Here is a 144,179-nt window from a genome sequence, read left to right on the forward strand (position 1 = left end):
AAAGAACACTCCAATACATCACTAGTATTTTGTTGCACCACCTCTGGCTTTAATAACTGCTTGCAGTCTCTGAGGCATGGACTTAATGAGTGACAAACAGTACTCTTCATCAATCTGGCTCCAACTATCTCTGATTGCTGTTGCCAGATCAACTTTACAGGTTGGAGCCTGGTCATGGACCATTTTCTTCAACTTCCACCAAAGATTTCCAATTGGATTGAGATCCGGACTATTTGCAGACCATGACATTGACCTTATGAGTAGTGTTGAGCGATACCTTCCGATATCGGGAAATATCGGATCGGATTGGATCGGACCGATACCCAAAAAGTATTGGATATCGCCGATTCCGATACCAGAAACCAATGCAAGTCAATGGGACAGAAATATCGGAATAAAAATAAACCCTTTCTTTCCTTGTAGGTTAATTCTACATGAAGGAAAACAACTAAGAATAATGTAGAATGTATTGGGGGAGGTGGGGGAGACAATAAAGGCATAGAGGTTCAGCCCAATCAAATGGAATAGCAGGAATTAATATTTTTTTTAAGACGTTCTGAGTTACGGAAATATTGACTATGTTAAGTTTTTTTATATTTTGTCATATATTTATGTTTCACTACTTCCATGCTCTTCACCTTCTTTTTTACTTCTCCCACACTTTCTCCTTCATCATCCTCAGCATCAACTTCTTCTTCACCTTCTTCATCTTCTTCTTCTTCACCTTCTTCGTATTATTCTTTTTTTTTACATTCTTCATGTTCTTCTTATTCAACTATTATTCTTCTTCATATTCTACTTCTTCATCTTCTTCATATTCTTCTTCTTCATCATATTCTTATTTGTGACAGGCATTCCTGTAGTTGTTATCTATAAAAGTTTGAACATTATACCTTTCGTTCTGCCCGTCACAAAAGATTTACAACAGGATTTGTCCGCGTTCAGTTTGGCCTGCAGCAGCAGGTCTTTTCCAGGGGCACCACGAGGAGGAACGGACTCAACCCCATACACTGCTTAGTCATCTTCTGCTTATAATTTAGATATTATCTTTTGCTCTGATTTTTTGTCTTATGCTTAATGTTTTTCCGCTTTTTGTTCTGCAGCTTCTTGTACTTCTGCTTCTTGGTTTTCTGTTTCTTGTTCTTCTGTATCCTGGTGGTTGTCTTCTTCTTCTTTGTCCTCTTGGTCAACTTCTTCAGGGTCATCTTCTTGGTCTTCTTCAAGGTGGTCTTCAGGGTTGTCGTCTTCAGGGTCGTCGTCTTCGGGGTCGTCGTCTTCGGGGTCCTCGTCTTCGGAGTCCTCGTCTTCGGGGTCCTCATCTTCAAGGTCCTCGTCTTCGGGGTACTCGTCTTCTTCGGGGTGGTCTTCGGGGTCCTCGTGTTCAGGGTCGTCATCTTCGGGGTCCTCGTCTTCTTCGGGGTGGTCTTCAGGGTCCTCGTCTTCAGGGTCGTCGTCTTCGGGGTCCTCGTCTTCTTCGGGTTGGTCTTCAGGGTCCTCGTCTTCAGGGTCCTCGTCTTCGGGGTCCTCGTCTTCTTCGGGTTGGTCTTCAGGGTCCTCATCTTCAGGGTCCTCGTCTTCGGGGTCCTCGTCTTCTTCGGGTTGGTCTTCAGGGTCCTCTTCTTCAGGGTCCTCGTCAGGGAGATCCAGAGTGATTACCAAGAACCATTTCAAAAAGCTTGAACTTGGAAATGTAGCAGAAGGTACTAGAAGGCTGAGAAACTGCCGAGAACCAGCTGATGGTACAGGAACCCGGATGGGTAGCAGAAGGTACAAGAGCCAATGGAACTACCGAGGACCAGCTGACGGTACTAGAACTCGATTACTAAGCAGGAGGTACCTGTGCCAGAAAGCACTACCAAGGACCAGCAGACGTTGGTGGAACTTGGATACCGAGAGGGAGGCACCTAAGCCAAAGGCACTGCCGAGAACCAGCTGACGGTACTGGTACCCATGTAAAAAAAAAGTTCAAGGCCGCGAGCCGGCCGCAGTTACCGAAACCCACAGTCCTACAGGGGGTGCTTGTCCTATTGGCACTATGGAACCAGCCTTCATTGCCAGATCCCGCAGCCCACATAGGAGTCACCTAAACTGCAGGCACCATAGAGTCGGCTAACCCGACCGCAACACGACAGGACAACGCATTGGAGGCAAAGTGACGTTGACACTACCCGGAAACAGCTGGCATGCTGGAACCAGGCTGGGCAGGAGGGAGTACCCGTGCCAAAGACACTGCCGAGAACCAGCTGACGGTACTGGAACCCGGATGGGTAGCAGAAGGTACAAGAGCCAATGGAACTACCGAGGACCAGCTGACGGTACTGGAACTCGGTTACTAAGTAGGAGGTACCTGTGCCAGAAAGCACTACTAAGGACCAGCAGACGTTGGTGGAACTTGGATACCGAGAAGGAGGCACCTAAGCCAAAGGCACTGCCAAGAACCAGCTGACGGTACTGGAACCCGGATGGGTAGCAGAAGGTACAAGAGCAAATGGAATTACCGAGGACCAGCTGACGGTACTGGAACCCGGATGGGTAGCAGAAGGTACAAGAGCCAATGGAACTACCGAGGACCAGCTGACGGTACTGGAACTCGGTTACTAAGCAGGAGGTACCTGTGCCAGAAAGCACTACCAAGGACCAGCAGACGTTGGTGGAACTTGGATACCGAGAAGGAGGCACCTAAGCCAAAGGCACTGCCGAGAACCAGCTGACGGTACTGGAACCCGGATGGGTAGCAGAAGGTATCCATGTAAAAAAAAGTTGCAAGGCCGCGAGCCGGACGCAGTTACCGAAACCCACAGTCCTACAGGGGGTGCTTGTCTTATTGGCACTATGGAACCAGCCTTCATTGCCAGATCCCGCAGCCCACATATGAGTCACCTAAACTGCAGGCACCATAGAGTGGGCTAACCCGACCGCAACACGACAGGACAACGCATTGGAGGCAAAGTGAAGTTGACACTAGGGTAAATACCAGGGTAAATACTAAAAACAGAGTGGAGCCAGAGGCCTAATTGGAGCAAGTTTAAAATCAACAGTAGTGTGAATGTGGACAGAGCAGGAGAATTTGCCGGACACACAGCAGGGGAACAGCTGACGTTACTGAACCCCAATAACACTGGAGCAAGCGTTGACTGTGCAGACGGCACTTCTGAGCAGCAACTAGCGGTATTGGAGCCCAGGGTAAATACTAAAAACAGAGGAGCCAGAGGTGTAATTGGAGCAAGTTTTAAATCAGTAGTACAGTGGATGTGGACAAAGCAGGAGAATCTGCCAGACACACAGCTGGGGATCAGCTGACGTTACTGAACCCCAATAGCACGGCAGCAAGCGTTGACTGTGCAGACGGCACTTCTGAGCAGCAACTAGTGGTATTGGAGCCCAGGGTAAATACTAAAAACAGAGGAGCCAGAGGTGTAATTGGAGCAAGTTTTAAATCAGTAGTACAGTGGATGTGGACAAAGCAGGAGAATTTGCCAGACACACAGCTGGGGATCAGCTGACGTTACTGAACCCCAATAACACGGCAGCAAGCGTTGACTGTGCAGATGGCACTTCTGAGCAGCAACTAGCGGTATTGGAGCCCAGGGGAAATACTAAAAACAGAGGAGCCAGAGGTGTAATTGGAGCAACTTTAAAATCTGTAGTAGTGAGAATGTGGACAGAGCAGGAGAAATTGCCGTCCGCACAGCAGGGGAACAGCTGACGTTACTGAACCCCAATAACACGGCAGCAAGTGTTGACTGTGCAGACAGCACTTCTGAGCGCCAACTGGCAATATTGGAGCTCAGGGATAATACTAAAAACAGAGGAGCCAGAGGTGTAATTGGAGCAACTTTAAAATCTGTAGTAGTGAGAATGTGGACAGAGCAGGAGAAATTGCCGTCCGCACAGCAGGGGAATAGCTGACGTTACTGAACCCCAATAACACGGCAGCAAGTGTTGAATGTGCAGACAGCACTTCTGAGCGCCAACTGGCGGTGTTGGGGCTCAGGGATAATACTAAAAACAGAGGAGCCAGAGGTGTAATTGGAGCAACTTTAAAATCTGTAGTAGTGAGAATGTGGACAGAGCAGGAGAAATTGCCGTCCGCACAGCAGGGGAACAGCTGACATTACTGAACCCCAATAACACGGCAGCAAGCGTTGACTGTGCAGACGGCACTTCTGAGTGCCAACTGGCGGTGTTGGAGCTCAGGGATAATACTGAAAACTGAGGAGCCAGAGGTGTAATTGGAGCAACTTTAAAATCTGTAGTAGTGAGAATGTGGACAGAGCAGGAGAAATTGCCGTCCGCACAGCAGGGGAACAGCTGACGTTACTGAACCCCAATAACATGGCAGCAAGTGTTGACTGTGCAGACGTCACTTCTGAGCGCCAACTTGCGGTGTTGGAGCTCAGGGATAATACTAAAAACAGAGAAGCCAGAGGTGTAATTGGAGCAACTTTAAAATCTGTAGTAGTGAGAATGTGGACAGAGCAGGAGAAATTGCCGTCCGCATAGCAGGGGAACAGCTGACGGTTACTGAACCCCAATAACACAGCAGCAAGTGTTGACTGTGCAGACGTCACTTCTGAGCGCCAACTGGCGGTGTTGGAGCTCAGGGATAATGCTAAAAACAAAGGAGCCAGAGGTGTAATTGGAGCAACTTTAAAATCTGTAGTAGTGTGAATGTGGACAGAGCAGGAGAAATTGCCGTCCGCACAGCAGGGGAACAGCTGACGTTACTGAACCCCAATAACACGGCAGCAAGTGTCGACTGTGCAGACAGCACTTCTGAGCGCCAACTGGCGGTGTTGGAGCTCAGGGATTACAGTTTAGGTGGTAGAAACATGAACACAACAGGAGACCTGGATACTGTTGCCAATCAATTATTTATTCTGGAAGAGGACTGGCAAATTCATGAGAGATCCAGGCCTTGTTCATTTTGAGAAAAGTAAGCCGGTCAACGTTATCGAAGGATAGTCGCATGCGACGGTCTGTTAGTACACCACCTGCGGCACTAAAGACGCGTTCCGATAATACACTAGCAGCAGGGCAAGCTAGCACCTCCAATGCATACTGGCTAAGCTCTGGCCATGTATCCAGCTTACAGACCCAAAACTTGAAGGGAGAAGAGCCGTCTGGGAGCACACTGAGAGGGCAAGACATGTAGTCTGTCACCATCTGACGGAAACGTTGCCTCCTGCTGACTGGAGCCGTCTGTGATGGTGTAGACATTTGTGGCGGCGGGGACACAAAACTTTGCCACATTTGGGCCATACTGGTCTTGCCTTGTGCTGAGGCGCTGCTTCTGCTCCCTCTTTGTGCCGAGCTTCCTCCACTGCCTCGACGCACTGAGCTGCTTTGTAAAGCACTAGCAGCACTGCTCTCGGTTGGAATGGAGAACATGATGGAATTCACCAGTGCGTCTTGGTACTCCCGCATTTTACGCTCCCGGTTCAACGGTGTTATGAAGCTTTGTAAGTTGTCCCAGTAGCGAGGATCTAGGAGGGTGGACACCCAATAATCAGCCGTGTTGAGAATGTGGGCGATGCGGCGGTCGTTTCTCAGGCACTGCAGCATGAAATCAACCATGTGCTGCAGACTGCCAACTGGCCAAGAAACGCTGTCCCCTGCTTGAGGCGTGATCTCTGCCTGCTCTGCATCACCCCACCCTCGCTCTAGATACTGACTACTAGAGCATTGTGTACCTCCCTCCTCTGGACAGATGTCTTCCTCCTCCATTGACTCCTCCTCATCCGCCTCACAAAGTGTACCCTGCCTAGGCCTTTGGGAGGAACCACGTTGCGCTGACTGCAGAGAAGCAGATGGCATTTGTGACTCCTCATTCTCCACCTCTTCCAAAACCTCCTCCCTTAGTGCTTGCAGTGTTTTTTCAAGCAGGCAGATAAGGGGGATAGTCTTGCCGACTAGTGCATCATCTGCACTCGCCATCCACGTGGAATAATCGAAGGCACGCAAAACGTGGCAAATGTCCTTCATAGAGGCCCACTCAGTGGTGGTGAAGTGTGAACGGCGCGCACTGCGACTTGTTTGCGCCTGCTGCAGCTGGTACTCCATTACTGCTGCCTGCTGCTCACACAACGTCTCCAACATATGTAACGTTGAATTCCACCTGGTGGGTAGGTCACATATGATGCGATGTTCCGGAAGACGTAATCGGCGCTGCAGAGACGCAATGCGCGATCTTGCATTGCTGGAACGCCGCAAGTGAGCGCACTCTATGCGGACCTTGTGAAGCAGTGCATCAAGATCCGGATAGTCCCTCAAAAAACTCTGCACGACCAAGTTGAGCACATGTGCCAGACATGGGATGTGAATGAGGTTGCCTAGGCCCAGAGCAGCCACCAGATTTCGGCAATTGTCACACACTACCATGCCTGGCTGGAGATTCGCTGGCACAAACCACACGTCACTCTGCTGCTTGATGGCATTCCAGAGCTCCTGCGCTGTGTGGCTTCGATTCCCCAAAGAAATTAATTTTAATACGGCCTGTTGACGTTTGGCCACGGCTGTGCTCATATCGGTCATCATAACAGGTAACCGTTCACGGGTCGATGTGGAGGTAGACCGTGACAGCTCCTGCAGCGCTGATTCAGAGGAACTGGAGTAAGAGGAGGAGTCAATGTGTACAGACTGGATTCCTGCAATCCTTGGAGTTGGCAGAACACGTACAGCGCCACTCTCAAGATCTGTACCTGGCTCCACAACATTTACCCAATGGGCAGTGAGGGAAAGGTATCGTCTCTGTCCCTGCTTACTGGTCCACGCATCGGTGGTCAGGTGGACCTTGCTACTGATGGCGTTTTGTAGCGCATGTTTAATTTTTCTCTCCACATGCTGTTGCAGGGCAGGGACGGCTTGCCTGCTGAAATAAAAGCGGCTGGGCACGTTGTATTGTGGGACTGCCAATGCCATAAAGTTACGGAAGGTGTCAGTCTCCACCAGCCTGAATGATAGCAATTCAAGGGCCAGTAGTTTAGCAATGCCAGCATTCAGAGCCTGTGCTCAGGGGTGGTTTGCCGAGTATGGGCGCCTTTTCTCCCATGCCTGTGCTAACGATGGCTGTAGACTGGCCTGGGAGTGTGAGGATGACACGGAAAGTGGTGCTGTGGGTGGAATTACACTGTGTTTCTGTACAACAGTGCCAGAGATTCTTCCTGGCGATCCTGTGAGGAAGCCGAACCAGCTGTGTGTGAGCTGGAGGAAGAGGCTACAACACGAGCTGAAGAGGTGGTAGGTGGCGCTGTAGGTTGGCCTAGGTCTTCAGTGTGTTTTTGTAACTCCACCACGTGCTTGGTCCGCACATGTTTCCACATATTTGTGGTATTGAGGTTGCTGACACTTTTCCCTCTTTTCACCTTCTGATTACACAGCTTGCATTTGACAAAGCAAATGTCATCTGCAACTGTCAAAAAAGGACCAGGCACTGCAAGTCTTGGGAGCACCCGCTTTGGATTTTGGAAGAGCCATGCTCCTAATGGGTGCTGAAGTGGAGGCTACAGGCAATCAAGTCTGCCCCCTCCCTCTCCCTCCTTTTTGGGCCATTCGGGGAATCTCTTCCTCAGAGCTGCTCCCACCACCTTCCTGTCCCTCACTCCATGATAGGTCAAGGACCTCATCATCTACACCACCCTCTTCAAACAACTGCCTCTCCGCGGTAGTCTCGACAGCACAGTACGCACCAGAAAGTGGCACCTGAGTCTCATCATCAGATGCGTACTGAGGTGTGCTGCTGACCATAGGCACTGGCCCACCCGCCTCTTCAGATTCAGAGAGACAAAACGGTTGCGCATCACTGCATACTACCTCTTCTTCAAATTCTCGAATTCTGCTTGGCTGGCCCCCTCTTTCCAAGCCAAGAGATTCAGAGAACAGTAGTAGAGATGGCTCCTGTCCAGGGCTCTCTGACTGCCTGGGCAATTTGGCAGGTGGTGAGGAGACAGATGGGTGCTCTTCAGTGCTCAGGACCTGAGAGGATCTGGAACTAATTGAAGTCGATGCGTTAGCTGCCATCCATCCGACAACGGCTTCAATTTGGTCCTCCCGCAGCAGTGGGGTATGGCTAGCTCCTACAAAGCTGCGCATAAAGGACTGTTCCCTGGTAAAACTGTGGGATGCTGAGTCACTGGTGCCCGCAGCAGGCACAGAATCCCCACGTCCTCTCCTTGCAGGCACAGAATCCTCACGTCCTCTCCCTGTAGAAACTCGACACCCACGCCCACGACCACATGCTTTACTCCCTGCCTTCTTCATCTTGGTAGACTGATAAAGATAGGCAGAAAAGTACTAAGGGCTTAGTGTGCTTATTCCTGAACAGCTGCTAACAGGTATAAGAAACACTAATTTTATAAAGTGCGGACTAGACTTTAATATGAGCTAATGAGCTAATGTGGCCTACACAACTGTAAAGTGGAGTGTTTGGTGAACTTTATTTAGTTTTTTTTGTCACAAAAAGACACTGGATGTGCCCAAAGATGTAATACCGATAGTATCACAAACTTTTTGTAGATATTACAATGTAGGAAGGTAACCTACAATGCAATAGATGAGGCTAAAAAAAATAGGCTAATACTAATCTGGCTGGGGCTGCAGGGCACAATGCTGCAGAAAGGCTCCTCTATCTACTCCTATATAGTGTGTTTGGAACCAATGTAGCTGAATACGGATGGAACCACCACACTAATAGGAGAAATCAGGAAAAATTTTCAATTAGCAAAAAAGGACAATGTATGAGGCAGTGACGCACGCTGAGCGCACTACAACCAGACGTGGCTGAAGCACACACTACAGCGTGAGCTGCACTCACACACACAGAGCTTGCAGACAGCGGTGAACAGTACAGATGCAGAGCACTGTGCACTAGCGCTGCAAGACAAAAAAAAATTCTCTATCTACTCCTATATAGTGTGTTTGGAACCAATTTAGCTGAATACGGATGGAACCACCACACTAATAGGAGATATCAGGAAAAATGATGAATTAGCAAAAAAGGACAATGTATGAGGCAGTGACACACACTGAGTGCACTACAACCAGACGTGGCTGAAGCACACACTACAGGGTGAGCTGCACTCACACACAGAGACCTTGCAGACAGCGGTGAACAGCACAGAGAACTGTGCACTAGCGCTGCAAGGCACAGCGATTTATAAAGTAGCTTGGGTAAAGCAGAATAGACCAAATCGGTAGCTAAAACTGTCCCTCAGAACAACAGCGTCCTATCCCTAACTGAATTCACAGCAGAGTGAGCTCTAAATGGCAGCGGCGGATTTTATAGTGCATCATGACATCATTTCAGCAGCCAATCACAGCCATGCCATTAGTTAAGATGCCTACATGACTAACAAGATGTGCCCACACTTCTTAGGATCCTCATTGGATGAATAAAATGAAACTGGCTCATTGCATTATGGGAACTTCCGATTCCGGTATACGATATTGCAAAAGTATCGGAATTAAGTATCAGAATTCCGATACTGCGAATATCGGCCGATACTCAATATTTCAGTATCGGAATGCTCAACACTACTTATTAGTCTTCTTTCAAGGAATGTTTTCACAGTTTTTGCTCTATGGCAGGATGCATTATAATCTTGAAAAATGATGTCATCATCCCCAAACATCCTTTCAATTGATGGGATAAGAAAACTGTCCAAAAATATCAATGTAAACTTGGGCATTTATTGAAGATGTAATGACAGCCATCTCCCCAGTGCCTTTACCTGACATGCAGCCCCATATCATCAATGAATGTGGAAATTTGCATGTTCTCTTAATGCAGATATCTTTATAAATCTCATTGGAACGGCACAAAACAAAAGTTCCAGCATCATCATCTTGCCCAATGCAGATTCGCGATTCATCACTGAATATGACTTTCATCCAGTCATCCACAGTCCACAATTGCTTTTCCTTAGCCCATTGTAACCTTGTTTTTTGATGTTTAGGTGTTAATGATGGCTTTTGTTTAGCTTTTCTGAATGTAAATCCCATTTCCTTTAGGCGGTTTCTTACAGTTCGGTCACAGATATTGACTCCAGTTTCCTCCCATTTGTTCCTCATTTGTTTTGTTGTGCATTTCCTGTTTTGGAGACATATCGCTTTAAGTTTCCGTTAAGTTTCAGATCTGGTACCTAAGGTAACATTGGGGGCTAGGGGACACCATTTCTCTTTTGTTAGATCATAGAGGAGAAAATTTAATTTTAAACCATACTTTTTTTTTTTTCTTAGGCAATCAAGTGACAGGAGAAAGTAAAAACAGGCCCTGATCATGTTCTCAAGGCTGTCAACTACCCCCAGTAGCTGAGACCCCAGAGATTTTCTGGCACTGAGGAATAAGTACCCTTAACTGCCGATAAAAGGCGTATCGGCGGTCGTTAAGGGGTTAAACTTAACCACCAGCATGTCGTCCCTACGTTGGGCTCTGCTCTCACCCTTTGAGCAGCAGCCCAATTAGCGTCCAAGGGAGGCCTCTCTGGTTTTTGTGCACAGTACCGCAGGCTGCAGTAGCTCTGGCAGAGAGTGATTTGAAGAGTGGGGATGCTGGTGTAAAAGTTATCTACGTAGAGGTGGTAACCTTTATCAAGCAGTGGGTGCAACAAATCCCATAAAATGTTTCCATTCCCTCCCACGACAGGGGGGCATTCAGGGGTTTCAATCCAGGTGTCCCTCCCTTCATAAACCCCAAATATGTGGGTGTGCCCCTGAGGTACTCTCACACAGCTTGTACATTTTAATTCTGTATCCGGCAGATATTGCTGGAATTTAAGTCTCACCTTAAAATGTATTAGGGACTCATCTGCACATAAGTCCCTTTGGGGAATGTATACGCAGCAATTTTGTTGCTGAAGTAACCAAAGACCAGCCGAATTTTGAAGTTGGTCAAAATTGGAGTTGTCTCAGGGTGGACACTATACATTATTGTTGTAATGCAAACATTTGTGGATGGTTTCAAAGCGTGTTCGGTGCATAGTCATGCGGAACACAGGAGTGTTGTATAACACATCAACACTCCAATAATGCCAAACTCCTGGTTTCTTCACTAATCCCATGTGAAGGGCAAGGCCCTAAAACTTCATTTCTACGGTGTCTACAGGGGTCCAATTAGCATATGACAAAGTGGGGTTTTGAGTAAGAAATTGTTGAGCACATAATTTATAAAACTTTGTCTGGGCCACTATGACATTTATAAAATCCTCAAAGAAAAATACTTTGAAAAAGTAGATTTCTGTGAGGCCGGCAGTGTCCAATAGAATTCCTGATTGGGCCACAAAATCAGGAAACTGATGATTTCCAGAAGGTGAAATCCATAGGTGGTCCCGAACAGTGGGTACTGGCTCATTTGCAGTCCTGGGGGCCTGGTGTGTGTAGGTTTGTCATCACTGGAGGAGGAGGAAAATTCTCTCCCTCACTGTCAGAGGCAAGGAAGGGTGTATTTGGATCCAGAGGGACATTTGATTTTTCACGAGTGTGTGGGTAAAGTAACCAAATTTTATTCAGAGGAGGTGTGCTGTAAACTATTGTAGTAGAAGAAAAAAAATAGAAGAAAAGAACCTAGAAGGAAAAAGATGAAAATAAAAAAAAAAATATAAAGATTTGGTAAAATTAAAGAAACTTACTAAATGGATGACAGTAAAAATTACTGAGCGACCGCAAATAAATTACGGTAATTGTAGTTCTATGCAGTAGAAAAAAAATTTTTCACTAAAATTCTGAAACTACAATTACTAAACGCACATCAGTTAAAAAAAAAAAAAAAAAAAAAAAAAAAAAATTTACAGAACACCCACAACTATGACGCCAATTCTGATTATATTTTAGTAAAAATACTGTAATACAAGCAAATTGCTACAGTATATTTTTACTTTGGGTTACACTGTCCCCAATCTACAGTAGCTCAACTAATCTAAACTATTTTTATTAGATTTTTTTCACTTTACTGTCTGACACTAATCCAGACTACACTTTAGTAATAAATACTATAGTATAAGCATATTACTACAGTACATTTTTACTGTCCATAATCAAGGTCTATCAACTTTTTGTTTTTTTTAACACTCAAAGAAAAAAAAAAAAAAAAGATCAATCAGTGATTTGTATCACTGATCAGTGCGCAGCGGCTGCAGGACGCACGCATGGAGGTGGTTTTCAAAGAGGAAAATAAATGGACAGGGGAAAAAAAAAAAAAAAGTCCAAAGCCAAAAGTGAGCAGGATGCCGATCAGTGATGTGCGTCACTGATCAGCAGCTGCAGGACGCATGCACCGAAGTGGTGCAAAGGGGGTTGTGCGATTGGAAAAATAGAGGAAAAAAAAAGTCGTGGCCAAAAGCGAGCACAGATGCCAATCAGTGATGTGCGTCATTGAACAGTAAAGGGGTGGTGGTAAAGAGGAGAGGGGAGAGAAAAGGATTGGGGTGGATTGTAAAAAAGCAGGTAACAGGTCAGGACTGTCTTTCTTTTCTTCAGGTCTTTAGTCAGCAGCACAGGCTAAAACAGTCAGTGGCACAAGGCCCCGCAGTACATAGCAGTGTATCGCAGTACACAACAAATCATAGTTCTCCCATGATGCCAGCCTGTACCGGAGCTTCCTATGAAGACAAACAGGGCAGTTACAAGGTCCTTCAACAGACCACCGGCAGCCACTTTAACACAACTGGTTCCCCTTGACCATCATTTAAAGGAACTGTCAGCACAGAATGACTGTTCAAACCAAGTAGAGTCGGTGGTTCACAGCCAGGTCAATCATTTATTTACACCTTCCCACCTGCTGTTTTCCATTCATCCCCACCATTCTCTGGCTCTATGAAGCCAGAACAAAGAGGGAAGGGTAGAGATTGAGGGAAAACAAGCAGGTGAGGTGGTGTATTTAAATGATTGGCCATACCTTTGTGCACTGAGCGCCTGTACTGCCTGCGTTTTAACAGTCATTCTGTGCTGACAGAGTCCCTTTAAATGTCGCTGTCCGAGATAGATGCAGCTACAGGCAGAGGCTGGCTATTCAGCAGTCAGTATCTACTGGTATGAAGCAGGCTCGGTGCTTGACCTATAACGGAAATTTACGTGACAGGTTGTTGAACAGTTAAAAATGGATTGTCCAATTCTGGACAACCCTTGCATAATCAATTCAGGGCCCCATAAAAAAATAATGTATATAGTCAACCTATTGCAGGGGTGCAGTTCCAGCGATGTTGGCACTGCTGTTCCCTGTAAGTGATGTGACATTGTTTTATCAAGTGACCGCTGATCGGCTGTAGTAAAGGCTGCAGCCAGACCGCAGCTGCCGATTCTTGTCAAGTGAATGCAGCAGGAATTGCCAGGTCAATCGCCGGGAACAGCAGCACCAACATTGCTGGAACTGCGCCCCGGCAGCAAGTTGAGTATACATGGTTTTTATTATCTATGGGGCCCCGATTTGATTATGAAGAGGTTGTCCAGATGGACACCTTCTGGGAAAAAAAACAAAAAAAAAAGAAACAACCAGGTTTAATTTGAATGTCATTGGTGTCATTGCAGTCTACGGCCTCATTGGGGGTGGGTGAGGTTGTCTAAACGCCATTAATATGGGATTCAGGCAGAACCCCCAAATGCACATAGAGCCCTAGAGGAGTAAAACAAAAACATTGTTGGTAAAGAAAAAGATTTGAAAAATAAGGCTGTGACAGTACAGACTTAAAATAATGACAACGAATTAAGTACTGAAAGTAGCAATTTTATTTGAGTTAAAATTATTTACAAAAAAACCCAAAGACATACTTCATGAAACTGGTACAAACTTGATTTTATTTTCCTGCCGTTGGCTTTTGCTCCAAAGATCACAGCTGAGAAATACTGTATAAAATAAAAATAGGATTGGATTCAGAAAAGTACTCTACCATTCTAGTCTCCAATGGCTTGTATTTACAGAAATATATACACCGGCAAAAAGAAAAAAAAATTGTTTAAAACTTTAATCAACTTGAAAGAAGGTTTCAACTACCCTTAAAGCAAAATCTTTCATGGGGATATTCAGGAAACCAAAGATTGGCGATTAACAAAATGGTTCACAGCTCAAACCTTCAAGTAAGAGACTGCAACTAGCATCAGCCAATGTGCCAGAGCACATCCTCAGAGTTGGGGCTCGGTCAGACGAGCGTATTATATGTGCGCCATGTGAAAATCGGATAGCACACCTACTGCATACCGATCAATAACTTTGAATAGGGCTGGTCAAATGACCGTACTTCTGAGGGAAATAAAGAATAAAAAAAAAAAGAAGAGGATCCCATATCGATCGTCTGTATGGAATCCAATTCTTAAGGATACATTGCAATTGTTAATATAGGAAACTTTATTTGGTCTTGTAATTTTTTTTTTTTAAATGTTGTTGTATAAAAACGGATGCCATAAATGAAACATACAGGAGGAATACGGACATGAAAAATGAAAATAGTCTTATGGATGAAAATCGGAGTGATTTTTCATACGTTCATCTGACCCCAGCCTTAAAGAAAAATGTAAAGTATAAACAACTGAGCAAGCGCAAAGTGAACAGACGTACTGCTGGATTGCTTAAAAGGAATCTGTCCGCAGGATCTCCCCTGATTATTTATATGCATACGCAGATCTTTCAAAGACAAGTCCAGCAATACTTACACACGGCCAGTCAGTTCCTTCATTACTGAGAAATCAGAGTTTGAATGATATGTAAATGAGGCTGAAGTGCTTTCATTGTCTGAAAGCTCTTCCCAAGCATCAATCACTTTGGCTCTATTCCCTGCCCAGCATGGTCTCCTCTGTTGTGTGACTTTCAGCAAAGGAGCGGTCAAGTCAAGCAGGAGGGGCAACTCTTTGGCCGGGAATAGAGCTGGAGTGACAGAGGTATGTGAAGAGCTTCCACAAACTGAAAGTGCTTCAGCCTCATTTACATCTCCTTTCAAACGCTGATTTCTCTGTAACAGAGGGATGCCCATATAAACAGTTTGGAGTGTGAAATCCTGCGGACAGATTCCCTTAATATAAGTGGGCCCTCTACCTGTTCAAAACAGTCATGTCAGGTGAACGTCTACACTAATAGCTTAGAATAGAATTTGTTTGGTCTGAATCAGAAGAAAAAAAGTCCTAATATATAAGAAAAACGTTTAAAACTCCTCTAACAATGATGCCGAGCGTTAAGTGGTTAATCGCAAAAAAAAGTCAACGTAGATGAAAATTGGTTCAATAAAACAAAAAAAAATGGTGAAAAGTTACAGGATTTTTAACCTACAGTTGAATAAATATTTCTCTTCGGTGTCAGACGTTATAGAATTAGATGAAGGAATGGCCATAAATAAAATTCAATGCCGAACGACATTCACATATTACATGCATTAAAATGGTATTTTGTTTCTGTATAGCTTGTGATAAAGGGGTTGTTTAGAAATGCATGGTTGCTCTCTGTAGGAAATCGCGCCACCTGTGACCATGGGGTGGATGAAGTGAATGGAGCGGAGCTACAAGACCTTGACAGAATGAAGCACTTTCTGAAAGTAACCAAGTTTTTCTAATCCAGGCATGACACCATTCTCACACAGGAGGAAAATGCCCAAAGAAACATCCACAAAATAAAGTCCCCATCAAATATAAAGTGAATTATTAGTTGTACTGATTTTTTTTAATGGGATTCTGCTTTGAGTGCTTCTGTTGAAGGATAACGATTGAAGAGATTGTCTGAGAGAAAAGAAAGTCAGCTTATTTTATCCAGAAATAGCACCACACATGTCCAAGGGCTAAGACTGGTACTGCAACCCAGCGTCTATCAAGTGGTCCAGGTGGAAGTGTACCTGCACAGAAACTATAGTAATGCAGAAGTTAGAGGGGCTTAGAGTAGGTTCAGAAAGGGCAAAGACAAATAATCAAGAACAAAAGAAATAAAAATTGAAAATCACCAAATCCCTGCTGCTCCAGTATAGGGAATAGGTGACGCGAGTATTGCCTTTCATTTTTAGATTACAAAAACTTGAACCTTTAGCAAAATAAAAAAATTACTTGCATATTTTTATTCGGAGTTCTTCCCTAAATGCCCTGTAAAAGAAGAACAAAGTATTGGATGGGATTTTGTAGATGGACAATTATTAATGTAAACCATCCATCTTTTACTTACAATGAAACAAATTACAGAATTTTACCCAGTAAGGCAACGTTCACATGTTCAGTATTTTACCTCAGTATTTGTAAGCCAAAACCAGGAGTGGGTAAAAATTGCAGAAGTGGTGACGTGTTTCTATTATACTTTTCTTCTGATTGTTCCTCTCCTGGTTTTGGCTTACAAATACTGATGTAAAATACTGATCAAATACTGAAAGTGTGAACGTGGTCGAATTGTCAAAAAAAACCAAAAGCGCAGATTATGTGTTTGCATCTTTTATAAAGTAGCTCCATTTGGGACATCTTGACACATTCAGGATTCTGTCAGGATTTCGGCTCAGATTCAGCACCCGAATCCAGACAGTCTTTTGATATTCCAGTTGATGCAAGCTAATGAGGTATTTTACCAAATTACAATAGGGCTAGTCTAAGCGCAGAACCGCTGGAATATCAGTAAGAAAAAAAATCTGAGTTTTAGACTGAGTTCTGTGCATATTTGAAAACTTTACTTGCCTATAGCAAAACTGACAAGTATGAATGAAGCCTAAAGGAACACACCAGAAAAAACCTCATACACCAAGTCATGCAGTGCCCTCTAGGAAGATACACCAAAGAAGCCATGCTACGCAGAGTAAGTGAAGCACGACTTTACGGTCACCATATTCAGGCTTTTCTTCACACCTCTGTCAAGGGGATCTGCAGTCACAAATACTAAAACCCTAATGGCCCCATTAAAGAGTCCAACAGAATGTTCTGGAATACAACAGAAAATGAACTTGACATAGCTGAACTGGTGCAATTTTATGCAGAAGCCATGATGCAAGAGTGAACATAGCTTGTAGATAAATATGTGCCAGAAAGAAGGCTTTTTTTTTGCAAACTGGTCCTCAGCGTTAATTTTGTAAGCAGCTTTGGAAAAATTAAAGCTGCGATTTGATGCTATAAGCAAGAAGCTCCTCAAATCTTGTTAAACTTGATAACTGAGACTCATACAACTGCTCCTTACTCTTCTATACAAGGAAATGGGATTTCTGGGCTGAACGGCAGATTACCAAATCTTGAGCACGTGTAAAATGCACACTGTCAGGATTCCACTGTTACCAGCTCAAGTGATCCTCATGTGACAGCAAGAATGCAATCTGCATACTAGTGGTCACGTGCTGACGTGCTTCTCATCCACTTCATTCAGTAGAACACCAAGAGTAGAACAAAGAAGCTAGTCTAGATGTCACATGAGAACCACTCAACTGGAGACTGAAATACTGACAGTGTGCACATCGCTAGCTGTCAGGATTCCGCAGTCTGTTGTCACAATTCCTGGAACTCCCCCATGCTAGTTGGCAGTCACATGAAAGCATGTATGCGATTTGTATACCTGCCATGTAGACTCGTTTAGCTTCTTTCAACAGAAGTGAATTGAGAGAAGCCAGATCTAGTCAGCATGTGACCGCAAATATACAAATTACATACATGCGCTCATGTGACCACCGACTAACATGGGGAACTGTGACTGCATGTGTACTACATGCAGTCTTAATTTGGTAGTCTGCAGTCAGAGTGACTGGAGAGTTAAAAATAAAGAGACTAGATGAAACCACTTAGAGACTTTCCAGGATTATTTTTTTATCGCCTATATCTTAGAAGAACAGAACTGAGCCGTGGTAATCTGCCCAGTCACTTGATGAACATTGACAGTGCTGCTTTGCTTTGCTGATCAATGTATATTTCCTAGTCCTTCCCAGTATATTAATTAAAGGCATATGCTAAGGATAAGCTAAGCTAAGCCATCATTTAAACCTGCCTTTAATGTCCATTTCAGCTGCCCAAAATGCCTGTAAGCAGTATGGTTCTTCAGGTCTGTGTGTTGCTTTATGATGGCGACCTGGAACAGGTCTTATTGTTTTTATGTTGTGATAAGAAGCTTACAAAAACAGGCTTTACAACATCTTTTATCAAGGTTGGCCAAAATAATGTTGGAACCTACAAACAAGATTCTAATACTTTAGGAGGAACACCGTATTTTTTGGACTACAAGATGCTATTTAACAAAAGTGTGCGTGACTCAGTCTGTAGGCAGCTTCTTATGATAGAGGAGAACGTGAACACAACGTCCTTCCCGATCATTAAAAGAACTATGCAGCAGTACAGTTACCTTTCCTTCAGCCCAATGCTGATCAGTCTGATTGGTGCAGGGCAGGAGAGAAAGCTACCTGAACCTGCACATCACTAAAGCTGCAAGATCTAGACTAGCCAAGGACATTGCTGGAAGGAGCGTAAAGATCTGATAGTGTATACACACGAGTGTACGCTGCAGAAGAGGTGTGCAATCGTGCGTGTGTATGGTGATGTATCAAAGCTGTGCGCGCGCAGGGTGTACATGTGCTAGTTAGCTGTAAAGCGATGCGTCTTCTCTGCAGCATGTGTACGAAACACAAATCTATGGCCGCTCTATTGTAGCCTAGTACATTAAAACTAGTTTCACTGACTCATTCACTCATCTTTAGAGAGCCTGTGAAATTTTAAATTGGAAGGAAAAAGGTTCCCCCCTCCCCCCCAATTTTCTGCAGTCTAAACCCTTCTTCTAGTAAGACACGTCCTATAGTCCGAATAATACGGTATGCAGCAATGTCCTCAATATATCAGGAGATCTGACCATGTATTTTAATATTCTGATCAACAGTTACCTGAGTGTCTGGCAGCAGCTTCTTTTTAAAATTAACGAAGAGAGGAGTCAAATATTTATGTTCATGATGAAAAGGGACTTGAAAAAAAGGCTATGGCAAACTCACTAGTGAAGAAATGCTAATAAGACTGGTCAATAGCAATATGTGCAAAGTTTAATTACCATACTAATACCATCAGAATTTAAGACTGTAGTGGGGAAAATAACCCCAATGAAGTTTCGTTTATGGAGAATAAAAAAAAAAAAGTAACCACAAAAAAAAATAGGTTTTGCCATCTTTTGCATGGTTGAATTATATTAAAGGCAAGATTCCTCAGAGTTCTGTGAATTAGGGACCATGGCTTTGGATGGAGCCAGAACTCAGTCTAGACCTGTTTATGTACAAATGGACAGAGCGAATACTTTTAAATAAAATGTGGGGGAAATTCCAACATGTATATAAAGCCACTCTTTGGAAATTTAGACTTGCCTTCTTGCATCTCCTTAAGTACGAGAAACATACAACCTTCATTTACTCTTTTTCTGTAAAGAGTACAATAATGGGCAAGAGTGCAATATCAGTGGATTCTAGAAATAGTCTCAAAATCAATATATCTTATTAACATTTTTCACATAAATATTGCTAAGAAACGCAACTAAAAATGAATTTTATACACTTGAATTACATTGCTTCTCTACCTTTTTTATGTTTTTTTTTAGACAAAAGGCAGAGATGCAGTTTGGCTGTTAACTATATGGCTTAAGTAAGTTCTCCTCATTACAGAGTCATCCCGCAGAGGACAGCTGTACCCCGGCAGAGTTTGGGAGTCATTCGTTATGTATACAGATCTACAACAGCAGAACATTCATCCAAGATGTTTAACCTCGCATACATGATCCTCACACCAAGTTATCAAAAAAACTCTCTTGCTTTGAGCTTGCAGGGACCTTTGCAAGTGGTGGCATGAATATGTCCGACACTTGGTTGCGTTTCATGTTGTAGAGTGCCTGTTTTCGCCTGTGGGCAAAACGTTTACGACATATAACAAAGGTGCGACAAACTTGTGCATTTCAGCACAACGTCTAAGAGTCTGAAAATGAATCAAAGACCCTTTTGCGCGGCTGAAGGCATTTTTTTCCTTGACACGCAAAGCTTTGCAGGTTATTGTGGCTGGTACAGAGGAACAAGGAAAAAAAATGCTCCCTGAAAGTAAAGTAAGGGCACATGCCTTTTCATTTATTAGTACAAGATGACACCTGAGATGGACCATCGGAAAATAGAAAAATAGATCCCGACTGAGTACATTTTGTACATCTGAGCCTGTGACAACAGCATATCCTGACTAGCGCTCTGGCACACTCCACTCAGCCTACCTTTGCCTTCTGGCCACCTACTATAAAATTTGGTGCTGCACGGCTTTAAAAATTGGACAACAGAACGGCTTTAAAGGTATCCAATAAATCTTAAATTAAGAATAAATTGGGTGCATGAGGGGGTTAAAGTGGATATATACAGAAAATACATTTCTGGAACAAAGTGTTATGATCGGAAGCATCTAGTACAAAAGAGTAAGCAAAATAGCCAAGAAACAAAATCTGTTAACAGTATCCTAAAAAGTTTTACATAACTCTTAATTTTGGAAGCATTGAAAGCCTATTACAAAGGAAAAACAGGAAAAACAAACAAAAAAGGAAAAAAAGAAAAAAAGGAAAAAAAAAGGAAAAGCAGCCTTCTGTCCAGAAATAAACTCAAGCGTTGCTTGGACTCACACCAGTTGAGATGGCATTGTACCTGGCTGGCATGTAATGCAGTACTTCCACAGTAAAACAGCAGTTGCACGATCAGCAGCAAATTATTCTTTGCATGTTTACATTTCTTCCTTTTAACTGGCCATAACCGAACTTATCCAGAGGAAATAAATAGAAAACCCCAGCATCATTCTGCACAGAACTCAAATACTGCGATGAGTAAAACAGTCAGGGTTTTATTCATCTGCAGAACCTCTGGCCCTTAGATTTCAAATCCGGCGTGTGTTCGGCTGCAACCTGGTTGAAGTGGCAAACTCAAGCTCAATAAGACGGCTAAAAGGGAGTCCCGTTTGCCTTTTCAATGTAAGTCGCACAGAAAATTGCGCTCAGTGCATCTTCATGGACTCTTATACATGACTTGTTCCTTTTGTAGAAGGAGTTTATCCAGCATTAATAAGTTTGTCAATGTAGATACCTAGCAGTGTTCCAAATACTCAATCACTCTGGAGATTGACTTCTGCCCTGTTGTTCCCACTGCACACTAGAAAACAAGAGAAAGGAAAAACTAAATTCGTACATTCAAAGTCAGAAATTGAAAGCATAAAGATTACTTGCATGAGAATGCATAGTGAGAGTATGACTCTAAGCATGCATTTCTGAATGGTACTCCAGGGACACGAGCTGATCTGGTGAGCTGACAACCCCACACACCTGCCGGCATGTGAGCAGGTATCGTGCACATCATACTGTAATGGATACGAACAATACCTGCTGACCATGCACACATCTCACAAGTGTGAGGGACAGTAATGACACGGCTCTTCCTGGACAATGCATGGTGGTGAACAAATCCTTTAAAAGGGGTTATTCAGGACATTTTTTTTTTTTTTTTCAACTACAGGCCTAAAAACTAACAGGTAGGTAGTTGCTAGTTAGGCAGTGGAGTGCCAGCTGTCAATCAGCATGATGTAGGCAGTGACACCCCATCAACAAAGTGGAAGAGATGCCACTGAATGCGGGCAGGAGCAGTCTGACGCCAGAGAACGGCGTAGGGTACAACTGGCAGGTAGAAACTACCTACCTGTTTTTGTTTTTACTATGGGCCTAAAAACGTAGTCCTGGATAAACCCTATGTTTTATTCGCTGTACTAAGCACACAAGCTCCATATGCGAAGTACTGCATACATACTGTATTTGGCATCTAAATTAGAGATTTCATTTTTTTTTCTAAGCTATTGATTGAACAACACTTAGACAAAGAAATTAATTCTAACTTTAAATTCTGAAAAAAAAGATGCGTTCTTGCAGCATTCCAAAAAGTGAAATTTTGCTCTTCATTTTAAGATCCCAGACACCCACCTCACAGTCTTGAAAGGGTTAATGTATGCTCAACTCTTGTGAAAGCGAAATTTTCAGGATCATTATTTTAAAACCAAAAGGATATAATGCTTGGGCTGTAGTCTATTGAATACGGTAATTACAATGATAAAGTCTAGGTTTAACGGGAGATTAAACTAAAGAAGCACTCTCGACAAAAATGTTATCCCATTAAACCTTTTCAAATTGGTCAGTAATGTAGTGCAGCAGTTCGTCAATAGTTACTGATCGCAGTCTTCCAGTTTTCAGCGATGCTCCGATCCTCTGCTGGGTCACGTGAGAGTTCCTCTCACTTGTTGGCTCATAGAGAGAGCTGTGTGGGGCAATGCTATTTCCAGCAATGCAAGTCTGTGAACACTCAAAACAAGGCTCCACAGACTTACATTGAGAAAACAACGTCAGGCACACGCATGTCTGATTTGAAGTCATGTAATTCAGAAAAGGACTGGAGCGGCGCTGTAAACGGATGAAGACTGATCGCCAAAACTCCCCAATCGTGTTCTTCACCTGTTTCCAGCTCTTATTATATCTGGCAGCGGCCTGATGTAAACATTTAAAAAAGCGGAACAGAATAGCTCCATACAATGTGTAGTGACCGCTACCAGGTACTGCAGATTAGCCCCTATTTTTTTTTACAGGAGTTCAGATTCTTATTTATTAAATAGGCGCTGATCTGCAGTACCCGGCAGCAGCCATTACACATTTAAGCAGATGTGCTGTTCAGCTCCATCTACTGTTTACATTCAGCTTCTGCAGGTTATAACATTTGATAGGTGGGGGAGCCGGTCTGATAGGTCAGCAATATGATATGTCATGTCAACCCCTTTGAAAGTATGTTGATGGGTGGAGAGGGTTTGATACTAATTTGGACTACAAAGGTGACTGGAATAATAGAAAAACTCAGATACAAGGATTATTAACCTACTTATAAACTAGCTGTACGTAGGCAATTGCCAATTTATTTATCAGGATGATCTGCTAAATTGGAAAATGTGTTACTTACTGTAAGATTCATGAAACTGAGAAACTTCTTCAGCATTTCAGTCATTATTGAGAAGTCTCCATCGGGTAAATGACTCCGCACAGTAGTCACGTTGATCTAGAAGATACCAATTGTTACAGAACTGCATCAGTATTGTGCTGAATACTAAACACCGTTTGTGAAGCAATGGATTATTTTCTAATTTATGGAGTCGGAGATGAAAGTTAGTGTAGTGAAGTGATCAAGTAAGACCTTGACAAGACCTGCGGTTCCCCTGATGGACTTTGATGTTCAAATTATTTTGCGGCCAAAAAAGAAGCAAATAGATAACATTCCTAGAGAACACAAGGTTATACCGTTACATGCAGAAAAAAGCTAGAAGTAGAATTATGCACTGACCGGACTTTCCTGACAGAGGCAGCCCAAAAGCAAAGCTGTGTAGGAGGCAACGATGCAATCTTCCATGTGCTTGCCTGCATGCTGGAGAGCTGCAAGTAAAACATACAAGTATTAGATTAAACTCAGAACCAATGATAGAAAACGTATATGGTTACATTTTCATCTAAAATTTTCAGTTACTATGAAGGTGATTTAAAAACTATTTCTGGTTAATGGGGTAAGATTATATTAAATGGGTATTCTCAAGTTAGGAAGTTTTCCGGGGACTAGGGTATAACTTGCTGGTCTCTGGTTCCATAAGAATATGCAACCTCCTGTCCCAATCAAATCTTCCTAGCGATGGTGTTGAGGCCAGTTGAGAATGGGGGACAACAGTGGCGGGATCCATAATAAAAGGTTGCACCTATCCAGTGGTTAGATCATAACTACACTAGATAGCCACTTAAATGATTCCTGCCTGCAACACAGATCCCATACAATCTACTTTTACAGTCTAGTAAGGATGTAAAACCTGGTTAGATGCAGGAGAGCGCAGATGTAACCCAAGAGTCAGCTGTGTATTACACCACTATATGCTCCATGACTATCTCCATATCAGTAGTCATTACCTTTATTAAGGTCAAGTTCTTCTTCCTCTTCTTCCTTCTTTGGAGGTTCTTCTGCATTTGGGCTCTTTTCTGCTGACACCCACTGGATCTCTCCTCCGGTTTCCTGCCACTCACCACTCTTGTCTTGCTGCGCTGTAGGAACTTCTTTGATCAGCTCATCGGTCTGACTTTCTGCCAACAGAGCCGCTTTCTCTCTCTCCAAGAAAAGCTTAATAAAGAGAATCATTACATTACATTGATTAGTTTGATTATTTTTTTTTTTTAAGTTTCAAACTACTAAATACTGCACAAAAAAAAAAGGAATGAAAAAATTCAAAACTATTTTGTGTTGACTCCTCTAGCTTTACTGTGCAAGAACATTGTGTACAGACTTCATTTTATTAGGTTATTTCTTTGAATATGCTGAAGTACTGGGACAAAATTGTTCTTTGTCAAAGTGGGTGTCTAATTAGTGATATTCTTGTAAAGTTGTAGTTATTTATTTATTTTTTTATTGCATGTTGGCCTAGGTTACTGGCCACCTCTACAGTCTGTGAGCGGTGGCATGTCCCCAAGGCAAGGAGCACAGCGCTTGGAAGCCTTTTAGTGTTGCTTGTAACCAGTCAGATAGCTGGATCCAGCCAATTCCAGAGTATGGGAGCTCCTGACATGCAATAAAGGCAAAGCAGCCTATGCCTACAGCACCGGAGGAGAGCACAGTTCAGGGCAGCAACAGGACTATGCCCCTGGTCCGCACTGTCAACTGGAGCTTTTTAAATGGATAGTACACAGACCCATAGAATCCGATTAGGACTGGCATTTCAATCTACCATTCTTACAGACTGGCATGCAGGACTAATATGCGGCCAACTCGTTAACCCCTTCGCCCTGTCACCTTCCAGACCAGGCCAAATTCTACAATTCTGACCAGTGGTAATAACTTTGGAACGCTCCCAGCGATTCGGAGACCGTTTTATCGTGACACATTGTACTTTATGCCAGTGGTAAATTTAGGTCGAATTTTTTTGCTTTTATTTGAAAAAAATAAAAAAATTGTGGAGCGCCAATTGACTTTTGAAGTGTAAAATTGTCTGAAACAGATTGCGAATGCCATGTCACATTTGAAGAGCTCTTGACATGCCAAAACAGCAGAAACCACCACAAAAAAACAGCAGAAACACATTTTGGAAACTACACCCCTAGATGCATTCCTCAAAAAGTATAGTGAGCATTTTTAACCCTCAGGAGATTCACAGAATTGTATAACATTGGGTTGAGTCACTGGAAAATTATTTTTCTACTAAAACGTTACTTTGGCCCCAAGTTTTCAATAGGGATAATAGAAGAAAATGGACCACAAAACATGTTACGCAATTTCTTCTGAGTACGCAGATACCCCACATGTGGTCGAAAACTACTTTTGAGGCACATTGCAACACTCAGAAGGAAAGAAGCGACGTATTATAATGCAGATTTCACGGTTATGGTTTGCGGGATTTGTATTTGGGAGTGCAGAATTTGCTGGATTTCTTTTGGGGGGCAAGGCGCCATAGCGTGTTTTTCAGAGCCTTTGAGCTACCAGTAACGTGGAAGCCCCCTATATTTCCATTGACGCATGATGGACATCAGTGGGGTCTTTTTTTGTGAATTGAGTTGACGCTTTTATTGGGACCATTTTACATAAGATTTTGGATCACATTCATCCTGTGCTCTACACTGAGCACTTACATCAGGTTTCCATCTACATCTCCGAATGACGTGATTCAGATGAAACCCCTGATGGATCCCCATTCACTATAATGAGGCAGCAGGGTTACTCTGGACTGTCAGGCCTCTGTTCAGCGTTGTCCTTTTCAGAGGTGCACAAAACTGTGGCTGAAGGCACTTTTATGCTTGCCTAGTAAGACGGGCACCACCGGATTACAGGACAGACGGCATCCACAGTGCTTCCATCTGCCTCATTATAGAGAATCTTCTGCCAGGGGTTCTGTCTGAATCACGTATTTCAGAGATTTACACGGAAACCCCGGTGTAAGCTCTCAGCGTAGTGGACAGGATAAACGTGAGCCGAGCCTTAATGAGCTTTCTGGGAGGCAGAATGAACAAATCAAAGCAGACGAAGATTTGACTTTATTTTTTTACGCCCTTCCTGGTACGGTATAAGTGATAAGACTTTATTCTTCGGGTCAGTGAGATTACAGCAATTGTTTGGCTGCTGTAACGCATTAAAAAAGTCGCTTTTTATTTTTGCAAAACACAGTTTCAACGTTACCATATATTGAGAGATATAATTTTTTTCTTTCTGCTGACAGTCATGTGAGGGCTTGTTTTTTGCGGGACAAGTTGACGTTTTTACTGGTACCATTTTCAGGCACATGACCACTTTCTATTCAGATTATTGGTAGGCAGAATGAACAAAAGACAGAAATTCAGGAATTGTTCTTTGTTTTTGATGTCGTTCATTGTATGGTAAAAGTGACAAGACAAATTTATTCTTCGGATCAGTACGACTATAGCGATACCACATTCATATAATTTTTTTAATGTTTTGCTTTTACACAATAAAAACTTGTAGAAAAAAGAATTAATTTTGCATTGCTTTATTCTGAGCACTATAGCTTTCTTATTTTTGCGCTGATGGAGCTGTATAGCGGCTTGTTTTTGTGGGAAAAGTGATAGCATTTTTGCTTACATTAGCCTTTTAGATTGCGTTTTATTTTTTTTTATTCAGCGGTATGATAAAAAAGAAAAGTTTTATGCCACTTTTTTTTTTTTTTTACGGTGTTCACCAAAGGGACAATTTTATTGGATGCAGCAATACCAAATGTGTACTTTGTTTATTTTTACATAAAAATATGTATTTATTGGATTAATATTTTTTTGGTCTTTTAAAATATTTTTTTTACAATTTTTAACATTTTTTTTTACTTACCTTGTCCTATGATGGAACATGAACTTTCCTTGCCCTGATCATCGATCTAATACTTTGCAATGCTTTTGCATTGCAGTATTTTAGATCAGTGCATTGCATAAAGGTAGAAAGCGTGTCAGCTCCCGCTCTGAGCACTAGCTTACAGGCCACCGTACCTGGGTGACCCCTCGGCCACCTTTCGGTCCGGGGTAACCATGGAGACCAATGGCACAACGCAATCATTATGCAGTCACTACTGACAGCGGCATCAATGGGGTCAAATGCCAGCGAACTGTGCTAGCACCAATTGTGGATGTTGCAGCAAAGTGTCAGCTCTCATATAGCGCTGAAACATTCTTTTGATTTGATTGTACCGGCGCTTGGAGAGAGCCCGCGCGACTGTACATGTACTGCAAAGGGGTTAAATGGTGCATGCCACTTATTTAATTTGCCGCATTATATTACTGGTGGGTGCCTCGCCAGAAAGGTTATTTTTTACATAATTTTTGAAGAATTTGGCGGATGGTCTCTGCTACTCCTCATTCGTGCTCCATATTGGTGGCTCTATTAAGGATTGGCATGAAAACACCAAAAGTCTCAATATTTTTGCAACTTTGCATAGTGTTTTTCAACAGAAATCTGGAGTAAAGACAGATGAATTGGGGCAGCGGAGTTTCACTGCTGCATACATACACACCTCAGTTTTAAAAACTGATTCATGTGTCCAGCCCGTGAGACTCAGAACATGTCATATTCTCATCCTTTCTGCAGGTCAGCCATTAATGTCTAAGGGGATCCTCAACACAGATGAAAACGGAAGACATGCATTGTACTTCATGGTTTCATCCATTATTCACTGATCCATTGCTAAGAGTCAATGAATAATTAGCTAAGACAGGTTTCCTGCTTCACTTTTTAAATACTGATGAGAAAAAACACAAATGCAAGAGAAAAAACAGATATGGATGTGTGAATGTAGCCAAGTGCCGATTTGGCCAAAAGCGGAGATGTAAAGTGAGCTGCTCTTACCTGAACCAATGCATGCACAGCATCAATGTGCCTGGTTTCGATGGTTAACTCTTCACCCTCTCCAGAATCATACGATTGTATGGTCTCCATATTAACAAGGCAGTGCCGGTTTCTAGCACTGTACTCCACTAAGTTGATTAATAAGCCCAAGCCCTGAAAATTAACAGGAAACAAAAAAAAGCAAAATTATAGGAATCTAAAACTTCTCATGAGTAAATAAATGCGGTTTTTGGATGATTTTACTACAAAGTATGCATTTTACGTGATAAACATAGTACAAGGAATGTTTACCCTCTCCTAATCTTGGATATACTGGTACATCCTAATTGGAAAGATGTTCACACAAATGGACGTACCAGCATGTACAGGTGCGGGAACAGGAGCTGTGCCCAGCACAAGTATGGCAGAAGCTTGGCTTAACATCCAAGCTCGTGCAGTATCAGCCAGGGCTGGTGCCAGCTAATATGAAAAGATGATTGTGCCAATACCTTACTTGTAAATCAAGATCTAGTTTTGAAGCAAAGTGCAAAGCTCAGAAGGGAAGAAGTGCCATATGATAGTGCAGATTTTACTGGTTTGCAGGTGCCATGTCAGATTGTGAGAACTCCTGAGGTGCCAGATAAGCAGAACACCCCCCATAAGTGACCTTATTTTACAAACTACACCTCTCAATGAATTCATCTAGGGGTGCAGTGATCATATTGACACCACAGATGTGTCACAAAATTTTATACCATTGGGCAGTGAAGAAAAAATAATTACATTTTTAACATAAAAATTTTGTTTACTTTTTCACACGGGGAAATGGGAAAATGCCACCAAAGTTTGTCCCACAATTTCTGCAGAACGTGGAAATACCCCATATGTGGCTGTACAGTACTGACAGGACTCGGTAGGGACAAGACGCCACTCGGAACGCAGATTTTCCTAGAACAGTTTGCGGACTCAATATACAGATGGGACCCGTAGAAGCACCACATAGGTGTGAAACGGCCGTCGCCCTCTTCCCCTCTCCCTGCACTGCTCACTCTCGCCTTGTAATGAACCTCTTTCTGGATTAGCAGTTTCTCTGGATTAAAGGACTTTTAATTGCAACAGGATCGGTGAGTTGCTGCCTCTCTCTCCTTCTCATTTGCTTGAATATTTGTCGGCTTTTGCACCACCGGGAAATTCCTGTTACAGCTGAGCCTACCAGCCAGCCACAATATTCTGGAGACTGGTGCCTATTAACCCCTTATTTCATATTCAATTGCAATGCTTTATAACTGTCAGTCCTGCACTGACACGAGCTTCTTAGACCATGATCTGAACGTGGTCTAACAAGCTTGCCGTAGCCTGGTGACCAGGATGCCATCATGATGACCTCGGGTCACCATAGCATCGATCAGGCCCTGTCAATGACATAATGGAGCCCCCTCATGATGCGATTGCAAATTTTAGGGGGTTAAACAGATGGGAGCAGTGCGGGCACCATTCCTGGCAGTGAGAGACGGGTGTCAGCTGTCATCTTTGCTGGATGGATATGGCTAAGGTCGTGAAGGAGTTAATGACCACCCGTACGTATTTTTACTGACCTGAGATATAAGAGAATAGCATCCCCAGACACATGACAATCCAGCCACCGGTCAGCTGTACACTACAGCTGACAACTTGCTGCAGCAGCCATGATCATTGCTGGCACCGACCATGGCCGTTTAACCCCTTAGATGCTGCTGTCCATAGTGACTCCCTCTTTAAACTCCATTGGCACATTGAGATTATGATCGTATGGTAATTAACAGCCAAATAACGGCCTTAGAGTCTCCTGCAGCCTTGTTCAGAAGTTAGCAACATTTAGGTGGTAAAAATACATTTTTTCATTCCTGTCACGTCACTTTGCAATAATTCCTGAAAAGCACGTGTTAATAATAATAATAATAATAATCTTTATTTTTATATAGCGCTAACATATTCCGCAGCGCTTTACAGACATTATCGTCGCTGTTCCCATCGGGGCTCACAATCTACATTCCCTATCAGTATGTCTTTGGAGTGTGGGAGGAAACCAGAGAACCTGGAGGAAACCCACGCAAACACGGGGAGAACATACAAACTCCTTGCAGATGTTGTCCTTGGTGGGATTTGAACCCAGGACCCCAGCGCTGCAAGGCTACAGTGCTAACCACTGAGCCACCGTGCTGCCCTGTTAATAAACTACCTGACAGCAGTTTTGAATATGTTGAGGGGTGTAGTTTTTAGAATGTTATCACTTTTGGAGGTTTTCCAATATATAGGTCCCCAAAGTCACTTCAAAACTGAATAGGTCGATAAAAAAAATACATTTTGTATATTTCCTTGAAAAAAATGAAAAATTACTGCTACATTTTTAAACCTTCTAAAATGCTAACAAAATAAAAGGAACATTTTAGAAATGGTGCGGATGTAAAGCAGACATGAGGGAAACATGATTTATTAAAGGGCACCTGTCACCAGAAATAAAGGGTGCGTGTCCCCAGAAGCACACACTATGCACACTGTATTGAGTACTAAAATAGCATTTTTGCAATTTTCACTCATTTTTCACCATCCACTACGAGCTTATTTCTAGAAAACACCTGTGGAGTTAGAATGATCACCGCATCCCTTGATTAATTCCCAGAGGATTGTAATTTCTACAACGGAGTCACTTGTAGGGGGGTTCTGCTGTTCTGGCTCTGCAAACAATATCTGCAATCTATTAGAACAAAATGTTTGCCCCCAAAGTCAAATAACTCCTTCCCTTCCAGGCCCAGCTGTGTGTGTATTATACAGGAAAAAAACAACTTCAGCCACCTTCCTGAAAGCGGTTTTGAATTCATTGAAGGGGGCAGTTTTTGAAGGGTCTATTTGTCAAAACTCCCAAACAATGCCCGAATTAATGAAGGCATTTCAAAAGTGAAGTGGTCGCAGAGAGGAAAAATAAAAAAGTTTGTAAATTTTATTGAAAAACTTGCAGCTAAATGTTTAAGTCTTTCTAATATCGTAAAAAATAAAAGGACATTTCAAATTAGGATTCTGATGTTAGACACATTGGAAAATGTATTTATTAAAGAAGCACTCCCATTAAAGTTTTTATTCTCTTAATATATTGCAGTCACCATATGAAATAGCACTGTGTAGAAACAGGAAGTCTCTTTTCCCTGCAGAAATCATTCCCCTCTTCAGCTTCTGACGCAGCTACGCTTTCCGCCCCCTGCCAGGGACTTTTGCATTGACTTATGACCCATGCAGGGAACATTTCCCTCCTGTTTCTACATAGAGCTTAGAAGGATTCAGCTAGTTAGTTTTTAATCACGTCATGTCATAGACCTAATGGAAAAGAGAAGAATTTACTGGGTAGAAGGGAAAAATGAGCAATTGTAAGTACACAGTGCTATATAATATGATGATTGAAATATATTAAGAGGATAAACATTTTGATGGGAGTGCTTCGTTAACTTTTTGGTGTGATATGCCTATCAGGTATAATGTCATAAAAATTAACAGTTTAAAAACTGCTTAATTTTTCAAAAATTCCATAAAAAATATATTTTCAAAAATAAAAGCAAGGATATCAACCTAAATTTACCTCTAACAAGGTATAATCTGTCACAAAAACAAACCAACACCGAATCAATGGGATTATAAGAAGACTTATAATGCCATCACTAAGTGACATGTCTGACTTGAAAAATCTGGCCTGGTCAGGAAGGTGAAAACTGCATATGGCAGAAAGGGGTTAAAGTCTGTCATCTCAGGTTAAGAATTCAGCTGTTGAGTGTGTACATACATTAATAATAACCATTACTGGCTATTAACCCCTTAAGCCCCGCGGGTGGTTTGCACGTTAATGACCGGGCCAATTTTTACAATTCTGACCACTGTCACTTTATGAGGTAATTACTCTGGAACGCTTCAACGGATTCCCCTGATTCTGAGATTGTTTTTTCGTGACATATTGTACTTCATGATTGTGGAAAAATTTCTTCGATATCACTTGCGTTTATTTGTGAAAAAAACGGAAATTTGGCGAAAATTTTGAAAATTTTGCAATTTTCAAAATTTGAATTTTTAAGCCCTGAAATCAGAGCGATATGTCACACAAAAGAGTTAATAAATAACATTTCCCACATGTCTACTTTACATCAGCACAATTTTGGAACCAAAATTTTTTTTTGTTAGGGATCTATAAGGGTTAAAAGTTGACCAGCGATTTCTCATTTTTCCAACAAAATTTACAAAACCATTTTTTTAGGGACCACATCACATTTGAAGTCACTTTGAGAGGTCTTTATGACAGAAAATACCCAAAAGTGACACCTTTCTAAAAACTGCACCCCTCAAGGTGCTCAAAACCACATTCAAGAACTTTATTAACCCTTCAGGTGCTTCATAGGAATTTTTTGAATGTGGAAGAAAAAAAATGAACATTTAACTTTTTTCACAAAAATGTTACTTTAGACCCAATTTTTTTTTTATTTTCACAGGGGTAACAAGAAAAAAATGGACCACAAAATTTGTTGTGCAATTTCCCCTGGGCACGCAGATACCCAATATTTGGGGAAAAAACACTGTTTGGGCGCACTGTAGGGCTCGGAAGGGAAGGAGCGCCATTTGACTTTTTGATTGTAAAATTTGCTTGAATAATTAGCGGACACCATGTTGCGTTTAGAGAGCCCCTGTGTGCCCAAACATTGGAGCTCCCCCACAAGTGACCCCATTTTGGAAACTAGAGCCCCCAAGGCACCTAACTAGATGCATAGTGAGCACTTGGAACCCCCAGGTGCTTCACAAATTGATTCGTAATAATGAAAAAGTGAAAAAAAAAACTTTTTCATTGTTTCGAATCAATTTGTGAAGCACCTGAGGGTTCCAACTGCTCACTATGCATCTAGATAGGTGCCTTGGGGGGTCTAGTTTCCAAAATGGGGTCACTTGTGGGGGAGCTCCAATGTTTGGGCACACAGGGACTCTCTAAATGCAACATGGTATCCGCTAACAAATTGAATGGAAAATCGGCTCAAATTGTTAGCGGACACCACATTGCGTTTGGAGAGCGCCTCTGTGCCCAAACTTTGGAGCTCCCCCACAAGTGACCCCATTTTGGAAACTAGACCCCCCAAGGCACCTTTCTAGATGCATAGTGAGCACTTGGAACCCCCAGGTGCTTCACAAATTGATTCGTAATAATGAAAAAGTGAAAAAAAAAACACTTTCATTTTTATGAATCAATTTGTGAAGCACCTGGGGTTCCAAGTGCTCACTATGCATCTAGATAGGTGCCTTGGGGGGTCTAGTTTCCAAAATAGGGTCACTTGTGGGGGAGCTCCAATGTTTGGGTACACAGGGACTCTCCAAATGCAACATGATATCCGCTAACAATTTGAGCCGACAATTTGTTAGCGGATATCATGTTGCATTTGGAGAGTCCCTGTGTGCCCAAACATTGGAGCTCCCCCACAAGTGACCCCATTTTGGAAACTAGACCCCCCAAGGCACCTATCTAGATTCATAGTGAGCACTTGGAACCCCAGGTGCTTCACAAATTGATTCATAAAAATGAAAAAGTGTTTTTTTTTTCACTTTTTCATTATTACGAATCAATTTGTGAAGCACCTGGGGGTTCCAAGTGCTCACTATGCATCTAGAAAGGTGCCTTGGGGGGTCTAGTTTCCAAAATGGGGTCACTTGTGGGGGAGCTCCAATGTTTGGGCACACAGGGGCTCTCCAAACGCAACATGGCGTCCGCTAACAATTTGAGCCGATTTTCCATTCAATTTGTTAGTGGACACCATGTCGCGTTTGGAGAGCCCGTGATGTGCCTAAACAGTGGAGCTCCCCCACAAGTGTCCCCATTTTGGAAACTATACCCCTCAAGGATTTTATTAAGGTGTTTAGTGAACATTTTGAACCCAGAGGTACGGCACAGAATATGTTTACATTAGGTCATCATATTGAATAAGTTGTCATTATTCTTGAGCGCAAGTGCTCGCTACTTGAGTTTGCATCGGGTACTCAGGTATGCACCATGTACAGCGTGTGCTCGAGTGACATGCTCGAGTCCCTGCTCCGCATGTTTCACGGTTATTAGACACCCAAAAAAAAACATGCGGGGATCGCTCGTGCATGGCAGGCAATCCCCGTAAAGTTTTTTGGCCGCGAAGCATATGGGGCAGAGACTCGAGCATGTCACTCAAATACCCACGATACTCAATGCATACCAGAGCACCCGATGCAAACTCAAGTAGCGAGCACTTGCTCTCAACACTAGTCGCCATATCGTCATCTTTTTTTCTTACTTTTGAAAAAAATCCCAACCCCAGCCCTAGCCCCAGCACAACCCTAGCCCCAGCACAACCCTAGCCCCAGCACAACCCTAGCCCCAGCACAACCCTAGCCCCAGCACAACCCTAGCCCCAGCACAACCCTAGCCCCAGCCCCAGCCCTAACCCTAGCCCAATCCTAACCCAAGAGTTTATTTTTGACGCCGTTCCTTGTGCGGTATAAGTGATTAGACGACTTTATTCTTCGGGTCGGTGTGATTACAGCAATGCCAGAATCATATGGGGTTTTTATGACTGACAGCTGTCACACACTAAAAGACGCATTTTTTGTAAAATCTAGTTTTTGCATCGCCATATTTTGAGAGCTATAATTTTTCCAGGTTTTGGCAGACAGTCATGCGACGGCTCGTTTTTTGCGGGATGACTTGACGTTGTTATTGGTGCCATTTTCAGGCACGTGACATTTTTTGATCGCTTTCTATTCCGATTTTTGGGAGGCAGAATAAACAAAAACCAACAATTCAGGAATTGTTTTTTTTTTTTTTTTATTCTGTTCCGCGTGTGGTAAAATTGATGAGGTAGCTTTATTCTTCGGGTCAGTACGTTTACTGCGGTACCACATTTGTATAATTTTTCTATGTTTTGGCGCTTATACACAATAAAAGCTATTTTATAGAAAAAAATATTTTTTAGTATCGCTTTATTCTGAGAGCTATAACTTTTATTTTTCGGCTGATGGAGCTGTATGGCGGCTTGTTTTTTGCGGGACGAGATGACGTTTTCAGCGGTATCATTTTTATTTATATGCGTCTTTTTGATCGCGTGTTATTCCACTTTTTGTTTGGCGGTATGGTGATAAAGCATTGTTTTTTGTTTCTTTTTTTTTTTTTTTTTTTACCGTGTTCACTGAAGGGGTTAACTAGTGGGACAGTTTTATAGGTCAGATTGTTCCGGACGCGGCGATACCAAATGTGTGTACTTTTATTGTTTTTTTTTTATAATAATATTTATTGATGGGTACATTATATTTTTATTTTTGGTGTATTATTTTTTTATAATATTTTTGCACTTTTTTTTTTTTTTTTTTTCCATTTTCACACAGTTTATACACTTTATTACTTTGTCCCACTCTGGGACTTTCACTTTTTTTTTTCTGATCGCCTGCATGGCACAGGAATGGAGCACCATCCCTATGCCATGAAGGCTGTCAGAAGTGCACAGTGTGAAGATTGCTTGGAGATGCACTGCGCATGTCCAAGCAATCTTCCTGCTCTCTGGTGACCCGGATGTTGTCATGACGACATCGGGTCGTCATGGCAACACCCGGGAAGCCTTTGCAGACTGCGCTGGAAGCCGGAAGAGGAGGTGAGTATCGCCGATCACCTCCCCTTGCCCCCGCAATGCCGCGATCGACTTCGATCGCAGCATCGCGGGGGTTAATGTGCTGGGAGTGGTGCAGGACCGCTCCCTGCACATAGTACCGGGTGTCAGCTGTGACAATCAGCTGACACCCGGCGGCGATCGCGCCTGCACAGCCTGTGTGCGCGCGCGATCGCGATGACGTACTAATACGGGTCTGGCTCTTAAGTCCCAGGGCACAGACGCGTATTAGTACGTCAGATGTTATTAAGGGGTTAAAAGCCTTCTATCCTGCATTATTCCATAGTTTCCCCTCTGAAGACTCCACCTCCAATTTTTAGTGGTCTCTTAACTTGTGGGAGGAGACCACCTTCTGCAATAGCGCCCACAAACCATACACACAGGGAAGCAGCAAGAAAGACATTGTAAAACAGCACTGAGCTGTGTGGCTGTGAAGCCTGCACTGTAGCAAGTTAAAGGCAACCTGTCAGCTCCAACAGAACACCCCCCCACCCCCCCCCCCGCAACCCAAGTCTTTATTCAACCTTTAATATGCTTTCACACAAGCCCCGTTTAGTGTCTTATGACTTTATCACCATGAAATTGTAGCTTGGCCTAGGGGATGACTAGTCAAGAGGGAATGGTTTTTCCCGGACTAACCATCCACTTTTCATCCCCTATGGACGTGAGCGACATGGTTTGTGAAAGCCGTTTCACCGACGTTAAAACCATCGACGTCACTTGCGGGTGCGGCGCTGGTCTCTGCTCACTTGTTCTGTCCTTACAATGTGCAGTGACAGTGCACTCCCTTGCCGGCTCATCACTTCTCATCAGAGCAGCTAAGGGAGCAAACTGTTACTGCACTCAGATCAATAGTGTACCGTGACAAGAGCCTACTGAGCATCTGTCAGAATGGACAACCATCACATGCTCAATTCTGCAGGGACTAGGCCATTCCCTGTTGAGATTTAACTAAATAGCGATATAGAATTAAAATGAACATTAGTTTCGGACCACCCCCTTTAAAAAAAATAAAACTCTATATACATATGTTTGGCATTGCCATAATTGTTGTGACCTGGAGAATCAGGTTGTCTGGTTCTTTTAACAGAACAATGAACGTTGTAAAAACAAAACCCTAAAAACCTATGGCGGAATTGCATTTTTTTTTTTTTTTTGCACAATTTCCCTGTACTTTTTACTTGTTTTCCAGTACACTGAATGGTAAAATTAAAGGTGTCATCAAAACTACAACTCATCCCTGAAAAATCAACCCTTCATATGGCAATGTGGATGAGAAAAAAAAAAATAAAAATTATAGCTCTTGGAAGAAGGGGAGGAAAAGCAGAAAGTCACCTGGAAGTAGATAATAAATTCCTTTATACAGGCTTTTTCCTGTCTTGGGGGGCGATTAATAAGTTTACTATGGTTTGTTAAAATGGCTGCAGACACATCCTAAGCACAGGCAATGTTGTTTTGTGTCAGTACAGTGAGCTGCAAACTTATGTGAGCCCTCCGGTCTCTGCCTGCTAGCTATGGAGAGACACAGGGGAGAGGTGTGCACATCACAGCCCAGATATCATGTCCGCAGCATCCATAGAGGAGCGATGAGATATAGCCTGCGGTGGGAGACGTGGTTTGCTACTGAGGGTATACTAACAGCAGCACTTAGAGCCCCTGTTAGAAACGACATCCCTCAGGAGCCTGGCTCTCAGTCCTCCTCCTCACAACTTCCCATGTGCCCTCCAGAGCTTTCTTGATACACACAGCTACCTAGCCAGTAATATGCTCACATTCTCTCCTGTTAACACTCCCCACCACCACCACCCTGCTTCAATTATGTCCCTCATAGCTAACACAGAAAGAAGGGCTCACACAAGTCTGCAGCTCGCTGTACTGACACAATTTGTCCTGCTATGCCTAGGATGGCCATTATAAAGCGAATACGAAAAAAAACCTGCTTGGGAGAGAAGAACAGACAAATCACAGAGCCCTAAGTGCGTAAACACAATATTATAGTCTTTGATGGGTGCACAATTTCATGCACAAGACTAATATGGCTTTAGATTGTGTATCCTCATAAATCCCTCTGGGATACTTTTCAATGGACAGGGCTTGCAGCTTGCCTCGGGTGGATCCAAGTGAAAGAGCCAGACATAGGCTCACACAGGATGAGTAAATCAAGAAGAGTATATCCAGCCTATGAACGGCAGCGCTTCCCAGGACTCACATCCAAAGATGATAACTTATCAAATAAAAAAATATAAAATATCTTCGGATGTGAGTCCTGGGCAACGCTGGCGTTCATAGGCTGGATATACTCTTCTTGATAAAGCTAATAATGGCGCTCTAAACAGAAAGAGCTTATATACGGTAATTAGAAGTAATGCTTCCATACAGTTTTATTTCTGTGGCTTTAAAGAAATATGATGCCTCAGAATAAAGCCCCTGAACTGTAGCAGGGAAAACACGGGCACATGATTATTACACTTAAAGGGCTGCTGAAACTGAACAACAACTGAGCAGGACTGGAGCCTGGTGATGAGCTAATTAAGTATTGGTAACACTGTATAGAAGGATTTATTCCTGGGTCTTTTTAAACCCTTCACGACATATGACATATTTACGTCATATGTTGTTTCCCCACAAATGACAGCTGATTTATTTAGTCATCATGAGCTTTTAACAGCATGGGTGGATCGAAGCTCCACCCACAGCTGTTAACCAATTAAACCCCTCTGTCAGTCTCTTATAGTGGGATTTAACACACGCAGACAGGAACGCATCACAAATCCCACCCATAAGTGCCCCGGTCACGTGATCGGGGGCACCGATTGGTTGTCATGACAGCCAGGGGTCTGCAGAAGACCACCATACCTGTCATCATGATACTCCTATAAACACCTGCTTGTGGCTGGTGTTCATAGGGGATAGGGATGTCTGCTATGTAATGCACAGGCGATCGGAAACCGCAGCTTCAAGTCTCCTAAGGGAACATTTTTATTTTTTTTCCAGATATTTAAAAACACAAAAGTTCAAATCACCCCCCTTTTAAAACAATTAAAGAAAATAAAAAAATACACATACATGGTATTGCTGCATTCAGAATATAAAAGAAAATTAATCGGTAAACAGCATCAATTGAAAAAATATTGAACCACCAGAATTATGTTTTTCGGCCCACCACAACATTGCAATAAAATGCAATAAGAGGCGATCAAAACATTGTATGTACTTCAAAATGGTATCAATAAAAACGTCAGCTCAGGGCGCAAAAGATCTTGAAAAACGAAAACTGTCTTGGAAAATGGTAAATGCAAAAATTCTCTTTCATACAAAAATTTCTGAATTTTTTTTCATTACTTAAATAAAAAAAAAAAAATATCCATGTTTGGTATCTGCGCACTCTTACTGACCAGGAGAATCATATTGCTAGGTCCATTGTACCATATAGAGAACATAGTTAATAATAAAAAAAAAAAAAAACAATTGTGAAATTGCACTTTGTTTTGAAATGGTTTCCAGTACACTATAAGGTAAAAATAAATGGTGCCATTCAAAAGTACAACTCGTCCAACAAAAAACAAACCCTCATACGGCTATAATGACAGAAAAATAAAGTTATGGCTCTGGGAAGAAAAAAAAATGAAAATGAAAAAAAAAAAACCAGAAATGGCCATGGCGTGAAGGGGTTAAAAGAAAAAAAATGCATAAGGAAAAAAAAACGACCCATTACATAACGCTGTCAGAAAAAAGCTTTTGTGCAACATGTCAAAGAAGTTTCAATATAATAAATTCTAAGCAATCCATGACAGCACTTGTTTGCCGTTTCAATGACAGATCGTAACTTACCAAAACTCGAATGTCAAATCTCTGTTCTTGAGGTAGGTACTTTGGAACTTGAAGAACACAGTTCATTGCAGTGCTTATGAGATTGTCCTGCTCACCAGTCTTTGTGCTGCCCCATTCTGTAGACCACAAACATACCATTAGCTTTATCCATCACTTCGGACCAAGCGCCTACTAAGCACAAGCACTTCAATGTAAGCACGGTCACAGTGCCGCAGATGGTGCTACCCCTGTGTAATCATAGGTGGGTAACAACGCACTAGTCTCACTGAACATCAACCAATAAACATGCGCCATCATACCATTGTCATTTGTTAGATTAAGCAGCACGCCAATGATGGCCCTCATACAGTCCTCCACGGCTTTGCCAACGTGACCTCCCGCACTGTGGTGTACAAGTGACTGGTTATAAGGAATGCAGATACTCTCTTCAGCTCGGTTATATCTCTGGATGAACTCCTCACAGTGTCGAAGCGCTCTGTACAAAGAAAAAAGAATCCTAATGCAAAAAACCCCTTCCACATAACGTCCGACTCCACATGATCTAAGTGCACATGGCAAATAGGAGATTAAATGTAATAGGTGTACTTACTTTGCTGACGACACAATGAGCTGGGAGTCTTTGTATGCAATCAGGTAGCTCTGGTTTTCCGGATTGTGCACAGTTACCTGAGAATAGCATAAAAAAATACCGGTCAAGTGACGTCAGAATACCTAACAAGTAGCATTTTACTTGTTAACTTTATTGCCATTAAATAAAATTGAGACATAAATGTGCAAAATGAGAAACACTAATACACATTGTAAATCTACTTTGTTTCCTGCTTGTTGGGAAAAGTAGAACTTCTCTACAGTGCATATTTTGTGAAAGTGTTCAATTACTGAAAATATCCAGCTATGAAACTTCATACATATGTTTAAAGGGGTTCTCTGGATATAGAAAAAAAAATAAGAACTAAAGGAAATGTCACTCTAAATAAATTCCTAAATACTTTTAATAAGAAAAACAATACAAATTTTGTCTAGAGAGATAATTAGTATTGCATTAAAATGGCTGTCATCTTGTTATTCTAGAACAGGTTTCTATTAGTGTATTAAGACAAAAGCCTGCAAGCATGTGCAGTAGGAAGCTAAGCCCCTTCATGTGTAGGAAGATGGGATCCAGTGAATATTCTCATGGAATTCTGCAGACATGAGTAGTGCCGAGGTAAGAAGTAGCTGCTCACACTGCTGTCCTCCCTGTATGATCTAATACTGGAGACATGACTGGTGCTGAGGTAAGAAGAGGCTGCTCACACTGCTGTCCTGTCTAATCTAATACTAGAGACATGACTGGTGCTGAGGTAAGAAGAGGCTGCTCACACTGCTGTCCTGTCTAATCTAATACTAGAGACATGACTGGTGCTGAGGTAAGAAGAGGCTGCTCACACTGCTGTCCTGTCTAATCTAATACTGGAGACATGACTGGTGCTGAGGTAAGAAGAGGCTGCTCACACTGCTGTCCTGTCTAATCTAATACTAGAGACATGACTGGTGCTGAGGTAAGAAGAGGCTGCTCACACTGCTGTCCTGTCTAATCTAATACTAGAGACATGACTGGTGCTGAGGTAAGAAGAGGCTGCTCACACTGCTGTCCTGTCTAATCTAATACTGGAGACATGACTGGTGCTGAGGTAAGAAGAGGCTGCTCACACTGCTGTCCTGTCTAATCTAATACTAGAGACATGACTGGTGCTGAGGTAAGAAGAGGCTGCTCACACTGCTGTCCTGTCTAATCTAATACTAGAGACATGACTGGTGCTGAGGTAAGAAGAGGCTGCTCACACTGCTGTCCTGTCTAATCTAATACTAGAGACATGACTGGTGCTGAGGTAAGAAGAGGCTGCTCACACTGCTGCCCTCCCTGTCTGATCTAATACTGGAGACATGAGGGGTGAAGGCGTACAAAGAAGCTGCTCATACTGCTGTGCACCCTGTCTGTATGATCCAATACTGGAGATGCCAGGGGTTGAAAGAAGAGGCTGCTCACACTGTTGTCCATCCTGTATATCTCATCTAATACTGGAGACACCACGGGTGACGATTACAGATGAGCAGTTCGAATCACAGGACTCCGGTCCAGCATCCAGGTCAGTGGCACCTGGCAGCTACATGGGTGTTCCACAAATCTTTAACCTTCCAGCGACCCTGATTCTAGCAAAGTGTCACTAACTGGACTGCTTGTTGTAGTTGTGATAATCTCCTGCTGATAAATTATTTTTTCTCTGGAAGATTAGTTAACATGCTGCTAGGTAGGCTAGCAAATTCAGGAGCTCTGTATAAACCAGCCCCCACCACCATTTGGTAGCTTTCAGTATACAATGTACATAGGTAGAAAGCTGCCAATCAGTGGTATGGATTGGATTATACAGAGCTCAGCATTCAGAGAACTGGCAGATCTACGCGTCATCCTTGTACATCATGCCCTGCGAGAACTTCAGGAACTTTTGCATTCATTTTACTGTACACCTGTTACACATCAAGTAATAATGAAACTGTAGTAATAGAGCAGTAAGGGTGCAAAGCTTCTGGAGAACAATCCCACATCTCCAAAAAGAGGAAGCAGCACTATGAAATTCTCAAGTGGTCCAGAACAAACCTGAGTAAACCCAAATCCCTTTTCAATTTCCTGGATTGAGGTTACCATTTTTTTTTCACGTAATCATCGAAGATTTATACATATACAATATTAACCTGAAAGAGTTCACTGGGTCAATTCTAAAATTTTAGGGACGTTCAGGTAGCTACTTGGGAACATGCACAATTGTGCACATATTGTGAGAATGAGGTTTTAGGGGCCCATGTTGATTTGCTGGAGCCAAAATGGACCAGCTGTAAAAGAGGAGGAACGAAAACTTACAGTGGCTCCATGTAGAGTAATGGATTTTTTCTAATCACCCATAAATTGTGGATATATGCAAGACCTGCATCCCTTCTCCTGTCCACAGGCACAGTCAGATGTCTCATAAATGTCTTGGGCTACATTCACATGTGCCTTTGTACATTCCGTGTGACTATTCTGTTTCACGAAAAGCAAAATGGAATTCATGTCTAAAGTGGATCATCTCATAACTGGTGCAAAGGGAAGCAGAGAGCCCCATTAATTATTATGGGATCCGTCTGGGTTCTGATGTGTGTCTGCATTTTGAATAGAAAGCAGAAGAAAAAGAGCATCATGGAGAACTTTTCATTTTCCGCATTGTTCAATCAATAACAAAAGATCATCCAACTTGTGACTAGAAATCAAATGTTGAATCAGGAGTTCAAAACTGCTGCGTCTTCTGGAGAAAATCAGACATGCGTAAACCCAAACGCTCTATCCTAGGTCAAGAATGATAGGTATTAGGAGGAAACTTAAAAAAAAAGTCCTCCATCCAGACGAATGTTGGCCGAACTTGTCGATAATGTGAAAGGGAGCCCCCAACAATTTATCGGGGCCGGAAATATCGAAACAGTCTGTCTTATTGTCAATCAAAGAAAATCCACCGACAGACAACAAAGGTGTGCTCGGTTGAACAAGAGCTTCTGTGTATGGGAAAGAAGGTCGAACGATTGGCCAAACCATCATTCGGCAGACAGCCATCTAACGTGTACAGTAGTCCTTATACCCGTGTTCTCTGCATTACTGTTTACCTTCTGATAAAATATGTCAAATCATAAAAAAAAAAAAAAAAAAAAAAGGTCACATGCATTTTTTTAAAGAGTTAGTTAATGCAATCAGTTTGTGCTACAAATAGTTTCCTCATTTGACCACCAAGTTTGGCATTTGTGCATCTTAGCAATAGTATGAACATTTTTATAGAATTCACCAGATACACAGAACACATTGTAATTCTAATGCATTTATATAAAGTTACTTACACTCTCCAAAACTCTTAAGCATCTTTCAGCTCCCCACAAAACTGCAACTAATATTTCCTGATCTTCATCATTGTCCAGATGATTCACACATTCTTTAACTGTCAGGGAAAAAAATGTTATTGCTGTATTCTAGTCAAGGACATGCAATACACTTCATCTGTTACATATCTTATCAATGTCTATGTCATAGTGCTATATTAGAAGACATCAGTGGGTTTCTGAAAACTAGAACATGGGATTCTTTAGGAGCCATGCCCCTTGGCTAATAAGAATATATTCACACAGGACAGATTTGTTGGAGAAATTTCCAGCCAATGAAAACCAGTCCCATCCATCTGTTTCATGCTGTTCTGCAAGCCTCGCTCAGATAAACAGAGCTACAGACATTTCTGCCACAAATCAGCTGAGTGCGGAGAAATCCTAGATTAGGGATTACTGTCTGTAGACTGGGATGTGGGGATACTGAGCAGAAGTGCTGGATAGCAGCTGACATAATGCTGAAGGGTATGAGCACACAACATCAGGAGGATTCCACCTGAAAAAGCGATAAAAAGCAGCTACAGAGAATGGAGATAATGCACATGTTCTGTTTTTTCTTACTTCTTTTAACTGCTTCAGGCTTAGGATGCTTTCACATTACACTTTTCGCCACGTTCGTGGGTCTAGTCGGGGATTGCGCCCGAACCTCCCCATAATACGGGATTCAGACGTATGTGCCGACAGTGCCATAGATTAATGGTGCCGGCAGAGTGAGCGTGGACTCTGACATGCATCATTTTCAAATATACGCCTACTGGAGGAGGATACTTAGATGTAGTAGACTGCGTCTGGGTGTCCACCTCCAGTAGGCGTATACTAGTGTTGAGCAAGTATGTCTCATTAACCCTTTCGGCAATCAGGCTCGGGTGCTCGCCGAGTATTTTGGCGTGCTCAGCATTTCTTTTACAGTCGCCCTGGCTGCAAGTGTCACGGCTGTTAAGACAGCTGTGACACATGAAGATTGCCTGTGCATGTCACAGCTGTCTAAAAGCCGTGACAATTGCAGCCACGGCGACAGTAAAATAAATACCAAGCACGCCAAAATACTGGGCGAGCACCCGAGCGTGCTCGCCGAAAGGGTTAATCAGACATACTCACTCAACACTAACGCATACGCCTAAAAATGATGCACGTCAGAGAGCACGTTCGCTCTGTCAGCACCATTAGAGTCTATGGTCCTGCCGGAATACTGTATTGCAGGGAGGTTCAGACGCAATCTCCGACAGGGCCCACGAACGTGGAGAAAAGCGCAATGTGAAAGTATACTTACACAGTCCAACCCCACTTCAGATGTGCATAGAACAATCAGTAACAGACTGCTCTGTGTGCATAGGCAGCCATTGTTCTCAGCAGCGCAGGGCCTGCTTACACATCTCACCAATGAACAAGTGCTTCACTCGTTCATCAAGTCGTAAGCAACCTGTTTAGACTGCATGATAATCCTAGAAAGAACGTTCCTAAGAATCCTCATTCATGATCATTCTGCAGTATGTATAGCCCTTTAATATCATATTGTTGGGGCCCCATTTATCGGCAGCCCCTCTGATCAGCTGCAAATGTTGAAGAGGGTAATGCCCACATATCAATCAATATGCCATATACTGATGGCATACTCTAAGGATAAGCCAATCATTTTTAAAGGCTTGATAATGGGAGGCTTGATAATGGGTTCCTCTCCTCACCTATAGTGAAGCCATCACAAATATTGTAAACATCTTATATTGCTCAAAAAGTTTTATGAATTTGTTAAGCAGGCCTCACCATGCACCGGCCAAGTTTCGTCCAGTTTGCCGGAGTTGGCCAGGACTGGCAGAAGACTGTCAAATAACATTTTTGCACTATTTTGAATGGTGCAAAAATTTAACAACATTTCAAGGCGTTTCATGCCAGAAAACTGTTGCAAATTACTAGACGAATTGGGCTTTAAGAGTTAATTACATAGAAAAAATTAAAATTGTTTAAATAACTGAGGAATAAAGAGACATGTCGAAGACCTAAATTACTGCTGAGGAAATTCCTGATGTGTTAAAAGAAGACAATCTTTATTGTGCACATAGATTTAAACCATTGAAATAAGTGTTTTTCTCAAATACATGTTTTATTTCATATTTGCCTGTGAGTGGCGCTATCTCTGCTCGCTCAGTGCCGATCACGTGACCTCTGGCTGCAGCCACCACTGATATCCAGTGATGTCATGTCAAATTCCAGACTCTGGAAGTTGAGGTTACATCACCGAGGCGTGACCTAGTCTCACAGACTGCTGCCTCTCCCCCTGATTGACTGGGCCCTGGGCTGCGTTTCACCGCACATCACAGCCCAGTATTGAACGCGCTGTGGAAGATTTTCCTCTTCTTCTCGGCTTTCATTGGCAGAGCCCTGCTATCATGTGCCAATGAATGCAGAAGAGAGAGGAAAATACTGGACTGTGACGTCCAGTGACACATCGCCCACAGCCCAGTTAATCAGGCGGAGTGGCCGCAGTTTGTGTGAGACTGGGTCACGTCTCGGTGACGTAACCTCAACTTCCAGAGTCCAGAAGTTGATGTGACATCACCGGATATCAGTGGCGACTGCAGCCAGAGTCATGTGATCAGCACTGAGTAAGCAGAGATAGTGCTGCTCACAGGCAAATATGAAAAAAGAATGTATTTGAAAAATACTTATTTTAGTGGTTTAAAAATATGTGCACAAGATTGTAGTGGACCACCTCGTTAAAAAGGATGGAACAGGTATTACTCTAAGTCAAAATTACCAACATCTATGGAAAAAGCAGCAATTGTAGGAGGGAAAACGAAGGTGGGGCACAGGCGAACCCCCTAGCAGGACAACTTTTCCCTTCCATAGTGTATGTGCACACGTTAAATACTTGGTGCAAATTTTTCCCCACTCATTATCGGTTAAATATGCAGCAAAGACGCTGAAAGAACTGACATGCTGCAGATTTAAATCTGCAAGTCAAAAGTAAGCAATGTGTGTATAAGACCACAGGAATCACATTCACTTTGCGGCCACTAGGAAATCCTTCAAGTTTTGGGACAAATCTTCAACATGTACACAGGCCCTAAAGGAGGTCAGTGGACAATGAGGGTACTCCACATTGCTCGCTCTCCTCAATGAGGGTAACAGTGAGCTCTTTATCAGAATTGAGTATAAAAGTCATTCAACCTTCCAAAACAGAAGGTGTGAACCCTATGGAAAATAAGCTAAACAACAGATTTAGCTCACTGCATGCAGGCAGGAGGATAGCTGGTGGTAAGAGCAAACACTAACTACCGGTACTTAATGCCCCCCTCCTACAGGCTGCAGCTACAGCCCATGGTCTCTGAGTCCCCCAATTATACAGATGAAAAAACACCTTTAACCATAGCATTAGGTAATAAAAGCCCATTACCCGGCTTTGTTTCACGTTTTTCTAACAGCCATACAGCTATGTCCTACTCTTGTCATGGGTCTCTGTAAATTCGCAAGGTGATTTAGGCTATGTGCCCACGATGCAGAAATGAAGCAGAAAATTTCTGCATCTCCCTGGCAGAAAAAAACGCATGCAGATTGTGCATGCGTTTTTCCTGCAGAATACAAGCGGATCCACATGCGTTTCCGCATGCAGATTGACAAGCGCTTTCCAGGCGATAGCATCACTTGGAAAGTGCTTGACAACTAGGTCACACTGTATAAATCCATGCAAACAGCATGGATTTATACAGTGTGAACCGTAAAAATTAAAACAAATAAAGCTATACTCACCCCCGAGGCCCCGGCGTGGCTGCAGCGCTCGTTCCTGTCTGGTTCCCGGCTGCCGGCATATCGCGAGACAGAGCGGTGAAGGGCCTGCGGTCACATGACTGTGACGTCACCGAAGGTCCTTCAGCGCTGCTGGCATTCAGAGAAAAGACGCCGGACAGGTGAGTATAAACTTTATTTGTTATTTTATTCTTTTTTTACAGGTACAATGGTACCCAGGTCTGGATGAGAGTCTCCTCTCCTCCAGAACTGGGTACCATCCGCACATAGAGACGCATAGAAGCCGCTTGTACAAATGTACAGTCGCGGTTTCTGTGCGTCTCAATGCAAGTCAATGGCGGGAGTTCCGCTGCGCTTCCGCAAAATTAAATGACATGCTGCGGATTTTTGTACGCAGCATAAACGCTGTGGAAAAATCCGCAGCATGTGCATAGAACATGCGGAATCCCCTTGGGGACCATGGGGTGCGGATTACCTAGCGTTTCACACGCGTTTCCGCTGCGGAAATTCCGCAGCATAAACGCTTTAAAAACGCTACGTGGGCACACAGCCTTAGAGCGTTCTATTCCAGTCACCCTCTACAGAAGTGCTTATCATTTGTCAAGTTCCTGAGAACTTTCCTATTTGTACTGACCTTGGTTCACATTAGGCAGTTTAATCTTAACTGTAGGGTGGAAAGGTCTCTTAACCCATTCCCAACATATGATGTACTGGTAAGTCATATGCCGACTCCATGAGGGCTCACACGCTGATCCCACATCTTTACCAGCAGATGTTGGCTGTGATAATCAGCAATCATCTGCCTCTAGCAGCAGAGGGTGGAACGGAGCTCTGCCCCTGGCAGTTAACCTGTTAAATGCTGCTGTAAATATCTGACAGACTGTACTGACAGCATGCCAGCAAGGGGGCACATCATTGTATGCACCCATCGGCACACCCATAACGCGATCGCGGGGCACCGATGGATTGCCATGTGGTCTTCTGAAGACCTCTGTGACCAGAATTACTATTCTCCTGTGAATGGCAGCCCATGGCTTGTGTTCAAAAGGAGACAGTGATCTCTGCTATATACAGAAATACTGTGGCATTGCTGAATAAAGCACAAGTGAAGGGATGGTCACAGGTTCAAGTCTTTGAAGGGGACTAACAAAGTGAAAAAAAAAAAACTTCCAAATTTTTTTTTCCATTCTTTTCCCACTGTATTTGTAACACTAACACACACACACACACACATTTAAAAATTAAAGAAAATAAAGAAAATACACATTTGGGTATCACTACATTAGTAAAAGTCTGATCTGTCAAAAATATAGAATTAATCCAATTAGTAAACTGAGTAACTAGAAAAAAAAAATCAAAAACAGTAAGAATTGCCTTTTGTTGGCCACTGTAACAACACAAAATGTAGTAAGAGGCGATCAAAACATAGTATCTACACCAAAATATCAATAAAAACCATCGGCTCAGGACGCAAAAACAAGCCCTCAAATCTATCTCTACAGAAAAATAAAGTCATAGCCCTTGGAATAAGGGGAGTAAGGGGCTAAAAAGACAACTAAATCAAGGTACTGGGAAAGCTATTGAGTAAAAAGACATGCACTATATATTAACCATCTCTGTAGTCAATATAAGAAATATTATAGAATTCCATTTTTTGTAATTTGGCTTAGCTACCAGTCATTTTATTCTATGAAACATACCTTTATCTACTATATGGTCCAGTCCGCCTAAAAGTCTAAGCTCTTCTTTAAACCAATCTCCTGCACGCTTGGAGGTCAAAGATAACAAAGTCTCCATAGCTAGATGGCCACTCTGAAAAGTAAGAATAAATATTATATACGGAAAAGTGGTATTAACCTATAGCAGACGTTCATCATGGTGAAGTTTCATTTATGTACCATCCACCTTTCGTGTCTCCCCTATTACCTCATAGGTTGTAAGCTTGAGACCAGGGCCCTCACTCCTCTTGCTATGTGTTAATTTATGTGATTATTGTTATTCAGTAATGTATTTTACAGTCTGTATAAGTCCCTTCTAAAATCTAAAGTGCTGCAGAATATGTTGGCGCTATAGAAATAAAATTATTATTATGTAGTGTGTTTGAATTTCTTACCATTTGAGTTACAGGGGTTTTCCATTTTCAGGAAAGTTGTGTAATCAGTATGTTTATATATATAAAAAAAAAATAAAAAATTAAGCAAAACTCTGCTTTACTCGCACTCCTCGGGTCCAATGCTGAGTCCACAATGCAGCCCTGGCACCCGTTATTGTCCACAGCGCAGATGTCATATCAACAGTGCTGCGGTGAAACAGGGAGCTCAGTATCTCTGCAAATGTAAACAGCACGAGTGACTGAGGTTACAGATTGGCTGCAGCGCTGTCTTGATGTCAGAGCTAGACAACCACCACCAGGGCAGTAGTGGTGATTCAGCACTGGACCTGGGGAGTAGAGTAAAGCAGACCTGGAAACATAACTTTCCTAAACACAGAAATTCCCTTTAAATAGTTTGAAGCCACAGCTATCGAGAGGCCTCATACAAGTCTTTTTGTAGCATTTGTAAAACTTCTATTTATTCTAGTCATTAGTTTGTGAAGAAAAACCATCAACAGCACAAACCTGAAAGTCTGCCATCCAGTATGTAATATTCATCATAAGTGATGGCTACCAACAAACAACTGGAGGGATACACACCAGCTATGATGCTTTTTGATGAGCACATTTAAGTGTTATTTGTGTAGTTATAAAGGTTACCTTTTATGGATTTCTGGAGAACAGGCATTTGCTCCTGATGTCACACTTCTCATCCTGGAGACCTGACTGTTCAGCGCTCGGGTCTGAGCAGACCACATGTATGTGCAGTATATGGTGACTCCTAACAAACAGCAGTTGAATAGAGTACCACAGCACACCATAGACACAACTTACCGTGATGTTTTCCAAGTCTAGATGTTTGTTGTGGACTGTTTCACAGAGCTTCCTAATTTTCTCTTTTATTTTGTTCATATCCTTCTCATTCATGTGCCAGGAGGTGGTATCTTGCTCCATTTCTAGAAGTCTGATCATAAGGTCTAGACTTGCTCGGTCAAGGTCCATGTTTAAACGGTCTCTGCTGAGTATGTACATGAGTGCAGCGGTACAAAGTGCTAAATTCTGATGAGAGAACAATAATTAATAAAAAAAAAAACAAGAAAAAAACTAAACAAACATGTTAACAGTGGCTTAGCAGCCAGTCTCAACTATGGACTGTACTCAAGTCAGTGTTGCTGTGATTACTACAAAGTTGTATCTACAGATGTACAGACTGTTGCGATGCTTTAGCACAAAAAAAGAAGATGAAGATTTACCGGGTGATGCTGACTATCATCCAGTGTTTTAAAGACCATGGCTACCATCCCATGTGCTCGCAGGTGCATTCGGAAACTTGGCATTGCACACTTAGTTGCCAAGCTGATAACACTGAAAAATAAAGACACATGTTGTATAAAACCACTTCTCAACCAATAATGTGATGTAACATACAAGCAATAAGCCAGTGCCATCTAAAGTGGGGAAAAAAAAAAGAAAAAAAATCACAAAGTATGCCTTTTGTGATCATGTAATAAAAGCAAAACTTATTTCAATCCAGTCTTCATTACATGTCACTTTTTGGCACCTCAGTTAGAAAACCAACGTAAAAGAAGAAGAGGGCGATATCCGATAACTAGGCTTTAAAAGGACACCATGAACGAAACATCAACACTCTGCACTTATTGGAGAGCCAAGTTCTCGACAGAAGTCAATGGAAGGTATTGATTCCAGGGGATGCAATGTAATGGCCAATTTCCAGAGCAGAACTCACAAACAAGCCAAATTAGAGATCGTAACTGATGGAGAACGTCCTAGCAGAATATCAGCAGCACGCTCCCACTACTTTCCATCTCTCTATAGAGATATAAATTATAAATGTATCTATTAGTTTGCAGCAGAAATGGATCAGTAAATTTAAAAGATTTAATACTATTAATGAACCTGCTTCAATCAAGCTGAGCTTAGATATTTGGTATATTGTTAAGCCATGGTTATTAATGGGTTTGTATTAAGTTAATAAGTTATCACCTATGCAAAATAAATAAGTGATAAATGCTTGACCACTGGGACCCCAAGATCTGGAGAACAGGGCTCTGAAGAGTACAAGCATGACCTTAGAGTTCACTCATGTGCGTGATCTGTCTGTATACAACTTGGGTATTGCTGTAATGGCAATTATTGTCGTAAAGAGTAAAACCTTTTAAAAAAATAAAATAAAAGAACAAGCCACCATAGGGCTATGTCAAAGGAAAAAAATATGATCTTGGAAAGAGAGGAAAACACAAACGCAAAAGTCTGAAAAAAACCTGTATAGTCAAGAAAATGGTAAGAATACTACATAAATACAGATTCCCACATGCAACAGACAGATAAAAGTATGTGGACATCTACACGCCATTCATGGACATTCCATGAAGAAACCATAGAAATTAAGTGGAGCCCCTCTTGCAGCTATGCCGAGTCTTTCCAGAAGATTCTAACGTCCGTCTGTAGGGATTTGTGGCCATTCAGGTAGAGCGTCTGCGAGGTCAGTCACTGATGCTGGAGAAGGGCTGGCTGGCATTCAGTGTTCACAATATGCTCAGGCCGTCCTAGGTACTCCACAAACCAGGTCTTCGTGGACCTCACTTTGTCTTCAGATGCCCAGATATACTGAACTAGGGAAAGGCAAACCTCTTCAGACAGTATGATCAGGAGTCTAGTGGGATTGCTCTCCAGACCATGCCAGCCAGCCCTCGACATTGCAGTGACATGCGGCTTGGTCATGGAGACCGATATTAGATAACTCTATAGTGACTTATGTAGTAGAGAAGTTGAAGTTTAGGTGCCATACACACCAGCACTCGGGGGGCTTTTTCTGACTTACTACGGTCTACTGCTCCTAGCTGAGCTGTTACCACTAGTGTTGAGCGAGTATGTTCTATTAACCCTTTCGCTGAGTATGCTTGGGCCGAGCTCCGAGTATTTATAGCTGCTCAGTGATGAGGTTGAATCGCTCCCGTGTGCATGATTTGCAACTGTTTGACAGCTTTATTACATGTGAGGAATGTCTATTTCTTACACATCCCTCACATGTAATAAAGCTGTCAAACAGTTGCAAATCATGCACACGGGAACGATTTAACCTCATCATCGAGCAGCTATAAATACTCGGAGCTCGGCCCGAGCATCCTCGGACAGAACATACTCGCTCAACCCTAGTTACCACTCATATTTTGCACTAGTAACACTTACATTGTGTATGGGAACTAAACAATCGGTAGGGTCACATACACACTGCCAGACATCTCACAATGTGTCTGCCATCCCAGAAAGCTGCCAGTATAAAGGCAGGTGTAGTTTCATCTCACCTAAGGCATCTTGTGTTTATGGGCTGATTACTCTTCAATCCACTCAGCAGATACTCGATATCATCCGTGAACTCCTGATTTTCACCAAACTCCACCACATCATTGAAGTGCTTCACATGTTGGACAACTGTGTACAGCTGGAAGGCAAAACACATGTATATGACTCTTAGTGCTGATATTCAAGAGAGTAAAAATTCACAGCAATTCACTCATTAACAGTAATAGCAGAGTAGTCTTATGCTTCTTATTCCTATGACAAAACCCCACTGTCTGCCAGGTCCGAGGGTCTGAGCAAACATACTGGTATAAACCAAAACTCATGCGACCGATGTCAGGCTGGCAAGCAAACTGTGCAGGCAGCTAATGTGAGGCGGCTCCCTTTACTGCTGGGGTGAAGGAAAAGAACATTCTGTATGTAAAACTCAAATTGCAATAGCGCTATCCTTTTCACAAACAGAGAATACCAATCTGCATAAAACGTCGCAGTCTATGGCTATGTGCGTAAAATACTATGCAAAATTCAAATACAGGTTAAAGGCACTAATGAATCTCCATGTCCGTAGCTAAATTAATAAATATAATTAGAATAGATATCCTCTATGTTAGATGAATTGAATCCTACATGAAAAAAAATTCTCCTATGCTTTTCTAGGCATAGATGGACCGTTCCTGGATATGTCAGAACGTAGAGAAAAGGAAATTTAGCACACTTAATGTCATGAGCTGAAAGCAGGTGGATCTTCCAACTAAATACTCTCAGACCTACTGGTATGAATAGTGAGATTGTTCAATTATCCTCAACCGGAAAAAGCTCTATCAGGTGTCCTGATTAGAGGTAACCATAGGGCATTTACACTCGCCTATAAAAGACTATGAACCGCTGGCCGACCGAAATCGCTGAGGAAGGAGGACATTACCTCCAAAACACGTAGGATAACGAATTACTGTTTTTTATTCCCCCATGGGGAGACACGGATCGAGGTCTGATAGGTTATTCCCCACTCAGCTAATCCTGATTCAATGAATCATCTCTACGTTGTGACATAACCAGTAACGATCCACCTCACATCTATGTACAGGTAGGCATAGGAGAATTTTTCTCATGTAGGATTCAATGCATCGAACACAGAGGATAATTATATTTATTCATCCAGCTTTGGGCATAAGGAGCTTAATTAGTGCATTTAACCTGTATTTGAATTATTCTGTATAAAGGTTTACATAAAGCAGAGGTAAATTATCTTACCCAGCTCCCTTTAATGATGAATAAGGGTGAAATCATTGAGGTTCACAGGTTTTTGAGGCGGACAATAAACCTGAAAATACTAAATATTACATGCTTAAAAAACACCCATTACAGCTTCATAGTCCCATATCCCGCCCATCCTTATAGTCACAAGTACAGAGCTAGCTTCCTAACTTTAATGTCAAAAACTGAATGCTGGCTCTCAAAGTAAAAGAAATAGCACTTATTCACGTTGCATCGCGTCAGTCCACATCACTAAAGCAGCGAGGAAAGCTCTGGTGCCAGTTATTCATCACTGCACTTTATTATTGTATGTGCAGAGGCTGGAGATCATCAGGTCTTGGCCATTAATACAACTTACTGCACTTTATCTTGCCAGAGTCTACGATCATGGCTCTGCTGTTTCTATATTTGATGCACTTTATGGCATGCAGCTGTCAGAATCTACCATTGGGGCTCAGAGCTACATTACCTTATTCTCAGAGCCAAATAGTGGCTCCTGATTATTTTTTTTTCTGACAGCAATCTGAGTTAAACAATTGGATTCCGATATGAATTTAGTATTTTATTAGCTGCATTTAGCTTCCAGATGGGAACAGTTTATACACACTGGGAGAAAGGCACTGAGGCAAAATAATTGTTACAGGCATTACTACATATACACACTGTTCTAACAGAGCATTGAGGATAGTAGCAGTGCGTTGTAGGCAGACATACACGGATGCAATATATTGCTTGTGGTGCTTAAAGGGAATTTGTCAGCAGGTTTTTGTTACCTCATCTAAGAGCAGCCTGATGTAGGCAGAGAGAAGCCGAATCCAACGATGTATCACTTACAGTAGATTACGGGGAGCAGCGGTTCTGACACTGTTTTTAGATTTAGCAATGCAGCAGAGGTGAGGAAGCTAACTCCGCCCCCACCAGGCTCTGTATATACAATGGCCATAGACAGTGAGCTGCTCATCACAGCAGGGGGCGTGTCGGCCAGGAGGCAGGAGCTGCTGTGTTCCAGCAATGATAAGCTACTGGTGATAAAACAATCATTGCAGGCAAACAAAACAACAGAGCTTGCTAAGAGAAGCTGAAATATATGTTAAAACCTCTAGCTCATGCTGTCTTCAAATTACATAGCAAAAGCTGCTGACAGATTCCCTGTAAACTGTTAAAAAGTGATCAGTGCAGAAAGGAAAGCAGAGAAGACTCGCCTCTTTGTGCTCCTTCCTGCATTTCAGCGCAGTTACAATGTCTTGATATGGCTGGGTGGGGATCGTCACAGTCTTAATAACTTTAGGAGGAGGAGCTGGTGCTTTGAAAACACCATCATCTTTTGGAGTTGAAGTCTCTGAAGGCTTTGCCTGCAGACAGTGAAAAAATTGTTATATAAAAGAACAAATGCAAACTATGAAAGGTGGTAAATACAAGCACAAAACTAAAAGTATTGACATTTTTAGGTGAGGCTGTAGTCAGACTGAACAATTACTGCAGACTTGTCAGCAGACTGCACCACTGCTCCCTGCATGATGACCGGTCACCCAGAGAGGCTGAGGAGGCAATGTCACCCGATATGCCATTACTAGGGACATCGCTTCAGAAGGGCACAAGGATTAAAGGAATATTACCAGGGAGCCAGTAACACCAGAGAGAGACTTTTCATTTCTTACCCCTACTTAAAGAAGTAGTCCACTACTGTGACACTGATGCTCTTTCCGTAGGATAGGGCATCAATGTATGATCGGCCGGGCCCTGCCGATCAGCCGTTATCGGTGCCGGCGGCAGCGGCCGGAAGACCTTACCTGCGGTGCTTGGCCATCAAGTTGTAGTGGCCGTCGCTTGTAACTGCACATCCGCCTCCTATTGAATTGAATGGGAGGCAGATGTGAAGTTACAAGTGGCAGCTACTACAACTTGACGGCCAAGCACCGCAGGAAAGGACGTCCAGCCGGCGGCAGCTGCCGGAGACAACCAAACAGTTGATCGGCCGGAGTGCTGGGTGCTGGACCCTGGCCGATCATACATTGATGCCCTATCCTAAGGATAGGGCATCAATGTCAAAGTAGTGGACAAATTCTTTAATGACTGTTAGATCTCATATCTCCAGTTCTGAGGACACTCAGACGAATAACCCTGATAAACGCTATAAATTAGCTGCAGTGACTTTCAGTTGGCATCTAATAAAGTCTTGGAGAATTTGATAAAATGAAATGAACTACAAAAAAAAAAAAAAAAAAAAACTAAAAAGACTTTTCCAAAGTGGGCGAAAAGCAGAGAACTTCTGCCAACAGATCTACATTCTTTGGGACTAATGAAAAGCATGGATAGCAGAAGCTTCACCGGTCATGCAGAGAAGTGAAGTATCCTGGTCTCAGCTCTGATAAACCCAGACGATGCCAAGTGGTTTTACACGCACAAACCCTTCACTGAAGGGCACTGAATGGAAAAGAGCAGTCTGGCAAAACAGGCCGTGACAGGTCTGACACTACAAGTGCTTAATGCACGCAGATCTGGAAATTTCACATTATATTTGGATAAATGCCTGGCTAAGTAGGAGAAGACGCAAAAAAATTAACAACACAGTGTCAAAACTGCAGAAGTCATTGAGAATTGCCGAAGGCTTGTGAAAATAAGAAATCCCCACATATTCCACATGCTCTCACAAGTTAGCCATTACTTACGGGTGCAGACGGTACTTTGGACGCAGGTACAGAAGGAAGCTCTTCTGCCTCCGGATGGTTCCAGTGTCTCGCATTATAGACCGCTTTTGTTGGAGACTAGGAACAGAATAATTACATAATCAAGTACACTCATTTCTCTAATACACGGCAAATGTGTATCAATTCACTAATAAATCTCAGCGAAAACTTCTGCAGTGGAAACCTCTTTGTTTGATTCACAAAGCACCAGGGCATGGGATGTCTACATAAAGATTTATGGACATTTTCTATATGTAGATTTGCTGCAAAATATTTTTGTGTGCATTATCTATAGCGGTGGATAGGTGACACAAAACCTATATATATTGACCTCCCCGATGCTCCTGTTGTAAAGGTGGCCTGGTCCCCGTTAGGCATCTCTACCTGGTCTCTGGCAATAACGCCTTGTTACATGTTGCCGCTGCAGTGCACAACAATCCTGTGTCATCCTGGGACAAACACATGACAAAGGACAAGCTTTTCTGTGGCAGACACACTGCAATCACATGTACACAAACATTTTCTACAGGACAAAATCCACACACTGCATCAGATACACAGACCGTTTTGCACTGGTGAGTAGTAGGTCATAATACCGTATGAATTCCTATAGTATCTTGTACATGTAAACGTTGTCACTGCACATGCACAGTTTATTGTATTGCGCATGTGTACTACGCTATGAGAGATGCCGAAACCTCGTGCTACTGGTCTTCCTCGTCACCAGCTGGTAATCATCTAATTATATTATATATACATACACACACATAGTTGTCAGGCAAATGTTAACTGCACATTTGTCCCTGAGGAAGCTACAATTGTGGCGATACATGTGGGGGTCCGGTCCCTCTTCCTACCGAATGATTGGCACAGGTTTTACACGAATGCATTGTTTATTATGGATTATTGAACTTCGCCTTGCACATGATAGTTTTCCTTTTGCCGCGCTTTATACCTTGCAGTGCCAATAGACAATGATTGTCTTTGTTGTTATGTGATATCTCTCACATGCTCATTTTTTCTCATACGGATGTTTTTGATGTAGGATATTTTCTGTTGATATATATGTCATTTGTGATCATTCTGTGCTATATGGCATTGGAGTTTTACTGTGTGTTTTTCTCCTTCATCCCTCTATACATATTGGCAGTTATTTTGGTATTTTACATTGCATCACATTACTAACAGAGGCAAGTATCACATGTGTGTTCACATTTATCTGTGTCACCTGGTGAATCAGTGTGGCCACAACTTTATTATAAGTTGTATGGCCAATTTTGTAAGCCAGGGGATTTTTTTCATCATTTTTTCGCTTGTTTATTTTTAAAGAGATCCCGGTTTATTGCACATTCTTTTTCTCTTCCCCTTCATTAGAAGATGTGGGGTGCCGCTGGTGTCACTCACCATCTCTGCCCCTGACTGTTTTCTTTCACAACAGCTATGGCATCATTGGAAGTAAAAGCAGAGTGCGGGCGCTGCACTCACATCTGCCACAGCGTCCATCACCCATGATCCAGGGCATCTTCAGAGGGGGCAGCAATGCAAGAAGCCAGTGAGTAACTGCAGCGCTGCCCCGATGACATCCTGTTCCAGGAAGGGTGATGGACGCTGAGGAGAGAGGGCAGCCCCAGCCTTTTGTGACGTCACATTTGAGACTCCTCTTCACAGGAAGTACAATTAAAAATAAAACACAATATTTAGAGATAAAGTAGATAGGGAGAATAGGTTATTGTGTAATAAAGCCAATTCTAAAAATGGTTAGGGAGTAAGGATAGTTACAAAAAACATTTTTTGTGCTCTACCACTCAAGTGCAAAAAAACCCCTAAAAAACAAATAGGACTTAGTATAAAAAATATATATGTACATTTGCTTGTCTCTCCATTTTTTTGAAACTGGTAAGGTTTTCATTTTTTTGGTCAATGGAGCTCTGTTAGATTTTATTCTTGTGGGGATAAGTGACATTTTTATTGATACCATTTTAGGTTCGATACGACGCTTCTTATTGCATTTATTCACAAAGTTGCAGGGACTGAAAAAGAACCCAACATAATTCTGGTGTTTTGAGGTTTTTTTTCCTCCTCACAGCGATTCCTCGTGGGCTTTATTTTTCAATAGGTCATACTTTTACTAACACATTCATACCAAATATGTATTTTTTTCTTTATCTTTAATTGGGGGGGGGGGGGGATGATGCAAATTATTATTTTTTTTTTTCAATTTGTATCCAGTCGGACGATCACCTGAATCTGTGACCGTCCGACCACTTTTACTATGCACTGCAATATCATGGTATTGCAGTATAGAATAAAAATCTCAGGTTCCTATCAACACCAGTCACAGTCATGACAGGCATAGGGGTCTTCAGCAGAACCTCAGCTATCATTGTAACCCATCAGCGCCCTGTGATAGCTAATGGGCGCAGGGAATGGCACAGCCTCAGATAAAAGCATAAGATACTTGTGAACCCGGCCGTATGGCATATGCAAACAGTCTTTTTACTGAAAATTTGGAGACTTGGAAGTTTCTGTTGGTTCCAATCAGGGCAACATAACATTTTTTTGACCACTTTTTATTCGGATTTCTCTGAATTTATACTTTTTTTTTTAATCAAATAATTTTTACTTAGTCCCACTATGGGACTATCTTCCACTTTGATGGCGGATCTGATGCACTGCAACACTTCTGTACTACAAGCTTCAGAGCTGTCAGTATTACATGGACACATGAATTGTGAAACACTGCTTATGGCAGGGCTTAAGTTCACTGTAGCAGGCAGATCCCAGAGGCCATCAGTTGGCCTTGGGCATGCCATAGCAACAATCCACACCCAGCAATGGCCTTGCAGAGGTGCCAAGAGGATTAACCGTATAGATACCATTGTTGATACTGACATATAGGGGGTTAAAGGACTACAAATCGTGCTAGCACCAATCGTGGCAGATGCAGCATACTATAGCCGACATCGTCTACCTGTGCCTGCAGGGGCAGGCGCGATACACTTATTCTTCAGTGCCTAAAAAGGCACCACTGAGGAAAAAAAAAAAAAAAAAGGCACATCAGCGGTCATTAAAAGGTTAAAGCTCCAGCAAGCACTGTCCCCTTCTTTATACTGGATATGAAGAAGTTTTAAACCAATTGATGCTATAACTTAACAGGTTTACTTTACACAAGTTTTAATAGCATTTATTATAATAAATAAAACAACCAAGATGCACCAAAATATTTACCCGTTTTGGTCCACTGAATATTTTCCGGGCGGCATCCTTACTTTTGTCTCCTTGTCTACTAGCAGGCTTTTTAAAGACATCAGGTACAGCATATGGATCATCGAGAAAGTCTAAATCATTCAAAAAAGGAAAGAACATAGAGCATTCAGAAATAGTACAGCAGATCAGTAAGAGCAAAATCATTATTTTTAGAAAAAAAAGTCACATTTTCCACACAAATGACTTTTTCTTCACTATTTTGGCTCAAATTACAGTTTCTATTCTTTTAAAGGGAATCTGTCACCCCCTGGGAGTTATCAGACCACTACTATGGGCATACAGGGTATAGAAAAGTAATTCTATACATACCTGTATGGCCCATGGTAGAGGTCTGATTGCAGAGAAAAGTAGTTTTATACTTTTGGTTTTTAACAGGCTTGGTGCCCGGGGGACGCTAAGCAATGCCCGCCTATCTGCTTATTATTCCCCTAAACTGCCGCCTATTAGCCTAGTTACCATTTTCCCTCCCCCGCATGTCACAGGGCGCTGTGATGTGCGCTTTCCTGCCTCACCTCCCGGCGAATGGGCAAAGAGTGGCTCTTATAGACCGCGCTTTGTATGAGCACAGTGTCACAGAAAACCTACTTGTTATGCGCTGGGAGTCACTGGAGCGGAAGTCACAGTGACTCCCTGGCGCCTGCACAATGGAGCACTGCAGCACTGTGCTCACACAAACCTGGCCAGGGGGAAACAAAGCGCGCTCTATAAGAGCCGCGCTCTGCGCATGCGCCGGGAGGTGAGGAAGGAAAGAGCACTGTGACGTGCGGGGGAGGGAGGGAAAATGGTAACTAGGCTGACAGGCAGCGATTACGGGGAATAATAATCAGAGAGGCAGGCATTGCTTACGCCAAGCCTGTTGAAAACCAAAAAGATAAAACTACTTATCTCTGCAATCAGACCTCTGCTATGGGCCATACAGGTAAGTATAGAGTTACTTTTCTATACCCTGTATGCTCATAGTAGAGGTCTGATATTGCCCAGGAGGTGACAGATTCCCTTTAAACCCCATCCTGGAAAATGACTTAACCATACATCAAGACAGTAAATGCTTTCCTACGATGTAACAAACCATTATTTCTCAGGGATGGCACGAGCGCAGACATTGTATGATACTGGGGTTCAAACAGAGCTTATTGGAGCAAAAAGAACTAACCACGGACTCTGTGCCCGCCATGAAGCTCAGCCAATCAGATTCCAAGGGGAATAAAAGGTTACCTGTCAGTCAAATAATGACATGTAGTACTGGTTATTGTATAACCTAAGTTGTACAGAGTATTATCAATGTAATAATTGAAAAACAAAAAATACCCAAATGATCAAGTCCTTTTCTGGGACCACTGAATATTGAACAAAAAAATAAATAAATTATATATAAATATATATATATGTATTTTATAATATACCGGTACACACACACCTCAAAAAAATAAAGGGAACACTTAAACAACACAATGTCAATCACACTTCTGTGAAATCTACCTGTCCAGTTATGAAGCAAAACTGATTGTAAATCAATTTCTCCTGCTGTTGTGCAAATGGAACAGACAACAGGGAGTGGTTCTGTAAGTGGGGACCACAGAACATTTCTCTGTTCTCATCCTTTTTGACTGTTTTGGTCACTTTTGCATTTTGTCATTGCTCTCACTCCTAAAGGTATAGTAGCATGAGGCGGTGCCTACAACCCACAGAAGTTGCTCAGGTAGTGCAGCTCATCCAGGATGGCACATATCAATGCGAGCTGTGGAAAGAATGGTAGCTGTGTCTGTCAGCACAGTGTCCAGAGCATGGAGCAGATACCAGGAGACAGGCCAGTACACCAGATGTGGAGGGGGCCGTAGGAGGGCAACAACCCAGCAGCAGGACTGCTACCTCCTCCTTTGTGCAAGGAGGAACAGGAGAGGCAGTGCTACAGCCCTGCAAAATGACATCCAGCAGGCCACTAACATCCATGTGTCTGCTCAGCTACAAACAGACTCCATGAGGGTGGTATGAGCGCCCAGCATCCACAAGTGGGTGTTATGCTTACAGCCCACCATGCAGGGTGATTGGTGTTCTCTTGCAAATGCCAAGATTGGCACCCTGTGCTCTTCACGGGTGAGAGCAGGCTCACACTGAGTACGTGACAGATGTCAGAGTCTGGAGACGCCGTTGAGAATGTTCGGCTGCCTGCCACATCCTCCAGAATGACCAGTTTGACAGTAGGTCAGGAATGTTGTGGGGAAGCATTTATTTGGAGGGTCTCACAGCCCTCCATATGCTAGCCAGAGGTACCAGGATGAGATCCTCAGAACCATTGTGAGACCATATACAAGTGCAGTGGGCCCTGGGTTCCTTTTGATGCATGACAATGCCAGACCTCATGTGGCTGGAGTGTGTCAGCAGTTCCTGCAAGATGAAGGCATTGAAGCTATGGACTGGCCGCCCGTTCCCCAGACCTGAATCCGATTGAGCACATCTGGGACATCATGTCTAGTTCCATCCAACACCACGTTGCACCACAGACTGTCCAGGAGTTGGCCGATGCTTTAGTCCAGGTCTGGGAGGAGATCCCACAGGAGACCATCCGCAACCTCATCAGGAGCATGCCCAGGCATTGTAGGGAGGTCATACAGGCACATGGAGGCCACACACAATACTGAGCCTCATCAGGAGCATGCGCAGGCGTTGTAGGGAGGTCATACAGGCACGTGGAGGCCACACACAATACTCAGAATCATTTCCATTTCTTGAGGCATTTCCACTGAAGTTGGATCAGCCTGTAATTTTACTTTCCACTTTGATTTTGATTATCATTCCAAATCCAGACCTCCATGGGATATTGATTTTGATTTAAATTGATCATTATTATGTTTTATTGTTCTCAATGCATTGCACTAAGTAATGAATAAAGATTGAAATATTCCAGTTGCAATTCAGTGATATCTAGGATATACAGCTCCAGCAAAAATTAAGAGACCACTGCAAAATTTTCATTTTCTCCTATTTTTCTCTTTATAGGTATATTTTTGAGTAAAATGTACATTGTTGTTTTATTCTATAAACTACTGACAACATGTCTCCGAAATTCAAAGCTAAAAATGTTGTATTTGCAGCAAATGAGAAATCATCAAAATAATAAAACAAACAGTGCTTTCAGACCTCAAATAATGCAAAAAAAACAAGTTCTAATTCATTTAGGCTGTGTGCCCACTATGCGTTTTTCAAGGGTTTTTGCCGCAGAATTTCTGCAGCGAAAACGCTTAAACGCTTGGTAATACGTGCCCCATGGTCCCCAATGATAATCCGCATGTGCTGTGCACATGCTGCGGAAATTTCCACTGTGGATTATTCATTGCGGAAAAATCCACAGCATGTCCATTAATTTTGCGGAAATGTGGCGTAATTGCCGCCATTGACTTGCATTGAATCGCATAATATCTGCATGACTACATGTGCACATACGGATATTAAGCGATTCAATGCGCGGATGGTACCCGGGTCTGGAGAAGAGGAGACTCTCATCCAGACCCGGGTACCATAGTACCTGTAGTTAAAAAAAACAACAACAACAAAAAAAAACCCATTATACTCACCTTCCGATGGCCCCGTCTCCTGTACGGTGCGCTTCTGGTGTCTTAGTCAGCGGTCGTGTGATTGGTCACATGACTAAATGACGTCATGGAAGGTACTTTTACACCACCGCGAGCCGTCCGAGACACCGGGCGCACTGGAGAAGGAGACCGAGGGCCAACGGAAGGTGAGTATAATGGTTTTTTATTATTATTTTTTTATCATTTTTATTCTTTTTTTAACTATTAACTTGGTCACAATATATAAATCCATGCCAGTTGCATGGATTTATATAGTGTGAACAAGTTGTCAAGCACTTTTCCAAGTGATGCTAAAATCGCTTGGAAAAGCGCTTGATAACCCGCATGCAAAAATGCATGCAAAGACGCGGGACATACGCTTGTCCCTGGCAGGAAAAATGCATGTAAAATCCGCACGCGTTTTTCCTGCCAGGGAGATGCAGAAAAAATCCGGAGCATTTCTGCTTCATGGGTACTTAGCCTTAGAAACCATAATACTCATGTTTTAACTCAGGAAGAGTTCAGAAATCAATATTTGGTGGAATAACCATGATTTTTAATCACAGATTTCATGCGTCTTGGCATGCTTTCCACCAGTCTTTCACACTGGTTTTGGGTGACCTTATGCCACTCCTGGCACAAAAATTTAAGCAGTTCTCCTTTGTTTGATGGCTTGTGATTATCCATCTTCCTCTGTATTGCATTCCAGAGGTTTTCAATGGGGTTCAGGTCTGAAGATTGGGCTGGCCATGACAGGGTCTTGATGTGGTGCTCCTTCATCCACACATTGATTGATCTAGCTGTGTGGCATGGGGCATTGACCTGCTGGAAAAAACAGACCTCAGAGTTGGGGAACATCGCCTGAACAGAAGGAAGCAAGTGTTTTTCAAGGATAACCTTGTATGCGGCTTGATTCATACGTCCTTCACAAAGATTAACCTGCCCAATTCCAGCCTTGCAGAAGCATCTCTAGATCATCACCGATCCTCCACCAAATTTCACAGTGGGTGCAAGACACTGTGGCTTGTATGCCTCTCCAGGTCTCCGTCTAACCATTAGACGACCAGGTGTTGGGCAAAGCTGAAAATTAGACTCCTCAGATAAGATTACCGTACTCCAGTCCACTATGGTCCAATCCTTATGGTCTTTGGCAAACTTCAGCCTGGCTCTCCTTTGCTTCTCATTGATGAAAGGCTTTTTTCTAGCTTTACATGACTTGAGGCCTCTAGTAGCCTGTTACGAACTGTTCTTGCCGTGCTCTTCACCTCAGCTGCCATTTGCCATTCCTTTTGTAGGTCACTTGATGTCATCCTGCGGTTGCTGAGTGACATTCAAATAAGATGATGGTCATCCCGGTCAGTGGAGAGTCGCTTTTGCCCTCTGCCGGTCTGTAGCTTTGTTGTTCCCAAAGTCTGCTGCTTGACCTTGTTGTAATGGACTGGCGTCCTCGAAGTTTTAAGGATGGAGGCAACATGACGCTCACTGTATCCCTCTGCTAGTAAAGCGTAAAGCCAGAATTGAGCCCTTCTTTTCCTCACTCAAGACTTATTTTCAACTCCTTTGGCATGGTTAAAAGTTATTTTTTCATTCAAATTACTTTTGGGCGGGTGCGCGCGTATACATATATACACGCACACATTTATTATGCTATTATGAATTGCTATTTTTGTTCCCCATACCTCACAAAAAATATATAGAAAAAAAAATGTATATATCCCAAAGTAATACAAATAAAAACTATAGCTTGTTAAGTAATAACAGCTTTGTAGTAAAAAAAAAAAAACCTGAAAAATAAGTCTCACAATATAACTAGATTGTTTTATTAAAAAAAAAAAATTTCTTGTACAAAAGTAGTAAAACAAAAAAACCCTGATGGCAATTATACCCATGTTTTAGAAAAGTAAGATTTTTTTGCTTACTTTGCCTCCTAATGAGTATAATAAAGTGAAAACTGTACCCCTGAAAACTGTACCCCTTCATACAGCCAAGCTGGCAGAAAATTGATTTTCTACCATGCGTTTTTGCCGCTGCGGAAACACTTAAACGCATCGTGGGCACACAGCCTTAATCTTATAAATATACCCCTGCTGTGTACTGTGTAATGGCTGTGTCTGACCATACAGGAACATGGTCTGATCATACCACATCTCCTCGGCAGGGGAGGAAGCAAAATAGTATACAGACATTACAGCACGGGATCACAGCTGATATTTTTTGTGAGAAAGAATTTCTCTGCCTGTTTTTAAAAAATGTTTTACCTCAAAGAATGAATCATTTGCAACCCCATGCTGTCCTATCTGCATACTTTTTTGCTTCCTCCCCTGCCCAGGAGATGTGGTATGATCAGACCATGTTCCTGCACGGTTAGACACAGCCATTACACAGTACACAGCAGGGGCACATTTATAAGATTATCTCAGCACAGGAACTTTTTTTTAACCCCTTACTGATGGGACCAATTTTGCCCTTAATGACCAAGCCAAATTTTACAATTCTGACCTGTATCACTTTGTAGTAATAACGCTGAAGAGTTTCAACAGATGCCACCGATTCAGAGACTGTTTTTTCGTGACTTATTGTACTTCATGATAGTGGTAAAATTTATTCAAGAACACGTGCGTTTGTGAAAAAAAAAAAAATCTGAGATTTGGCGAAAATTCTGAAAATTTCACAATTTTCAAACTTTTCATTTTTATGCCCTTAAACCAAAGCGTTGCCACACAAAATAGTTAATAAATAACATTTCCCACATGTCTACTTTACATCAGCACAATTTTTGAAACATAATTTTTTTTTGTTAGGGAGTTATAAGGGTTAAAAGTTGACCAGTAATTTCTCATTTTTCCAACAAAATTTACAAAACCATTTTATTTATTTTTTTAGGGACCACATCACATTTGAAGTGACTTTGGGGGGTGGGGGGGTGTATATGACAGAAAATACCCAAAAGTGACACCAATCTAAAAACTGCACTCCTCAAGGTGCTCAAAACCACATTCAAGAAGTTTATTAACCCTGCAGGTGCTTCAAAGGAACTGAAGCAATGTGGAAGAAAAAAAAAATTAACATTTAACTTCTTTTCATAAAAATTTTACTTTAGACCCAATTTTTTTTATTTTCACAAGGGTAACAAGAGAAGAATGGACCACAAAATTTGTTGTGCAATTTCTCGAGCACGACGATACCCCATATGCGGGGAAAAACTAGTTTGGGCGCACGGCAGGGATCGGAAGGGAAGGAGCACTGTGTGACTGAACGCAAAATTGGCTGGAATCGAGAGCGGATGCCATGTTGTGTTTGGAAAGCCCCTGATGTGCCTAAACAGTGGAAACCCCCCACAAGTGACACCATTTTGGAAACTACACCCCTCAATGACTTTATCCAGGGGTATAGTGAGCATTTTGAACACACAGGTAAAACACAGAATTTGATAACATTAGGTCGTCATATTGAAGAAGTTAATCACTTTTTCAAGAGGCAACAAAGAAAAGTGGAGCATACAGATTGTTACCCACTATCTTACAAATGCAGCGATACCTCATATTTAATCAAAAAGTTCTGTTTGGACAAACAGCAGGAGCAATATTTGAATTTTGGAACACACATTTGACTAAAAGATGGCGGGCACCATGTCCCATTTGCAGAGCCACTAAGGCGCCTTAACAGCAGAAACTCCCCACAACCGACATTTTGGAAACTAAACCCCTCGAGGATTTTATCCAGGGGTACAGTGAGCATTTTGAACCCAAAAGATAGGACACAGAATTTGATAACACTTGATAGCAAAAATGGTGTTACCTCTTACAAAAGTGAAAAATTTGGGGCTAAAGCAAGATTTTTGTGAAAAAAAAAATTGAACTTTTTCAATATGATGAATATTGAAGAAGTTCATTTTTTTTTCTTTTCACAAAAATCTTGCTTTAGAGTTAACACCAAAAAGTGGACCCCAGTTTGTTACCCACTTTCTCACGAGCATCACCCCACACTTTTTTTTTTGGTTGTCTAGCAGCCGCAAAACAGGTGGGGCAGTGTCTCGAGCATTTCACAATACTGGGCGGATACCAGAGCACCCAATGCAAACTCGAGTATCGAGCACCTGCGCTCAACACTACTCTTCATAATTTTTTTTTTTTTAACTTTTGAAAAAACCTCAATCCTAACCTCAAACCCAACCCTACTGTGCATGCGCCCGCTATTTTATTTTCAGGAAGACGACGCAGAGGGCGAGGGTACGGAGCAGAAGAGACCAGAGGGGAGGGGAACATAATTTCTCTCTTCTGACATGATATACATGGCAGAGGAGAGAGAAATGATTTTAATAGCGGGCACAGTTTTTTTTTTCTGTGATTTTCCGGTCCCCAAATCATATGCTTGCCGTTATTCAGTGAATAACGGCGAACATGTGATCGGGGACCGGAAACTCCGGCCCTGATCATGTTCTCAAGGGTCTCTAGAGCGCTATACCCTTATTCCCGATTGCGGTTTTAAAATGGTGATGAGGGAATGATGCTTCTTAGCGGCCGCCATTTTAATGCATATCAGTGGTCGTTAAGGGGTTAAACATATCCAATTGTGAAAATTATTATTATTCCAGGATCTATACATTAAAATTAACTTTCTTTATGGAACAACCCCTTTAAGTTTTTTCATTGCATTTTTTTACATGCGTTTTACTTGCTGTCATTTTTGTCTCTTGTTGATGTGTCATGGTTTAACCACTTCGCGCCAGAGCCTGTTTTTGCCTTCGTGACCGGGCCAATTTTTTCAATTCTGACCACTGTCACTTTATGAAGTAATTACTCTGGAACGCTTCAACGGATCCCCCTGATTCTGAGATTGTTTTTTCGTGACATATTGTACTTCATGATACTGGTAAAATTTCTTCGATATCACTTGTGTTTATTTGTGAAAAAATCAGAAATTTGGCGAAAATTTTGAAAATTTTGCAATTTTCAAACTTTGAATTTTTATGCCCTTAAATCAGAGAGATATGTCACACAAAATAGTTAATAAATAACATTGCCCACATGTCTACTTTACATCAGCACAATTTTGGAACCAAAATTTTTTTTTGTTAGGGAGCTATAAGGGTTAAAAGTTGACCAGCGATTTCTCATTTTTCCAACAAAATTTACAAAACCATTTCTTTAGGGACCACATCATATTTGAAGTCACTTTGAGGGGTCTTTATGACAGAAAATACCCAAAAGTGACACCATTCTAAAAACTGCACCCCTCAAGGTGCTCAAAACCACATTCAAGAACTTTATTAACCCTTCAGGTGCTTCACAGGAATTTTTGGAATGTGGAAGAAAAAAATTAACATTTAACTTTTTTCACAAAAATGTTACTTTAGACCCAATTTTTTTTATTTTCACAGGGGTAACATGAAAAAATGGACCCCAAATTTTTTTGTGCAATTTCTCTTGAGCGTGCTGATACCCCATATGTGAGGGAAAACCACTGTTTGGGCGCACGGCAGGGTTCGGAAGGGAAAGAGCGCCATTAGACTTTTTGAATGTAAAATTTGTCTGAATAATTAGCAGACGCTATGTTGCGTTTGGAGAGCTCCTGATGTGCCTAAACAGTGGAAACCCCCCACAAGTGACACCATTTTGGAAACTAGACCCCTTAGGGAACTTATCTAGATGTGTGGTGAGCACCTTGCACCCCCAGCTGCTTCACAGAAGTTTATAATATTGAGCCGTAAAAATAAAATTTTCACATTTTTCCCTCAAAAAATGTTTTTCATTCCCTAATTTTGTATTATCATAAGGGTAACAGGATAAATTGCACCATGAAATTTGTTGTGCAATTTCTCCTGAACACGCTGATACCCCATATGTGGGGGAAAACCACTGCTTTGGTGTACGGCAGGGTTCGGAAGAGAAAGAAGCGCTATGTTGGCTGGGATAGGCAGCAGACACCATGTCACATTTGAAGAGTCGCTGACATGCCAAAACAGCAGAAACCCCCACAAGTGACCCCATTTTGAAAACTACACCTCTCAACGAATTCATCTAGGGAAGTAGTGAGCATTTTTTAATTTTTAAATTTATACCATTGGGCAGTGAAAAAAGCATAATTATATTTTTACCACAAAAAAATGTTTTACCCTCAGATTTTACATTTTCACACAGGGCAATGGGTAAAAATGGTGCCGAAATGTGTCACACAATTTCTTCTAAAAGTGTCAATACCCCATATGTGGCTGTATCGTACCACTTAGCCATACGGTGAGATTTGAGGGGGAAGGAGTGCTATTTGACAATTGGAGAACAAATTACTGTAGAATAGGCATTTGGATTTGGGAGAACAAAATTTTCTGAATTTCTTTTGGGGGGCAAGGACCATTTTGCTTTTCCAGAGCCTTTCTGCTACCAGTAACTTGGAAGTCCCTTATATTTTTAACAGATGATGGACCTGAGTGGGGACTAGCTTTTTTTGAGGACTGAGTTGAAGCTTTTATTGGGAACATTTTACATAACATTTATCCGGCGCTCTAGGCTGAGCACTTACATCGGGGTTTCCATCTAAATTTCCAAGTGATGTAATTCAGATGAAACCCCTGCAGGATCCATTCACTATAATGAGGCAGCAGAGTTACTCTGGACTCCGTCTGGCCTCTGTTTAGTGGTGTCCTTTTTTTCAGAAGTGCACAAAACTGTGGCCAACCGCACTTTTATGCACGCCTAAAACAAATGACACCGTGGGATCCCAGGCTAGACGGCGTCCACAGTGGCCTATATCTGCCTCATTACAGGGAATCTTCCATCATGGGTTCTGGCTGAATCACGTATTTCAGAGATTTACACGGAAACTCTGGTGTAAGTGCTCAGCGCAGAGCACAGGATAAATGTGAGCAGAGCCTTACTGGGATCTTTGGGAGACATAATAAACAAATCAGTAGCAGGTGAAGAATATTTGTTTTATTTATTTTTTATGCCGTTCCTTGTGCGGTATAAGTGATTAGATTACTTTATTCTTCGGGTCGGTGTGATTACAGAGATACCAGATTTAGATCGGGTTTTTATGACTGACAGCTGTCACACACTAAAATACGCTTTTTTTGCAAAATCTAGTTTTTGCATCACCATATTTTGAGAGCTATAATTTTTCCATATTTCGGCCGATAGTCATGTGACGGCTTGTTTTTTGCGGGACGAGTTGACATTTTTATTGGAACCATTTTTGGGTACGTGACATTTTTTGATCGCTTTCTATTCCGTTTTTTGGGAGGTAAAGTTAACAGAAACAAACACTTCAGGAATTGTTTTTTGAGGTTTTTTTTTATGCCGTTCTGCGTGTGGTAAAAGTGATCAGGCAGCGTTATTCTCCGGGTCAGTACGTTTACAGCGATACTACACTTACTGTATTTTTTTTATGTTTTGGCGCTTTTACACAATAAAACAATTTTATAGAAAAAAAAATATTTTTTTTGCATTGCTTTATTCTGAGCGCTATAACTTTTTTATTTTTCGGCTGATGGAGCTGTATGGCGGCTTTTTTTTGCGGAACAAGATGAAGTTTTCAGTGGTACCATTTTTATTTCTATTCCGCTTTTTGATCGCATTTTTTTCCACTTTTTGTTTGGCGATATGATGAAAAAGCATATTTTTTTGCTCCGTTTTTTATTTATTTTATTACGGTGTGCACAGAAGGAGTTAATTAGTGTGACAGTTTTATAGCTCGGGTTGTTTCGGACGCGGCGATACCAAATATGTGTACTTTTTTGGTTTTGTAATAATATACGGATTTATTGGTTTAATATTTTATTTATTTATTATTTATTTTGTGATTTTTTTTTTTTTAATAGTTTAAAAACTTTTTTTTTACATTTTTACTTAGTCCCTGTATGGGACATTAATTTTTATTTTTCTGATCACTGATCTCATGTAATGTAATAGACATATATTACATTACATGATATCTTCACTGACTGTTTCAGTCAGTTTCCTGTCTGGCATCAGCTACATACAGGCTGAAGCCAGACAGGAAGGACACCATATATGGCAGAGCTGGAGGCAGTCATGTGACCTCCAGCTGCCATAGCAACCCCAGGTCCTCAAACGAAACGGAGGTCTTCGGAGGTAAGTAAGACGACCCCCTCTCTTCCTGCTGTCTCCTATATGCCGCGATCACTATAGATCGCAGCATATAGAAGACAGCAAAGGGTTAACATCACTGGGACCTGATCTAATCAGGTCCCGATGATGTACCCTGTCAGAGCTAACGCTCTGCACCGGAATCGCAGTGCTTGCAGGACCCTGGGGGTCCTGAGCACTGCGAGACCACCCACCGCTTTTAAACGTCGGCGCTGCACAGAGCCCAGGCAGCGCGGACGTTTATCTACAGTGGGCGGTCGGGAACCGGTTAAATAAACAGATTGTACTGTCACGCTAATAGATTGAAGGTAGGGGAAAAAGTAGAAAGGAGAAGCACACAAATCTAGAAATAAATATCTCTAATGATCTTTAGGGTGGATTTTACAGTGAAAATGAACTTACACAATAATAAATTTTATATACAGTGGCTTGTAAAAAAAAAATCACTCCTCCTTGGCTTTTTACCCATTTTGTTACATATGTATTCAAATATTTTAGTAATCCCATTTGTGTGTGATGCATCAGCACTAAATAGTCTAAGTTGGTGAAGTGAAGTGAGAAAAAAATTAAGCAAAAATTAAATTTATCGGATAAAATAACTTAAAATTGGCATGTGTGTATGTATTCACCCTTTTGGCTATAAAGCACCTAAAAATTTCTGGTGCAAGAAATTAGTCAGGGACTAAAGTTGTTCAGAAGTAAAAGTCAGGGTTGGGTTGTAAAAAAATATCCCAATCTCTGATGATCCCCAAGAGCACCATCAAATCCATTGTCATCAAATGGAAAGAACATGGTACCACAACAAACCTGACAAGAGAGAGTCACCCACCAAAACTCTCAGCCTGGGCAAGTAGGGCATTAATCAGAGAGACAGCAGAGTTCCCAAGCAAAGACTGGAGTATCTGTCCATACGACCACAATAAGCCGTACACTCTATAGAGGTGGCCTTTATGAAAGAGTGGGTAGGAAAAAAAGCCTTTACTTACACACACAAATTGTAAGGCTCATTTTCAGTTTGCCAAAAGACATGTGGGAGACTCCCCAAAAGTATGCAGGAAGGTGCTGTGGTCAGATGAGACCAAAATTGAACTTTTTGGCCGCCAAGGTAAAAACTATGTCTGGTGCTAAGCCAACATAGCTCATCACACCAAGAACAACATCCCCATAGTGAAACATGGTGGTGGCAGCATCACGCTGTGGAATGGTTTTCGGCAGCAGGGACAGGGAAAATGGTCCGAGTCGAGGGGAAGAAGGATGGTGCAAAATACAGGGATATTCTTGAACAAAACCTGTTTCAGTCTGTCAGTGATTTGAGACTGGGACTGAGGTTCAACTTCCAACAAAACAATGATCCAAAGCATACTGCTAAAGAAACACTCAATTGGTTTAAGGGGAAATGTGTAAATGTTTTGGAATAGCCTAGCTAAAGCCCAGACCTTAATCCAATTGAGACGGTTGTCAGACTTGAAGATTGCTGTTCACCAGAGGAAACCATCTAACTTGAAGGAGCTGGAGAAGTTTTGCCTTGAGGAATGGGAAAAAAGATGTGGAAAGCTCATAGAGACTTATCCAAAGCGACTTGCAGCTGTAATTGCAGCAAAAGGAGGCTCTACAAAGTACTGACTTTAGGGGGGTGAATAGTTATGCACACTGAAGTTTTTAGTTATTTTGTCCTATTTGTTGTTTGTTTCACATGTTCTTTACATGAACTGATGCAAATCTTCAAAAAAAGGAAAAAAACAAAAACTGAAATTCCAGGGTGTGAGGTAGCAAAACACAAAAATTGCCAAGGGGGTGAATACTTTCGCAAGCCACTGTGTGACTATAGATATTCTAAATCTAATATAATATACTTCCTATGGAAACAAGTTATTTATCTATGCAATAGGTTAATAAAAATGGTACAATATAATTTTCCTCTATGTTCATTGGAGGTCCATTAATATAGTAGGCTGTACTGTTGCTGTTGAGAGGATGTTGGCTGCGTCACCAATTTTTTCATAGTCAATAAAAATGAATGTGTGATGCTTAGTAAAAACACACAGTTTGGTGGGGCTGGTCCTTTATTAAAGCCATGAATTCCTGGTAAGGAATACGGGGTATCGATTCCACTGTGTGCATAAAGGTATATGAGGTTTTCCACAATTAATGCAATGCAACGGGTAAAATTTACACGTAAAACTCAGCATACCCCTAAGCGAAAGTGACACATTGAATTTTAAACATGCACGCAGGTCAGTTGAAGCAGAGTATAAAAAAAAACCACAAAACACACAGCGGGCATGAGATTTCTATAAGTATCATTCACTTTGGTGGAACTATAAGACTCAGCGAAAATACCCATCATCCAAAACTCATCGTGAGAACATCAGATTTTCTGTGTGCTCTGTAGGAACGGGAGGAAAAAGCTTTGCTTCTGTGAAGTCATATAATGCATCTTGATGTAGATGAAACAAAAGTGCTTTCTTTCCAGGAATGTTCTGTACATCTAGACCCTTACAGATCATGAATAGTGCAGCAGGGAATATGGCTGACCAGCCGCAGCCCATTCTTTAATATGGAACTTTTACTACCAAGTGCATGTAGCAGTTTTCAATAATCTGGAGCAATATATAACTAATATTACATTTCTATTTCTCCAGATTTTACATTTGTGCTTCAGTGTGAAGCTAAAATTTACTTAATGGAGGATTATATGACCACTCACCCTTAAAGAAAAAAACAGGAGAGAAGGATAACAGAAAAGCTGTGGCCCACCACCTTCTATGGATGTGTGTATGCCTACTAACAAGTCACTTACCTTGGGTTTGGTCAGGAAGAGGACTACAACGGCGGCTGCTTTGAGTGCTGAGTGGCTTCTCTGTAAAATGTTGTGCAAAATGTGCAGTTTTTGTTCATTAGATCTATACAGGGTAATTTTACATACATTATTTTAAAGTTTACCAATACTTACCGATATCATTTGTAGGCTGTATATTCTGCATATTAGTAATGACTCCGAAGCTAGGCGCAATGGACTCTGATGGCATCATTATACCTTTAACCTTCTTTTTTGATTTCCTCTCTCTTTGAGGCCATTCATCTTCATCCTCATCATCACTTTCACTCAAGTCATCAAACCCAAAATATTTAATTCTATAGCTTGATTGCCCAAAAGGTTTAGACCCACCATCACCACCAGTTCCATCATCTTGTTCGTCGAACCCAAAAAACTCCAATTTGGCATCCTTCTTAGATTTTGTATTTCCCGGGCGAAACCTTGTGGTGGTTTTTGCGGTTGCCAAATCAGCTTTCTTTCGAAGACGCCCTGCCTCCCCTAAATCTGTAGACGGGCTTGATGTAAACTCATCCATACTCCGCTCCATGCTATCCTGTATGGTAACATTACATACAGAGAGACACGATGGGTGGAGAACGGTGTAATCTCTAGTCCGACCAGTGGGTCTAGTACCACTGCTCTTATTCACAGCATTTGTCTTGTCTGACGCACTGTTAGATTTGCCCGTGTTATAACTTGAACCATCTAACAGTTTATCGAAGTTTGAGGAACCTTGTGAAGATTTTGCTTTGTTAGACCTACAATATGTCCTACAGGTACCAAGCTTCACGCCACCTTGAAGAACATCTTCACTCATTTGCTCCTCAGGGTTGACCAGTTGTTCGTTAGGCTGAATATAGTCATCTTCATCCTTTGGACTATCTACACCCAAATTTAACTCAAACACCGGGGTTTCTGAAATTTCTTCTGTCAGATCTTCCCAGTCAAACAGTTCAAATTTCTGTGTTTCTCCAGTAAGATCTTTCTGTACTGGAAAATAGGATTTCTTTACAGGTGCCAAATCCCAGTCATGTGTTTCAGTGGTGAAACTAGAAAGCATTGACTCAACAGGCTTTTTGCTACTGTTACAAGATTTTGTGGAAACTCCAAAATGTAGCAAATCAAAAGTTTTCTTGCTGTCATATTCACTCTGAGTGCTGCAACTATTTATGTCTTCTAGGAAACTCTGTGCATTACCTGACAAAAAAAAGATGACAAAATCATGAAAAACAATAGATTTCAGAGTATGACTTTATACACCTAGGGTTAAAGGGGTTATCTAGGACTTTTGTTTTTTTTCCTATGGGGCTAAGCACTTAAACAGTTAGTTGCTGACTACCTGCCTGTGTTTCCCTATGCCGATCTCTCCCGGCTTGGAGCAGTCATGTACTGCTCCTGCTGGCGATACTCCTGCTTTATGGCAGGGACACCTTGTCAACAGGGCAGAAGTCAACAGGGCAGAAGTCAACAGGGCAGAAGTCAACAGGGCAGAAGTCAACAGGGCAGAAGTCAACAGGGCAATTCTGTGTCATCACAGGAAGCAGGAGGATCGTCAGCAGGAGAGGTCTAGGATTGCACTAAGCCAGGAGAGATCGACGTATGGCAAAACAGGCAAGCAGTTAACTACCTGCTGGTAACTTCTTGGTCACATATGGAGAAAAAAAAAGGCTCAGCCAACCCCTTTAAAAGAGGATCTATCACATTTTTTATTTTAAAATGTACATCAGTAAAAACGGGCAGAGGGGCTAATTAAAACTACATTTTTTTCTCACTATACAGTATTGGGGATGGGCTTTTGAAGAGGTGCTAACAGATTCTTTTCTGGGTAAGTTTAATTTTTCAGTGTGATATTACTGGATCGTGCTGACAACGTCTCGCTCCAGTTATTACCAGTCCTCACAGAACCGGGGGAGGAAAGCTGCAACATGTGAGCACAGGAGCATTGAAGATGATCTGGGAGCAGCATTTGATACATACAAAGCTGTGAATTTAATCACAGGTATCAGGGAATTATTTCCCTTAACCTGTAGTAGGTGCAGAGTGCTGCACGTGTCAAACGCAGCCCCAAATCATGCTCATTGCTCCGGCGCTCGCATGCTGCAGCTCTCTTTAGATTCCCTTTAAGGTGAAGGGAGTGTGTCAGCAGGTTTTTGATATATAATCTAAGAGCAGCATGATGTAAAAGCAAAAACCCTGATTACAGCGATGTGTGACTTAGTTTTCTGGGAGCAGAATCACAGATTCCTCTGCTGCAGATCTAGCAGAGCTCAGAATGCTGAGCCGTGTATAAACCCACCCACACCACTGATTGGCAGCTTCCAGTGACAATTGTATAGTGACAGAAAGCTGCTAATCAGAAATTGGGGCAGGGTTGGACCAGGAGGCCCGAGACACTTAGTCCTCTAGTGATAATCTGCTGATAAAACACAGATTTTATTGAAACAGCAAAACACAACCTGGTAAGTGACAAATCACTGGAATCAGAGTCTTTGCCTCTGCATCATGGTACTCTCATTACATAGCAAAAATCTGTAGACAGAATCCCTCTAAGTACAGAAAACAATGGGAGTGAGGAGTTGTAGGATAATTATCTGAAAAAAACTGTTCTGACTTTATCGGGGGGGGGGGAAAGAAGCTGTTACCTCCCCCTTTGGGTGAAGGGGAAATTTATATATAAAGTTCAAAAATGTTTTAATTGGCACCTCTTGCCATTTTTACTGATGAATATTGTTTAAAATAAAAAAAAAAACAAAAAACACACAATTGTGAAAGGCTCTCTTTAAGGTTAATAATGTTTATGTACTATTTAATTACATGGAAATTATTAAAACTTCATCTAACCTGGATAACTTCAAAGAATGGCATCTTAGCATATGGTAGTAGGCATAATTGGTGCTGAGACATAACGAGTCACGCTAGTTATAGGCATTTCCATGAACGGCTATGCTCTTTACTCATGCTCAGAACACGTTAGCGTGAAGATAATAATTAGTTTAAAGGATTCAATGAAACATCCCAATAAGCAGCTTATCCTGCTGTGGAGAAGATCATGGGCAGTAACTTTCTTGGAAAAAACAGCTATATATATATATATATAATATAATATAATATAATATATATATATATATATATATATATATATATATATATATATATATATATAAATATAATATAATATAATATAATATAATATAATATAATATATATATATATATATATATATCTCAGTCTTCAAAAACCCTATTTTTTAACCAGTTCTGGACTGGGTCATCTACCCTCATTCCTAACCAGGGACATTTTAGGATTTTTTTCATACATGTGGTTTAAAGAACTGTAACATTTTTTTTCTCATCTGGATATTCAAATAACTTTTGCATGTTTTTTCAGTTATACATGGGGCTTAAATTTTATGTTATTTTTATACTCCATAGCCAAAATTTCGGTATATAAATGACTTTGAGAAGTTGAAAAATATCTGTGCAACAATTTTTTGCTAATTTTAGAGTTTTCATGCCAGTTTTGCCCAACACCGCCAAAATGGACATAGCTGGGGTGTCCCTTGCATCACTGGAGTAGATGTGTGGTGCAGCACACGGAGGAGCAAGCCCCCCATCAGATGCTCCTGATTCATTAAGAGGCATGTGAACAGCATACTTTAGGGACAATTTTTTTTCTTGCATACATTTGAGGCCAAAATTTATTTTTGCATTTCAGTTTTATTAAAAATATTGCACTGTTCTATATCTGCATTGTGTATTGCTGGCTGCAGAATGAGTCAAAGCGAATCTATGGAGCCTAAACTGGGTGCAGCACGAGACAGATACTGGTCTATTACTGCAGCCAGGCAGGTTTTACTCCACCAATGCTGCGGCGTTTCAGCATAAACATGTGTTAAAAAGCCGGAAATAAGTCTGAGACGGATTACATCTTTTCTTAAAACGCAGCATTATTCAATACCTTGATTATTCCTTAAAGAGGTTACCCGGTCTGTGTGACTGCAGACTCATGAATCCTCCCCAGCGCATGCACTGAGAGGATTCGCCAGTTTCTGAGCCGGGCCCGGCGGGTACGTATACGTTATACATACTCCTGGCCAGAGCCCATCGAGGCCCACTGGACAGCCGCATCACTAGACGGGGTGCGGCCTCGTTCCATACAGGTGTATGGAGCGAGGTTGCGCCCACTAGATGGGCCCTGGCCGGGAGTATGTATACCTCATGCATACCCTCCGTTCCCAGCTCAGAAACAGTGCCTGTGCTGGGGGGGATTCATAAGTCTATAGTCACACCGAGTGACTGCAGACATATCGATTTGGAACGGACAACCCCTTTAACCTCATAAGGAACAGGTGTTTTTCTGTTTTTTGCGCTCACATTTTTTCCTCTCCTTCCAAGGGAAATAACTTTTTTTTATATTTCCACTTACAAAGCTATAATAGGACTTGTTTTTTGTGGGACGCGTTGTACTTTTGAATGACACCATTCATATTACAATATGATGTACTGGAAAGTGGGAAAAAAAAAATTCAAGTGGTGTGTATGAAAAAACACACAATTAACCATTTGTTTTTTGGGTTTTGTTTTTATGGAGTTCACTGTGCAGCAATAGTCACCTAGAAGTATATGATTCTCCAAATCAGATGGAGATTAAACTAGCTGATCGGCTGCGCCTGCGGACATCCTTGATTTGCCACGCAGATAACATGTCACGTGGCAAATCAGGGATGTTCGCATGCGGAGACAATTTTTTGGTGCGAACAAGCCAGAACCCAGAAGACAAACCCGAATTTGAAATGCCGAACAAATTCGCTCAACACTAGTGGTGACGGACCCCCCACTAATCTGATACTGACCAGCCCTGAAGATAAGTTAGCAATATCTTGTGATCAGACAACCCTTTCAAGGCCAGGTCTGTTAGCAATAAAAGACCTAGCCCTAGTGTGTCATTGCAGGCACCTGACTTTGGGAGCTGGCTCCACTAGTGCTAGTCCTAGGGTCAGGGTTTTCAGGGACTTGAGATGACATTACATATTAGAAAGAAGTAGGTTGATAGCTGAACAACCGATCACTGCACATATACCGTGTATACATATATATCAGTCCATATAGCCCATTACGGTCAATCAAACTAGCCAGACAGATTTGAGGAAACCACGAGGGAGAATCAATTCAATCTTTTTGGGAAAGCTCTTTTATGGAAAGATCTTTCATGGACAAGTGACGACAGAGTTCTTTGGTAAATCTCACCCAGAAGAACAATAGTTTTAGCTGACATTTTCTGTTCTTTTGGCAAATAGCTGGATCTTTAGCAACTATTCTGACTTCATTATTTTCCAAGAAAGTTCTCGTTTTCAAACAATCAAAAAAATGAAGTTAGCTAAAACAACTAGTTTATCTCGGACATAGAAACTGGGATATTATTGATTAGAGTCCTTCATTTGACTCTTCTAATAGATAAAGCAGGGAACTGCCAAGAGTCTATGGTAGAAAAGGAGAGTCTATGCACACAAAAGGAGGAAGCATCATGTACCACTAGAAATGAGGGTTCACAGGACGCTCCCGCTGATCCATCATGGCTCTGACATCACCTCCCCTGACTATAGGTTTTGTTTATGAAAGATAACACCCATGTTTTTCTAATCCTGAACAACCATTTAATGTAAGGCTGTTAAGACAACCCACCTAAGGCCAGTTTCACATGTATGACATTCGTAGTCCAAGTATGGACAATAAAGTTGGGATCATCCATGGGTCTCCTGTTCTGAACTGGATGCATATATGAGGCTGTTGCATTCAGGTCAGGAAACCTGCAGCCGGCCTGGACATTACGTCCTGTACTCCGACATGTGAAATCTGCCTGAACAGACACATTACAGAAATTATAATATAAGTTTTGACATATTTTAGGTCGGAAAACTGTGAATATAAGATTACCTGTAATGGTTTTCTTAGGGGAGCTTAGATATTTTATATCTTCAGTGATCTTGTTTGCATTTTTTTCTTTCAATCCATGTAATGTATTATCAAAAGATACAAATTTGTATGACACAGCAGATTCTGATGCGATGGGATGATCCGTTCTGCTGTTTGCATCGAGCACAGGGGTGATATTCTCCGATCCTGTTGCACCAAAACGTTCTGAGGGATGTTGTGGGGCACTCTTCGGCTGCGAGAGGTTTTTCGATGACACTGGTTTGGACTCTTCATCGCTATCAAATCCAAAAGGATCCTCCGTCACGTCTTCGTCGTCATCAACTTTGGTTCGCTTTGGGAGGTCTGCAATATCTGGTTTGTGATTCTGCCTCTTCTGTCCTACTTTGGCCACAAATGTGGTCTCTCCCCATTTTGTACTAAGAGTGGTTCGCTTATTGGAGAACACTTCATCAAACTTGGAGCTTCCATTTCCACCCTTGCGGCTGTACGTTTTCCCAAATCTGGATGTCATGTTGAGGCCTCTTTCATATTCTCTGTGGCCAAAGAATAAACATAAATGGTGGCATTAAAACTTTGAACATCAGAAAGTTAATATTATTAATAAGAATAAGAAGTCATGACAGTCATAATATTAAATCCAATGGCTGGGGAAGTGAGGAACATTGATCATCTTGTTACAATGGCTCTGGCCAAGTTGTGGGATAGATTAGGCAAAAACTGAACAGGCAGTTCTGGAAGCAGGAAGAATGGGCAAGCATAAGGATCTAAGCAACTGTGAACGGAGTCAATTTGTGACAGACGACTGGGTCTGAGCACTTCCATAACAGCAGGTCTTTTGGGGTCTGTTCAATATTCAGCAGAGTAAAGTACCGCACGGCACAGACGCCAGGAAAGGTCAAAGTGCCCTGGTGCATGCGCACTGCAGTACTTCACTCTGTCCTAGTCAGGGAAGAGAAGTACGCCTGTGCAGGAGGGAATGCCGGGGAACACTGGATGGATGACATCGCATGCGTCATCCACATGAAGCAAGAAGGAGAATGGCATCAAAAGAGGAAGGGAGGCGCCGGACCAGGACCAGCAACACCCATCGGACCAGAAAGCCCCACAGGCGCGTATAATAAAAGGTGTTTTTATTTTGTTACAAGCTGCATTGGGGGCTTATATACAGCATTATAGCTAAAATACAAAGCATTTTACATTAGAATTCAGGCATAATCGATTTCAATGAAGCGGGGCATAAGCCTTATTCACACATCAGTATTTGTCGTACATGTGCTGGCAATGTTTTCCATTGACCACACACTGACAATCTATGGGACTATAAATATTTCCTTTTTTAGCAGAACAGCAGCGTACTTCTAGCGCAGCTCCCTCTGCCTATTTTTGTGATGTACTTAAGCTGGCAACGGCACGTGTGCGATGAGGTCAACAGGATAGCTACCAGAAGAGGATGGACTGGAGGATGGGGTACAGCAAATGATGAATTAAGGGTGGGGGACAATAAGGAATGATGTACTGAGGGTGGGAGCAGGCCTGTGGAGTTGGTGTCAATTTTAGTGGAGTCGGTATGTAGTGGACCGACTCCTAAAGTATATAATAAATTGGGTACAGTAGTACAATGCAGGATGTGCTGTAAATTATTTCATAAGAATTTGGGAAAGTTGTGAAATGTCCTATAAATTTTGGTTCTATTCCTGATCTAAGGATCTGGGCTTTTAGTTAAGATGAATCTGTGCTGCACTTTATGTACATGCTCAGTAGTGAGGCAGGGCTGTGGAGTTGGAGTCTGAGTCGGAGTCAGGGAAATTGAGGAGTCCGGGAGGCTTGGCTTACCGAATCCACAGCCCTGGGTGGGGGAGAGCAAATGATGATGAATTGAGGGCGGAGGAGAACAATGGATGATGAATTGTGGGTGGGTTAGAGCAAATGATTATGAATTGATTGTTGGAGGTGGGCGAGAACAATTGATGATGAATTGAGGGTGGGTGAGTACAAATGATAATGAATATAATAGTGCAGTGACAGGAACCTACTGAGCATCCAATTGACGCATGCTCAGAGTACAGCAGGGACCAGCACCTGAAACAGACGTCACTGATGATGCAACTTTTGAGAGGTGGCAGAGGTTGTGGCAGTGACACACAGCCTCAGCCCCCTGATGATGCTTCGTTTCAATATCCCAGCATGCACTGGGTTAGATAGTGTAGTGAGAGAAGGATAGGGACTTCTTAATTTAAGTATATTAGAAAAAAATAGATTATGACATTTAAGTTTAGGATACAAACAATTTAGTTTCAGACCACCCCTTTAAACAATGCACACTGAACGATCTGTCCTATATTATATAGCATTCCCTGTTGTATACAGCGCTGTCCCTTATTACGTGGCATTGCTTTTTGTTATGGATAGCTCTGTGCCTGCCGTACGATATTGCGCCCTTTTGTTATATATAGTGCCTTTTCTTATTCATAATATCCTCTATTACGTATACTGCTATCTTTTATTAAGTTGCACAAGTGTGTTAATCACAGGGTTGTGGAGTTGGTAAGCCAAACCTCCGACTAGAACTCCGACTCCCTCATACATGGCTCATGTTTAAGTGATAAATTTACTGTAGAAACAAATTCATCTCCGCTAAAAGTCTAGACCAGTGTTTCCAAAACCCCATCCTCACGGCCCCCCACAGGTCATGTTTTCAGGATCTCCTTAGTATTACACAGGTGATTGAAGTATCATCAAGGCATCAGGAATTCTCTCACCTGTGCAATACTAAGGAGATCCTGAAAACATGTCCTGTGGGGGTCCGTGAGGACAGGGTTTGGGAAACACTGCTCTAGACCCTTAGATCAGGACTAGGACAGACATTTATAGGACATTTCATAACTTTCCCAAATTCGTCTGAAAAAATATTCCCCACAAACTGCATTGAACTACTGTACCCAATTTATTATACAGTACAGACCAACAGTTTGGACACGCCTTCTCATTTAAAGATTTTTCTGTATTTTCATGACTATGAAAATTGTACATTCACACTGAAGGCATCAAAACTATGAATTAACACATGTGGAATTATATACTTAACAAAAACGTGTGAAACAACTGAAAATATGTCTTATATTCTAGGTTCTTCAAAGTAGCCACCTTTTGCTTTGATGACTGCTTTGCACACTCTTGGCATTCTCTTGATGAGCTTCAAGAGGTAGTCACCGGAAATGGTCTTCACTTCACAGGTGTGCCCTTTCAGGTTTAATAAGTGGGATTTCTTGCCTTATAAATGGGGTTGGGACCATCGGTTGTGTTGTGCAGAAGTCAGGTGGATACACAGCTGATACCCTAACAGTCTATTCAGTAGGACTATGTGCACACGATGCAGAAATGAAGCAGAAAATTTCATAGTCATGAAAATACAGAAAAATCTTTAAATGAGAAAGTGTGTCCAAACTTTTGGTCTGTACTGTATATTTTAGGAGTTGAAGTCAGTCCATTTTATACCGACTCCACAGCCCTGGTTAATCACATGACCTATCACATGATTTCTCAAAGGGGATCATGTGACATGTTACGTGCTACATTGGGTGCTGGGGGTCCACACTCTCTAATCTGCCCCTCAATGCACAAGACAGAAAAACTGATGACAGTTGAGAAAACGGAAACCGACCAAAAAGTGATCCAGTCTGAGTTACAGTCCAGTTCTTTAAAGATATGGAAATTGGGAATAAGGGGTCAAAGAATTTTAAATTATGAAATAAACCTGTCTTCGTTTTTCATGCTCGTCCTCAAGCCCAATATTCAGTTCTTACCCATGTTTGTCATACAACAATACTGGGGATTTTCTATTACTTGGTTTAAGGCCCCTTTTTGGCTATGTTCACACGTTGCGGTTTTACTGCGTTTTTTCCTGCAGTCAAAACCTACTCTCTTGGCAGTAAAGAAGCTACTTAAAAAAGCAGGTTTCGCTGCGGTTTTTAAGGTACATTTTTGCCTCTTGAGCATGCTGATACAGATACTGTTGTACCTGCGTTTTTTGCACTTATTTCTTTCTATGGGTGCCAAAACACTGAAAGTAGTAACACGCTGCAGTTTTCAATTCAGTCAGGAAAAAAAAAAATGTTTGTGCATGAGATTTCTGAAATACCAGAGCTTTTGCTGGCACTGTAAAACGCGGGTTTTAATTTGCATAAAAAAACGCAGCAAAAACGCAACGTGTGAACATAGCCTAATGGGTAAGAGAAGCATTGAAAGCTTTTTTTTTTTTTTTGCATTAAAAAAAAAAAAAAAAAAAAAAGGATGCCACAGTGATTGAAATGGATGAAAATTGTATCCCACACGCTGATAAAAAAAAGGTTCTGTTTATTACGGTACACAAGAAAATAAAACTTTGTAAATAACGTCTAACTCAGTATTGATATTTGTAACCTGTATGCCACGCAGAGATGTAACTCAGGGAATGCTTCATCTTTGCCTTTGTTTGTAAAATGATAAAAGCCAGAGATAAGTATCAGCACAAAGCATTTTCGTAGCCCGCCCTTTATTGGAGCATTATCAGCTCCATGTCAGCACCAGACCTGCAGACTGTCCTCCAGGGTCGCCTGTGCGGACCACAAGTCAGCTGGAGGAACGCCTATAAATGCTTACACTAATCTCTACCTCATCTTCTATACTGAGGCAAAGAAACATTTCCCCTGAAGTCCTCCTCCAATGCAGAACGCAACAATGCGATAGTCCCAGGTGTCTTACCTGAGAGCCTTCCAGACACTGCTCTGGCACTATCACTTATCCACTAGATGTAAGGGATCTGATCACTGGGGGAATGAGTATTGGGAGATCTACTGATCAACACAATGGTGGATCCCAAAGCCTCTTGTGTTAATGGGATGGAAGTGAGTAGCGGAGATCACCATTCTAGTCACTCTCTATGGGCCCAACAGAGACAGTTGATAATTAGGAGAAATAATGAAAAGATGGGCACTTGGGGGACGATTCAGTAAGGTGTTGACAGCAGTTTCCCCATAACAAACATCTTAAGTTGCAATATTTTTGCGCAACTGAGAAGTCGTGCAAAATATTGCGACATTTGGCATTATCATGCCAGTTTTGGACAGCTACGTCAAACTGGGCAGAGCATGGGCAGGATGAGGCTTTGCCTGGCCGTCAAATTCATGAAAAGCCACTTTAGTGGTGTAACTTACTCCATAAATGCACACCAGTCCCTGCCTGCAGTACACTTGGGGGAAGGAGCAGGCCAGGTAACAGTGTGAACCTCTCAATCAATTGGGCGCATCGTACTCCAGAAAGCCCCTCCATTATGACTGACGTGAGCAACACCAATCTAAGAGGGACTGTCACCACAGAATGACTGTTCAAACAAGAACAGGCGCTCAGCGCACCCTTGGTGTAGCCAGACAGTTCAGTGCACCCATACACTTGTTTTCTCTCTATCTGTATAAAGCCAGAACTGCCAATCACAATACAGAGGTGCGACTGTGCACTTAAGGGAACCTGTCGCGTAAAACAACACTATTAACCTGCAGATATGGCGTTAATCTGCAGATTAATAGTGTTCTGACACTGGGCAGCATCTGCACTTAAAGCACCCCCCCCCCCACTCCCGCCAGGAGGAGATTCACTTTATTCTGCCTGGCAGCCTCACAGTTTCAGTCACCGTCCCCATCTCGACACTGACTGACAGCCGGGTATAATGCTGAGCCGGATATCAGTCAGTGCCCGGGACGCAGTTACATCCACCTGCAGAGTAACCTCACATCTGTAGGTTAATAGTGTTATTTTACATGACAGGTTGATGTTAAGTCTCTGGCCACGCCAAGAGTGTACTGAGTGCACGCACTTGGTTTGGACAGTCGTTCTGTGATAAGATTCCTTTTAATGAATCGTCTTGGCTGAGTAGTCCAAGGCAGGTCCCTGATGACGTCTCCACATTCCGATCTAGTTGATTGACAGGTTTCTCCCGTGTGTATACACAGGAATCGTGTGTCAGTCCACTGGAATGGGGTGAAGAGAGGTCAGTCATGGACTGCATCAGACTAGTCAGATCTCTCCTTATATTCGCTGACCGGCTTTACAAAATACGTTTATTCTAAAATGCTGCAGTGTTTCCGGATAATCGATACCTGTGTGCAGTCACACGGCCAGCCTCTGATTCATGCTGCCCGTGGTTTAGGCTGCAAGAATCTAATGACAGGTTTCCATTATAACACTGGATAGCCAAAAGATCTTACAAAAGAGAACCTCTTTGCTCCAAGACAAAAACAAACTCCTCTCCAATGACTGCACTGATGAAAATTACCTGAAGATGAACAATTACCCAAACCAATAATCCCTCGTATTCAGTCACCAAGATGGCTGCTGTCAGACATGACAGGTTCTCTGATCGTACGGTATACTGTACAGATAAATGGCACCAGCCCAGCCGTATAAGTAGTTTACTGCCAACCTAAAGCAGTGTAATAAAAACCATGATTGATGGCTGCAGTTGGTTGTACACATTATTAGAGTAATGTAATCTTTCACATTCCCATTATATTGTAACTCAATTCTGGGTTCCTCTGTGCCCATCACTGCTTCTCTGAAGGTTTCAATGAGGACCAGAGTCCTAGACTCACAGATCTGCCGGCACCTGGTTAACAGACTCCCAATAGCAGTACCAATACTACAAACATGAACCCTGGCAATGTGATAAACGTGGATTGGCTTCATCATTCTTCCTATAATGCCCCCATTTCTACAAGGGATGTGGAGTCGGTATAAAATGGACCGACTCCAAAAATATATAATAAATTGGGTACAGTAGGTCAATGCAGTTTGTGGGGAATATTTTTTCATAAGAATTTGGGAAAGTTATGAAATGTCCTATAAATGTCTGTCCTAGTCCTGATCTAAGGGTCTAGACTTTTAGCGGAGATGAATCTGTGCTGCAGTAAATTTATCACTTACACATGAGCCGTGTATGAGGGAGTCCAGGGCTGTGGAGTCCGTGTCAGGGAAATTGAGGTGTCAGAGGTTTGGCTTACCGACTCCACAGACCTGGTTTCTACAAAAACTGACCGTTCTGTGATTGAGAATTCATCACACACGTAGAGTCATCAGAAGGGATCAGCTGCTACTGGACTGCGCTTCGAGCAAGCAAACAAAATGTATAAAGTACTGAGGAGCCATTCTGATCAACTCTGTGGGGCTAATCTTAGGCAGAGAGCATAAAACCCCTGCCACGTACCAAGGCCAGACAGCGCACAAGGATGCCAATACTAGCCACCAAAGCAGCAGCTGCTAGACTTCAGCTGGCAGGGGTCAATGATATACCCTGTACACTGGAGAGAGTTGCCCAGCATTGGCACATGCCATGTTTACATGGGACAGTCAGAAACCAGCTTCTAGTGAGTAAGGCTGCCAGCCTGAGCCACCACCGTGACACTTTTTGCTCTTTGATGCATTTCATAGGTTACACCTAGTATGTCACGCCTGCCAGAAGCCTACACGTATAGCCTGATGCCTGGCTCCTGGGATTGGCTTTCTTGCCCAGTCATGGGCTCAACACTGACTAGAACATTTCCCAGCTTCACCATCCTGGCGGCCAAAGGCGGAACAGCCTCCAGGAGCAACGCTGCTGGACATCCCAGTATGTACTGGTCTCAAATGGTGAGGTTTAAGAAGAGGCCAGGGTGCAAAGAGTGGATCAAGGATCAAGCTGACCAGTGGGAATGTTACATCCCAGCATATAGGGGCCACTGACGGTGGGAACACAAATGACTGCGTCAGATGTCCACGCACCAACTTACAAGTAACACCCGGTCTATGAGCGGCAGCTTAGAAGGCAGAAGTCTTTTCTACAGTTCAGCACACTTAAAAGGCATAATATACAGTACACCCTCATGCCAGCGTAACATGGCCATCGCCCGCGTTAAGTCTACAGGGCAGGTGCAGTCCCAAACGCTTAGAACCCTCTTATTACATGAGTTGTCCACCCATCCACATGACAGATAACTTATTGATAGGTGGGGGTCCGAACGCTGAGACCTGCACCAGACTGGGCACTTATCCCCGCTAATGGCGCTGCAGTGCACCTCCTCGACGCTACTCCACTCTTTCGCTACGGTGCTGCAGAGCGTTGCACTTGGCTTTCCTAGCAGCTCCATCGGGAATGAAGGGAGCGGAGGTGTAGCCTGTGAGGGGTCGTGGCAGTGTAATGGGGATAAGTGTACCCCGAGGGTCCCGGCAGTCGCACTCCCCAGTGGATGGGTAATAACTTGTGTGACTATTCTTGTATCCCCTATGATGGCCATTCTGGGGTCTCTCTCCTCAGAACTCTGGGCTGTTCCCGTCGTTCCTCTTAGAAATATAGGAGCAGGCGGATCTCTGGACACTAGCCAATCACTGATGACTGCACAGACCCCCACAAGGGTATTGGGAACTCCCAGTTGTCAAATTATTGGTAAGTTTCCATGAGGAACAAGGAGGAGGTGGATAAGGTAACGCCGTCAGGAGGGAGGCTCTAGAATTGTGGTCTATGACAGGTAACGACCAGGTCTGTCCCGACACCACGGCGGTGATCTCGCTGCTCTCCTGACACCGGATGTGAGCAGTCACACAGCCCTGACGGCAGTAACAGCGGCCCGCGGCCTAGGCCGCCATACAGCAGAGCAGCCGGCAGCACTATGGCCGCCGTCCTCCCCAGCACTGCCGGCCGCCGGACCAGCGCTCTGCGGGAGCCTGAAGTTGATCCCGAGGCCGCTGGAAAGTTTCCTGCTCCTCCGCGGGCCACACTCTGCCGCAGAAAACTTCCGCACAAGTCGGCCACAGAGCGGCCATGGGCGCTAGGCCGCACGGCTCCGGCCCAGTGACACAGCCGCAGGAACGCCGCGGCCCCGGGCGCCAGACATCCGGCTCTCCCACCTCCAACCCACCGGGGGAGAACTCACACGCTCTAATCCCTGGGGCTCCACTCACAGCTCGGCGTTACTCTCCACCGGCAGCCGGTCTCCCCGGGCCGCGTCCTCCTCCGCTCCCCGGCACACGGGCGGCAAAAATAATAAAAATAACACCCAGAGGAGATATCCGGCTGTTATTATTTAAACAGGGCCCGGGAACATCCCTCCGCCATTTGCCCCCCTTCCGTCACTACGCTCACACAACGCCCGGCCGGCCAATCAACGAGCACCTTACTCAGCCATTAGCCAGCAGCAGCCAGTGCGCATGCGCTGCCAAGGGCGGTGACCACCTAGTGACGCAGAACTGTGCACGAATCCAATAGGCTGATTGTTAGTGCGGAAGTTGCGGGGCATTGTGGGAACAGTAGTTTTCTCCCAGGTTCGTCTGTTGCTGCTTGCACTGTTGGGATTATCAACTCTGCAGGAGTGAAGCGCGGAGGGATCTCAGGCGTCTGTGGAGCCGTGCGGGGCATTACAGCCGTGCAGTCACCGGGCGGACTGTACTGGGAGTCACAGCTGTGTGAGGAGATACAGGACGTGGGCTAATGTCCTGCTCCAGGACTGTACGTGTGTAGAGCATAGAGGAAGAGGGTCCATATACTATAGGGGCGATACACACAGTCATCCAGCAACAATCAGCTGAAGACTTAGGTTTCTAGGTTATGTGATAGCGGCCTGTTCCCCACAGCTGTTGCTGCCAAACTTTTCTAAAAGGAGCAGCTCCCAACATTGAAAGACAGCAAAGCCGTATAGCAACACCCACCAATAATAGTGTCCTAGTGACCCTGCGTAGTGTTCCCACTCAGGACGATGACTCCTTCATAGTCCCATGCTGGCTCTCATCGCAGTGTGACACCCCACACACACAGTATGGCCCCAACATACCCCCGCCTACAAGATAGGAGGCCTCCGCAAAGCGTTCACCCACACACACAAATTATGATGCATGACAGTGTCCCCAACACATGATTCTCCCCGAGTCACCGCTGACACATATCTAGATGGACTTACTCTTCCTTCAATCTTAAAAACTATGTATGTTACTATTACGATGCCCCAGTGTCCCCCTCCACTCACAGTACGATGCCTCCAGACACAGTATGATGCCTCCACACAGTGTGATGCCTCCAGACACAGTATGATGCCTCCACACACAGTATGATGCCTCCAGACACAGTATGATGCCTCCACACACAGTGTGATGCCTCCAGACACAGTATGATGCCTCCAAACACAGTATGATGCCTCCACACACAGTATGATGCCTCCAGACACAGTATGATGCCTCCACACACAGTGTGATGCCTCCACGCACAGTGTGTTGTCTCCACGCACAGTATGATGCCTCCACACACAGTGTGATGCCTCCACACACAGTGTGATGTCTCCACGCACAGTATGATGCCTCCACACACAGTGTGATGCCCTCACACAAGTTATGATGCATGACAGTGTCCCCAACACATGATTCTCCCCCAGTCACCACTGACAATGTCTAGATGGACTTAGTCTTCCTTCAACCTTAAAAACTATGTATGTTACTATTGCGATGCCCCAGTGTCCCCCTCCACACACAGTATGATGTCTCCAGACACAGTATGATGCCTCCAGACACAGTATGATGCCTTCACACACAGTATGATGCCTCCACACAAAATATGATGCCTCCACACACAGTATGATACCTCCACACACAGTGTGATGCCTCCAGACACAGTGTGATGCCTCCACACACAGTATGATGCCCTCACACAAATTATGATGCATGACAGTGTCCCCAACACATGATTCTCCCCCAGTCACCACTGACACATATCTAGATGGACTTAGTCTTCCTTCAACCTTAAAAACTATGTATGTTACTATTACGATGCCCCAGTGTCCCCCTCCACTCACAGTACGATGCCTCCAGACACAGTGTGATGCCTCCACACACAGTATGATGCCTCCAGACACAGTATGATGCCTCCACACACAGTATGATGCCTCCAGACACAGTATGATGCCTCCACACACAGTATGATGCCTCCACACACAGTATGATGCCTCCACACACAGTATGATGCCTCCAGACACAGTATGATGCCTCCACACACAGTATGATGCCTCCACACACAGTATGATGCCTCCACGCACAGTGTGATGTCTCCACGCAGTGTGATGTCTCCACGCACAGTATGATGCCTCCACACACAGTGTGATGCCTCCACACACAGTGTGATGCCTCCACACACAGTGTGATGTCTCCACGCACAGTATGATGCCTCCACACACAGTGTGATGTCTCCACACACAGTATGATGCCTCCACACACAGTGTGATGCCCTCACACAAATTATGATGCATGACAGTGTCCCCAACACATGATTCTCCCCCAGTCACCACTGACACATATCTAGATGGACTTAGTCTTCCTTCAACCTTAAAAACTATGTATGTTACTATTACGATGCCCCAGTGTCCCCCTCCACACACAGTGTGATGCCTCCACACACAGTGTGATGTCTCCACGCACAGTATGATGCCTCCACACACAGTGTGATGTCTCCACACACAGTATGATGCCTCCACACACAGTGTGATGCCCTCACACAAATTATGATGCATGACAGTGTCCCCAACACATGATTCTCCCCCAGTCACCACTGACACATATCTAGATGGACTTAGTCTTCCTTCAACCTTAAAAACTATGTATGTTACTATTACGATGCCCCAGTGTCCCCCTCCACACACAGTGTGATGCCTCCACAGACAGTATGATGCCTCCACACACAATATGATGCCTCCACAATTTGAGAAGAATCAAAAGGGAAGCGGACAGAAATCCATTATTCTCCAGTGCTGTCATATTCCAGAACTGCAACCTCCCTGGTCCCGGAAGTACAAGGTGTTCAGTTTTCAGATACATGGCCAAGGTAAGGAAGGCTGAAACCCGACCACCACTGAGCAACACACAAAAGTGGAAACGTCCTCCACTTCCACTCTGATGCCAGCAAGGTGGAGGTGGGATACTGCTACTGGCTGATATTATTATAGATGAACTAGTCCGACCTTTTCGGGTTGAAGATTGACTCAAAATCAGTTCCCAAACCTACTGCCAGTGATTAGAAGACCGCTTCTTCCAGCAGTCGTACAGGAATCTTTCAAGAAAACCATGATTTTTCTGCAGGATAATGCTCCATCATAGCATTGAAATTCTCCACTGCTTGGCTGCCAGTAAGGGCCTTAAATATGATAGAATGATGACACGGTCCCTTCATCACCCAACCTAAACCCTATGGAGAACTTGTGGTCCCTTCTTACATTGGAGATTTACAGTGAAGGAAAACAGTCACCTCTCTGAACAGTGTCTTTCAAGTTGTGGTCGGTGCTGACCAAAAAGTTGATCATCAACAGATTAAGAAACTGACAGACTACATAGGTGGAAGGCTTAGGACTGTTATAGAAAGGAAGGGCATCTATATTACTATATTGGTCACTGATATTTATTTTAACCCCTTCGCGACCTTGGGATTTTCCGTTTTTGCATTTTCGTTTTTTGCTCCCCTTGTTCCCAGAGCCATAGCTTTTTTATTTTTTGGTCAATATGGCCATGTGAGGGCTTATTTTTGCGGGACGAGTTGTACTTTTAAACACCATTACTAGTTTTACCATATCATGTACTGGAAAACGGGAAAAAAATTCCAAGTGCCTTGAAATTGCAAAAAAAGTACAATACCACAGATTTTTTTTTTTCTTTTTCACCACGTTCACTGAATGCTAAAACTGACCTGCTATTATTATTCTCCAGGTCATTACGAGTTCGTAGACACCAAACATGTATAGGTTATTTTTTATCTAAGTGGTGAAAAAAAATCCAAATTTTGCTAAAAAAATTTTTTAAAAAATATGGCGCCATTTTCCAAGACCCGTAGAGTCACCATTTTTCGGGATCTGGGGCCGGGTGAGGGTTTATTTTTTGCGCGCCGAGCTGACGTTTTTATTAATATCATTTTGAAGTATCATTTTGGCATTCTCTTGAGCTTCAAGAGGTAGTCACCGGAAATGGTTTTCACTTCACAGGTGTGCCCTGTCAGGTTTAATAAGTGGGATTTCTTGCCTTATAAATGGGGTTGGGACCATCAGTTGTGTTGTGCAGAAGTCAGGTGGATACACAGCTGATAGTCCTACTGAATAGACTGTTAGAATTTGTATTATGGCAAGAAAAAAGCAGCTAAGTAAAGAAAAACGAGTGGCCATCATTACTTTAAGAAATGAAGGTCAGTCAGTCCGAAAAATTGGGCAAACTTTGAAAGTGTCTCCAAGTGCAGATGCAAAAAACATCAAGCGCTACAAAGAAACTGGCTCACATGAGGACCGCCCCAGGAAAGGATGACCAAGAGTCACCTCTGCTTCTGAGGATAAGTTTGAGTCACCAGCCTCAGAAATCGCAGGTTAACAGCTGCTCAGATTAGAGACCAGGTCAGTGCCACACAGAGTTCTAGCAGCAGACACATCTCTACAACAACTGTTAAGAGGAGACTTTGTGCAGCAGGCCTTCATGGTAAAATAGCTGCTAGGAACCGGCAACAAGCAGAAGAGACTTGTTTGGGCTAAAGAACACAAGGAATAGACATTAGACCAGTGGAAATCTGTGCTTTGGTCTGATGAGTCCAAATTTGAGATCTTTGGTTCCAACCACCGTGTCTTTCTGCGATGCAGAAAAGGTGAACGGATGGAGTATGCATGCCTGGTTCCCACTGTGAAGCATGGAGGAGGAGGTGTGATGGTGTGGGGGTGATTTGCTGGTGACACTGTTGGGGATTTATTCAAAATTGAAGGCATACTGAACCAGCATGGCTACCACAGCATCTTGCAGCGGCATGCTGTTCCATCCGGTTTGCGTTTAGTTGGACCATCATTTATTTTTCAACAGGACAATGATCCCAAACACACCTCTAGGCTGTGTAAGGGCTATTTGACCAAGAAGGAGAGTGATGGGGTGCTACGCCAGATGACCTGGCCTCCACAGTCACCAGACCTGAACCCAATCGAGATGGTTTGGGGTGAGCTGGACCGCAGAGTGAAGACAAAAGGGCCAACAAGTGCTAAGCATCTCTGGGAACTTCTTCAAGATTGTTGGAAGACCATTTCTGGTGACTCCCTCTTGAAGCTCATCAAGAGAATGCCAAGAGTGTGCAAAGCACTCATCAAAGCAAAAGGTGGCTACTTTGAAGAACCTAGAATATAAAACATATTTTCAGTTGTTTCACACTTTTTTATTAAGTATATAATTCCACATGTGTTAATTCATAGTTTTGATGCCTTCAGTGTGAATGTACAATTTTCATAGTCATGAAAATACAGAAATTTCTTTAAATGAGAAGGTGTGTCCAAACTTTTGGTCTGTACTGTAGGTGATCAGCAGATCACCTGTGTGTAGCAGAAATGCTCCTGTACTATGAGCGCCGACCACTAGGTGGCGCTCATAGTAATCTTTACATGACAAGCACTGGTGTCTGCTGCAGACCCAGGGTTGTCATGACCACCAATCGGTGACCCGGGATCATGTGCCGGGGTCACCGATGGGCGGGGCTAATGCCGCACTTACGGCGAGGCGATGTTAAATGTCGCTGTCAGAGATTGACAGCGGCATTTAACATGTTAACAGCCGCGGGTGGATCGCAATTCCACCCGCGGCTGTTGTGGGCACATGTCAGCTGTAAGAATCAGCTGACATGTGCCCGGTTCAGTGCGGGCTCAGCGGCGGAGCCCTCACGGAACCGGGGGTGATGGCCTGGGGCATACTAATACGCCCTGGGCCAGTAAGGGGTTAAATGTCAGAAATGTACTTTTGTACATTTTGAGTAGTTTGGTTATAGTTCTCACTGTAAGTGAAGAAAATAAACAATTGAGATGGAAAATGTATGTTTTACTTTCTCAAATATTCTGGTTTATTAACCTTTTGGATTAACTGACAGCACTGTAGTTTTTCAATAATAAAATTAATCATAACAAATACAAATTGCCTAATAACTGTGCACACAGTGTAATCGCTATGAAAAAGAATAGGCGTAACGGCGTCCGTGCACGCTGTTTCTCCCTTCCCCCGGCAGGGACGCCGACATGCGGCCGCTCATCCACATCCTCTGTTCCAGGTCTCGCCTTGCCTCCTGTGTCCCAGGGCCTGCGCTTGCTGCACAGATCTGGCAGCGTGCTTAGCGCACCTGATGTGTTCCCAGCCAATAGCTGGGAGGCACTTTGTACTTACGGCACATTCACCTGTTGGAAGGTGCCTGAGCAACGCTAGTGTTTAGTAAGTTTTCAAGATGCTAAGTTGATTGTCAGGTCCCTGTTACTGAACCCGTCCTGTTTGTACCTGAAACCTATCCCTGAAGCTGTCCTGTCTGAATCAGTACCTATACCCTGAGTCTGTTCTGGCTGAATCTGCTATCCAGTCCTGCCTGGACCCTGAGTTTGTCCGTCTGTCATGAATCCGCTCCATCTGAACTAGCTCTAATCTGTTCGGACCATGATCCTGTTCCTGCCCTACCAGCTACCCCGAGTTCGTGCCTTTGTCCCTGTCCCCTTGGGGTCAGCTGCTGCGGTTCCGGGGCCTGTCTTGGAGTGGTACCAGGCGACCACCTGCAGTGCAAGTCTAACCACACCATCAGGGGCTCTAATGAAGAACCAGGTCACTTAGTTATGCCCCTCCAGGCTCTTCCCGGTCCGTGGCACAGTGGTTCCATACCTACCAGTGTGACAATAGGAATTGAGCTACAATATTGCATACAACCACTTGGACAGATGTGGCGCTGTTTTATAAAAAAAGGTAGCTATGTTTTTATAACTAAGCAAAACCCTTTTTAATATTAGTATTATAAAGTCCAGAAATAATGTTGCCTTAGGGTGGAGCAAGACAGAGACAGCAGTTCTTGCTTAGTTCTGCAGTTTAGCCTCTTGCGTCCCAACCACTTATCATAAAACACTTCTTAGAATTCAGCAGTAGTTGTCAGCTATTTGTCCCAAAAATAAAGTAACAATCATGAACTATACCTGAATAAAACCTTTATTCTTACATAATGAGTAAAACATTCAAAAAAGACATCCAATGATTATTAACACTAAAGCAATTGTTAACCTGTGGCTATCAGGCAAACATGTCTATCCCCAGTGCTTTAGGGCATTTTTACAGGGGCAAGACAACACTTTGTGTAAATACAGTGATTTACAATTTTGCTAGTACACTGGCTATCAGATGGAGATAAATAAGGACAGTGACCATTTTTAGCAGCCCTCCACTTGAAACTGAATATTTGCTTAAATTCAACAATGTCCGGTGTAAGCAGAGACAGAAGCGGTAACCTTTGGTATTGTCTTTCAACCCTGCAACTTTCTCACCTAGACCAGGCCATCTCATCTATTTCATTCCAAGCAGTACACAAATGAAAAGAAGTTTAATGCGAAGCTACACGGTGGGATTTTTTACGACTTGTTTGTTGCTTTACCCCAAGGGCTGCAATGTGATCCCATTCCCTTGCATTGCACTCCAGTGAAACAGCTACACATAACGATCTTTGGCCGCACCACCTGCGTCGACACCAAAGTCGCCTTGTAACCCTAGCCTTAGGTTTACTGACAGCGGCCTCTAATTGCTGAGAACAGTGGTCTTTCAGAGTGGTGGTCTTATTAGGGCCAATATTCACAAAGTATAAGCTAAATAAAGCACCACTCTGTTTTTTTTATTTCAGTGCTGGAGTGGTGCTACTAATCTAAGTTCCCTGCCCCTAGTCTCATACTTATTAGCCGCTTTCTTCAGCTGTTCCTGGCGCTGATCCCGCGCTGCCATCTTGCTCCCACAAGTTCTGACTGACTGGAAGTCAGAAGTAACGGTCACAAGCTCGAAGTGTAAGTCTATGAGAGCCTCGTTCTGTCTTCCTTCTGGCTCTTATAGACTTACATTGAGTTGTGACTTCCGGATCACGCAGCAAACACTGGAGTAATCCAGCAAGTCACAAACTGCAGAAGACCTACCGGCGCAGCGTGGAGAACAGAAGAAGACAGGGTACTTAGATTTGTAGCACCACTCCAGCACTGAAATAAAAAAAAATGCTTGAGTGCTTTAGAAATCCTTAACAGAAAAATCTGTTCTTGATGAGGGATGTTCTTAAAGAAGTGATCTTTTGGAGAGCTTGTGTCCCAATATTCTAGGTTTAATGAAGTATACAGTGTTCACAAACTCATTTTTTTTTTGAACTTTTTGGATAATATGAAATCTTCAGATTCTGAATACAAAAATGTCTCATTGTATGGGAAGAATGAAGATAAAAAAAAATTAACGACTCTCAGTTGTGAGACTAAAAGGGGTATGCCAGATGCCTGCCCTTTCTCCTTAGTATATGCTCTCCTTATCATTTTACTGACGTTCAGTGAGCCTGAATGCGCACTAACTTCAAAACATCAGGGGATTTAATTTTCCTGAATTTTTAATAAATGGATTGTTCAGCTGCTAATTTTTCTAAACAGAAAAAAATGATCAAAATGGCATTAGAATAGTAATTAAAAAAAAAATCTTTACAGCATAACAATGACGTAGAGGAAGGTTGCTCTGGCTGAGAGCCACAAACATCTCCAGTTCAAGCTTATGAGGACCCAATCTATCCATGTATGACATGGACCTGTGAAGGTTTGGGCTAAGACAACCCCCATTATGAGATCATAGGAGGCCCCCCTATCTGCCAGTCTGGAGAACTGCTAGTTAGAATAGATCTCACTGTAGTGCATGCATATGAAGCTTACCCCTCTAAGATCATGGCCGGGGAATAGATAACAAGAATTGACAGTAATCAGCTCATTTCTAAGGCCTTTTTTACACCATGCTTTTGTGTCTAGTTAAAAAAGGCAGACTATGTTGAAATAGATGCCAAACAGAGCACAGAGTGACTCCGTCTGCCTTACTAAAGTCAAAAGTGAATGGCCCCCCTATGTGTTTTTCAGAGCTTCAGAAGGAAGCCCAGGCCTGAGCCATTGATGCAATGGGAACATACCCTGAGGCAGTGTTCACACGATGCATTCCCAATGCTTTTTTTGCTGCAAGAAAGCTGTTAAAGTGCTGCATTTTTATTGTGGTTGTAGAAAAACACGTAAACTAAATGCATCAAAAACGCACCATTTGAACAAGGCCTAATGTTACGTTCCTACAATGAGTGTTTGGTACATTTTTTCCGCTGCATATTTTCGTGTGTAAAAAATGCAGCGTCTTACAGTTCCAGCAAAATTAATGGGGTTTATAGAAATCTCATGTCCACTGTGCTTTTTTTTTTAAACCTATGAAACAACGTTTTTGAAATCCACAACTTATCAATTTCTTCTGTGGTAAATGTGTTTTTTTTTGTGTATTTTCCCCACAGACTTGAATGAGATGAGGAAAATCTGCAGGTAAAAAACACGAATACATATTTAGCGGATTTCCACAGTGAAAATACTTTAATAGGAGCAGAAATGCTGCAGAAAATCTGCAACATCAAGTCACAAAACAGCTAGAACTCTCAGGGATCATTTTTCATCACGGAGAAACATCCCCTTTTCCACAGGAAGAAATATTACACATTTCACACTATAACCACTAAGGTCAATGAGCGACCAATAATGTTCTCAGGAGATGGAGACCCCTTCATGATGTCTATATGCTTTGAAGGTTTTTTTGTGTCCTACTTCCTGAAGGTCTTTATTTACTAGGCAGCAGAGATGACGAGCTGTCTACACGTGTGACCATTGCAGTCAATCACTGGCCTTGGGTGTACAGAGCAAGAAGATATTGTGAAGATGTGCAATACATGTAATATCAAGCATCTTCAAGCTTAATGCTTTTTCCTGTTTGCATTTATTTATTTATTTTTTTACATATTTTAGGATAAAATACCCAGCTTATACCGAAAAATGATCATGCTGACAATTCCTTTATTGAGTATATTTGCTGACTATGAAACCAGGGTTAAAGAGGTTTTTCAGGAGTTAGAGTTTGAATCTGTCACGATTCCACTACTCACAGTGTCCTAAGAATACTGTGAGTGACAGCTCAGCCTCCCTATAGGATCAGGGGTGTGCTGAGATGTCAGGATTATGAGTGACAGATCAGCTTCCCAATCTGAGGCAGGGGCATTTTAAGCTGTCAAGACTGTGAATGACAGCTCTTCTGTCCAATTTGGCTGGGTCTGTGTGGTTTCCTCCAGGTGTTGCCTGTTCTGGGTAATTACCTGGCTATTTAGCTAGCTAGCAATGATTAGAACATTGCCAGTTGTAGCTTAGCTGAAGTGGTGTGTGTGTTTTCTCTGAGTTCTTATATTCTGATCTTTGTTGTCTGACCTCAGATTTATCCTTTTGACCATCCGTTTGCATTGACCTTGTGTTGACCTACCTTCTTGGAATTCTGACCCCGGACTGTAATCCTGACTATTCCTTGGTTTCACCCCTCTGTATATGACATACCCACTAGCTTATGACCTCAAACTACTTGACTTCCCCGACTCCCAGCTTTTGCATCAAAAGTGACTTAGCTTTTCAGGATCTTTTTTAGTATAGGTGATCAACATAAGATCGATGGGGGTGTGACATCCAGCAGCTCACTGATCAGTTTGCAATTTTCTCAACAGCTTGATGTCCACAGTATACTAAGTGGAACACCATCACTCAATACACTTTGTATTAGCTGTTTTGGGGTAAATAATGTCAGCTCCCATTCACTTCAATAGGAGCCAAGCTCCTGTACCTAAGACAGAAATGGTAACAATGTTTTGAACTTTGACTTTCAGGCTCCATATCTCACCATCCACTGCAGCTTCAAACATGAGACTACCATCGTTTTATAGATAATCATCTTGGCTGTCTCATGCATAAATTTGACTTGCAGCTGTTTAACGTATGATTAGTTATGCAGATTCTTGTTATTTCACTGCATTGTTACTGTTTTGCTCCTGGTGGTGGAAAAATCTCTTTCTTCCCATATCCTACACAATACAACCTGTTCTCATATTCCCTAGTAGGTCAGTGTGTTATTAGGCTGATTCCCAGGCGAAAGGTCACTGGTTTGAATTGAGGAGCAGCCTTGAAGAAGATTTCCCAAGAAAAGAGAAACAGCATCATCCGGCTCATCCATAGCGGTCTCTCGACCAAAAAAATTTCTAAACTGCATCATGTGAGTGCCATGACAGATGAAAGAATACACAATGAAGTCCATCCATCCATTCAAAAGCCAAGAGGTGGATGTCCAGGCAAAATATCGGAATCAACAAGTCGGTTCATCACAAAGTCTATCAGTCCTGGTGCGACAAACACGGTAGTGGAGGTGGCTTGTATGCTTCATAATAGTGAGATCATAGACATCCATGCAAGCACCGTGCGATGCACATTACACAAGTCTGGAATGGTGGGCCAAAAAAATATGAAGAAGCCTCGACTTCAATATTATTATAAGAAGCGTTGGCTCAAGTTTGCAAAAAAGTACAAAAAGTCGACAGTAGAAGATTGGAAATGAGTGATTTGTAGCGATGAGACGAAAACCAATAGCCTAGCCTGTGATGGGTGCAAATGGTTCTGGAAGAAACAAATAAAAAGGGACTAATTGATCGAGAAATTGAAGGAACTGTCAAGTTCGGTGGAGGAAGCCTGATGATATGGGGTTGTTTCACAGCCAAAGGCGGGATACTTGACCAAGATCAATGGTGGTCTCAGTACTGAGCTACAGTATATGTGAGTATCCTACAATACAAATTACTTTGTACACTTGAGTACTATGGGTATGAAAAGGACAACATAGTGTTCCAGCTGGACACAGACCCAAAGCATACGTCGAGATTGGCAAAGAAATGGTCCACTGACAATTAAGTAGAGGTGCTGGATTACTTGTGGGTAGAGGTGAAGAAAAAACTGTATCCATACCAAAGTGAGACGACCAGTATGCACCAACTTTGGGAACGTGTAATAGAGACCTGAGATCCGAATTCTGTCGTGACATGCTGGAATCTGATCGATAGCATGTCCAGAAGAATTCAGGCAGTGTTGAAAGCCTAAGGTGGATTTACAAGATAATAACAAAATAATAAAAATTCAAAATTAGATTTTTAGGAGCAAAACAGTAACAATGCAGTGACATGACACGTATCTGCATAACTAATCATATGCTAAATAGTTGCAAGTCAAATTTATGTATTAAATAGCCAAGATGATTGTCTATAAAATGATAGTGACTCGCCCAGGGGGATATGGGAGGACTCAGTACCCGGGCCTTTATCTTCTTAGGATGTCACGGCGGTCGGCTCCCGGACCCCTACCCTGGGGTCACTCTTTAAAAGGGGTTTGTTACTTGAAGGGATGAATAACAGTTTTGTCTCGTGACCCCACCTGTGGTTCCTGGTAATGGGTACCAGCGCTGCTGCAGACCTCCAGGGGTGATGGCATGGCAGCTGAGATGTTTCTGCTCCCCACAGGTGGAGCGGACCCCCTGGGGCAGGGTTGATGGAAGGGATACAGGTGAGAGGTGGCCCAGCCGGGCCAGGGGAGAGTAACAGATACGCACACAGGGGGTTTGCTTCAGTACATTTACTGGTGTAGACGGCAGGTACGGTCCAGGGTACTTTGTAGGAAGGGTGCACTTCTGGACTCTCCCCAGTGAGCGGGTATAAGGCCTCCTTGTCTGTTTCTTCCTCTCTCTAAAGCTCCTGACCAGCCTGGAACTAGGCCTAGCTTCCATACTGTTTCACTCTCTCACCTGTCTGCTTGGTAGTAAGAACTTTTCTCTGGCTACCACTATACCTGGACGCTGGGGCCTTCGTGGTTCCTAGTTCTTTAGATGATTGTAGCTTCAGGTTGACCAGAGGTCTGGAATCCTCCTGGTATGCCAGTTATTCCTACTGGGCATAGAGGACCCTGTAGGCGCGGACCCGGTGTCCGGCTTGTGTTCTGGGGTGAGCCTAAGATGCACCTCTGCCCCCTTAACGCCTCTCTCCTCTCCTTGCCTCCGGCCACGCTCTACGCCCTCAGGCTTCAGCACGTGCTTTGGGCCTTGGCTGGCCCTCAGCACAGCAGCTAACGTGCTGCTTCTTCACTGATCTCTAGTGCCAGCACACTCTGCCTACCTAACTCCACCCTCCAGTATATATATCCCTAACAGGGCTCCCTCTGGTGGTATGAGGTGGAAGGGTGGAGGTGTCTGTTATGTAATGAGGGCCTCTTGTGGAGAAGTCCGTCTATGCACCCTTTTGGGTCCTGTGGTACCTGTGGGTAGCAGGGTGCCACAATAGTAATCTCATGTTCGAAAAAGTAGTGGAAGGTGAGATATGGAGCCTGAAAGTCAAAAGTTGAAAACATTGTTATCCTTTTGCTGGTCAGTGTATGCTGCAGACAGTGTGCTGATTTTGCAGCATAGCAAAGCATCAATTCAATAATTTTGCTGCCTGGGGTTTTTCAACATTTTTTACCTCTGGTTGCCAGAATAATTTTCATACTTTTCACCTGTACAAATAAAATCTGTTACAAAATAAAAATACAATATTAAATCCCCATACCTGTATATATATTCTGAAAATAGACACCTGACATATTGTCAAAATGACACTCAGCACTATATACACGCAGGTATCTTCATGCAATTTTGTGTCAAAGAGAAAGTTTTTGTAATAAATGCATTAAAATTGATATTACTCATTAAAAATGGGACCCAAACAGAAAATTAGATACACTACACTTCCTTTCAGGGTTGGTCCGATGCCTGAAATGTCCTTTTAAAATATCAATATATCAATCTTTACACCCTAAGCGCTTTTATAATGAACTTTATCACACAACACCCTACACTTTTCCCTATCTAGCTAATTCCTAAACATGTGTTTTTTTACTTCACTTCCTGTGACGTTTGAGAGGAGTCTCAAACAGGACATCACAGGAGACTGGGGCTGCACTCACTCCCCAGGTCCATCATCCCTCCTGGAACAGGATGTTGTCAGGGGGCAATGCTGCAGTTACTCCATAGTTTCTAGCATCACCTATGTGCCTGCGCCCTGGCTGTCACTAAGCTGAAAGTTGCCAGATAAAGGCATAGCGGGTTAGTGATTTTTTTTTAATCAAATTGAGGTTGCTCCCTACGTGGGTGTCTATCCTTGCCTACCCGTTGTCCTGGCCCTGAGCTATCTCTCTCGAGCACCCCAGGCACAGGAATGCTCTGCTTGGCTGATTGATCCTGTGTTCTCTATGAGCGAGACGACTAAAAGTTACTAAACTCCTTATACAATAGTATAAGTCATAGGAAATCCGACATACCATATCCTTCTCACCCCTGACATCATCTTTTGAGGGAAGGTTGGGAGAAACCTACTCTATAGACTGTTGCACAATCCTGCCAATTTAACACACAATTTAACACACAGTAAATCCAGGGTTGCCACCAGGAATTTCAGGACCCCATAATGGCAAAATTTTTCGGCCCCATGAGACTCCACCCCAGCTCCGCCTCCATCCCTCGAGCCTTCCACTGTCCCACCGCCCACTCTTGGAAAAACTCCACTTCTGCACCACTTCCTCACCAATCACACGTTAATAGTTCCCATCGAACACCAGATCACACACATAGCCAGCAACTTTTGTTTTGGCCAAAATATTTTTTAAGCCGCCACCATGACAAGGTAAATTCTTATGGGAGGGCCGTACTCTACTTTAACCTATTAAACATTTCTTAAAATAGTAACAGGGCCGCCAGAAAATCTCATTGCCCCCTGAAATGAGTGGAGCAGTTGATTGGGCAAGCGTGCAGCCACTCAATTGTTAGAGCCAGCTCACACAGCATATTTTCAAGCAGAATTTTGGTGCAGACCGGTCCTTTCCGGGCACGACTGCGGCTGAAACCTGCCGTTCCACAGGTGAGCGAATGGGAGGTCGAACAGGCGAGTGGACTGTCAGGCTGGCGCGCGTACCTCTTTTGCGCCCTCAACTCCTGCATATAATGTTCCGCAAGGGCCCAGGACGCATCGGCAACTTAGGAACAGAGGGAGGGCCCGCACTGATGTCAGACGTGGCTGCCCCACTCTGCTGCGGCCACACAATATTAGTAGATGCGGCTGTGAGTGACTGGGGCCCTGGGGCTTAATAAAGCAAAGTAATTAGCCTGGGCCCCTGCGTGCCATGCAGTCTGCCAGGCCGTTTATACAGTGGCTCGTCTGTGCTACCTCAGTGCAGGCTGCACAGCGTGTCCCACCCAGTCTGGGCACCCACTCTTTGCCTCTGCTCACCGGTCCACATACAGCAGTAATGGCAGTAATGCCCTGATGGCAGCCGTGAGTAAATCATTATGTATTCTGAGAGCATTGTAATTGTGGCCAAGGAGGTTTTTAACAAGTTTGTTAGTAAGTTTTTTTTTTAAATATTAGAAGCAACTGAAGAATTTGAAAGAAGACAAAGCTTACAAACTAGTTTTAGTATTTGACGAGGAATCACCACAATCTGGTCCATAATTGAAAACTGTTTGATCTACCAATATAATTCCTGTTTGCAAGGATAAATGCTCTGTGTATGAATAACAACAACCATTTACATCATTTCAGGTATCAGCGTGTGACTACAGTAATTCGGCTTGTGTCCTGCTAAGTGCCAGGGAGCTCATAAGCACACCTGAAATTGTGCTTCAGTGGTCTACAGTGACATCTTGTGGTATAATGTCACAGGTGCAAGTTAAAATGTACCACATCTGGGTTGGTCTAATGATGATAATACGAGAGAATTCAGAAAAGAGAAGACATATTTATTTTGTGTACTCTTAAAGTGGTTCTTATATGTATACAGTAGTGCTTGAAAGTTTGTGAACCCTTCAAAATTTTCCATAGTTCTGCATAAATTTTACCTAAAACTTTATCTAAAAGTAAATAAAGAGAACCAAATAAAACAAATGAGGCAACAATATTAAACTTTGTCATTGTTTTAATGAGTCAAATAATCCAGTATCACACGTTTGTAAGTAGCAAAAGTATATGAACCTTTGCTTTCAGTATCTGGTGCAACCACCCATGCATCAATAAATGCATCTAAACATTTCTGGTAAATATTGATTAGTTTTGCACATCGGCTGGAGGAATTTTAGCCCATTCCTCCTCATAAAACATATCCCATGAATTGCTCACTGTAGGCCCCCACACAACATTTCTTTGTAATTATAGTCAGGACTTTGATTTGGCCATTCCAAACTTGAATTCTATTCTTTAACCATTATTTTGTAGAACGACTCTTTGGGTCGTTGTCTTGCTGCATAACCCACGTTCTAGTCTGCTTCAGCTCATGGACAGTGTCTTGAAATTTTCCTTTTCAAATTTGCTGATATAATTCACAATTCATTGTTCCATCAATGATGGCAAACCATCCTGGCCAAGGTGCAGCTATACAGGTCCAAATCATGACCACTGTGTGTCACAGGTGCTATGAGATATTTATGATTTTAATGCACTGCTTTTCTTTCCCCAAACATAATGTCTTTCATTTAAATCAAATAGCCCTGTTTTGGTCTCATCTGTTTAGAAAAGATTGTTCCAATAGCCTTCTGGATTGTCGGGGTGATTTTTAGCAAACTGCAGATGGACAGCAATGTTCTGTTTAGATGAGTAGCTATTTCCTTTTAATCCTGCCATGCACACCATTATGGTTCAGTATCCTCCTGAAAGTGGACTCATGAACATTAACATAAGGTAATGTGAAAGAGGCTTTTAGTTGCTTAGAGGTTATCTTGGGTTCCTTGTGACTTTGCAGACAATATATACTTTGCTCTAATAGTGATCTTTGTTGGTTGAAAGTGATAACGGTCTTGAATTTCCTCCACTTGTATACAATCTTTCTGACTGGGGACCGGTGTAGTCCAAACTTTTTAGAGATGGTTTTGTATCATTTTCCATCCTGATGACCATCAACAACTCACCTTCTGAGATCTTCCAAAATGTCTTTTGTTTGTGCCATGATACGCTTCCATAAACTTTGATAGATCCCTGTTATTTAAATAAATAGGTCACCCACTCACACCTCATTGTCACCCCATTGATTGAAAACACCAGACTCTGATTTCAACTTCAAATAAATTAACTTCAAATTCTAAAGGTTCACATACTTTTGCCACCCACAGACATGTGAAGTTGGATTATTTTCCTCATTCTAAAAACGACAAAGCCTAATATTTTTGACTCATTTCTTTTACTTAGTTCATTATCTACGTTAGTCAAATTTATGCATAGATATGAAAAATTCTGAAACTGTCCAAACTTTCAAGCACCAAGGTAAACACCTAATGTACAGTATAGATACACTAATGTACTGTGTATAGCTGAAATGTCTCTGTAAGTCAGTCTCATGCAATTACATGACCAGGCTCCTGGTGTTTCTTGTGTGTTCTCGGGTACTATGACCATATGGTTATTTCTATCTCTTTCATATATAATATGACTCTTTAGTACACTTCTCCTTGCTTTAACAATATCTCCCACATTCTGGATTTTGGGTGATTGGGTTTCTCATGCTGGGAAGCTAATTTTGCTGTGTCCAATGAGCAGCATTACAGATTCTCAGTTGTGGATCTTATTTGTAACAAGAGTGAGTCACAGCACTACCATAAACCTTGTAATCGAGAGTCATTCAGGCAGCTGTAAAAGAGTCAATGTGTATAAGAGAGGGAGAAATGATAGGAAGTATAGTTCTTATATATAGTAATGCCACTCACAGTAAGTTCTGGTGGCATCAAAACAGAAGCCCTTTACAGAGCTCAGCAACATAATGAAAATTATAAAAAAAAAGCTCTTTAATTTTTTAATCTAATAAGCTTTCAATATGTTGATAAAAATGGCACAAAAAAGCCAACTGGTCTTGGAAACAATTGATATAAAAATAACATTTGTAGCTATCAAATTTAAATACTTTAGCCACTTGGGTGATTAGTTCCTGGCCCCCGGTCTCACTCTTAACACCCTTAACAAATAGCTGATTTTTTTTTAAGAGGATGCCAAGGCCATTCAGATGAATGATTATCCCTCCATCCACAATGGACAGCTCAAGCCCTCGAAAACTGTATCTGCTTTTTCTTATGGAGACCAACTCTATGATGTCTATATTCCCTAATAATGCATGCAGTTAAGGGTAGACCCAGCACATACATAAAATTGCTAAACAATGGCTAAGGGGTATTTTTAAAAGAAGAATGTATCATATAGATCACAATAGAGGGTCTTGCTGCTTAAATGTGGGAAGAAAACAAAAAATCTGCATGGTTTGAACTGGACAGGAGGTCAAAAAAGCATAAAAGCTATCCCACCAGGTGTACCCATGAAGATGGTCCTAACCTGTCAAGTATTAAAACCTTACTATGTGTCATATGACATCAAGAGCAGGACAAGACCCCCAACTGAGACACCCATCCATGGGAAGCTATACACATGAAATACTTTGCTAAGAAAGGGTGGGCCACTCACCCTGTTTGCAGAAATTACAAGAGATTATTGCAAAACCAAATAAATGACCCCAACTATACAGTGGTGGACAAAAGTATTGGCACCCCTGCAATTCTGTCAGATAATACTCAGTTTCTTCCTGAAAATGATTGCAATCACAAATTCTTTGGTATTATTATCTTCATTTAATTTGCTTGCAAGGAAAAAACACAAAAGAGAATGAAGCAAAAATCAAATCATTGATCATTTCACACAAAACTCCAAAAATGGGCCAGACAAAAGTATTGGCACCCTCAGCCTAATACTTGGTTGCGCAACCTTTAGCCAAAATAACTGCGAACAACCGCTTCCGGTAACCATCAATGAGTTTCTTACAATGCTCTGCTGGAATTGTAGACCATTCTTCTTTGGCAAACTGCTCCAGGTCTCTGATATTTGAAGGGTGCCTTCTCCAAACTGCCATTTTGAGATCTCTCCACAGGTGTTCTATGGGATTCAGGTCTGGACTCATTGCTGGCCACCTTAGAAGTCTCCAGTGCTTTCTCTCAAACCATTTTATAGTGCTTTTGGAAATGTGTTTTGGGTCATTGTCCTGCTGGAAGACCCATGACCTCTGAGGGAGACCCAGCTTTCTCACACTGGGCCCTACATTATGCTGCAAAATTTGTTGGTAGTCTTCAGACTTCATAATGCCATGCACACGGTCAAGCAGTCCAGTGGCAGCAAAGCAACCCTAAAACATCAGGGAACCTCCGCCATGTTTGACTGTAGGGACCGTGTTCCTTTCTTTGAATGACTCTTTTTTTTTTCCTGTACACTCTATATTGATGCTTTTTCCCAAAAGGCTCTACTTTTGTCTCATCTGACCAGAGAACATTCTTCCAAAACGTTTTAGGCTTTCTCAGGTAAGCTTTGGCAAACTCCAGCCTGGCTTTTTTATGTCTCGGGGTAAGAAGTGGGGTCTTCCTGGGTATCCTACCATGCAGTCCCTTTTCATTCAGACGTCGATGGATAGTACGGGTTGACACTGTTGTACCCTCGGACTGCAGGGCAGCTTGAACTTGTTTGGATGTTAGCCGAGGTTCTTTATCCACCATCCGCACAATCTTGCGTTGAAATCTCTCGTCAATTTTTCTTTTCCGTCCACATCTAGGGAGGTTAGCCACAGTGCCATGGGCTTTAAACTTCTTGATGACACTGCGCACGGAAGACACAGGAACATTCAGGTCTTTGGAGATGGACTTGTAGCCTTGAGATTGCTCATGCTTCCTCACAATTTGGTTTCTCAAGTCCTCAGACAGTTCTTTGGTCTTCTTTCTTTTCTCCATGCTCAATGTGGTACACACAAGGACACAGGACAGAGGTTGAGGCAACTTTAATCCATGTTAACTGGCTGCAAGTGTGATTTAGTTATTGCCAACACCTGTTAGGTGCCACAGGTAAGTTACAGGTGCTGTTAATTACACGAATTAGAGAAGCATCACATGATTTTTCAAACAGTGCCAATACTTTTGTCCACCCCCTATTTTAGGTTTGGTGTGGAATTATATCCAATTTGGCTTTAGGACAATTCTTTTTGTGTTTTTTCATTGAAGACAAACTAAATGAAGATAATACCAAAGAATTTGTGATTGCAATCATTTTCAGGAAGAAACTGAGTATTATCTGACAGAATTGCAGGGGTGCTAATACTTTTGGCCACCACTGTAATCTGGTATACAGTACATGCAAAGTGTAAGAGCACGTTCACACTGTGGCCATTTCACAGACAAAACCCAAGAAAAAAAAGGTTTAAATATGGAGAAAAAAGCAAAAAAGCTGTATGGTTTGATCCGGACATCAGGTCAAAAATATCTTCATCTTCTATAATATGCTGTTGTATCTCTTCTGTCATATAGGTAGCATAGCAAGGTATCCCCAGAAGAAGGCAATACTCCGAAACGTACGTCAGGGTTTTCGGGGCTGACTCCACATTTCATTAGAGGTATCAATATGTCTTTCATTTTGTTCCCTTAACCATGTTTTGATTATATACACTTGTGGGGGCTCTCTATATGATGTCTCTTGACTCCATATTTAGGTTCAATCTATATGACACTAATAGACTATATGCTGAGTCCTTTTTGTATATTTATGGGACTGTGGAATGCATATATATCTGCTGAGTTAGATGAACATAATGCTATTTAATTATAAAGTTAGGTTTAATTAATACCATACCAACAGACTATAAAGGGAATCCTTTTGGATGTTTTTGGTATCATTACAGATTATATTTCTTTTTCATTCATTTGTTCACCTGTATTACCATCTGTTTGACTGTGTCGCCATCTTGTGGTTTCCCACTTTTTATACGTTTTTAAATTTATCACATTTTTTTAATTATAATTAATAAAAAAGATTAACTTTTCAACGATTATGGTTCTGGTGTACAATTCTTTATATGATTTATGCTGCTCATTTCCTTTCTATGCATCTGACCCCCACAACTATGTCATGCAGCATGAAATGATCATGTGCTGGAGTTAGGCTAAGTGCCCACAATGCTGAAATGCTGCATATTTTTTCCTCTTCTCCCTGGCAGGAAAAGCACATGTGGATTTTACATGCGTTTTCCCACCAGGTAGAAGCGTTTGTCAGGCTATGTGCCCACGATGCAGAAATGAAGCAGAAAATTTCTGCAGCATTTCTGCATCTCCCTGGCAGAAAAAACGCATGCAGATTGTGCATGCGTTTTTCCTGCAGAATACATGCGGATCTACATGCGTTTCCGCATGCAGATTGACAAGCGCTTTCCAGGCAATTTTAGCATCACTTGGAAAGTGCTTGACAACTAGGTCACACTGTATAAATCCATGCAAACAGCATGGATTTATACAGTGTGAACCGTAAAAATTAAAACAAATAAAGCTATACTCACCCCCGAGGCCCCGGCGTGGCTGCAGTGCTCGTTCCTGTCTGGTTCCCGGCTGCCGGCATATCGCGAGACAGAGCGGTGAAGGGCCTGCGGTCACATGACTGTGACGTCACCGCAGGTCCTCAAGCGACGCCGGCATTCAGAGAGAAGCCTTCGGAAAGGTGAGTATAAACTTTATTTGTTATTTTATTCTTTTTTTACAGGTACAATGGTACCCGGGTCTGGAGGAGAGTCTCCTCTTCTCTAGACCCCGATACCATCCGCACATTGAATCGCTTAATATCCTCATGTGCACATGTAGTGATGCGGATATTAAGCGTTTCAATGCAAGTCAATGGCGGCAATTACGCTGCGTGTCTGCAAAATTAATGGACATGCTGCGTATTTTTCCGCAATGATAATTGGGGCACGTATTACCAAGTGTTTTTTAAGCGTTTTCGCTGTGGAAATTCCGCAGCAAAAACGCTTGAAAAACGCATAGTGGGCACGCAGCCTTAATTTTGATATGCCGGATGACCACCTCCGAGGTCCTAACTTCTTTTGAATTTATCGGTAGCAATGCCCTGGGTGCAGTCATTAGGTAGAGTGTATTATGGTTATGTTTGACTTGGTTGCTTGGCAGTATTTTTGGCAGTACATTGCTCATTGAAGCTCAAATTATTCAGACAGCAACCCAAGGCAGATTTGCATTGAACATATTGAAACACACAGATCTTCAGAACTTGCACTTAATTTTCATCTCTTCCTAACTGAAACTAACTATATATTTGTAAAAATGATACAAATGTCAGTGGATCATGTCCTTACACACACGTTAAGGATATCTTCACACTCTATTTGTCTGCTAGCATTTTGAAGTTTTTAGTGCACTTCTTTTTAATTAATTTCTTTTAGTACCTGCATTTTTTTCAGATTTAAATTGCGTTTTTAGCACTAGAAGTCATGTAATTCATTGCTCATGTAATACCATGATTACTAGTAGAATCACAATTCATAGTGTTAAAAATGGAACAAAACCACATCTCTCATTAGCAAAAGCCTTTTTTTTTTATAGGGAAAAAAACAAAAGAGGCCTATGGAAGAAAAAATTCTCCAAGTGGGAACACCTAGATTATGTCAAAAGACAAAAAACTGGTAACATGTGTAAAGAGAAAAGTGCCACCAATAAAGCAAAGACTACACGTCATATTTTCCTTTAGTCTTCCAGCCAACATTTGACTACAGTGTTATTTTTTCCTAAAAGAAGAAAATTGTTTATCGACCCAAACACCGTCCAATCAGTACTGCAGTAATCTATACATTTTAAGGGGAAATAAAAAAGGAATTGTCAAATTCTAAAGAATGATGTTCCTACCATCAGCCGCAGAGGAAAGCTGGGTGTCAAGAGGACACTTTCATAACCCGTAAAATGATTTTCGCGCCCTAGTTTGTAAATGGAATATGACTAATGATTGTGGAAATATAATATAGACTATTCACACCGATGACCTTAGCCAATGGTGTTTTGCATGATTAAATGCACATCAGCACAGCTTAGATCTAGCAAGTATTAACCAAGATAAATAAGTCTTATTTCACAGTCTTTAACCTCTCCTGTTTAAGATGCAAAATATGTACCTGATCAGCATAGCAAACAGAAAGTGTCAATTAAAAGATGCTCCTAGTTAAATACACCAGCATGAGAAATCCCACAGAAGTTGGAAGGACTAATTAGAAAAACTGGACTTAGTCCAGAAAAACAAGTGTTTGTAAAGAATAACAATTCTCGAACAGAAGGAGACATCGCGGGACAAATTCCTTGGCGAGTTTAAGCCATCTGGAAAACTCAGAATGCAATAAAATTCAGAAAATACACATTTTTATTTTCATTTTGTGATTCTTTGTTTGACAAATATATATTCCTGTTATGCATAGCTGCAGCTCTTGTGTAAACTTTTTTTTTTACTTTCTTCAGATGATGAAAATGTTTAAAGAAATTGTGCAAATGTGGCAAGGAATGCTATATATCAATGACCTGAAAAAAAGAGGCTCTCTGAATATTAACCCTTTCATAACCGGGCAATTTTCCGTTTTTTTCTCGTTTTAATCTTTTTCCTCTCCTTCTCCCAAGAGTCATAACTTTTTTATTTTTCCATTCACATAACTGTTTGAGGGCTTTTTTTTTTTGCCGAACAAGTTCTACTTTTGAGCGACACCAATCATTTTATCATGTGATGCACTGGAAAGCGGTAAAAAAAATCAAAATGCTTTGAAATTGCAAAAAAAGTGCAACTCCACAATTGTTTGGAATTTTTTTATTTACCATGTTTGCTATATGGTAAAACTGACCTGGCAATAGGATTCTCAGTTCGTAGAGTGAACGCTGTTCTTGAAAAGAATCAATCTTATTGATGTAAGATGTCGGTTCCTTCATTGTTCTGTAGCATTTCTGATTGTGAAGTTTTAATAGAATCTTGGAAATGGCAACGTAAAGTTAAACTTTGAACGAATTTATTAACATTCAATATTGTGTTATAAAAGTCAAATTCGTTTGTGGGAGAAAATGTCAGTCCCCTGGAAATAACATCAATCTGTGTATCCACTAGAATGTAACTGGATAAGTTGATTTCTGTGTTTTGATCATTCTTTTTACTCTTTGCGGATATCCTTTTGTGTTTTCTTCCTCCCCTCCTCCTGTGCCTCTTGCGTTTTTTGACGGATAGAAGATGTCTTTTACATTATTCTTAAAGTGGCTTGTGCTTTGATAACTATTCCTCCCTGTGATGTTTTGATGATGGTTGTCAAATGAAGAATCGGAGACAATGTCCCAAGTAGTTTCACCTGTATAATCATATGACATATCAGTATCTGTGACACTGACTTCATCGTCTGAAAAGAATGGGCGTCTTTTACTCCCTTTTTTCAGAATTGATTTAGACATGAAATTCATTTTTTTCGCATTGTTTTTTTCCAAATATTACGTGTGTAATCCATATAGTCTCTTTCAAATTTAACCTTTTTAGTGGCTATAATTAGTTTTTCTAATCTTGAGATTTTATGTTTAATAGCAGCATTCCAATCTTCATATTGTTTCAAAGATGTGTATTCCTTAACGGAAATCTTAAGTTGTTGGATGTCCGATTTAATAGTTACTATTGTCTCTTCCTCATGTTTGATAATTAATATTGATAATCGTTATGAAAGTAACATTCATCCAAAATGCCATTCCACTGGTTGTTAAAATCTTCTGAATAAATTGTGGTGGCTGTTTTCCTAATTATTGACATATGAGCATAGGGTGGTACTATCCCACATTGTCCTGAGCTTCTTAATTATAAGATTCTCACGTGATTTCATAAGGTTTTCCAATTCACTAACTGAGTGTGCATTCTGGTTTCAACATTGAAAATATCTGGCTGCTTTATTCATTCTTGAAGTATAATCCTCATCAATATCTGATAAATCAGTATCTATGCACACAGGTGGTGTTGTGCATGGATGTTGCGACATTATAATATATATATATATATATATATAAAATCCCCAAGAGGTGTTTCAATAAATAGCTGTCAACAATTACTGGCTTAAATGTTAGGGACCAAGACAGCACAATATATCATCAGACAAAAAGAGGATAAATCAGCTCACCCAAAAGAAGATCCGGTGCACGGAAGCCTGTAGTGCAGCAAAGGAGAAAATCGAATATCCAGCATCAGATTCTTCCGTTTTTGCTACAAGCAAGAGACATAACAGGTAAAAAAAGGCTAGAATGATGTAAATATTCTAAATGGAAGAGTAAGATTTTAATGCGATGTTTGTGACAAAAAATCCTTATTATCCTAATTCTTGCCCCCCCCCCCCTCCCCCATACTGGGCACTTTTCAGAAAATTGTGGAAGATGATCGTCTTATGTTAAAACAACAAATTCAAAGTCAACCTATTAGGTCAGCCAATAATCTTATGAAGAATGAACGACAAGATTTGAAAGATTTCAAGTCAAACAAGGATCAGAGTGGATAAAGGTAGGGCAGTTGTCCTAAATGCAGGACTTTTGGAAAATGGTGACATTTATTGTAAATTAGGTCATCCTACTACTAGTTTTCAAGAAAAAAATGACACAACTTCTTTTGGAAGGTTTAGCGTTGGGAGGTCTAGTTTTTTATCTGAAGATTTTTTGTATAATACCCCATCATTCCCATTTTTTACTCCTTACCCAAAATACAGAAAGACCATTTTCCTCCCCATTATCCCCTCAAGGACCAAGCCACTTTGTAGGTTAATGACCAGGTTTTTTTTTTTTAAATCTGACCACTGTCACTTTATGAGGTAATAACTCTAGTACGCTTAAACGGATCCCACTGATTTTGAAACCGTTTTTTCGTGACATATTGTACTTCATGATAGTGGTAACATTTATTCAATATGACTTGCGTTTATTTGTTAAAAAAATGGAAATTTGCAGAAAATTTTGAAAATTTAGCAATTTTCAAACTTAGAATTGTTAAGCCCTTAAATCAGAGAGATATGTCACACAAAATAGTTAATAAATAACATTTCACACATGTCTACTTTATGTCAGCACAATTTTGGAACCAAAATTTTTTTTTGTTAAGAAGTTATAAGGGTTAAAAGTTGACCAGCGTTTTCTAATTTTTCCAATAAAATTTACAAAACCATTTTTTAGGGACCACATCGCATTTGAAGTGACTTTGAGGGGCCTTTATGACAGAAAATACTCAAGAGTGACTCCATTCTAAAAACTGCATCCCTCAAGGAGCTCAAAATCACATTCAAGAAGTTTATTAACCCTTCAGGTGCTTCACAGGAACTGAAGCAATGAGGAAGAGAAAAATTATCATTTAACTTTTTTTCACCGAAAATTTAATTTAGAACAAATTTTTATTATTTTCACAAGGGTAACAGATAAAAATGGACCCCAAATGTATTGTACAATTTCTCCTGAGCATGCCGGTACCCAATATGTGGCGGAAAACCACTGTTTGGGCACATGGCAGGGCTCGGAAGGGAAGGAGCGCCATTTGACTTTTTGAATTCAAAATTTGTTGGAATAATTAGCGGATGCCATGTTACATTTGGAGAGCCCCTGATGTGGCTAAACAGTGGAAACCCCCCACAAGTGACCCCATTTTGGAAACTAGACCCCTCAATAAACGTATCTAGATGTGGGGTGAGCACTTTGACCCCCCGGGTGCTTCACAGAAGATTATAACGTAGAACCGTGAAAATAAAAAAATCAAATTTTTTCCACAAAAATTAACTTTTAGCCCCAATTTCTTTATTTTCATAAGGATAACAGGAGAAAATGCACCCCAAAAGTTGTTGTGCAATTTTTCTTAAGTTCACTGATATCCCATATGTGGGGGAAAACCACTGTTTGAGCACACGGCAGGGTGTGGAAGGGAAGGAGCACCATTAGACTTATTGAACTCAAAATTGGCTGGAATTGAGAGTGGACACCATGTCGAATTTAGAGAGCCCCTGATGTTCCTAAACAGTAGAGAACCCCCATAAGTGACCCCATTTTGGAAACTAGACCCCTCAGGGAACTTATCTATATGTGTGGTGAGCACTTTGAACCCCCAGGTGGTTCACAGAAGTTTTTTCCACAAAAATGAAGTTTTAGCCCAAATTTTTTGTTTTCACAAGGATAACAGGAGAAAATTGACTGAAAAAGTTGTTGTGCCATAATACCCCATATGTAGGGGAAAAACACTGTTTGGGCGCACGGCAGGGCTCGGAAGGGAAGGAGCACTGTTTGACTATTTGAACGCAAAATTGGCTGGAATTGAGAGCGGACGCCATGTCGCATTTGGAGAGCCCCTGATGTGCCTAAACAGCGGAAACCCCCCACAAGTGACCCATTTTGGAAACTAGACCCCTCAAGGAACTTATCTAGATATGTGGTAAACGCTTTGAACCCCTGTGCTTCACAGAAGTTTATAACGTAGAGCCATGAAAATTAAAAAATCTATTTTTTTCCACAAAAATTTTCTTTTAGCTCCAATTTTTTTATTTTTACAAGGGTAAAATTGTTGTGCAATTTCTTCTGAGTACGCCAATACCCTACATGTAATTATGAACTACTTTTGAGGCATAGTGCAAAGGTCAAAAGGGAAGGAGCACTATATTATAGTGCAGATTTTATTGTTCCCATAACTAAGTGACCCCATTTTATAAACTACACCTCTCAATGAACTCATCTAGGGGTGCAGTGATCATATTGACACCACAGGTGTTCCACAGAATTTTATACCATTGGGCAGTGAAGAAAAAATAATTACATTTTTACCTAAAAAAAAATTGTTTTAACCCCAGATTTTACATTTTAAAATGGGGATAATGGATAAAACTGGCACCAAAATTTTTCCCACAATTTCTGCTGAATGTGGCAATACCTCATATGTGGCTGTACAGTAACGCTTAATCACATGGCGACACTTCAGAGGGACGGAGCGCTATTTGACTCCTGGAGTGCAGATTTTCCTAGAATAGTTTGTGGACTCCATACACAGAGACCCTAAATGCTAGAAGAGCAGAATCCCCCCTCAAGTGACCCCATTTTGGAAATTATACCCCTGCTGAACATATGGATGCTAAATGTGGTTTGGGCACACACTGGGGCTCAGAGGGGGGGGCGCATTAGAATTTCTGAGCGCAGAATTTGCTGAATTTCTTTTGGAGGATGGAGCCATTTCACTTTTCCAGAGCCTTTGTACTACCAGTAATGTGGAAGCCCCCTATATTTCCATTGACAGATCCATGGACCTGAATGGGATTTTTTTTTGTGGATTGATTTGAAGCTTTTATTGGGAACATTTTGCATAACATTTGGGATCACATTTATCCGGTGCTCTACGCTGAGCATTAACTTTGGGGTTTCCATCTAAATCTCTGAGTGACGTGATTCAGGTGACACCACCCAGGTGATCCATTCACTATAATGAGGCAGCAGAGTTACTCTGGACTCCGTCTGGCCTCTGTTCAGCATTGTCCTTCTTTTCAGAGGTGCACAAAACTGCGGCCAACCGCGCTTTTATGCACGCATAAAAAGATGGACACCGCCGGATGACAGGTCGGACAGTGCACAGTGCCTCCATCTGCATCATTATAGGGAATATTCCTCCAGGACACTCGTGTAAGAGCTTGTTTTTTGCGGTATGAGTTGATGTTTTTATTTGTACCATTTTCGAGCACATGACATTTTTTGTTCGCTTTCTATTCCAATTTTTGGGGAGGGAGAATGAACAAAAACTGGCAATTCAGAAAAAAAAATTTCGTTTTTTTTATGCTGTTCCGTATGTGGTAAAATTGATAAGGTAGCTTTATTTTTCACTTTTTTATGTTCTGGCGCTTTTCCACAATAAAAACTTTCATAGAAAAAAGATTTTTTTTTGCATTGCTTTATTCTGAAATCTATAACTTTTTTTAACTTTTTTATTTTTCCGCTGATGGGGCTGTATCGTGGCTTGTTTTTTGAGGGACAAGATGACGTTTTCAGTGGTACCAATTTTATTTATATTTGTTTTTTTGATCACGTTTTATTCCACTTTTTTCCAGCGGTATGATGATAAAGCATAGTTTGCCTCCTTTTTTGGGGGTTATTTTTACGGCGTTCACTGAAGAGGTTAACAAGTGTGACACTTTTATAGGTTGGGTCGTTCCAGATGCGGCGATACCAAATATGTGTATTTATTTTTATTTTTTTTATATATATAAAAATGTGTATTTATTAGTGTAATATTTTTATTATTAGATAATATTTTTTTTTACATATTTTTAAATTTTTTTTACCATTTTTTTTTACTTAGTTGCTTTATGGGACTTTCACTTTTTTCCCTTTGATCTCAGGTATAATGTATTGCAATGCACTAGATTGCAGTGCATTATACCTATAGTAAAAGCTTCTTAGACCATGCTGTGAGCATGGTCTCAGTGGCTTTCCGTAGCTTGGTGGCCCGGGGGTCGTCATGACAACCTTGGGTCACCATGGCAATGATCGGGCACCGCGATTTCATTGCGGGGGGCCGATTTGAAGGCAGAAGGAGCTTGCAGCATTCAGGGGGTTAACAGCCAGGGGCAGCGCTGATGCCGCTCCTGGCTGTTTAGTGCCGGAGCTCAGCCACCAGCAGCGCTGATCAGGCAGGAGATGCTGATATTACAGCATCTCCTGCGTGATCATGCTGAAATCGGTCAGTTAGATTGACTGACCGATTGCACCGATCTGGGTGCGGGGACCACCGGCATGAGTCCCTGCACCGCTTCCCGTGCCGATCAGCTGTCTGTGACAGCTGTCAGCATGAAACTGTCACTGAGTGTTTACACGCAGTGATAGTTTAAAGCTATCACGGACACTGCACGGCAAGGAGCGGGAACTTACACTCGCTCATGACGTGCAGTGTCCGTCATTGGGCGTTATGGGGTTAAGACCAATTGTGGCAGGCATTGGCAATTTAAGTGAAAAACTTAGCTCTTGGTTAGACTTACATATGCAACCTTTATTTTCTAGTTTACCAGGATACATCAGAGACACCAAGCATGTGATTTCATCACTAGACTGTACAGTGTGGTCTGACATATGGATATGGATGACATGTGACATATAGATATGGATGACATATGACGTCATCGCATTATATCCATCAATACCGCATGATTTAGCTATTGAAGCATGATCTAATCATCTTCTAAAATTGAATGACTATTTCAAACAAATTCAAGAATTTATGATTAAGCCAATGGAATTTCTACTAAAACACAATTATTTTTCTTTTAATGAGACTATTTTTTCTTCAAAAGCAAGGTGCACCAATGGGGACGGGCTTGTCTCCTTCTATAGCTAACATTTATATGCTGAAATGGGAAGATTTTTTTTTTTTTTCCGATGCCAGTTCTTTCTCCTCCCATATCAGATGGTATGGTCGTTACATAGATGACTTGCTCCTGATATGGGATGGACCTAGGGAATTGGCATCAGAATTTTTTAATTATATTAACAAAAATGAGATGAATTTAAAATTTACTTCTTGCATTGAAGAAAAAACTATACATTTTTTAGTTCTGTATATATAATGTGTATAATGTCTATATACTGTATGTGTTGTGGTAGATCAGCTCACTAGGCTGCACATAGAGGTAGATACTGGAAAACTGTCTCTTTAAATCTTCTGTAGTTTACTAAGAGCACTGCATAAACCACGGCAACGTTAGCAAAACAAACACGGCCCAACAGCAAAAATAAAACATAACATATGGCACAGTCCTTGTAGCTACGGGAAACCACCCACTTCAGGAACAAACGACACAAGGTTTAGCTTGCCTTCACATGAAAATAAAAATTCAGAGCTTGTGCCTCCAGACCCACCCCGCATCAAATGCTCTAGAAGGCTGGGAATTTATCCTCAGCTTCTGCTTTCCTGTGCACGTCATCTACAAATAAGGCAGGCAAGTCTCCTCTCAGCAAGATAAAACCTGCCAACAGGCCCACACATATCTGTCTCTCTCTGTCTCTGATGAGGAACATGCTTGTGCTTCTGTGCGGGCATGTGGGCAGATCTTTTCTTGCTGATCTAACCTAGAGCACCAAGGAAAGACCCTGCCTACAGTCCCGCCCCCAAGCACAGGCATATCATTAACTCAAAAGTGCAAACACTGATTAGACAAAAACCACAAGACGGATTTCTTCACCTCAGGTATCATATTAATCAGTGCAGCAACCCCAACATGATACTGCTTGTAGTTTACTTAGCAAAATCCTGCTGACAGGTTTGCTTTAAATATTATGATGCCCTTCCAATTACCCCCCTTTAATGACCAGGGAATTTTTCGTTCTTGCATGCTCATTTTTCCCAACCTCTTCTTCCAAGAGCCATAACGTCTTTCTTTTTACATATGTATAGATATATGAGGGCTTGTGTTTTGCAAGACAAGTTGTAGTTGTTATTAATACCATTTATTTTGACATATAATATAGTGAAAATCAGGAAAAAAAAACTCAGGTCAGTGCAATTATGGCAATATCAATCGTCCACAGATTTTTTTTTTATTTAAGTGATAAAAAAAAAATTGTGATTTTTTAAAGAAAAAAGTCTGGTTTGTTGCCATTTTTCGAGACCCGTAACATTTTTAGTTTTCTGTTGTTAGCTGACATTTTTATTGATGCTACTTTGGTGTACATACGACATTTTGATTACTTTTTATTGCATTTTTTACAGCATAGCAGAGTTGAGATTTCTACGTGTAGACAGTAGAATATTGCAGAATATTGCACACAGCTCGGTGCACTGCCATGAATGCTGGTTGTATTTGTGAAACAATAATTGATGCAGCTCTGACTTCTCTCCCCTTCCGGTCATGAGCATTGAAAACAGGAGACTGATGGATCTGCAGGGTCAGCAGCTTAGGTAGATTGTTTTGCTCTTTGTTGGAACTTCCTCACTTACTAACAGGCCATTGAAACAAAGAGGAGAGCTACACTATTCGTTCAGGCAGCCCCTTCTGCCTGACTGCCAACTCTTGACCCACTGCTGGAACCAGAGAGGTCTCAATGCTGCCGCTGCTGCTCAGATAGGGAGAGGCGTTCAGGCCGCGCCTCCTTCTCCTGCTCCTGAGCTGCTCCTGTCCTCTCATCACATCAAAGGGGCTTCAGCAGAGCAAGCAGCCTACACAGGGAGTGGCCCCTCTGGAAAATGTCAGAACTGCCAGATGGCCAGTCCAGCCTTGACATAACTGAACAATGAGTCCCCAGAGTCAATATTATTGGTGGGCCCTTGGCATCCCAGTCTGACACTGTTGGTGGCTATATGTAGTATTGCTACTCAAGGCAGTTTATTCCCATTCAAGTGAAGGGGACAGATATTCAGTGTTAGATACAGTTAGTTTATCAAATTATTTGGATTCTTTAGAAATGTGGGAGATTCTCCTCTGATCACTTTGAAATGCCCTATTATGTGGCCTGGTCCTTTTAAGGAGTATCTGAACAAACTAATGGAGCCAGATAAGTAGCTTTTTTATATATATGAACAATTTTGTGCCTGATTAACTACTCCTGATGAACCTTGGAGAAGGAGAAACGCATTGAGTCTATTGAGTCTATGATTGGGTTGATTAGGTTATATTTGACACGATTATGAAATTTAAATATATATAATTATCATGCTTTGCTTTTGAATCCTATGAATTGGAGGTATATTGAGACTCCCAGCATAATCTAAGCCAATTTCATTTTTTTTGCTGCTATTATACCATATCTGCTGCTACATTGAATCAATCTGAGCTGCTAATATATACTTCTCTCCTATCACATGCTGCTGATTTTTACATCTCTACCTTATATTTTCACATAACAATTTTTTTAAAACATATATTTTGTATTTGTTTGTCACTATAGGGTGGTATAGGGTATGAAGGGCGAGTAGTCGGTGAGCGGAGGCGCCATTGCGCAGGTTATAGGGTGCCAACCTCCGCAACAAGGTAGGATCAGATAGTGCCATAATATGGTAAGGCACTTCCCCTTCTTTTTGTGTATATTGTTTTTGTGCACTGATAATGTGTTTTTCTGTTTTTTATATTATGGTATTTTAAATATATACATTGAAAGTTATTTTTTAAACTATTAATAAGTACAAATTGAGTCTTCTGTGAGGTTTCTGATTGATTCCCTGTACTGTATAATCAACATTTACTCTGTGATTTATGTTAGATACAGTCACTATCACATGTAGTGCACTGAGTCTGGGTAAGCTGATCAACATGGGTGCCTGATGTTATACATCAAATTACTTTTTCCAAGTCCTGGTAAGCCACTTTAAAATACCACCCACATTTTTTTTTACTATACCACAGGATAGGTATCAGTAACGTAAGTTCCCTGTGTGTAGTAAAATACTTACCGGTGGCCGTTTTCTACTGTTTCCAGTGTCACCTCAGTCCCTCTCCACCATCTTGTGAACACAGCGGTAACTGACTGGAAGTTTCTGTGATCAGTCACTACCTCTCCTAATTTTAAGTCAGTGAGAGCCTCAGTCTGAGTCTCATAGACTTACATTGAGAAGGGACTTCCAGGCCACCCAGCAAACACTGGAGCAATCTGGCTAGTCACAACTCTGGTCACGTGGTGCAGAAGATTATCAAAGCGGCAATGGGATCAGCAGAAGATGGTGACCGGTAACTATTTTAGTACACATAGGCTAAATACTTTACTGATAATCTATTCGGTAGTGAAATTAAAAGAAAATACAGTGGTACTTTAAGACTTGGTTCAAAAATACTGTTTTGTGAAGTGTGAAAAAAAGAACATACATTTTTATGGGTTCCTCCATGGTAAAGAACAATAATTACTGAGCTAGAAATTAAGGAACTTTACCCAACCTAAAAGCCAAATAGGCACAAAGGTCAGAAATGTGTCACAATTGTTGATACGAGTAATACCAGTTCACAGTCTTCACAGATGACAGTGGATTACAGAATTCTACGAGTATAGCACAAACATGTACAGCGATTATCTTGATTCACATCAATATATATCCATATGGGACTCACAATATTATTTCCCTTCCTCAGTCACAAACTATAGTACGTCGGTTTGCAAGAAGGGCTGTGGGTCATAGTGATGAGCGAACACTAAAATGCTCAGGTACTCTTTACTCGGGTTGAGTAAATCGTAATGCTCAGTTGCTTGACCTGAGTAACGAATACAATGTAAGTCAATGGGAAACTCAAGCATTTTTCTTGGTGCCCCCCCCCCCACCCGGAGGTCTACAGAGGGCCGAAAAATTGGTCAAATCGATGGAAACAGTGCTAAAATTATATGGGAACAGCATGGGGAAGACCCCTGGAATCATCTCTGAATCCCAGGTAACTGCTGTGAACAATGTTGTCAGAGTATTACTCCACTTTTACGGACTGACAATAAAACATACAAAAACAAAGCTAAAATGGATTTTCCTGGAAAAAATGTTAAGGAACATCCTTTCCAGGGTAATGACTTGTATATAAGGCAAAATAAATAACCCAAAACAAAAATGCTCCTCCACACCTTGGGCTATATTCACACGTAGCGTTTTTAATGCATTTTTGCACTTTTGCATTGCTTTCACCAGTGAAAAATACATTCACTAGTAAATGTAATTTTAACATTTTACTACCTTATCTTGTCATGTGGTGTGTGAGACATGATCAGACACATCCTGTTTCATTTATGAAAGAAGGACTCTGAAAGTCACAAAGCCTATTTCTACAGGGCCATCAGGCGACCCTTACTATTGCTAAAGGGCCAGCAGTCGGCCCTCACTATTGTTAGAGGGCCATCAGCCGGCTATGCTTTGCATAGCCGTGTATTGCTACAGCAAAATAACGTATCCATCTGAGGTGGTCAAATTTTCTTTTTCTTATATATTCTGTAAAGTTTGAAACTTGAATGTCCAGCAGGCACCCTCTACTATTTTTAGAGGGCCAGCAGGCATCTTGGGGACAGCTGAGACCAAGACAGAGTTTTTTGGTAACGCAGATCATTTTAACTGTTTACTGTAAATGAAATGAGGCCTTCAAATAAAAGAACACAGTACTTCTAGTCTAATATAGTGGAGGATCAAAGATATTTAGGGGTTGTTTTGCTGCCTCTGGCACAGGGTGCCTTGACTGTGTGCAAGGCATCATGAAATGTGAAGATTCCCAAAGGATTTTGGGTCGCAATGTAGTGCCCAGTGTCATAAAGCGGGGTTTGCATCCTAGGTCATTTATCTTCCAGCAGGACAATGACCCCAAACATACTTCAAGATGCACCCAGAAATGGATGGAAACAAAGAACTGAAGAGTTCTGAAGTGGTAATTCCAGCTCCAGTAGCGTCAAGTCTCCAACCACTACCTCCTACATTCAGAAGCTACAGAGAAACTGCGAATGGACACATTAAATCAGAATTTTTTTTTTTAATTTGATTAATTTCTGTCATATTTGAAAAATTTCTGCCAACTTCGATGAATTTCTGTCAACTACGATAAATTTCTATAAACCAGAGAGACCATAGGTATTTTCAAAACCCCAAGATAACATAATTAAAACACCATATGTTGACTAAAAGAGATAAATGCTTTATTTATGTATTTTTTAAGAAATAACACATAGGTATAAATAACATGTGTGAAAAGACATAACATGGGCATGTGAGGCAGCAGGGGGTAGATAGAGACACAGCTGGTATCAAATTCACATTGGACCTATAATAGGTCACATAGTCCAACCCATATAATCCATTAGTCACAGACAATGTGTGCAGAAAAAGTTAAATAACATAGATCAAGTGACCTATAACAAGTCACAGTATAAACAACCATCAGAGGTTTTTTCAGCAACACATAAAAAGTACAAGCATCACATGGAAAGGGTTAAGTAAGACATACTTAGTGAGAGTAAACAAGTGACCAGCAGTGCCAGGGGAGTCCCCGACACGTGTTTCCGTACTTCCCCAGGGGGCATGAAACACGAAACAGGAAGTACGGAAACCCGTGTCGGGGCCTCCCCTGGCACTTCTGGTCACTTGTTTACTCTCACTAAGTATGTCTTACTTAACCCTTTCCATGTGATGCTTGTACTTTTTATGTGTTGCTGATAAAACCTCTGATGGTTGTTTACACTGTGACTTGTTATAGGTCACTTGATCTATGTTATTTAACTTTTTCTGCACACATTGTCTGTGACTAATGGATTATATGGGTTGGACTATGTGACCTATTATAGGTCCAATGTGAATTTTATACCAGCTGTGTCTCTATCTACCCCCTGCTGCCTCACATGCCCATGTTATGTCTTTTCACACATGTTATTTATACCTATGTGTTATTTCTTAAAAAATACATAAATAAAGCCTTTATCTCTTTTAGTCAACATATGGTGTTTTAATTATGTTATCTTGGGGTTTTGAAAATACCTATGGTCTCTCTGGTTTATATAATGTTTAGTGGTATGCCCCCTATTACATCCAAGGTCCTATCTGTCATTTGTTGTACTACGATAAATTTCTGTCAACTTTGATTCATTTCTGAGTACAGATCACCGTAAAAATTATGAATCGGTCAATGAGTGCATGGAAGAAATCAATCAAGTTGTGCACTGTGGAAGATATGTATGTGACCAAAATGAACACTCATTTCCAGCTGATAATACCTAGCACCTGTTCCTGTTATGATCTGCAACATGTACTAAGGAAAGATAGGGAAAAGCTGTCCCTACAGTAAGACTAAGCTGAATCCCTACGATGTAGCAGGCTGCCTGTTCCTAGTGAACAGACCCGCCTTAGTACTTGGCAAGTCTGAACGAAGACCTATAGAATTAAGGGAGGGGTCCCTAAAAGAACTAACGACTGGGACAAAAATGGGACACCTCCTAAACAGAGAAGTTGTTGCAGAGCACAAAAAGACAAACAGACAAAAATGTACTAGAGGTCCCAGAGGACCAAGCGAACTTGACAGAGAAAGGCACCGAAGCACCAGGCTAGAGAAACAGTCAAACACTGAAGTCCAGCATATACAAAGGCAGATGGTCACGTGACCGCAAAACACAAGATAGAAAAAACAAACAGGAGGGTTCTAACAGTACCCCCTCTTTTATGAGGATCCTCCGGATCCTCCAGGCCCAGGCCTATCCGGAAACCTCCTGTGGAAAGCTTTAACAAGCCTAGGAGCAGAGACATCATCTCTTCCTTACCCAGGAATTGTCTTCGCGACCGAAACCCTTCCAGGAGACAAGATACTGTAATCTCCCTCTATGCCATCTATAATTCAAGATAGGAGAAATTTCGTCTTCCACCACAGAAGGAACTGTGACAGTGGCGTCCCTATCAGATACGTCAGCCTTTTTCAACAAGGAAACATGAATCACAGGATTAATCTTCCAGGAAGTAGGGACATCCAACCTAACAGCACACGGGTTAACAACCTGAAGCACTGTAAATGGACCCACAAACTTAGGACCCTGTTTTTTAGAGGGAATCCTCAACCGCAGGTTCTTCGAGGACAGCCAAACCATGTCACCCACAGTAAACAAAACCTCTTTATGTTTCCTGTCAAAATACTTCTTGGACTTCTTGTTAGCCCCTTGAAGGTTGCAACGTAGATTAGTCCAAACTCTCTCCAAATCACCGGAAAAATTCTCCTCCTCCGGCACCGCCGACCCCAATTTGGAGAACGAACCAAAAGACGGATGTCTCCCAGTACAACAAAAAAAAGGAGAACACCCAGCAGAGGAGGATGTATGATTGTTAAGAGCAAATTCTGCAAGAGGCAGAAACTCAGACCACACTTCTTGATTGTCCGCCACAAAACAACGCAAAAACTGTTCAACATCCTGGTTCTTTCTTTCAGTCTGTCCATTAGACTCAGGATGATAACCAGACGAAAATGACAAATGGACTCCCAACTTGTCACAAAAAGCACGCCAAAAGCGAGCCAAAAACTGAGGTCCTCTATTAGAAACAATATCCGTGGGAATGCCATGGAGCTTGACAATCTCCTTAACAAACGCCTTAGCGAGTGACTTGGTGCAGGGCAACTTAATGAATGGAACCAAATGACGCATCTTACTAAAACGGTCCATGACCACCCAGATGACAGTAAAACCCTCAGACACAGGAAGATCAGTAATAAAATCCATTGTGAGATGTGTCCAAGGCGTACTAGGAACCTCCAGAGGGCAAAGCAACCCCGCAGCAGGAGTATGTGAAGCCTTTGACCTAGCGCACACAGTACACTGATACACCCACTTGATGACTTCCTTCTGCCATCCAGGCCACCAAAAACTGTGACAGATAAGTCTCTTAGTCTCCGAAATTCCTGGATGACCTGCCAACCGAGACTCATGACACTCCACAAACATATCTCTCCTAAAGGCTCTAGGCATGAACAACCTCCCATGGGGAGTGTTAGATGGGGCATCATCTTGAGCTTTCAGAATCCCATCCTTCAAAACGGAGTCGAATGCCGCCACCACAACTCCTTTCTGTATAATGCTCTCCTCCTCCTCGTTACCGTAGGAGAGAAGCTGCGAGATAAAGCATCGGCTTTAACATTCTTAGTACCAGGGATATAGGTAACAGAAAAATGAAACCGAGAAAAAAAAAGTGCCCACCTAGCTTGACGGGCATTCAAGCACTTGGCAGCCTCCAGATAGATCAAACTCTTATGATCTGTGAAAACCTGAATAGGAAATCTAGCGCCTTCCAAAAAATGACGCCAATGTTCAAGCGCAAGTTTAATAGCCAGCAACTCCCGATTTCCAACACCATAATTCAGTTCGGTTTCCGAAAATTTTTTCAAAAAGAAGGCACAAGGATGTACTCCACCCTTGTTCTCCTGAGACAAAACTGCTCCGACCCCCACCGATGAAGCATCGACCTCAACCAAAAAAGGCTTGGTCTCATCAGGCTGCATAAGGATAGGGGCAAAACTGAACCTCTCTTTGAGATACTCAAACGTTTCAATGGCCTCAGTAGTCCACTGGGCCGTATTCGCACCTTTCCTGGTGAGATCGGTTAGAGGTTTAACAATTACAGAAAAATTCTTAATGAATTTCCTGTAATAATTGTCAAAACCCAAAAATCTCTGTATAGATTTCAAACCAATAGGCCTAGGCCATTCCTGCACAGCCTGAACCTTTACAGGGTCCATCTCAAAGCCCTCGCTGGAGACAATGTAGCCCAAAAAACTAATTTTCTGCACAGCAAACTCACATCTCTCCAGCTTAGCAAAGAGTGAATTATCACTCAATAACTGCAAAACTTCACGTACACTCTGCCAATGGGACTCTAGATCTGGTGAATAAATCAAAATGTCATCCAAATACACAAGCACATTCTTACCAATCAAAGGTCTCAGGATGTCATTAATAAGGTTCTGAAAAAATGCAGGTGCATTGGTAAGACCAAAAGGCATCATCAGATTCTCAAAATGACCTACCGGAGTGTTAAAAGCAGTTTTCCATTCATCACCCTCCATCACTCGTAACAAATTTTATGCCCCCCGGAGAGATCAATTTTGGAGAACCTCTTGGCTCCCACTAACTGGTTAAACAAGTCAGGAATTAACGGCAATGGGTAGGAATTGCGTACGGTAATCTTATTAATTTCACGAAAATCCAGACATGGACGTAAACCGCCGTCCTTTTTTTTAACAAAGAAGAATCCAACTGCCACAGGCGACTTAGAAGGTCTAATGTGACCAGCAGCCAGGCTAGTCTCTATGTACTCCTCCAAGGCCTTTCTTTCAGGGATAGTCAGATTAAACAAGCGACTTTTGGGAAGAGTTGCACCCGGAACAAACTCAATTGCGCTATCATAATCCCTATGAGGAGGTAAAACTTGCGACTCCTCCTCCGAAAAAACCCTCCAAAAATCTTGAATAGTTACCGGTAATTCCCCTTTTTCCACAGCCGCAATGCGACCATTACAACATTTATCATAGCAATTCGGACTCCAAGACTTAATCACATTAGTAGACCAGTCCAATAAAGGATTGTGCAGTTTTAACCAAGGCAATCCTAGAACAACTGGTGAGGGCAAATTATCGAAAACAACCAAGTCCAAAATTTCTTGGTGAACTCCATTGATAGTGAGAGGAAATGCAGCAGTCTTGTGAGCAATACATTTCAAAGGAGTGTTATCAATTGCAACCACAGAAATAGGTGATGACAAAGGTTTGGATTTCAATTTAAGGTTTTCCAAAAACCCTTTATCAATCACATTAAGTGTTGAACCACAATCCACAAATACCTGAAATTCAATCAAATCTCCCTGCAGAGTAGTACTCCCAGAAAGAAATACTCCTGCAGAGCGTAAACAAGCTATACGGGCGTAACTGACCTTTTTTTTTTCATTACTTAAACGACGCTCACAATACTTAATCAAATGGTCAGCTTTACCACAATAAAGACACAATCCCTCGGCGAACCTCTGGTCTCTTTCCTGAGAGCGGAGTGATATCCCCCCAACCTCCATCGGTTCCCCGCCGTCAAAGCAGATTTTCTGGAGACTAGGAACTGATATTACAGGAGTCTTTACCTCATTGAGCCTGCACCTCAGTCTCCTGTCTATATAAACAGCTAACTGCATAGCATCCTGCAGAGTATCAGGTGCAGGGAATGCAATTATCAAATCCTTAACTCTTTCACTCAGACCAGCAAGAAATAAACATCTCAGCGTAGGATCATTCCACTTAACTTCTGAAGCCCATCTCCTGAAGTGTGTGCAATAATTTTCAAGATCATCTGACCCCTGATTCAAACGTCTAAGTTCTGATTCAGCAGATGAGATTCGATTAGGATCGTCATATAATAGCCCCATAGCAGAAAAAAATTCTTCTACAGACCTTAAACACGGATCATTAGGCTGGAGAGAAAAGGCCCCCCTGTGGTTCATTGCGCAAAAGTGACATAATAAAACCAATGCGCTGTGATTCATTCCCAGAGGACCTTGGTCTCAAATGAAAATATAACAAACAAGCATTTTTAAAGGAAAAAAAATCTTGCTGTTTACCATAAAAAACATCAGGCAGTCCTACCTTGGGTTCGACAAAATGCGCTCCAGAACTGCTACTCACATGTTGCTGAAGCTCGGCCACCTCCAGAGACAATCCCTGCAGGCGTTGAGCCAGATCCTGGACGGAAACCATACTGATCCCCGAATTTCTTTCCTTTTAGTTTTTTGGGCTGTACTTACTGTTATGATCTGCAACATGTACTAAGGAAAGATAGGGGAAAGCCGTCCCTACAGTAAGACTAAGCTGAATCCCTACAATGTAGCGGGCTGCCTGTTCCTAGTGAACAGACCTGCCTTAGTCCTCGGCTAGTCTGAACGAAGACCTATAGAATTAAGGGAGGGGTCCCTAAAAGAATTAAGGACTGGGACAAAAATGGTACACCTCCTAAACAGAGAAGTTGTTGCAGAGCACAAAAAGACAAACAGACAAAAATGTACTAGCGGTCCCAGGGGACCAAGCGAACTTGACAGAGAAAGGCACCGAAGCACCAGGCTAGAGAAACAGTCAAACACTGAAGTCCAGCATGCCAGAAGGGCGGAGCTGGAATATAAAGGCAGATGGTCACGTGACCGCAAAACACAAGATTGAAAAAACAAACAGGAGGGTTCTAACAGTTGCTATTGTAAATGCAGCTAAGAGTGGTTTTAATAGGGAATAGAATATATACATTTTTTTGCAGCAGCAGGAGTACGGAGCATAAGGCAATAATCCCTGGCTGGATGCAGGTAATACGCTATCCATAGTGCAATAGCTCACCCATACATGGATTTCAGGTAAGAGAGGTAATATTGTAGAATATAAAATAGATTTTAACTCGAAGAATTTTTTTTGGACGTGGCAGCAACAAACTGTGAAGGAATGCAAGCAATCCTGCCTGCTTTCATGAATTTATGAGTAAAGATCACCTTTAAAAAAATTAACTCGATCAATGAGTGCATGGAAAATATCAATTAAGTAATGCACTGTGGAAGAGATGTATTCAATGACAATGAACACTCACTTCCAGCTGGTGATATCTTTCACCTGTCCCTATTGTAAATGCAGCTACCAGCGGTATCAATAGGGAATAGAATAGATTTTTTTTTTGCAGCACAGAGTATAAAGGCAATAATTCCTGACTAGATGCCTGTAAGATTCTATCTCTACTGCTATAGCTCATCCGTACACAAATCACAGATAAGAGAGTTAATATTGTGGAATAAAAAATAGAATTTGACTGGCTCTGAAGAGGTTTTTTTGGTACGTCGCAGCACCAACTGTGGAGGAATGCAAACAACCCTGCCTGCTTTCATGAATTTGTGAGTAAAGATCACCGTTAAAAATTATGACTCGGTCAATGAGTGCATGGAAATAAATCAATCAAGTTATGCACTACAGAAGATGTGTATGTGACCAGAATATGAACACTCATTTCCAGCTGATGATACCTAGCACCTGTCCCTATTCTAAAAGCAGCTAACAGTGGTATCAGTAAAGAATATAATTTTTTTTTCAGCACGGAGTATAATACAATAATCCCTGACTAGATGCTTTTAAGACTCTATCTCTACTGCTATAACACACCCGTACACAAATCGCAAATAAGAGAGGTAATATTGTAGAATAAAAAATAGATTTTAACTGGCTCCGAAGAGTTTTTTTTGGTACGTGGCAGCAACAAACTGTGAAGGAATGCAAGCAACCCTTCCTACTTTGATTAATTTTGGAGTGCACGCTATATTAAAAAACATGAATCTGTCCATGATTTTTTTGAAAATAGAAATCAAGTTATGGATGGTTATAGAGATGTATGCGACCAGAATGAACACTCATTTCCAGCTGATGATACCTAGCACCTGTTCCTATTCTAAATGCAGCTAACAGCACTATCAATAGGAAATACAAATTTTTTTTGCAGCACGGAGTATAATACAATAATCTCTAACTAGATGCCTGTAATACTCTATCCCTACTGCTATAGCTCACCCGTACATGAATCGCAGATAAGAGAGACAATATTGTAGAATAAAAAATAGATTGTAACCAGCTCCAAAGAGTTTTTTTTTGGTATGTTGCAGCACCAAACTGTGGAGGAACGCAAGCAACCCTGCCTGCTTTGATGAATTTCTGAGTGTAGATTGGATTAAAAAACATGAATCTGTCAATGATTTTTGGAAAAAAGCAATCAAGTTATAGACAGTGTAAGAGATGTATGCGACCAGAATGAACACTCATTTACATCTGATGATAGCTGCATTTAGAATACGGACAGGTGCTAGGTTACAGCAGTATCAATAGGGAATAGAAAGGTTTTTTTGTTTGCTTGCAGCAGCAAGAGTATAGGGCAATAATCCCTGTCTGGATGCGTGTAATATGCTATCCATAGTGCGATAGTTCACCTGTACACGAATTTCAGATAAGAGTTAATATTGTAGAATATAGAATCAATTTGAATTGGCCTTCCCATTATTAGGGAGTGAGTCTCCTATACTTTTATTGCGTATGCAGCAACAGCAAGGGCTGCCAAAAATTAGGACACACTCCAATACCAATTTGAAGAGACATAGTGGAGGGCCTCAGTAAAAAATGTATTTTCCATTATTAAGGAGTGGGTCTTCTTTACTGTCATTGCGTACGCAGTAAGTGCAAGGACTGTCAAAAATTAGGAAGCACTCCAATACCAGTTTGAAGAGACATAGTGGAGGGCCTCAGTAAAAAAATATATTTTCCATTATTAAGGGGTGGGTCTCCTATACTGTTATTTCGTATGCAGTAAGTGCAAGGGCTGCAAAAAAATAGGATGCACTCCAATACCAATTTGAAGAGATGTAGTGGAGGGCCTCAGTAAAAAAAATATTTTAAATTGTTAAGGAGTGGGTCTCCTATAATGTTATTGCATATGCAGCAAGTTCAAGGGCTGCCAAAAATTAGGAAGCTATACAGTCCCCCTTTGAAGAGACGTAGTGGAAGGCCTCAGTCAAAATTTTTTTCCCCATTATTAAGGAGTGGGTCTCCTAGACTGGTAATGCCTGTGCACTAAGTGCATGGGCTGAAAAACATTTACTCCTGGGGGATATATACCACATTTTTCGGACTATAAGATGCACCCAGGTTTTAGAGGTGGAAAATAGGGGAAAAAAACTTTTGAAGCAAAAAATGTGGCAAAATATTTAATAACATAATATTTCACAAATGTAACTCAACAGCAGCATTAACATCCATTATTACTGACTTTAAACTTTAAGTACAGAAACTCCTTTAATCATCAGGGAACCCCAAGAACTCCTCGTCATTACTTTTCACATTTAAGAAGCTCAGTTCTTCAGAATGACTAGTATCACTGTCTTCACTCTGTTCATAGAGGATGTCATCTTCAGAGCCATCTAAGGCATTGCTGACGCCACATTTTTTGAAGGACTTCACAATAGTGTCATCCCTAACGGACTGCTATGAGGTTTTCACCCACTCACACACTTGGGTGATAGTGGGCCTTTTCATTCAACCAGTTGGTGTCAGATCATGATTTCCAGCAGCCATCCATTTATTCCACTCTTCTCTCATGAAAACTTTAAATGGCTTGTTGATGGAAACGTCCAAAGGTTGCAACTGGCTGGTAAGCCCCCCAGGAATTACGGCAAGATTTTTTTTCTGTTCTTTAAATCTTTGTTTTGTAGCTTCAGTGATATGTGCCCTAAACTGGCCATGCACTAATAGAGCAGGTTTTTTCAGAAGCCCTCCAGGAGGTTTGGAACACACTTTTTCTATCCATATCTTCATGCCATTTTCGTCCATCTATCCTTTGTCATGAACATGAACAATAACCCCTCTTGGGATTGCCTCTTTTGCATCTTTTTTCTCTTAATAATCAGCATTGGTGGCAGTTTGGTTCCATTCGCACATCAGGACAACAAAAACCGTGTAATGGGTTTTCTCATGCCCTGAGGTTTTCACAGTTATGGTTTTGGCACCTTTGACATCAACAGTCTTGTTTGATGGAACATCAAAGGTTAATGGGACTTCATTCATGTTCCCAATCCTGCTCATTTCAAATCCATCTTTCTTTCTTGCATCCAGTACAAATTTGTGAAAAGACATGATCTTCGATTCGTATTCTTTAGGCATTTATTCTACAATCCTAGTTTTTGCGTGCGTCACAAGGCCACATCTCTTCATAAATCTGTGGCACCATGATGGTGACCCGGTGAAGTCCTCAATGCTTTTCTCTGCAGCAAGACATTTGTCTTCATATATGATCATTTGTGTTGATACTGAAAAGCCATTGTTCCTGTGACGTGTGATCCACTCTTTCATATCCACTTCTAACTGTGGCCGTTTTGCAGCATGACCAGGAAAACAGTGTTTCGTTTTGTCCATTTTTTGCATCTGATCCTCCTGTTTCCTCCATTCCCGTATCATTTTTTCGGTTGGAGGTGGTCCAAAGTGTCTCTCCGCTGCTCTATTGCCATGTTCTTTGGCATACTTCTCTACCTCCAGTTTAAAAGGGATTTTATATGAAATCCTTTCCTGCGTTGACATCTTTCTACAATTATGGTAGATTCAGCAGGAGACTGCAGTACGCTATTGTATCTTTCTGCAACAAAACACAGTAATGACAGAATTATCAGCACTTTCTCCTTCATAGTTATGGGGGGATCTGCTGCTGACACTTATGGTGGAGATCTGCTGCTGGAGGGCCACAGATTGTGCACTCTTGTAAGGCGACAGCAGTTTTGGGTTCAATTCCCACCAAAGACAACATTTGCAAGAAGTTTGTACTCCCTGTGTTTGGGGGGGTTTCCTCCCACACCCAGACATACTGATAGGGAATCTAGATTGTGTACTCCAATGGAGACAGTGGAAATAATGTCTGTAAAGCGCTGTGGAATACGGTAGCGCTATATACTGTAAGCAATGCATAATAAATACGGTAAATATGGTAATACGGTAATTGACCACTATCATAACTTTAATTTTTCTGTTTAGAGTTGTGTGAAAGGTTTTTTAATGAAACAAACTGAAGTTTTTATTGGTACCAAGTTGCGGTACTTATGATTTTTAAATCCCCTTTTTTGGAGAGGCAGGATGAACAAAAAAAAAGATGTGCACGGATTGGTGAAATGTATTTTTTGATGAGTTAAAAGGTTTTTCTGGCACCGTTTGCTTCCAGATTGGGAAGTGAGTGGTGCTGATACCCTACCAGCAAGCCTGCCAAGACACCTGCATGATAGCTATCAAAAATAACAAATTACAGTCAATAGACAAAGCCCTTTTATAAAATTTGCCCCTAAAAAAAGACCCATTAAAAAGACTACGGCAGTGTGGTTCTAGATGAAAATATTGTTTGGCACCATGATTATATTATCAAAATTGAACGGCATTAAATTTCATACATTCTTAGAACATAGTTGACATATATTATGAATTTCATACATATACAGCTTTACAACAATAGCTGTTTATAACAATAATTGTAATTACAATGCATGATTCTGAGATAAATATTGAGGACTGATGATGTATGTCTCATATAATTTAAATCTATATTACAGTTATTATCTCAATGGGTTCAAAGACCATTAGTTGCAAATACATAAATATAAAAACCACCCAGAGATACTCTAGTTAGCCCAAGAAGGAGGAATTGCTGTCACCCCCATAGTTACATAAATCAATGGTGAACATACAGACCATGTGCCATCTTGTAATGAACCACACTGCCTCGTAACCACAAATGGTTATAAACAGCTATTGTTGTAAAGCTGTATATGTATGAAATTCATAATATATGTCAACTATGTTCTAAGAATGTATGAAATGTAATGCTGTTCAATATTGATAATATAATCATGGTGCCAAACAATATTTTCATCTAGAACCACACTGCCGTAGTCTTTTTAATGGGTCTTTTTTTAGGGGCAAATTTTATAAAAGGGCTTTGTCTATTGACTGTGTAATTTGGTATTTTTGATGTAATAAACTTTCTAACTTTGATAATATATGAATTGTTTTTTTGACTTATTATAATGAGATATGAGAATTAATATATCCTCATTATTCTTTTGAATAGAATATTATACTAGAAATGAGCTAATTATTCGTTTATGTGTACTTATGATAGCTACCAATCATGCATCTGTCCTGTCAGGTATCTGTAGACGTGATGTGCTCAACACCTCTCACCTCCCAATGCGGAAGTACCGTAATCAGCGCTGAACAAGGGAATGTGACAGCTGATTCATTCTGCCTGATCCACAGGCAGCATGTATCAGACACTGGAAGTACAACCTAAGGCCGGAGTCCCACTAGCGTATGGCATCCAATGCAAGAGTATTGGATGAAATACTGTAAGCTAGTGATATTCGGCTCCTGCTCTGCTGCTAGCGGGAGCTGAATGTCAGTGCTCTCTGCTCCAATCCTCTCACACAAAGAGGATCGCAGCACAGCTGCGGAGGGGATGGAGAAATCAATTTCCTCATCTCCTCTGCTGCTGCCATCGGCGGGAATTGTACTACACTCGGATGTTATCCGAGTGAAGTGTGATGTTTCACACGCACCCATAGGCTTATATGGGTGCGTGCGATCCGAATCCAGCATGCAATCGCAGCATGCTGCAATTTTTTTCCAGCCCGATCGCAAGCCAATCGGAGCTGGAAAATAAAAAAGCCACTGAGCACACCATCATAGGATTAAATTGGTCCGAATGCAATCCGATTTTTTATCGCAAGTGAGAGCGAGCCCTAAAGGAGATACGGTATGTATCTGAAATGCTGTGGCAGAGGAAAACATACCGTACTTTGGCTTCTCCTCTCCTGCCATCAATGACCGACTGGTCTCTTTCTGTACATGCACGCAGGAAGAAAACTGTCATTCAGTGGGAGCAGATGGGGAGAAGCTACTGGGGACCCATCTGTCCGACTAGTCTCCAGTGCGGCTCGGTCCCTGTGGCTTTTAAAGTACCGTACCATATGTTTTTCCATGAAACGCAGAAAAAACATCCGTGGCTGAAGTCATACAGCCAGTACCTGACACATGCTGCCCGATCCACAGGTAGCATGCATTAGGTACTGGCTGTATGACTTCAGCCACGTATGGTATGTCCTCTTTAAGATCCCATAAGTACCATTTATGCCATGTGGTTGCCCCGAGGAGAACTATAACTCCCAGCATGTCCTGCAGCTCTTATGGCATGCTAGGAGTTATAGTTCACGCCACATATATGTTATGTGGTTGCCCTGAGGAGAACTATAACTCTCAGCATGTCCTTCAGCTCTTATGGCTTGCTGGCAGTTATAGTTCACCACACATTTATGTCATGTGGTTGCCCTGAGGAGAACTTTAACTCCCAGCATGTCCTTCAGCTCTTATGGCATGCTGGGAGTTATAGTTCGCCACAGGAGTGGTACAGTGTTTAATGCCATGTGCTTGATTTCACTTAAACATTATAATGCTTGCCTCTCTTGTTCTGGACCCATGATAGGCAGGGAGCGGGGTCACAGTACATGAAGCGGCCTGAGATCTGCAGCGCTGTCATCAATTCACTATGGCCACGCTAGACTGGGGGAAGTGGTCGGTCTCCCGTTCAGATAACGTGCTGCAGTGACGCCCTGCCTCTTTGTAATGTCACTGCAGTGAGCAATCTGGACGGGAAACTGTCCACTTCCTCCTGTCTAGAGCGGCCGTAGTGAATTCCTGGCAGTGCCGACAGACATGCTGCTGCCGCCGCTCCTTGCTATTTAACCCCGCTCCATCGCCGCCTCTGCTGCCGCCTCCACTTCCACACCACAAAACGGTGAGCACTATAATTATAATGGGTACATTCAGACTATAACACGCACCCCCTTTTCCTCCCAAAATTTTTTGGGGAAAAAGTGCATCTTATAGTCCAAAAAATACGGTATATATATTTTATAGAATGTTAGATGTAGGCCTATAAAAAATATTTCCTACGGCATCATAAACACCCTTAAAAAAATTATGTGGGTGTTGCATGATGGTCACCCTGGTGATATGGTGGTGGAGGATGAGGAGAAGAAAAAGAAGGAGGGCGACATAAAATGGACGAAATCCTGAAGCATATATGTCACACAAGGGTTGGGAAAGACTAAGTACAACACAAAGGGAAGAGGGGGAGGAAGACCAAACACTAGGAAAAGGGAGAGTGGAGGCCCTTAGGCATATTTAATATCACCCTGCCTACCCTACCATCCCTATATAGGTTCAACACCTATTGCCAAGCAGGACCCTAAGCTCTGGATGTCCCTAGAGCTTGGCCCTAGATAGGGAGGGGGAGGGGTGAGCACTGGTCAGGCCCCACTACAAACTAAAAACAACAAGGTAGACAAACAGAGGGGATAAACTTAGCTTGAGCAGACACCAGAGGATTAACGCCAACTGTCCTCCAAGGGTACCAGAGAAGAAGCTAGCCGACTGCTAGTGCTACAAGCCTGCACAAAGTTACATAGAAGTATCACCAGTGATTCTCTGGAGCAAATTGAGTGTTTTTAACTCCCAGACTAGGGTGTGTCAATTAGCAGCAGGAGGGAGGTCGCTCCTGGGTCCAAAAGGAAGAAGGATTAAGAAGGCATCTGTAATGCCATACGCAGTGACCTTCTACAGCCAGATCTAGAGTGACTGTCTATTACACCTGACACACCCGTGACAGTATACCCATGCCTGGGTGTGAAGGGGTGCATGGGAATAGACCATCCAAAAAAACCACTGGATTTGTGTTCTGCTGTTATCATCCGATAGTGTTGAGAAGTCTGGCCCAATCCAGCCCTTGTTCATTTTGATAAGAATCAGCCTGTCAGCATTTTCAGTTGACAGGCGGATGCGCCTAGCAGTCATAATACCTCGGCAGCACTAAAAACCTGCTCTGACAAAACGCTAGCGGCAGCGCAGGCCAGGACCTCCAAGGCGTAGAGAGACAGTCCATGCCACGTGTTCAGCTTGGATAACCAATAGTTGTAAGGCACAGAGGAATCACGGAGGACGCTGGTACGGTCAGCAAGGTATACCTTCAGCATCTTCCAAGACTTTTCCCTCCTTGTCATAGTACACCACACATCAGGGACTGGGCGGAGGGAGGGTCTGATAAAACTGTCCCACATCTTTGACAGTGTTCCCCTGCCTCTGCTGCGTCGTATTTGTGTCTGTCGCCTGTACTCCTTGGTTGTCCAAGGAACTGTGACCTCTGCCGCCATTGTTTTCAGATGGAAATTTTTTAAATAATTCTTCAACAAGGGCCTTCTGGTACTGCAACATTTTATTAAACCTCTCCGACACGGGAAGGTGAGATAGAAAGTTCTCTTTGTAGCGTGGGTCTAGAAGTGTGACCAGCCAGTAATTACTGTTGTCCAAAATGCATACAATGCGAGGGTCACAAGAAAGGCAGAGGAACATAAACTCAGCTATGTGTGCCAGACTGCCAACAGCCAAGACTTCCCTGTCCCCACCAAGAGGACCACTGTCCATGCTCTCCTCCTGGTCTTCCTCTTCGTCCTCCCCCTCTTCAGGCCATCCATGTTGAACAGACAGTATGAATGTGGTGTGGATAGTACCTTCTGTAGCGCAGAAAACCAACTCCTGTTCCTCCTCATTATCACCGAATCTGCAATGAGATGAGATGAGGCTGGGCTGTGTAGCATCACCCTGTATAGTTCTTTGCTCCATCTCATCTTGCTCTGCCGGCAATGCCTCCTCTTTAATTGTGAGCAGCGATCGTTTCAGTAGACAGAGAAGTGGGATGGTGATGCTAAGTATGGCATCATCGCCGCTCACCATCTTGATTGAGTACTCAAAGTTTTGGAGAATGGCACAGATGTCCGACATCCATGCACACTCATCAGCTCTTATGTGCGGAGGCTGACCAGAATACCGATGGGCTTGTTGAAGCTGGTACTTTAAAACTGCCCTCTGCTGCTCACAAATTCTTCCCAACATATGTAACGTTGGGTCCCAACACGTGGTGACATCGCACACCAGTTGGTGAGCTGGAAGCTGCAAATGCTGCTGAAGCACTGCCAGGGTGGCAGAAGCTGTAGCTGAATTTCGGAAATGGGTACTCACGCGGCATACTTTCACAAGCAGCTCAGATAGATCTGGGTAGGTTTTGAGAAACAGCTGAACCAATAAGTTGAGCTCACAAGCAGCTCAGACAGATCTGGGTAGCTTTTGATAAACCGCTGAACCACTAAGTTGAGCACATGGGCCAGTCATGGTACATGTGCGACGATGCCAAGCTCCATCAGGTTCCGGACATTGTCACTCACAACCATGCCTGGCTGTAGGTACAGCGGTGAGAGTCACAGATCTGCCTGCTCTGTTACAGCTTTCAACAACTCTGCAGGAGTGTGTAGTTTGTCACCTAAGCAGATTAGCTTCAGCAGAACTTGTTGCCGCTTGGCCGAGGCAGTGCTGCAGTGCTTTCAGCTTGCGACTGATGCAGTCATTTCAGACATGGAGGCTGAAGAGGAGGAGGAAGAAGAGGTGCAGGAGCTGTAGAATGTGGGAGCAACCCTGATTGAACCAGGGTCTGCAATTCTCGGCATCAGTAGGGCGTGTTCTGTCCCAGGGTCCGACTGGGTCCCGGCTTCCACAATAATCGCCCTGTGTGCCGTCAGTGAAATGTACCGTTCCTGGCCACAAGCACTTGTCCACATGTCCGTGGTTAGGTAACTGCATTGGTGAGAGAATGGGTAATGTTCTGGGACATGTGCTTGTGTAAGGCGGGGACGGCACACCGGGAGAAATAACCATGGCTGGGGACCGAGTACTGATGGACGGCCGCCACCATGAGGTTGCAGAAAGCTTCCGTCTCCACAAGCCTAAAAGGAAACCTTTCCAGTGCAAGCTGTCTGGAAATGTGGCAGTTTAGTATTGTGGCCTGTAGGTGGGTGGCTGCGTATTTGCACTTGCGTTCCAAGGACTGGGGTGGGGACAATTGAACGCTGCGCTGGGACGTGGATGTGATTACTGACGGTGGTGTGCAACGACAGGTGCTGGGTGGGAGGCATCTTCGCCTGTGTCATGTGCAGGAGATTGGTGTGCACGCACAACAGCAGAACAGGCAGTGGTGTTAGCCGCAGACACCATCTGTGCTCCCTAGCGTTCGGCCCAACTAGTCGGGTGCTTTGCTGTAGTGCCTGAGCATTCTGGTGGGGGTCAGGCTAGTAGTTTTGCTGCCCCTGCTGATGCTGGAATGGATGTAAATGGCTTTTTTTGAGTTAACTGGACAGCCTTTAAAAAAGAACCAGACTCGGAAAGACCTAACAGTTGGACTGGCAACTTCCCTGGTATTGGTGTTTTGGGGAACAGTAGCCTGTCTTGTGTCTGTGGCCACCCCACTGCTTCTTCCATGCAATATTTTGACATCACTGCATGCAATCTCCTCATGCCCTGCTTGAAGTGGACACAGCGAGAGGCCAGAATCTATAAATGGAAATGTGAACAGCTCTTTGGAGTGTCCAAGTGTGGGATCACTTGTCTCCGGACACTCGGCATGGTGGGAGGAAGGAGGATCAGGGTGAGGTATATGTGGTCCAGACTCATGGCTAATGAGACTGGACCATGTGGAAAACAGCATTATCTGTTATCCAGCCAACAACCTTTTCACACTGCTCTGGCTTCAAGAGTGGTGTTCCGCTGCCCCCTAGAGTGTGGGACAGGAAGGTAGGTCGACATGATGTGGGTGCTTGTTGTGCTTCCTCAACAGGCACAGTTTCAACTTGCCCATGGCCTTGGCCTCTGCGTGCACCATTAGCATCACTTCCACTTCCCCGTTCCTTACCACGTGCATTGCCCATTTTAAAATTTCAGGATTATTACCGCAGCAATATTTGATCATGTCTGATGACCAAGTTTTTATGCAGTGGCGGCATAGTGATGCTATTGGTCAGCGACCAAGTGTGGATATGTTTTGAACCACAACTGCCACACTATAAATGGAGTATAATTTTTACTGCTTTCAAAAAAATTCAGGATTATTACAGCAGTAATATTTATACAAGTCTATGGGTCCGTGTTAAACATGTCCAGCACACAGATGGCATCTGTGTGTCATCAGTGTGCCATACTTGTAATGTGCGAGTTTAACATTGAAAAGTATAGGAGAAGCTTTGGAATTGATTTTTCTTTTCCATACCGGAAAAAATGGATGTCACATGGATATCACACGAATAACACACTGATCCAAAACACTGATGACACCGGTACCTTTTTTTCCAATACCTGTATTATACGAACGTTTGTAACAATCAGAGAAAAAGTATAATATAAACATGTCACCACTTCTGTATTTATCACCCACTCCTGATTTTGGCTTACAAATACTGATATAAAATACTGACCAAATACTGAACGTGTGATTGTGGCTTTAGGCTCGGCAGTTATTCAGAGTCATCTGCCATTCTCCTTACTCACATGCAGGGCCACAACCAGGAATTTCAGGGCCCCATACTGGCAACATTTTTGGGCCCCCTTGAGGCTCCATCCAGGCTCCACCTCCATCCCACGAACCTTCCACAGTCACACCGCGCACTCTTGGAAAAACTCCATTTCTGCACCACGTCCTCACTAATCACACATTAACAGTTCCCAGTGAACCCCAGATCACATACATAGCCATCAGCTTTTGTTTTGGACAAAAGATTTTTAAAGTCGCCACCACGATAAAGTAGACTCTTCAGGCCGGATCCTACTCTACTCTAACCTATTAAACATTTCTTAAAATATCCAATACTCTTTTTAAGTATACTTTTATATACACTGCTCAAAAAAATAAAGGGAACACTTAAACAACAGAATATAACTCCAAGTGAATCAAACTTCTGTGAAATCAAACTGTCCACTTAGGAAGCAACACTGATTGACAATCAATTTCACATGCTGATGTGCAAATGGAATAGATAATAGATGGAAATTATTGGTAATTATCAAGACCCACTCAATAAAGGAGTGGTTCTGAAGGTGGGGACCACAGATCACATCTCAGTACCAATGCTTTCTGGCTGATGTTTTGGTCACTTTTGAATGTTGATAGCATGAGACGGACTCTACAACCCACAGAAGTTGCTCAGATAGTGCAGCTCATCCAGGATGGCACATCAATGCAAGCTGTGGCAAGAAGGTTTGCTGTGTCTGTCAGCATAGTATCCAGAGGCTGGAGGGGCTACCAGGAGACAGGCCAGTACACCAGGAGACATGGAGGGGGCCATAGGAGGGCAACAACCCACCAGCAAGACCGCTACCTCCGCCTTTGTGCAAGGAGGAACAGGAGGAGCACTGCCAGACCCCTGCAAAATAACCTCCAGCCGGCCACAAATGTGCAAGTGTCCTCACAAACGGTTAGAAACCGACTCCTTGAGGGTGGTATGAGGGCCCGATGTCCACAGATTAGGGTTGTGCTCACAGCCCAACACCATGCAGGACGCTTGGCCACAGAACACCAGGATTGGCAAAGTCGCCACTGGCGCCCTGTGCTCTTCACAGATGAAAGCAGGTTCACACTGAGCACATGTGACAGACGTGACAGAGTAAGTGGGTCAGTAATGGTGTGAAGTGGCATTTCTTTGGAGGGCCACACTGCCCTCCATGTGCTCATCAGAGGTAGCCTGCCCTTAGGTACCGAGATGAGATCCTCAGACCCCTTGTGAGACCATATGCTGGTGCGGTTGGCCCTGGGTTCCTCCTAATGCAAGGACAATGCCAGACCTCATGTGGCTGGAGTGTGTCAGCAGTTCCTGCAAGATGAAGGCATTGAAGCTATGGACTGGCCCGCTCGTTCCCCAGACCTGAATCCGATTGAGCACATCTGGGACATCATGTCTCGCTCCATCCACCAACGTCACGTTGCACCACAGACTGTCCAGGAGTTGGCGGATGCTTTAGTCCATGTCTGGGAGGAGATCCCACAGGAGACCATCCGCAACCTCATCAGGAGCATGCCCAGGCGTTGTAGGGAGGTCATACAGGCACGTGGAGGCCACACACAATACTGAGCCTCATTTTGACTCGTTTTAAGGACATTACATCAAAGTTGGATTAGCCTGTAGTGCTTTTCCACTTTAATTTTGGGGGTGACTCCAAATCCTGGCCTCCATTGGTTAATAAATTTGATTTCCATTGATGATTTTTGTGTGATTTTGTCAGCACATTCAACTTTGTACAGAACAAAGTATTCAATGAGAATATTTCATTCATTCAGATCTAGGATGTGTTATTTGAGTGTTCCCTTTATTTTTTTGAGCAGTGTATTTTTCTTTAAGGAAATGTGTCATATACATTTTTTAAAATGACCAATAATATCACATACAAGGATCAAATACCACCATACCATGACCGGACCAGATATTAC

At 42.3% G+C, this 144,179-nt stretch overlaps 1 protein-coding gene across 4 annotated transcripts; it reads right to left on the reverse strand.

Moving 5' to 3' along the window:
* Window positions 1-13,693: 13,693 nt before the first annotated feature.
* WAPL (WAPL cohesin release factor) lies at window positions 13,694-89,239 on the reverse strand. Of its 4 annotated transcripts, none has more exons than XM_073685866.1 (20): window positions 88,983-89,239; window positions 80,019-80,551; window positions 74,221-75,282; window positions 74,068-74,127; window positions 59,555-59,664; window positions 56,309-56,404; window positions 54,842-54,991; window positions 52,391-52,527; window positions 50,318-50,429; window positions 49,899-50,123; window positions 48,673-48,784; window positions 43,193-43,290; window positions 39,885-39,961; window positions 39,595-39,770; window positions 39,296-39,411; window positions 27,804-27,956; window positions 23,885-24,092; window positions 23,277-23,365; window positions 22,899-22,994; window positions 13,694-21,059 (listed from the first exon to the last, which is right to left on the reverse strand). In XM_073685866.1, exons 2-20 carry the CDS (start codon window positions 80,527-80,529, stop codon window positions 20,994-20,996), a joined length of 3,654 nt encoding a protein of 1,217 aa, XP_073541967.1. In that variant the 5' UTR covers window positions 80,530-80,551; window positions 88,983-89,239; the 3' UTR covers window positions 13,694-20,993. The 4 variants fall into 4 exon arrangements, with proteins under 4 accessions (XP_073541967.1, XP_073541965.1, XP_073541966.1 ...); XM_073685864.1 differs by having other exon boundaries at window positions 88,957-89,239; XM_073685865.1 differs by having other exon boundaries at window positions 88,940-89,239.
* Between the last annotated feature and the right edge of the window lie 54,940 nt (window positions 89,240-144,179).

Source organism: Phyllobates terribilis, unplaced genomic scaffold, assembly GCF_046119375.1.
Source record: "Phyllobates terribilis strain yellow unplaced genomic scaffold, ASM4611937v1 Scaffold_5__5_contigs__length_657084704, whole genome shotgun sequence".
Lineage (NCBI taxonomy): Eukaryota > Metazoa > Chordata > Amphibia > Anura > Dendrobatidae > Phyllobates > Phyllobates terribilis.

Bases quoted from the DNA above. Each gene is read 5' to 3' on its own strand.
- WAPL (XM_073685866.1), bottom strand. From the start codon at position 80,529: ATGACATCCAGATTTGGGAAAACGTACAGCCGCAAGGGTGGAAATGGA. The intron at 39,962-43,192 runs GTAAGTAACTTT...TGCTATTCTCAG, and splicing joins GCTTAAGAGTTTTGGAGAGT to GTAACTGTGCACAATCCGGA. The intron at 27,957-39,295 runs GTAAGTTACGAT...GTTAATTTTCAG, and splicing joins GATTTGACATTCGAGTTTTG to GGCTTGGGCTTATTAATCAA.